Raw genomic sequence first — 112777 nt, forward strand, 5'->3', positions numbered from 1 at the left:
GACGGAGATTGGAACACGCGACCCTCAGTTTACGAGTGGAGTGTCTTAACCATCTGGCCATGCCCGGCCCATCCATCAGCCTTTGAATTACTACCCACCAAATACAGGTCCACTTCATCCACTTCGAAAGTCATTACAACATCCACCAAATTTTGCCCCCCAGTGGCTCAGCGGTATGTCTGCGAACTTACAACGCTAAAATCCGGGTGTCCATACCCGTGATGGGTAGAACACAGATAGCCCATTGCGTAGCTTTGTGCTTAATTCAAAACAACGACCAAACTTTCACAGTGATAAAATCATCATCTTAAGAATTATTATTACAAGCAGTTAGCGTACTTAGATAAGCAATATATCTCCTTAAAGCAATCTCTTCAACGCGACCATGCAAGAGAAATCTAGAACAAGTTCATTATCATAGTTTTAAAATGTTTCATTACCTTGTTATCAGCTATAATTTAATGCCACCGTAAAAGTCGCTACTAAATGCACCAGGAGAAGTATATTTATTTCTATAGCTACCAGAATTATTTTAATAAGTTATCCCTCTCATGCAACAACAGAGTTAATACACTTATACAAATTAACACCCATTAAGAAACCACTTTAAAAATGGCTTGACTATTTTACTGTCGATTATATTTAATACAAACAAATTTTGAAATGTTGTTATGATTTGTCTCTATCTTTAGACTAGGATATAGTAACTAATTTTCATTTCATGTTTTGCAAAATATAGAATGATTACAATCATTATGATGAAAGTGTGATGAAATCTACCGTATTCTGGTGTGACATAAAAATATTGCTTTTAACAGGTACCGATTCTTCTGGTAACTAGAATAGAGATGACACCACTAATACATATAAATATACTTGTCCGTTTATTAAACTAGATATACTTCTGCAGGGTCCCCGAAAGTGTTTTGTTTAAAAATTAAGTAAAATTAAGAGCAACAAATATTCTTATTTATTTATTTTTAAGTTCGTTTGAAATTAAACACAAAGCCCCACAATGGGATATCTGTGCTCTGCCCACCACTGGTATCGAAATCCGATTTCTAGCGGTGTGAATCCGTAGACATACTGCTGTGCCACTGGGAGGCTTGATTGTAGCTTACAGAGTGCATAATTCTTCTTATGATTCAGGATATCTGTACGTTTTAATTATTTCACAGTAGTACAAATTGCAACGTTAAGTGCCCTTTATATGACGCAATTTTAGTGTCTACTGACTGACTGACATGCAACAAACTACTGTATAAGTAGTGCGAGTGGTTAAAACAGGTGATCTCTCCCGGAGGCCATGGTTCAGAAGAGTTTAACTTGGTCCGAAGCATTCACATATTTATTCTTTTGACAAAGTAAATTATCAAACAAAAAAAACACACACATTAAAATATCACTAAAGGAAAGTGCTTTATAGAATTATGATGCAAAAAATACTATTGTATTTTGCACATGAACATTCATCATGTAAGGCCAATGTTGATTATGGATTATTTATTACTTTTGCATTTAGGGACTAGAATACACATTAAAACTTAAGCATTTTCTATTCATTTCTTGAAATCAATTAAACAACTGAAGGATTCAGTCGCATCAATTTCAAAATAATTTTAATACCACTATGTATGCCTTCTATGATTCACTCTAATAAAATATTTTACGAGGATAATACACTATTTAAGATTACTTTGAGTAAGAATAAAAGAACAAGAAGTAAAAAAAAAAAAGAGATGTCAGTCGTCAAAATAAAATGATAAACTAATTTTCATATGATGAGTAAGATGACAAATCAATTACATCATTCCGGGGCCCAGCAATGCTTCATGGTTAGGGGCGCTCGACTTCTCACCTAAGGATCGCGGGTTTAAATGCTCGTCACATCGAACATACTCGCCCTTTCAGCCGTGAGGACATTATAATTCTACAGTCAATTGTACTTTTCTTTGGTAAGAAGAGTAACCCAAGAGGCGGTGGGTGGTGATGAATGATGTTCCCTCTAGTATTACACTGCTAAATAAGGGAACCCTAGGGCAGAAACCCTCGTGTAGTTAGCTTTGCGCGAAATTCAAAACAAAAAACAAACAAGTACATCATTCCATCGCCATATCCTTGTATTTTTCTTACGCTATATATGCATTTGGAAATCGTTTTAAAGAGTTTGAACAAAATGCGAAGTTATAAAAAGAGATGTTCCGTAAAAGTATAGTACGTGTTATATTGAATTTTAACAAAATTCAAATTAGGTTTCTCAGATTCACAGTTTTTATCATTTATAATATGAACAAGATAATGCAAATGGCGTGACTTTACTTTGTAAGATACAATATTTAGATATACAATTCATTTTCAAAGTGAAAAAAAGCTTTATGAAAATACTGTAGCACAGAATGGCTGACGTTTGCTCGATTTTTGTAGAACTTTTCAGGGTTAGTATCAACTGTATTTAGTCCAAATTTATATTAATTATCCTAGAAATATTTTGCAATAGAAAATATCAACTCTAAGGATTTCTATGAAATTATTGACTACTTAACATGACTTCAGTAAATAAAAGTATATATATCCAAATTTGGTAAATTTTCACTGCATAGTGCCTTATACAAACAACACTACGTTTAATAATGCTTGTGCTGACATCTGGTGAGCTTAATAAAGAGAGAAAAGGGACAAATCTAGTGAAGGTTTTGCAGATATCAATGTATGTGTGGACTTGTAGTTCTTTCTAAAATAAAATATTTAACTCTGAAAAAACATAAGAATATAATTAAATTTTATTTCAAAGTATTTCTTGCCTGAGAAGCGCTACGGCTTTAAGCAGTATAATTTCACACAGCCCAGTAAGTTCGCAACATGAGTAGTTTATAAGTGGAAAAAATTATTCATAAAACGAGTTAGTTTTTCCTGGTTTGAGCTCATTACGATATCCTGTGTTAAAACAAATTTTAGACCAAAATCATTATTTACTTTAAGTAGAAAATAAAGATTCAAAAAAGAAGTTGGTAATTAGAGATAAAAATAGTCGAAAAGATAAAATGAAAAGCTAATGTAAGATGGTCGTTTAAGTGTTTATTTTCACACTAACAAAATCTTTAGAAATATAATATTTATTTAAAAAAATAAAAATGTTAATGGTATTTCATTGCTTCCATTAATAATGTTTGTGAATAGTTAGTGATACTGTTGGCCAATTTTATTCTTGTTCTTGCTTTACGTCATTGGAACATTATTTTGATTTTGTTCCTAATTATTTATGTTTTCTCATGCTTGCTGATGACCTCAGTAGAAAGTCGAAACGGTGAAGGGCCATATTTATATATACGTGTGTGTGTATATCTCTGTAAATAAACATTTTACAAGTTGAAAACAATGTGGGGTTTTTGTGATTACTATACTATGTATTGTTATGAGTGGTGTAGTGCTAAAGAAAGTAGTGAGGGAACGCGTTTTGATAGTGTTACTATGATTAGTGTTTATTACTTTACCAGTAGATAAAAACACATATTACAGAAATAGTAGCTGTACATTGTGAAGATAATTAAAATCTACTCTTGAATATGCTACAAATAAAAATTCCTGGAAATTTATTAACAAAATTTCTAAGCTTGGTTCATAGTAAGTCCCTTGGACATGGCTACTTTTGTTCGTATGTCAGTTGCTGAAAGATGACACCTAAGCTATTTGTATACATAACGTCTGATTTCCAGTTTTGAATCAGAAGGCCATAAATACAATGAATATGAGATTTATCACACGGTTGATCAACAGCCTAGACCTCGTTTTCGCAATGATAAGGCGTATGTTTCTAAAGTTTCGTTTGCACTCGGAAGAATTGCATGGGATGAACTGAACTCCCGATTAAAGTATTGGGATATGATGGAATATGACGCCCGCAGTTGTATAGAAAGTCTCTATACGTTGTAATTATATTAAAATGGCTACCCGAAACGTTTACAAAAGGAATCTATTTTATTTTCTCCAAAGCCTTGATTCATCTCTGATTTTCAGTCATTTACTTCTGAGGTACGCTGCTGAGAAATGGAATTACAAATGTCTGTTCTTGACCCATTTGGTTCATGAGATGAAGTTAGTGTGAATAACCATTGCTTCTTGTTGTTTATGATACTGCTTAAAATCGATCATGACTGATTGAAACAATCTTGTCATTATATTTCAATGCTATTAATGAAACTTCCCTTTATTAATGACGTTCTCTGCTTTTAAGGTCTTTTTACCCTTTGCTTATTCTTTGCTTTTAAAAATCGTGTTCTTCGACGAATGAATTTATCTACACAAACTATAGTAATATCTCTTTTCTGTAAGGCTTCTAAAGTGATTAAAAGAAGGCTAAGTTAGAAATATCTGCTCAACTAAAATGGACCGTATTTATATTACTGGAAACAAAGCATTTATTGGTTACTGTGTAAGTATGACTAAACAGGATGTTCATAAGGTCTCATATACTTACCATTAAAACTCAGGAGGTAAATAACATTCAAATATCTAATAAGTTCATTTGATCAGACTTTATATATAACCATATCGTAAATATTTTCTCTCACTTTTAAAATAGTACTTTAAATAATTCTTGTTGCAGTTATTGTACTACGAACAAGCCCATAAACCCTATTCAACTCTGTTTTCAAGACCGAAAAAAATCTAATGCCCATAGAGGCGATTTATTGCTTTATTTGTAAAAGTTTTATACTTCAGTCACTAACAGTAAAATAAACATAGGAATTAGGTGTGAAGAGATTGGAAGTGAAAATTCTCAGAAGATTTATTTTGGAATTTCGAGATCCATTCTGAAAAGTCATGATAGCACTATTCATTTTGTTTCATGTAGTTTCTAACCAGTTACTAACAATATAATAACTACAGATAATAAATGTGAAAAGATTGTTTGGAATTCTGTGACCAATACTACCAAAACTACACATTTTATTTTACGTTTTGCAATATTTTATTTCATATTTTATTTCTCTGATAACTTGCCTGCAATCTGGATGAAAGAGTTAATGATTCCTTCTTCTAGGACTCCCAGCAGCACAGCAGTAGTCTGCGGACGCACACTGCTAGAAACCGGGTTTCGATACCCGTGGTGTGAGAAACACAGGTAGCCCATTGTGTAGCTTTGTGCTGAACTTAAAAAACAAACGAACAACAACAACCTTCTTCTAGGAGTTGGCAAAACCTTACAAAGTTTAAAACATGTAAAGTCAGATTCGTTCGAAATAGCGAGGGATGGACGTTCCGGCTAGAGTAGAAACAAATTAAAGAAAAGAGATAAGGGAACGGTTTTATTATATTACTGATTATTCTTCTCTTTCTTTTCACAACAGCGTTATCCTGACTGAAAATCAATGGCCGATATATTAATTTGAAGATATGGTCGAAATGCTTTTAATAAGTTTTGTCAAGCGAATTACTCAAATGATAAAAATAAAAATAAATATAATTTGAATAAAGAGTTAATGAGACTTGAAATATAAAAATAATATATAATATCCACATTATTTTAAATTAAAAGCATGAAACATTTCTTTTTAAGGAATGGCCAGCGAGTAACAGTAGTGCGTTAGGAGAGTTTGCGATTGCGCCTTACAAAATACACAGGAGGTCGAATAGTAATGGCGGCACTTGTTCAAATTTGAAGTTTTTACTGCGCAATGAAAGTGCACGCGATTATATGTTTAATCTAGCAGAAGAAAATAGTTGTTTAATTGATATATCTCTGTTGATTGAGGAAATATATATTAACAGGTATTCATTATTGATAATATTACTACAATAGTGAGGGGAAAGTAAATGAAAAGTTTGAACATTTTCATAATATTACGATGTTACTGTAAATTGTAATTATTTTAAGTGTTAGGCTTAACTAAAATATGATTATTAGGCTTAGGAATTTAACACAACAAAATCTAAATTGATGATTTGTCTTAAACCTAACTAAACATTTCTGCGGTGGAAATGTAATACTGAACTTCGTAAGTTGATCTAACTGACAATAATGTGATGTTAAATGTAGTAATAAAAATGTAGAAAAAGTAGATAATACTTGACAAGTTAGTACGAGTATCCTGTACTGTAGTGTTTTAACTGTAATACTTGATTTTGTGTTTGTTTTTATACTGTTAGCGTAAAATTAAAAACAATGTTAATTGCTAGTAATATTTTAGTTACACTTAAAAGTACTCTAAGTTTTGTAAATTAAGCATGATTGTGAAATGGTGTGTAAATTTTATGATAATGCCTTTTTAAAAATGGATTTTGTTGCACTATGTATAAGAGTACAATAAAAGGCAAACAGTTTCAGTTCAGTTGCCAAATTAGTTTGAAAGATGGGCTAAAGCTTGAGATGAGGTCCATTTTTGAATGAATTGTTGATACAGCAGTTTAGAGATTCATCTTTAGCTGCAAATGAGATTACTTTTGTGATTGTTATCAGAACAAAAAACACTGATGTATATATATTTGTGGATGTAAAAGGCAAAGGTATGCCATCATTTCTTTTCACAGATCAGGCAATCCTCTGCAAAATAGAGTATAGAAGTTCTCAACAGGTTTTGGAATTACTTCTGCATAGGGAGTTTTATCACTGAATAGCTCTGAGCTTTTCTTGAGTTGCCATTGGAAATTATGCTGTCATTAAATGGATTATGAATCCAGTCATGTTTCTTCATTGATTCTTGGAATTTACAATGAAGTTTTTCAAGATAAATAGAAACTTCATGAATAAGACTATGAATTAATACATTTTCTTTAAGAAACTGCTGGGACAAGGAAACATTTTAGTTTTTATTCTCAAAATAGTTTTCTTTAGCATAGGTTTTGTGAAATGCTGACACTGTTATTCAGATGCAAAATATTGCTATTTATTCATAGAAGTCAATGCTAGTGTGGGGTTGCAGCCTTAAAAACGTATAAAGTCTGTATTTAAGCTGTAGAATGTGAACTGAGTGAGACAATTAGCTCATCTCTATATGTAGCATAAGCTTGCCATACATGGATCATTTTTCTCAACAAAGAGTGTAAAACAGCCTACTCTTTGAAGAACTTAATTTTACAAAGTTTACAACAATCATAGGATCTTATATCATTTTGTGTACATTGTGCTGCAGGTTTTTATAGCTTGTGCTTCCCCGTGTGTGATACAATATGTAAATATTACATCTTGAGCAAGTGTATATTTTTAACCCTTTTTTGTTTTTGATAAATTCAACTATTATATCAGTATATTTCCTATCACAGTTAGCTCAACTTACTAACAAGAGAGAAAAGATGGTTTCACCTATAGCTTTCCCTTCAACTACTTGGCAAAATATAAACTTTTCACATACTTACTCTTGGTAAAAGTGTGATATAAATAGCAGAAGTTAAACTAAGTTTGAACTATTTGTAGTTTCATCAAGTTGTATGGCAAATTTTAGACTGCTCTGAATGTGTTATCAAATACAGAGATTACAACTTGTGAAAATATCATGTGTTAAAGAGATAGACTCAAGAGTCATTGTGCATGATTATATACATTTTTATGATGCCAAGAATAACTAATGGCTCTCTTATATCCTATTGTTTTATGATTTTCCCAATCAAACAAGATGGTTCTAAATAAGCTGTTGAGGCTTTTGATGGAATAATGACTTGCTTTTCAGGCAAGCTGGTTTGTCTTGTCAGTTGTTTTAAATGTCACTTGAACTCTTATGCTTAAAATGTTTGGTTTCCAAATGTGTTTATTTGGCTTCATGCTATCTTAGCCAAACTCTATGGACAAATAATTTACTGCAGTTTCTTCATTATTAACTGTAAGCAAAACCAAATTTTATATAATCCTCCTGGAACTTATAGACTTCATTTTTTGGTGTTCACTTTATCAATAGAACAGTAGAAATTAAAACTGAAAAGTTTGTATTTTCCTTACATGTAACACCCAATTATCCATGTTTTTGACATACACTAATATCCAAAATTTACAACTAACAAGCTGATAAATGTGTAATAAAATTCAAGATGTTTTGGCTAACTACTCAACAGTATTGCTGCCTTTTGTGTAGAATATAGCCATGACTATATTGTTGGTTTATAATTATCATGTGATGATTAAAAGGGCTTCTGGTTTATCGTATCTAATGGATCTGTGTGCTCCAATTAAGAGAGAGGTATTGCTGACTGGGTGTTTGAATGCTTTTAATAAAATTTCCTTTTACATGTTGCACTTATGATGTTTAAACAGTGTAAATAGCTATTTGTCTGCCAAATTAAATATCTTCTTTAGCTATTGACAACACCAACAAATGTATAAAGATAATACAATAAAGATTTAAGCAGATAAGTGGTGTGGTAGGAATGAAATATTAATTAATCGTCTCATCAAAAAAATGTTTTAAGATTTTTTAAAGTTTTATTAAGGAATACTGGTGGAAGTACTCAAAGAATTAATAGGTTAAACTCCTAAGAATCTGTTTAGTTTCTATTTATTAATTATTACTGATAATCAAATCCTATCTAAAGACATGCAGTTTATTTTTCTAAAAAAAATTCTTGTTTCATGAAATACTGTTAAATATAATAGAAATACTTATTTTAATACATTTTTTCCTGTCCTTCAATGCTTCAAATATTGAGTTTAAATCTATTATTCAGTGTCATTTATACAAAGCTTTTTCTGCCATTTAAAAAAAAAAATTTTCTGAAATGGAAATTTTACATACCTCTGCTGATAAGTGAGATAACTATATAAGCTATATAGTTCTCATTACTTGCTTTTAAGTATCATAACAATCCTTTTAAAAGCTTAATTCTTCTGTTCTTTTATCTCTGATGGACTCCACCAGAGATTCCAGGTAGTTATGTAAAGGAGAATGGCACTTTTTTGCAAATTCTCTCCGGTTAAGTTCTTTCTTAGTTATACGCACAAGGTCAGTCTTAGAACTGAACTTCTTTCACCAACAGCTGTAAAAAATTAGTCTAAGAAAGACATAATACATGAGCTTTGGTAGACAGGGGATAAGCATACCTGCAGTCCATTAACTTTTTCAAACTCGTTAAACACATCGTATTAATATCATAGTCTCTTTCCCTGGGAAGAATAAAAGAGAAGATCTATATGCTTACAGGGATCACTTTTATTTTGTCATCAATTTTGTCAAAATTCAACATTTTTTTTTTTTAAAGGGAACATTCAGAAAGTTGAAAAGCATACTATTTCTACAGAACACAACTTTTCAATGTAAACAACCAAGTATTTCTCTTTGTATTGTATTGCAAGTCTCTTAAGTGTTTTATATACGCAAAGCTTGCATACCATCCAGTGTCATATCTTTTTGTTTGAAGCTTATGGTACTTATAGATTTACTTATAAATATACATTTCACTAAGCAAATTCTCACCTAACAACTGCATAAGTACTTGAAATATTTTGTAACAAAGTATTTTGCAAGCAAAATGTTTCTTTAACTGAATCAATGCTCTAAACGAAAAAAAATGTTTTAAAATAATAGAATATTTTATTTTGATGTGTTTGAACTGAACTAAAAAGCCCCTTTCTTTAATTAAGTGAGAACCATGAGGAGAGAAATTATACCAGATATGGTGTCAGATTTTCTGACCTTCCCTGCATCACCATTTGAAAACTGGGGCCGTAGTCATGGCATCTTAGCTTCTGATAGTCCAAACACTTCACCATATTTTGGACAAATTAGTCAAGGCAAGTTATATTTCTTTTTTAATAATGTGTCTATCTAGAGTTGAGTAATTGCAACAAAATATACCCATTAAGACCATCAGCTTACTGAATTTTAAAAATATTACAAGTATTACTATTTTCCTTAAACATTTTTATGAAACTATGGTACACAGTGTTTTCACATATGTTAGCAATTTTACCAGGGGGTCATGCAACCAGTAAAGTGACCTTAAGTTTCACTTTCGAGGTTTAAATTAAAAAAAAAAAATCTAATATTGGAAACCAACAACATTTTTTATGGTATAAATTTTACTTGCTAAGTTTTTGTTTTATAATGTGTGAAAAAACAACTTAGTCTTAATTTTCTATAATTTTTTTATTTTACTGATTTTGTTTTGCTCTTAAAGGAGGATGAGGTCATCTGGACATGACAGAGCTAAATAACATGGGCTACTTACTTGATTAATTGATATAATTGATTACCCACGAGCACTGATTAGTGTCACACAATTAATGAGTAATTGAAATTACGTTTAAATTGAATGTTGTTGCAAATAAAGATTAACTTATCATCCATATTAAGGTTTTGGATTATTACAATTATCCAGATATTCAAAATATTGTCCTTAGAGTTGGGTATTTAGTGGGGTCAATAGATCAGTTGTAATCCCTTAAACTAAATGATTATGCTTGTGTAATTAGAACTGTAAATTAGTTGGTTTAAAAGTACTTGTGTCGTGATCTTTTTCTGTTACATTCTAAATTTAATTATACCATTTTATTATTAATTTATGTCAGTAAACAAAACTTGATATCAAAATCTAGTTTATAATCCAGACTGTAATATTATATATTTTCAATCTTCAATTTTTTACTCTGAATTGCCTGTTTTAGGTTTCTTCTCCACCCTTGTATGACTTAAGTTTGCCAAGGATTACAGACTTATAGATATCCCAGAGATAAAATGTTAATGCTTAGCCACTAAGCTTCTTGCTCAACTGAGATACATACAATAAAGTGAAACCCAGAAAAGTGTTTCAACTTTCTTAGGTTATCTTTAGGTTAACAAAGAGAGTTTGCAACTGACTATTGCTGGGCACATTTTAGGGATGAGAGTGTAAACTGATACAAGATTGTAGGGGGTGTTGCAGTTACATGTTAGGTTATTGATTGATATAGGTATAAAGGTGTTCCTTTGTATTGGTTTAATCTGAGTTTGAATTCTTGGTTAAGTGCACAGAAAACACCATAATACTAAGTAGGGTAACAAATAACATTGACTGTCTAACTGTTAGATGGAGCATGGATTTGGGAGACTAGAGGACCACTTTTGGAAGTATTTTCTACAAGTCGTTGTGAACGATGTAGTTCATGGTGTTTTGGAGCTATTTTGAAAGACACATCTGTTGTAATTTCTGCTGTGACAGAACTTCCAAGCTCTGGAAATTCTGCACCTAAGCTTCTAGTAGGTGTGGAGTATGCTTCCTCAGGCAACCTTCTTTGCCTTTTTGACATCAAGACTTCAAAAGTTGTGAAAGCTGTGGAGGTTAATGCCAAAGTGAGTTTTGAATCAGTCTTTTTTCTTTTAATTCTTATGATAGCAAGTTATAGTTAGTGTCCTAATCTTAATTTGAAAATAATGTCTATGTGTCACATACTTCCAGAATTGACAGCAAAATAGACTTAAAAACATAAAATTCAAGAAAGTTATTTTGTTTTTAAAAGCTAGACACATTAAAATAAATTCTGTGACTTTCTACAACATAGTGAGTTGTTGACATCTTTACTAGTAGATACTAATATCAATTAAATTTGTGTTTTTAAATTTTAGTATAACTTTTCCATGAGTATTGAATGAAAAGGCTCAAAATAATATAATTGCATTAGTTAGTAGACCCTGAAATTAAGCCCTAAGTTGGTCTTAGTTTTTGAGAGAAGATGCTAGCATGTTAAGATTTTAGCTCTGCTGGTAGCTCACTTACCTGGTTTGTGATAGATCTTTGATTAAATTTTTGAGGTAAAGAAATATATACTGTAAAAATAACTTACTAGATAATTGCAAAGCTAAAAAGATTTTTTACCAGGTTGTTAGCTGGATTCTTTTGGAATTGACAGATGACTCAACAATTTACTGGGTAATAACGTAAATATAAAAAAAAAAGAATAATTAGATCTTTACAACTCATTTTAGTGTTATTAATTATAATGCCACTTCAGTGCCAAGTTGTTTTCAAATAAAATAGGCTTGTTTGTTAAAAAAGAAATACAAAAACAATGAGAAGTTTTTTTAAGAAGACGGTTTTAAGATTATCATCACATATTAACATTTATGTCATTTTATCTAAATTTTAAGATCACTTCATTGGCAGTCATTAGCAGCAAGGGTGGAGTTTGTATGGAAACTCGCCCAATTTATCAGGAACTTCGTTGCATGTTTGGCTTGGTAGCTGTTGGAACATTGGGTGGCCAGGTTCTTCTGCTGGACTTGAATTTAGATGATGAAAACCATTCAGATGAGTTGACTCCAAATCAAGCAGTTATGATAACTCAGCAGATGCACAACATTCCAGAAAGGCGTGAAAAGAACATAAAGCATAATAAGCATCTTTGTTTGTTACTTAATGGTAAGAGAGCTTTTAATGAGTTCATTACAGATGTGCTTTTATTAACACTGAGAAGTTTAGCTAGTAGGTCATTGCTTGGAATTGTAATATTCATGTATGCTTTGTTTTTGTTATTCTCTCTCTCTTTTCTTTAATTCATCAGAAGTCATTTTTTATTAAAATTATCAGTAGCATGCTAATAATTTCTTGATTGATTTAACATGGTTAATGCTTAGGTGATCATGTAGGCAATAAATAAAGCTATGTAACACAAATTTTGTTCCTGGATAGTATGTGTTATTTCTTGATTGCTTATGTTGTAAAAGTACAGAAAATGGCCATTATTTCTTTCAAACTAAGCTTTTGTGACCTGGATAATGAAATTTAGAAATTAACCTATTTTCTCTGTAAAAATGGGCAAACTCGCACATTTTCATTTACATAAAGTCTGAATAAAACAACATATGAATCAAGATTTACATGTATTTATACTAAAGTTATACAAAAATGTTTAGAAGTATTTTTCAAGATTTGTGACTTTCACTTTCACGTATCAGCCCCCAAATATAGTTTCCCATCATGTTTTTGTTATACATTCCTTGGTAGCAGTGTTCAAAGTCTAGTATATCTTGGTGGAGGCACTGGCTTTGCTGCTTTAAGTATGCCCCCATGTTCTTCTTGAATTTATCAAGATGAGCGTCAAGGATATGGACTTTCAGGGACATCCTGCAGCCCATTTTGCTGTAGTTTTTCACCAGAGCCTCAATGAGTACCACATAATTTTTGGCCTTGTGATTGCCCAAGAAGCCTCGAACCACTGTGACAAAGCTTTCCCAAGCTTTTTTTCTTGGGTAATTCTGTGCACTTCAGGATCTTTTTTGTATGTGCCTAGATGTCAAAAGCTTGGCATTCAACTTTGTTAGACCAAGATCACTGATGAAGTCATTGAGGTCTCTTTGGTTGGGGTATTAAGTGTTTTTCTTACCAGCTACACCTCTGAAATTGTAATCTTGATCTTCAATCTCTATCTCCTTTTCTGATTTGCTGCTCTCTTCTGAGGATGGCTGCTTTCTCTCTGGCAGAGTGGGTGCATGGAGCTCATGGCAGTAGGGCACTGGGGCAATGGATGATGGAAGGTCCAGATACATGATAGCAGATGCTTGGAAGGGTCCAGTAACAATTGCTTGAGTGGTCAGTAGGTTCACGCCAAATTCTTGGAATAGCGAACTTCGTGGCTCTCTTTTCCTCTCTGCACCATCCTGCAAAAGACCAAAATAAAATTATTATGAAGAATAAATTTATTTCATCCACAACTAAAGTGTAAGAGGTTCCTGCAAAATATTTTATATGTGATATTTTTTCTATACTATTGGAAATTTAAAAAATAAGATATTTAAATTTTAAAAGGTCTAAAATTTGTATAATATAAAATTGTACTAATCAAGCAAGCAAAAATTGTCTGTCTTACCTTCTAGAGTTTTTTTACAGTGCTTGCAGGTAACATGAGGTGTCCAGGGATTGTCCCTGACAGGCATGCTGAAATATGCTTTGTAGGTGAAATATGCTTTTCACACATTTTAGCAGATGCTGTCACAGAGTACTTTTTCGCTCTTGTCTTGATGAGTTGGCCACATATACAGCAGAATGTTTTTGAGAGTGCTTGCAGCTTCCTAATGCTATCTCTGATAAAATCAGATAGGTCTATATGTTCACCTAGGCACCTAGAACTAAACTGAAGTGGTGAGTGATGAGCCCCTATATATATATTACTGTGGAAAGTTCCTGAAAATTCTTGTATGTTCTACAACATTCTAGAAAGTTCTTAAACTCTTGTAAGTTCGAGAAAATTCTCTATCAGCTACTCGGCACTGAATCTACCTGGAATGTTCAGGAAAATGGGTGAATTTGAAAATTTCATTATCTAGGTCACAAAAGCAAAGTGTGAAGCAAAAAATAGGTCTTTTCCATTTACTTTAGGCATCAGCAATTGGGAAATAATATGTTCTGTCCAGGAACAAGAAAAAGCAAAAATTTTGTTACATAGTGTAATGGATGATTGAAACCTGGTCGCAACTTTCCTACAAGCATAGCTTATGAGGATATTGAAACTACACTTCTCGATTATTTTAAGATCAGAAGGAAATAATAATGGACTTTGACTCGTATTTGTTAACAATTGTTACTTTTATAAATCTTGTAGTAGTTTTTCTAGAATTGTTTTGAATTTATTTGTTCTAAGTGTAATATAAATTAATCATTTTGAAAAATGAATGAACAAAACGTATTGCAATTATCTTAGAGTAAAAACTTCATTCTGTTAGACACTTTTATTGTACATATTCTTAAATAATTAACTTTATAAATAACTACACCATTTTACTGTAATGTAAGCATTCAGTATCCAGTGCTTTCTACACAATGGATTGAACACATACCTCATTACATTTAGTGATGTCTGTTATTAGTAATGTTTAAAGTGTATCAGTACTGGCTTATTTGTACATAAGCTCACATTTGAAAATAAAAACAAAAATAACTCATCAGTTTCTTGTATATATTTTATTGTACAAACAATTCATGTACAAACAGGATTTGACAGGAAACACTGAATTGTGTGTGCCACTAATGCATGGAATGTGACTCTGCTATTCCACTTAAATTCTAAAAAGATAATTCATTCTCTAAAAAAATTTCCAGATTGACTTGGATTTTCCAGTTAAAGGTTAATGTGAAATTTGTAATATAGGATCCTGTGATTACTGTTCAAAGTTCCTTGTTTTTATTTTTATTTTATTTGACTCATTTATGTAATATGGTAATTACTCAGAAGCTGAAAAGTAATATTAAAAAGCAACTTGTCATTTGGCAGTTTATTCCACACATAGGATTGTAGATAATATTTACCCAGTAAAATCTGTCTAAGTTGGAAATTGCATAGGACAGAAACCTATACAAGCTAGAAGTATCAAAAGTTTGCAGTGTTATCTTAAGATTTCTTTGTAAAAGGCCCTCTATGTAGCAGAACCTGCGTGATGCGGATGGAAAAATTATCTTTCACCTATCTCATCTTATCAACAAGTAGGATTAGAACCTGGGTAAGGTGGAAAAATAGTTTTGGTTGAATATTAATTTCTTTTTAATTAATTTCTTCAAATATTAATAAATACTTGTTTCATTAATAATTTGTTTAAATATTAATAAATTCTCAGACATTTTGTTACACTAAGTATTGGTTAAATATATTCTGTTCCATTTCTGCCATCATTATTCAAAAGAATGATTGACTGTACTTTTGGTTGCATTTGCTGATGGGAAAACTAGAGAAGCAATGGGTAATAGGTAAAAGTGAAAATCTGCCCTGTTTCAAAAATTTGAGGAAGAATCAACTTCTTGTGGAATGGAAAATGAATAATAAAGTGTGGATGACAATTGCTATATTCGAGGAATTTTTAAACAAATTAAATGAAAGTATGGTACAAGGAAATAGGAATATTCTACTTTTCTTAGATAATGCAACTTGTCACCCAAAAGTTCAGCTTTCAAATGTTGGTTTAGTCTTTCTACCTCCATGTACAACATCAGTTCTACAGCCACTAGGTAATTGAATTAAACAGTGTATAAAATTGAAATACAGAAAATTGATGCTTCAGTATGTTATTGCAAACATGGATAACTGTAAGAAAGCATCTGAAATGACAGTGAAAATTGACATGCTAGATGCAATTGCATTTTTAAGTCATTCAATCAAATGTGTAAAAGATGAATGCATAATAAAGTGCTTTCAAAACTGTGTACTTATTCTTGATACTGGGGAGATTGTGGAGTTGTTTGTTATGATGATTCTCGTGAAATCCAAACTGATGGAGAAGATTGATACAGATGATTCTGTGAATGTTGACAAGAATGTTTTAACAGAAACTGTTGAAATTGATTTAAAATCTGTAATAGAATCTCAAGATGGTAACAGTGTGAGAGTTTCAGAAGATGAACAAAATGGAAAACATAGTGAGGAAACAGAAATTTCTACTTCATCACAAGTATTAAGTTATATTAATGCTATCAAATTGTATGTAAAGATAAAGGGGGAAAATGATCTTCATGAAAATGCTGTAGAATTGGCATTCTTTTTTTAACTACATGAGAAATCCCATATAAAAAAGTTGAGATTGGACACTTTCTTCAAATAAATTTGATTAGGGTTTTGTGTAATTATGTCTATTTTTGTTTTTATTCTAATAAATGTAGCATAAACAGTATAATTACTTTATTCACAAAAATCTTACTTCCCTTGCAAGTATAAGTCAAGCAAGTATAATATTCTGCTCAAAAATTATATATAATTAGGGAAATGCATGTATACTATCTAAGCTGGATAACCTGCTTAAGCCAGAAATTTTACTCAGTCCTGTGCGATTCTGCCTTAGACAGGTGTAATTGGAATTAGTATATAAAAATACAAGTGTATATGAAAACATGTTTATTAGAAAATACTGAAAGGTTCATGAATGATATCTTACTTTTTACAGTAGATATTTTTGAAAATGAGATTGGTACAAAAATTTTCACTTTGAATAATAAAGATTCATAAAAACTGAATTTCTTTTTCTAGAACACTTGTACAGTTAAAAAGTTTTAAATGTTTACAAGCTAAAAACTTGATGTTTTTAACCATGTTGTTTTTGGATTTCACAAAATATTTTTGTCTTAGAAATATGCATGTGGAATAGATTCAAGAAGAAAATTCATACAGGTGAAAATATTTGAATTTTTAAAATTTTTTTTCACAAAAACCAAAACCATATTTTGGGATAATGTTATGCCATTTATTTGTGATTAAAGTAAACAGAAAGGAAATATTTATCAACAATACCACTGTTCTTTTGGAAAAAGTTTGTTTTTTCTTTTTTGTAACACAACTTTTCATTAATTGAATGATGTATATACAGCTAAAAACATAGGAGTTTAATGTGTGTGACAGTTGTTTTGCACAAAATGTAATATATATAAAAAATACAAACATTATGCTCTGTAGATGACAGCTTTCAGCGAGGTGCTTTCCTGTATAAAAGTGAAGATAACAGTCCAATACACAATTTTATTGTAGGTAAGTGTTATGTCAGTATAACAACTTGTATTACAGTGGAAGTGATAATTATTTTGGTTTTAGTATAGTGACAAAACATTTTCAATCAGAATTCACTATCTTTAGATGTATAAAGCTTTAGGTGAAGGTAATAATATTCTCAAAAGGCAAGTTGTATATATATTGTTGTATAAATTTTTTCACTTGCTGAAAGTTTCTTTAAATTCCATTGTTAAGTACATTCCTTTATAAACTCCCCATGTTCTAAGCTATTGTCAGTGTGAAATATATATGTCTTTTGTGTTTTAAAAAGTTATTTTAGTATTTACTAGTAAACTATGATATTAAGATTGGTAGAGTTTACCATGTTAGTTGTTCATTAAGCAATAGATGAAAATTAATAAAACTGTTAATTAAGTCATTAGTATTTAAAAAACAAGGTTATGTTGAATATGACTGTAACAACTGTGCATTTGATTTTAACACAATATGTGTATTTTTTATGGCATTTAAAGGTGTGATATAAAACATGCCAGTTTGGGTATTAGCATAGAAAACTTTGTTTAGTGGCTTTCTTAAAAATGCTCTGCTTTTACAACTGCACACAGTTATTAATATTGATTGACACATTTAGGGTTTTACCAGAAATTTCCAAGGTCTGTCAAAGTTCAAGTTTTCTCTGCTGCCTTCAGAGTGAGGAGAATTTATATTAAAATATCTACTAATAATATCTTATAAATATTTCAGATGATGCTTTATATGTAAGCAGTATTGAGTACTTGAAGCCTCTAACTGCCTTGGTCGTGGGTTTTAGTTTTGGAGGATTTCAGATTTGGAACATGAGGAAGATGGCTTTGGAGTAAGTAATGTTAATGCTTATAAATTTAATATATATATATATATATAGGCTTTAAAAAGACTGTTTGGGAAATATTGTGAAAAAATATTTTAATATTTTGTATTTTATAATACTTTAATCCAGTTTTAGACTGTTGATAGTGTAAAAGTTAATGTCCAAGTTATTTAATCCAAGGGTTAATAGAGAATGAATGTTTTGTTAGTATGATGCATCATTGAAAATACAGTAACTAATACAGAGTTAACTGTCATGTCCTGAAGATTTGGGACATTGAAAAATATTCTAAGTAGTTATTGTTTTTAAGTAACCTGTAGTGTAAAGTAGTTTACAGTTGTATTAACTGTCTTGTTTATATAATCAGGTTTTTAAAATGGTTTAAGTTACTTTTTTAAAGTTGTTTGCATTTTAGAAGTTAATTTCTACTATATAAAGATGAAAAGTAATCTATCAACCATGCTGATATATTTGTTTTCACAGTATCAGTTGACATGCAACTTGTACGAAACAAATGCTTCTGTTGCAAGAAGCATGTTTTCCTTTTTTTAAATACTTCCGGCTATGTATATGTAAAATGGATGATGTGCACTACTTTGGGCACATAAACAGATTTTAAAGTTGGTTTAGAGAGATTGTGATAAGTAATAAAATTGAATTGGGTATATGTATGTGCATCTCACGTGTGTATTGCTGTTGCGTAGTATTTTTGATTGGTTCTCACATAGGTACATTGATTCAACATCACCAAATTTCATCCAGTAAAACCCTTAATAGTGAAAAAAAATCAAATAATAACCTGCATGATTTACCTGCAGCATATTTCAATTTTGTAAATGCCCAAATCAAAGAGTGTTTTCTCAGCTAAGTCCCAAGAGAAGACCCCAAAATTCATAAAAATAATTTGCTGTCTTTATCTTCATAATAATTTGCAAGGTCACACAGCTGAATAAGTAGGAATGTCTGAGAACTAGTTTATTACATTTTAATATATAAGGACTTATCAATAAGAATATTTGAACGTAACTTACATATATATAGAAGTAAAATGCTAATTAAGTAACACTTAAATGATCAAATGTACTTAAAACATTTATTATTACCAGATTATAATTAATTTTTAGAACACATGTTGATAAAACATTTATTTACATTTAATTTGTAGTAGAAAGCTAAATATTTCCCATCATTTGACAGGCATTCAGCTTATGTTTATATAATCAAGTGCTGTAAATGTTAATTTGAACTTAATTTTAGATAGGTAACATTCTCACATTAAGAGACTGATTTTGTAAAATTATTTTAATTTGTTTCTGATTTTTTATTACATTATTTTATGCAAAACATATTTGTAATTCTGATAGAAACAGCTAATTAGTTGCTTAAAAAACAAGTATTATCAGTGTAATGGTATATAGAGCCTCTTAAGATATTAGTGAAAGTAAATAACTTTTATTTATTTTGTTTCCCATTTGCAGGTTTAGTTCATTCCTAGAGTCTGGACTTTCACCAGTAGTCAAAGTTGCTTTCCAGGAACCAGAAAATGATCCTAGAAATTATTGTTATCTTTGGATTGTTCATGGACAACCTGTATTTGAGAAACAGAGGTAGTAAATTAAATTTACTTTATGAAACTGTAGGAATGTATTTACACTGTTGCAGTTATGTGTCAGATGCATATTACTTTTGTATTTGTTATAGTTTTCATACTATCACTTTTAATACACATTGTGTATCTTTACAAAATTTGGCAGCCTGTTATGACCAGGTGGTTGGGGTGCTTGACTCATAATCTGATGGCCACAGGTTCTAATCCTCATCACACCAAATATGCTTGCCCTTTCACCCATGGGAGTGTTATAATATGGTGGTCAGTCCCACTGTTTGTTGGTAAAGAGTAGCCCAAGAGCTGGCAGTGGGTAGTGATGGCTAGCTGCCTACCCTCTAGTCTAGTGGTTCTCAACCTTTTTTGCCCTATCCACCCTTTTCACCATATGTCAGAATGTCATTCCTCCCTTTACAAAATTGTCTAACTCAAAAGGTGTGTTCCAAATGATATGCATATAATATTGAAAGTCTTTTATTTTTTCCGTATAATAGTATATATATATATATATATATATTTACTTGAAGTGCTTTTATAACATAGTTTTACACATATAATAATAATAGAAAATGTTGATGGATTTTAAAACTTGAATACAAGTGGGGTTTTTATATTCGTAACTAATAACTTAGCAAACTAAAGTTACTGAAGCACACTTCAATAAACAAAAAGCTCAGTAGAATATTAGAGTATTGTAATTCATTTTATTCTGATGAAGATCACAGTCAATGAGAAACCTGTGATTCTTTTTTCTTTGCCAATTCTTGGATGTGTGGAGGAGTGCTTGGAAAAGGGCACAATGCAAGTAATTTTCAACCTCCAATCTACTTCATTGTTTAATTTTCATTTGCAACAGAGTTGAAAAGCCTGACTCACAGAGATATGTTGACACAAATGGAAGCAATGCATGGATAGCTCTTTCTGCCACTTTTGGATAGGAATTGCACATCAAGGACCAAAATTCTGTGATTTATTTCTCATTGAACATATCTCTTGCTCCTGAATCAGTCTTCAGCTCCAAAAAATTCATCTTAACAATCATCAGGAACTTTTTCAACTGACAATTTAAATGGATTTTGCACTGAATCCATCTCCTCATAACTGAGTGCAGGAAAATATCAGCTGTCAAATACTGCAAAATTTCATTTTTTGCAAATTCTGGAAGCACTTGCTCTTCACCACCAGTAACAAGAATTGATGACAGTTTTTCAAACGTTGCAACATTTTTGGTCTTCACCATTCTCTTCTAATTTTTCAGCCTGCTCATAAAAGCTTTCAAGGAATCCATGAATTTTATGTTTGTATTCCTTCCTTGCATCTGAATATTCAGTTTATTCAGCTGCTGAAAAATGTCAACCAAATAAGCAAGGTGCATGATCCATTCCTCATCATCCAGCCAGACAAAAAATTCCATTGTACTCTGAACTTCAAAAAATAATTTGAGCTCATCTCTAAGCTCAAATACTTGCTCAGTTACATTTCCTCTTGAAAGCTGTTGAACATTTGTGTGGAAAAGAAGCAAATGATGACCTGCATCTATGTCAGTACATAACTGCTTGAATAGTTGTGAGTTGAGAGCTCCTCCTTTGACAAAATTCACAATTTGAAATGTTTAATCCAAAACCATCTCTTGTGGAGTTGGAAGTGTTTTTGAGGTCAGTGCTTGAGACAATGGATCATACAATGAATGCCTTTCACTTTTGGAGCTTGCTTTTTCACACAAACTTGAAATCCAGATTTTTTTCCCTACCATAGCTGGTGCTCCATCTGTACAGCACCCACAGACATTATCCCACAAAAGAATTTCTGATTCAAAGAAAGATGAAACCTTTTCTAAAATATCCATGGTCTTGGTAGTTGTTTCAAGAGGATAACCAAAAAAAACTTCTCTTTAAATGAACCTGAGTGAAAATATCTTGCAAATACCAGCAACTGGGAACATGATTTCACATCAGTTGATTCATCAAGTTGAATTGAAAATAAGCCAAATGCTACAGACTTGATCTCCTGCACAACTTGATCCTTGATGTTGATGGTCATTTCACTGATCCTCCTTTGAACAGTACTCTTTGATAGTGAAACTGCTGCAAGTTTCTTCTCAAATCCATTTTGCAAGATGATTTCCAATATTTTGAGAGTGCAAAGTTTGATCAAAGTTTCCCAATTGTATGTCTGTTTTTCTGCTTTGCTATCTCCAGTGCTATGACATAAGTAGCTTCAATAACCTTTTGGTTCATTTTTTGGAATGCTCCTGTTGAATCCAGCTTCATCTTTTTGAGAGCATTCCCATAACGTTCAAAATGCTTTTGTCCTTATCCTTATGTTGAGGATGAACATTCTGCAAATGTTGCTTCAACTTTATTGGTTTCATAGAATCATTTGGCAAAGCTTTGCTACAAATAAAACAGTGAGGCCTTTCTTCTCCATAGATGATGATGGATATGAATTCATGTTGAATATTGAATCATCGTACCCTCTTTTTTTTGACATTCATCATGGGCTCCAAATTTTGTGAATAAAAAACAAGAAGTCAAAGATAACTATAAATGGAATATTTTCACAGATAAAAAAGTGAAATATTTATCTTCATTTTTGATTTAATCTGTGACATTCAATAAACTTTTATTGAATGTCACTGATTAAATAAAAAACAAACCATAATGCTGCAGATTATATACAGTTTGTAAAATTGTAGTTTGTGGAAAGATCAATATTCCAACAGTTTGAGTCTGGCAGTCTGTGGTCCCAATTTTCACCCCTGAAACACTAAAATTCCCCCCTGGTTGAGAACCTCTGCTTCAGTCTTACACTACTAAATTAAGAATGGCTAGCTCTCATGTAGCTTTGCACAAAATTAAAAACAAAGAAACAAACAAAAACAAAGTTGTCTGGCATAATGAATAGTTATCTAGAAAGTTATAGAATCTAAATAAAGAAAAATATGAAAACTGTTAGCTCAGCTGTAAAAGTGTAGTATAACTGTTATAATTTGCACATATTTCAGTAAAAAAAAAGAGTAATTTACATATATTTTGTATTTGTATTTTTTTTGTGGTGATTACAAGGTTTGTCAAATTGACTAAATATGTACAGAGCTGTAGTGAAAATAATGAAATACAAAGTTTTCCTGAAAAAAATTTGAATAATCATTTAAGAGTGTTATAAGTTATGCGAGTGAAATTTGAAAATTCTCAGGTGAATAAAAGAATTTTTAATCTTAACATGAAAATTGTTTTACATTCAGATAGGGCAATACTGACTCCATATATTCACAGACAAATTCTAAGTAAAAATACTTAATTAAAATATCTAATTTTTTGTATACAGAAAACCTTCTGTGTTTAACCCTTTTTTTTGTGGTTTGTGTAAATCTTACCACCCTAAGCGGAAAGATTCATAAATTTAGTTGGTGGTCTTTGAAAATTTTAAGTATAAAATGCTTGCATTGTATTATGTCAAACACAATTGAAGTATTAAAAGTTTGAATATGAAATCTCATGATTACTTTGTGGTTACACTGTTAGTCTCATCAACTGAACTTGATCTGCATGAAAGAGTTAACAGAACAAATACCTACTAGTTTAATAGTAATTTTCTTCTAACTGGAAGAAATAATTATTTAATGCAGCTTATTCCACTTACCATGATTAATGATATTAGAATAATGATGCACATTTTAAATCTTTGTTTTTTTCCTGAAACAGGCCTCAGAAGGTTGCTGTTGCATCAATGTTTTCTGTGACCTATCGTAATAAAGACTGGTTGGATGGTTATGGCTGCCTTTACCAAGTAAGTATTAAGTTGGATTAGTGATAGAGCTGGGTAATTTAATTAATTTAAATTGATTACCTATGAGCAGTGATTATATCAATGAGTATGACATAAACTAACAGGATGGTAAAAATTAAGGTTAAGGTAGCACTGATCATTAAGACTGGGGAGTTTTATATGCTCAGGAAACACTGTTTTACACTTCTTATAGCCTTCATGTTGAGCATAAAACAAAGATATGATGTAAAAATATCTGAAACTATATTTTCAGAGATATATTTCAAAATGTATATTACAAAATTAATGTGGAAGAGATAAAGAAATACATAATGGAAATTGTTTTAACACCATAGTAACATTTAGCAGTGATAAAAATGGGAAAATTGGTAAATGTGCTGTTTGTGAACATTCTTGTATCTCATGTTTAAAACTTTGTACATTTTCTGCAGCATTAACAAGCTATGGACAATTAATTTTAATTAATGCCTTTGTTAGTGGTAATATAAAATTAAAGTTAGGAAGAGTGTCCATGCAAGTTATGTAATGTTGGCTAGGCATGAATGGAACATCAGTATAATAATAATAAAAAAAAGTAAATATATAGCATTATGAGACATAAGCTACCCAGACTAAACATTTGTATTTTCATGTGGTAATATGTAGTTATTTTAGCACAAAAAAAGCATAATTAATATTGTTTTTCCTAATATTTTATGATGGTTACAATGTTGGTTAAGTGACAGACTCCACATAGTAAGGGTATAGAAAATAATATAAAGTGTTACTGAAAACAAATGTTTGAAATGTATTTAGGAGGTTTTAGAAATTATGCAAATTATATTTGAGATTTTTGGGACAAAGAATAGTTGTTTTTTTGTAATCATAACATGAAATCACTTTGCACTGAAACTAGTAACAAAACACTGTATTTTCAGAAACAAATCTTTGGAGAAAATATTTCATTAAAAATTATGATTTTTTGAATACAAAATACTTATTTTTACTAAAAGTCTACCAAATTTTGTGATGATAAACATGGTGTATCAAAAGTTATAGTGCAGATACTTAATGTGAGCAAATGTATAGTCAAACCCCTATATATTTTACAGGGCTTGTAGTGAAAGGGTTGATTAAAATATTGTTTCTGATTATTACTGTTTTCAGTTAATTGGTAGGGGGGAGGAACTCATGATTCAAAGGGTTCAATTTTAAGGGGGAAAAGAACTGACTGACAGCACCCACCACCATTTTCTTGAATACTGTTCTAATTAAATACCCTAGAAATAAGAGTGGGGATCAATATGCATGTGCAAATACATTGTACAGTGTCATTCAATGTGTTGTTATGAATATAACATTAGTTATCAACATTTCATTCTACCTTTAATTGTTGATTTTGTGACAGTTTATCTTAGAAAGAATACCAGATACAATATAAAGAGATATGAAAAAATATTTTTAGGCATGTATTTAGGAGGTTTAAGGGGTTATTCAAAGGCGGATACTTTTTTAATAGCCCCCCAGTGGTACAGTGGTAAGTGCGGATATACAATGCTAAAATCAGGGGTTCAATTCCCCTTGGTGGGCTCAGCAGATAGCCTGATGTGGCTTTGCTATAAGAAAACATACACACTTTTTTAATATGTGCTTGTTCTGTTTCGTGAAAGCTTTTCACATTTCATAAAAAAAAAATGCTTAAAGTTGGAATTACAGTGGACATTATTTCTCCATTACATGGTGTATACACCATATATGTTCAGTTAGTTAAATGTAAAGTACCAGCAAGTACCATTAGTTGCCCTGCTCTAATTAATGAATGCTTATGATGCAGGATTGTACCTTTTTTTTTAAGAATTAATAGTGCATGTTCTTTAGAAATTAAATTTACATGCTGAAGTATATGTATATATGTTTTAAGTGTATGACAATAAAATCCATATGTTTATCTGTTTGAATTGTGCATATGTGTATTGTTTTATAACATTGAAACCACCACAGTGAAAAAAAGGAATTAAAGATGTCATGGCTTGAATCTTTCACATTTTCTGCAGAAAATTATAGTAATTACATGGTATTTGTACTGTTTTTACCTGTACGTATTAATTGCTTATGAGATGATTTTTTAGGTTGTGTGAGTATATGTAGAAATATTGGTGGGAGGGCCATCATGAAAACTGAGTATCTTTTGAGTAGTCTTATGATAAACAGAAACTTGTTTCAGATGTGATGCAGAAAATTTTTGTATTTCAACATGGTTTTCAGTTTGCATTCTCCTAAGAAAGTGATTTGGGAGTGTAGTGATGAATCTTTTTGAGAGTAATTCGCTAAAATCGTGTCATTGTGGTATATAAATGAGAATCTGTGCAAGTGGTAAATTCTATGTTTCAAATAATTATGTATTGGATTTTTATTATATAGTATGTAATTGTACATAATTTTTAATTGTGGAATAAACCTTAACTTTCATATTTTCTGAACATTTAATAGCCACTGATGTAAAAAATGTCATATTTGTAAAGGTCAGAACTAAAACTGTTTCAGACTGTGTGTAATGTGCCTTTTCATACATATCCAATTCAATGTATGACTTTTATACTTGAATTTTGAAATACTATTACATTTTGTTATTGTATAGTATAGAAACATGTTGTTTTTTTAAAAATATAAATCTAGTTTGTATTTTACAGTAACAGCTCATTACCAAAGCAGTAATATTGTAGCTATGTTGAAGTATCATTGTTTTCCATTTAAGCATAACAAAAAAATTGAGGTATGCAGCTCTAGGCAATTTTTGCAAAAATAGGACTTGTAAAGGGAGCTTGTTATATATATAAGTGCTTTTACACTTAATAGGTCTTAACTATCACTAGCTGTCCATAATCAATATACTTTATGAGTATGCAATGTATAACAGCAATATAGAGAAACTATTCAAAATCTGTTGGGTAATATAATTAGAATTCATAATACATTCCTAATGCATTTTACAGGAAAACATCTCGACCAACCATCCATAATAAATTAATGTTATAGTACATTGATTGGGGCAGAAAAGTTTGTGTCATGTGCATGGTTGTCAGCTCTATTGATTTCTTCAATTCTGGGCACATTATATTGTAATCTTTGATTAATGAGGATAGCACCATTGTAAAGTGGTTGAAATATTCCAAAATTGGTGCATTTTATGTTGCTCTGTAACTTCTGGATTTCTTAGAATTGACTTGTTACTTTGTTGTGACATTTGAAGTTTATCTTTGTGTTGTGCTGTAACTTTTGGATAAAGGTGATTTTTGGTGTGTTGTCAGTTTTTTTATCATGGACAGTGATTTACAGTTAAGGATTTGGATGTGTTGCACCAAAATTACTCTTTATATATTTTTATTTGCATTTATGGCTCTTTTGCTTAAAGAAACAGTGACCATGGTAGCCATGACTATTGTTGCTGCTCACTTCTCTGTAATTTTATTTCTGTAACATATAAAATGTATGTAATGTTTTCAGACTAGTTATTTATAATATTGTTCAGTTTTGACCGCTCTAAACCTATGTCTAATGGTTGCAACATTTCTCAGTAGGGTGTCAAGTTTTTATGTATGGATGGCATGATTCTTTATGGTAGGTACATGTCACTTACTGGCAATAACTGTCAACAGTAAACAAACATTACACAGTCCACATGTTTTAGAATAATATATTGGAACAAATCAAATGTATATATATACAAATGTTTAATTACACAGTTAATTACTATAGTTGTAGCCAAAGCTTAAAATAACTCTTTTTGTCAAAGTTCAAAGAAGTTGGTTTAGTTACTTGAGAACACAGTTGAAAAGAAAAAGTATCCTTTACTACTCTGTTATTACAATACAGTGTGATAGTTTCACTTTAAGAGTTGCTACTCAAAATCATGCAGTTTAGATCTATTTATCTAATTAACTTTGTTTTAATAACTCAAACAACATTTTGTACACTTGTTTATAGCCTGACCAAAGCATAGAATATTATACATACTACAAGAAATTATAATGCAATAATACTCAATCAAAACATTGAGAAAAGTTTAGAAGGTTCTAGTAACGTAATGCAATAATACAACAAGTGCACTTGCACAATGTAACTACACAATGTGTGTTTAATATAAACTTACATAAATAAAACTGCATTAAGTTGTCATGTCTAAACATAACAAAATTTAACACTTCCATCAAAATGAAATTGAAACGGCTAAGTATATCCACTCAGATGAGGGCCATGGATTCTTTCTGTTCTTATGGAATTATTGGATTGAAAAGTTGTGGAAAGTGTTTCACGTACTACTAGCCAAACCTTCCCATGAGAATGGAGTATTCATTTTACTATCTTATTATTTATTTGTTGAAGCTGGATAAGCATCATTTCTTTGTTCTCTAACGACGTGTGTGTTTCAACAACTAAGATTCAAACACAAACACACACACACACAGTCTTGTTCTAGTTATTAGGTCATTCCTAGTCAGTCAAATAAGCAGTATTATTTCAAGTTTGTTTGTGTGTATTTTATTTGTGTGTGTGTGTGTATTTTTTTTATTGTATTGCACCATTTAATTTTTTTATAATCTTAAAATATGTCTCCAATGCTTGTCATTTCCTGAGCTGAAACAATTCAGCCTTCATTATGTTAACATAATTGACTTGCTATGAGTTAGGTCATGGTTTATAAGTTGTGACGTATCTGTGTTTAGTTCTTTAATGAAGAATACCACAATTTTTATAGATTACAATTAAAAATATATACTTAGAGAAATTTTGGTGAGTGTCAAAATAATTTTGTTTTATCAGTGTAAGTTCATTCAGGTATGAAGACATCTATTACTGTTTATTTGTGCTTTTATTTAATTGGTATAGAAAATTTCAGTCATTTGTTTTAAACTTGTAAGATTGAACATTTGGTTTGATAGTTAAACTATTAGGATTCTATTTTTTGTGTTAAAGATGGTTCCTGACAGTAAAGATAATAACCACATTTGCTTATGAAATTAAAATTCTTTGAGGTTAATAGTTTTAAATTTTGTTTGTATGTAACGTATTTTAAAAATATATAAATGACTTGCTCTTCTTGTAGGACTTCCAAACCTGCTCACTACGTTTCCAGTGCCCACTGACACTAGATCCATATTATTCAGACTTAGGTCATTCACCTGAGAACAAAAATAATACTAGTCGACTTGTGAGCTGTCAGACAATACAGCAGTCTAACATATGGGGACCAGAGAGACATGAAAGAGAAGATTCGTTACAGAATAGTGGTAAAGAAGAGTATTACTGTTGTCCATCTGCATTTCAGTACATACATTGTTGTAATGTAAACAGTGAAAATTTTATGATTACTTTTTGACTATTGTTGAGGCTTAAATTAAAGTATAGTTTTATTATAATTTACAGCTTTTTGAGTAAGTCAGTTTTCATAACAGGTAGTGTTTCAATCACTGGTGTGATCATTATCAAGTACAACAGTTTGTACTTATAATTCAGATTCCATAAGTATTTATTGTTTTACATTTATTATAATTAAAAGCTATCTGTAGTTTATTCATTCAGCTAACCAAACCCTTTTGTAAAGCACCCTCCTCCTATTCACAGCTAGCAAAACCCAAAACTTTAATATCATCAGCATATTTAAATAATTATTAATCATTAATTCATTCTATGTCATTAATTTAAATTAGAAAGAGAAAAGGTCCTAATACTGAGCTAGTTTTTGTACCCCCAGAGATAACTTTTATTAACAAGCCTGTTATGTAGAACCTTACCAAATGCTCTCTGAAAATCCACATCAGTACTCTCATCTACATAAGCAGTAACCTCTTCTAAGAAAGGTAAAAGATTAGAAAGGCAAGATAAGTGAAACTGTGCTGACTATCCAATAATATTCTAATTTGTTTATTAAATTACTTTGCAAAGCATCTTTTATTACTTTCATTTTTTTTTCTGTCTCTGGTGTTAGATTTACAGATTAGTAATTACCAGGACAATATATTTTGTTTACAAGTCTTGTTTTTAATAATTCATATCATTAAAGTATTTTCTGTAGTAATATTTATAGTATAATGTGCATTATATCATATCTTTCAGTTTGTACTGGTTGATGCAATTAGTCTTCCAATGTAAAAATTGATGTTGACAAAGATTATCTGTTAGGACTTTTAATCACAATATGTTCCAATAAACTGCATAAATGGTTGAATACATAGGATATTTTTCCTCTTTGAAAAAGTATATTCTTTGCTACATGTTATAGAAAGCTTCAAACTTTTTTGATATTTTGTTTGAACCTTTGTTTAAAATGTAGATTAAACAGAGTGAACATATATGCATTTAAATGTGTATAACTGTATTTTGTTTTTCTTTTCTGTTCTTGTGCTGATTATTTACAAAATTATTAATAGCATTTACCCCCCCCCCCCCTACCCAAAGCATATAAACTTTCTTTGTTGTTGCTTGACTCTATCCAAGAAAGGACCCTGGCATAAACAGTTAATTTTTTTAAAATATAGCCTTATGCATAGTCATTTAATATTCATTCAAATGATAAACTTTTAGTTCTTGTTCATAAATAATTACTGAATAAAATGCCTCAAAAATAATATATCTAGTGTTCTTGACAGTGTTAATAAATTCTTTAAATTATCCTTTCATATAGAAGTAGTTTTTCAGTTTTTTAATCTTTCAGGTAATTTTTAATGCAAAATATCTTTTTTTGTTTATAATCTTGAACTTGTAATGATTAGCATGAGAGTTTCCAAACTGTAGGATTGTGAAAGCTAGTTGTTTTAATTTTGCAGATTGGGATGACATTCAAGAACTGAGCCTGTGTGTTTTGGTTTGGGAAGCCTGGTTTGATGTGGCTGACACTAACTCCCATTGTATCATGTTAATATTTGATATTAACCAGTGGTATCAAGCTCAAATGCCATCTTCATTCAGGTACTTGCACTGATTTACTCTCAGTTGTTTAATGAAACTTTAAATGTATTCTCAAGATAGCTAGTATGGGTATTAAAACTTTAATTGAAACTGGAAGATGACCTAAGGAAGTTGAAATGTTCTGTACTTTATTGTAATTGAGAATACATTTTTACTTCAAGTGGGTTTTTACTCATCATGAAACTTTTAATTGGTATTTGAACTTATTGAAAAAGGGACCAGACACTGCTATAAATGTGTAATCATGCTTTTATGTGATGTTAATGACTGATTTTGATTTACAAATTGTACAACTGTTAAACCTTACATGGTCATTACATATAACAAAAAGTATATTGCATAGCTAATTATAAAGAAGGAAAAACTGTATGTAAATACACAAACTTTCATCAAAATATTTTAGGTATTCTGATAAACAAAAATTTAGAAAAGTGTTTATTTTCAAGTTTAGTTATCATAGTCTTATATTACAGTGTTAAAATGGATTGACTTTCAGTGAAATGTAGTTTTGAAACTGTTTTCAAGATGCACTTGTGAAACTGAGTGAGTTTAAGTAAGAGTTTATTTACTAGTTGTTGAATAATTTTACATGTATAATTGGAATTGCTGTTGGGGAGATGATTAAATAATAAATAAAGTTAAGGATGTAGCTGAATTTTTATGTATATTGTGATTTTATTGGTTCCATCTGCTTGTTTCTCTGTGACATTACAAGTAAAATTAATAGGATTTCCTATCTTTCAGGTACTATGTATTTAATGTCTAGTAACTCTGGCATATATATATTTTTATGAACATAAACTCCAGTAAAAGAAGCATTAATAGAAGAGTAAACTAACTTTGTTGCATGTGAAATAGAAAATCTTAGGAAAAAAATTGAGATTATTTATGGATTTCACAGTGTTATTGGGCTTTGCTTTTGCTGCAGAAATTGCTTAATTTGGATAGACTAAACACCTGTTCTATTTAATGCTTTAGGATGTCTTTTGTTGAATTACTTATAGCACATAACTGCCATTTGGTAAAATAGTACAGTCACACTTAATAGCTTGTGAATTATATGTTTGGAACTTCCTGTTAAAACTTGCATGAATTATAATATATAGAAGTAATAAGATCTTAAAGTGAAATGTGACTTATGGGTTTTGGTGTGTATGTGTTTGCTTAAGTGCAAGTATAAAAAGTGACAGTAACTTAATGATTTTAAATAGAATTGTCCTCACTGTGATGACATTCACAAGTTGCACCAAACATGTACATATTAAATTACTCTAATTATCATTTCTGTTGGTGTTTAATCATAAGAAGTACTGATTTATTTTCTTATAGAATTTCATCTGGAAAGTTCAGCTCTTATGTTGAAATATTTTCCCTAACAAAAGTGCTGGAGGAAGCAGACAGAGGCTCTTTTCTTTTAGTAAGTTCTTGATGTACAATGTCTCTCTGATTAGTATATTGTGTATTACAGTTGAGTATATTAAACTTCAAATTACAGACTTGTTTTCAACTGTTTGCTACTAGTGTAGTCCCCATCTTGAATTGGATTGAGTAGTTTTATGATTTTGTCTGTTACAACACACAGTGTATATAGAATTGGTTAAAATAAATGGTGAAATCATTTATGTAAAATGCATTGAGTATCTTACCAATAGTAAGTGGGCTTACTTGTAATATTGACATTTTGTTTTTACATTTTTCTTTAGTGCTTTCACTGATTTATATACTTTTATAGAACATATACCTAACAAAATTGTGAACTCACAATCAAGTTGTAGCATAAATAATTTATAAACATCTCTTTCAAAATTTGTTAGAGTTCATGTGTACCTTTCTGATAATGCTGGAGTTAAAATCACAGTTATTTCTCATTTATTGAAGAACTTTTTGAGCAACATTAGAAATTGTGAAGCCAAATAAAAGTTATTTGCAAAAATAATTCCAAATCTGATGTTTTTTTTTTTGTTAGGATGTACACATTGTTCCCAGTTCTCTTATGAAGTTCAATTCCAAGTCATCAGTTGAACAGTTTTATTTTCCTTCTTCACTAGGCTTTAGTAAGTGTATTTTTTATCTTTTACTATTTGAATAGTGATTATTACAGGCTTTGTTTTTATTACAGGTTTGTTTTTTAAACATTTTTTTCACCAAGTTGAAGAGTGCATTGCAGTGCTGTTACATGTAAAAATATAACAGATTTAATAACCAATAATAATACTTGTTTGTGTTAACTTTTACAAAAAATGTATAAATTAATTTTTGAAATAAAATTTCTGTTTAGAAGTTGGTCTAAATGGTATGTTTCTTGTATATAATGAGTTTGAATGTTTTATTCCAATTAAATACCAAAAAAGCATATTATTATGTGACATTCACTAGAGCTATCAGATAAACCAATGAGATCTACATAAAATGTAAAACATAAACATTGTTATTTTTAGTCTTATAAACTAGAAGTAATTATTTTGCCTTACAATTGCAAGGAAAGCTTATGAAAATTTTATGAAATTTCTGAAGCCTTTTCTGTACAAATTTATGTCTTTGAAAGTTATTGGGTTGATATGCTGAAGGTTGTTTGTCTATGTAAAACAAATCATTCATATGGTAGTAAAGTGTAATTGAAAAGTATTTTAATCATATATAAAGTATTCCATCATACAGCATTGGCAAGAAGATTATCTTGCCTGATTGTTAAAATCACAGTTGCTGAGTTATTTGTATGTTAGTCTGCAACAAGTTAATTTGAGCTACAACGATTTACAGTTGCATGTGTGACAAAAATTATGAATCTAAAAGAAAAACGAAAATTGAAAACTATGTTATCAAATGTAAATTATTCTGAAAGTTTTATGTATCATATCTAATTTATACTTACAGAACTTTATTGTGTAACTGAAAATGGAATCATGCAGCTGTCCTTCCTTGGAATACAAAGACAGGTTAGTAAGTTCAGGGACTTTTAATGATTAACTTGAATTTCTTCTGTAATATTAACATTGGAAATATAAAACTTGCCTGTTTAAAAGATTTTCAATTTATGTAGAGCTGTTCAGTAAATCCTTTTGAAAAATATAAAAGAATACTTGACAGTTGACTGTTTGATATATTTATGCACACACACACACTAACAGCTTCACTAAGGAATAACAAGAAAAGCTTAATAACTTTGGGGTTTTAATACTTTCTATGCTGTTATTTGTAGATCTTGTCAAAGATGGTTACGAATGGGCCGAGCATCCTTGTGAACCCACAAAGTCTATACAGCATGTGTTTGAAAGCTGGACTTGTATCTCATCATCAGGAACTTGATGATGTATCAATTGTAAGTTTTTTATGTTTTTGACTTTTTTGTGACCTCCAAATATTTTGTTTTAAGATTTTTTGTCAAGAATGTTGTATTGTGAACATATAAGTTTAAAAACTGCATTCATATTTTATGCTTATAAAACCATTTCTGGAAAAAAATATCTTTAACATTTCTTTCCTATTCATTAGTACAAGCGCAGATAGCCCTCATGCAGCTTTGTGTGAAATTCAAATCAAACCGAAACTATTACTATAAAGAAGGCAACTTTTTGTATTAAATCTTTATATTAGTAGCCAGTTAGGTATAAAGTAAATCTGTAATTTGTCCTACATCACTAAACAATTTTAATTTTTTTAGTCAGCACAGAGAGAAGCTGTTCTGTCAGTGGCCCTTGAGTACAACTTGTCTCATTTCTTTGCTGCCTGTATTAATCAGTGGGCTTCCAGTGGTAGGTGTTAGACTTTAATGGGTAATTCTTAAAACATTTTAGGGTGATAACAAAATCTTTGATATGTTAAAAGCATATTATTGTGTTACACATTCATTTAACAAAACAAGAACTTTCTTGAATTGTACTGTTTCTTGAATTCTGTGAAGTGTGATGGTAATGTCTTAAAAACTAAGATACAATGACATGTATATATGATGTTAGTGTTTAAACTTTATAAGTTGTTATTCTTGATTCAACTTAAAATATTGCAGGATAATTGTAACATTTTACTGGCCTGTTTTCATAAAACAATGGAATTTCTTTGTGATATTTAATACATGTGTATATGTGCATTTTTTTTTTTTTTTAAATAAAATAAATTAACATTTAATGTTTTGGTTTACATCCACTTCAATAAAGCCAGCAATGAGTTCAGAAAGGCCTGCATAAATTAAACATCCATGCAAAATATTCATCTGGATATGTACACAACTTAAGTAGAATTACATTTTGACAAATTTGTTACTGTTACATACAGATATTAGGGTGGTTCCCATTGGAAAAGTAGAAAAATATGTTTTAAATATTCAATCCTGCATTTCCAGTTTGTTCCTTTATGAAAGAAAAAAATGTCACAAAAGGTTTTTATCAACTGGAGTTTATTTAGAGGTGCCCCAATGTTTAAAATTGAAAAATTCTTTTGTTGTAGGAATAAAATACTATTATTGAACATTAAGATAGTAGGATAATAATAATAAAAGTTTATGTAGCGTAAATAATGAACAAGAAACTTAAATATTTTTTTGCAAAATAGTTACTATGAATTAGTAGCAAAGAGAAAAATGAAACTAAACTTGCATTTGTTTTGTCTACTTTTTAATAAATTCAAGGTAAGGTGAAGCTTCATATTACTATGACAGACAATGGGTTTATTTAGTTATATAAAATTACTTATTCTCCTCAGTGTGAATTCCTGTATGTGGTGAGGGGACCTCCCAGAGAAGGTTCTGTTTTTTCAGTTTACCTCCTTTGGGATCTAAACATCCATCCATATGATTGCCATGCATGGTGACCTGTGAAAGAGAGGAGAGGATCCTGGTGTTGAGGGGTCCAACCCTAACACACCACTTTGGCCTTGAATTCCTGTGGACGGGCGGCCTTGGGGTGGCCCCTCTAGGGTCAGTCGGCTGGTCTACTTGGCCTGAGGTCAACTAAGTACCAGTGTTGGATGTTCTCAACAGGCATTGTGGACACTGTATCTGATGATGGTGTTTGGGTATAACACTCATGGAACCCTGGCAATGCTGCAGTGTCCTTGTTTGGCATTGTAGTGTGTTCCCTCATAGGGCTCAATGGTGTGTGGGGTCAGTGGGCACCGAAATATTCTTTTTTTATTATAGATCCTCCAAATAAAAACTTAAAGAAAATAGTGAAAAATAGTTCATAGGTAAATGACCACGTCTTGAGGATTCTGAGTAGCAATCTTCAACATCTGTAACATCTGTACCTCATTTCCTTATACTACATTTATTTTCAGACAAACCTTTAGGGCAGATGCCTCCCTTTTTAATTCAGAAGGGACATACTGGCTCTCCAAAGTCAGAAAAGAAGCTTTGCTCTGGTGACATATTGGTGGAAACATCTATATTTCAACAGAGTGAAGTCCTCTTGCATTTATAGGCAATTGGGGATATACTTATTGAGGTTATGCCTCATGCTACTTTGAATTTATCACAAGGAGTTATTGTTTAGAGGGATTTGAAGAACATCCCCGAGTCAGAGATTCTCTCTGGTTTCTCCACCCAAGGAGTTTCTGCAGTGAGACATATCTCCACTCGCAAGTATGGAATTATGATACCGACCAGTGTCCTCATTCTAACATTTACATCACCACGTCCACCTACCACCATCAAGGCAGGTTATCTTAACTGCAAGGTACGGAGATACATTCCAAACTGTCTCAGATGTTTCCAGTGTCAGCAGTTTTGTCACTCAAAGACATCATGCTGTGGTTCCTTGATGTGTGCTCATTGCTCTGGCAAGGACCACGATGCCTGTGAGTGTGAAACAGACCCTCGTGTCAATTGCAATGGCTCTCACATGTCCTATTTTCGTTCTTGCCCTAAATTGTTGGAAGAAAAAGAGGTGCAGTGTTTGAAAACGATTCAAAACATTACTTACGCTGAAGCTCAAAAGTTGCTGTCCACCACTTCATCTTAGACATATACTGTTGCACTTCATTCCACTACCACAGCAGGAGACCAAAGGATCTTTCTGTGCCTCCAGAAGAATCATTCACAAACGAAATAAATAGTCTTTTGGCCACCATAGTTGAAAAAGTTGATGAATCAACTTCAACACCCATCTCTGTCCCAAACATTCATTCCAGCAAACCCAAAGATCCACTTTGTTTGGTTCCATGTACGGGCATTTTCTTCTCCCACCCCAAGGTGCAAAACTGGAATCCGCTTCCAACAGCAAAGACCTGCCCAATTGACCCAGGGCAGGATCAGTGGAGGTTGACAGACCTTCCTCGAATAAAGACAATAAAGAAAAAAGACTTAGTTATAAACAGAAGGGTTCTCCACCAAACTTGCCTGTACATAAATAAAAATGGCTACCTTGATACAATGGAACTGTTGAGGTTTATGTTTTAATCTGGATGACATCAAAGCACTGATTGCTTCCTACCATCCTGTATGCCTTTTCTTACAGGAAACATTTCTGAAACCTGCCAATACAGTCACATTTCAGCAGTTTTCTTTGTACAGAAATGACATGCTGTGTGATGAATGAGTGCATGGAAGGGGTGGCACTGTTGGTTGATCAGCATGTGCCCACCCTTGGAGGCCATAGCCATCCGTGTTTCCTTGGGTTATATCATCACTGTTTGTTCTCTCTACCTGTTGCCTGAAGATACCTATGATCAATTAGACCTTGATGCTCTCATTGAACAGTTGCTGTCTCCCGTTTTAATCCTGGAGGAATTTAATGGACATCATCCTCTCTGAGGAAGTGTTGATATTGATGGGAGGGGTCACTTCATAGAGCGTATGCTCTCTGATCACAACTTTTCTATTTTCAGTAGTGGTTCTTATACTTATTTTCATGCACCTAGTCTGTTTTTACTGCTTTTGATTTCTCAGTTTGCTCCCCTTCACTGTTGTCCCGCTTTTCAATGAGGGTTGACAATAATCCATGAGGCAGTGATAATTTTCTTATAATTTTGAGAGAGACTGGCTGTGGTTGATGCCATCTGATCCTGTACCTTGGTGGAAGCTTGATCAAGTAAACTGGCCCTCTTTCACTGCTATCACAGAACTTGATCCTGCTATCATCTGTAAGCCATCAATAGTGGATTGTGTGACAGCAGTAACTGACTGTATTATACAGGCAACTGCTCAATTCCTAAAACCTTGACAAGTTTGACGATATTGTCTGTGGTGGAAACCTGCCTGCCACATGGCATGGAAGACTCACAAACGGGGCTGGGATACTTTTAGTAGGTATTCCACACTCTCGCACTGCATTGCTTTCCAGCAGGCCCATGCACATGTTCAGTGGGTAAGATGTTAAAGCCAGAAGGATTAAGTTCACAACCAGCATAACTTTTACCACCAGTTCCAAAGTCATATGGGACAATGTTTGAAAGGTAATATAATTCTGTCCCCCTCTCGATCTTGCTCTCTGATTGCCAGGAAGTAGCTGATACTCAGCATTGCCAATACTCTAGGTTAAAGCTTTTGCAGAGTATCTAGCACTTCTGCTTTTTCCTCCATCTTCTTAGCCATCAAGATTCAGGCAGAGTGATCACCTCTTTCCTTTCGAGCTGATTGTCTCTATGACTATTATATAATTGTTCCTTTACACTGGTGGAACCAAAAATGGCCCTTCCACGATCTGGCAGTACATCGGTTGGACCTGATGATGTACACTATGAGATGCTGCACCATCTATCTTGTGCTTCTCTTGCTTTTCTTCTGATTGTTTTCAACAATCTGGCAGGAGAATGTTTTTCCTGATGCCTGACCCCAGGCTGTTGTCCTACCTTTGTCTAAGTCTGGGAAAGATCCCAAGATTCCTTCAAACTACCATTCAGTTACTTTGATGAGTTGTCTCTGTAAGACCTTAGAGAGTATGGTTGATGCTTGCCTTCTCTGGTTCCTTGAATGAAACAACCTCCTTTCACTCATCCAGTGTGGATTCTGACAGCTCTTCAACATGAACCACCTGATTCAACTTGAAATGTCAATCAGAGAAGACTTTCTCAAGTTACAACATCTTGTATCAATATTCTTTGACATTGAGAAGGTTTATGACACAACATGGAGGTATGGAATTTTGTGAGGCCTCCATTATATATATGGGCTACGTGCCCATATATATATTTGCTCATTTTTATTAAAATTCATGTGGGTTTGACACTTTCCCGTTGTTTTCAGCAGGAATTTTGAGTCTATCAGGGCCGTGTTTTGAGTGTCACATATTTCAGTGCAAAGATTAATGCCATCACTGAACAACTCCCTCTTATTATTGTAAATGGGCTCTGTGTTGACAACTTTCACAACTCACGTCAGTAGTGGAACATGAGGTATATTGAGTTGCAGCTACAAACTGCCCTCAATTGTTTACTGAAGTGGATCACAGAAAATGGCTTTAACTTCTCTCTCTCTAAAACCATTTGCATGCACATTTGCCACCGTAGGGGTATTCACCATGATCCTAAACTCTGTATCGGTGAACCTGTGCTGTCTGTGGTCCCTGAGACAAAGTTTTTGGGGCTTATCTTTGATCATAAGTTGATCTTCATACCACACATCAAGCAGCTACGGGTCAAATGTACAAGAGCACTGAACATCCTACGTGTCATCTCTTCCACCACTTGGGGAGCAGATCGATGTTCTGTGCTAAAGATATATCGTGGTCTTGTTTGATTGAAACTAGACTATGTATCACTGGTCTGTGTCTCTGTCAGGACCTCAGTCTTAAAGATGCTGGACCCCTTACATCATCAAGGACTTTGGCTCTGCACCGGGGCTTTCTTCACTTCCCAATTTCAGAGCTTATACATAGTCTCATGGACCTTCTTTGCACCTTTACCTTTTGCAATTGTCTTTACTATATGCTTCGAAACTTCGTTCCTTACCAAAGCATCCCACCTGGGGTTGTGTTTTCCTTCCTCAGTGGACCATACTTTTTCAGAACAGATGATCTGCCATTGCTCCATTTGGCTCTCGTATCCAGGTGCAGTTGGATGAATTGGATCTGTCCTTGGGTAACATTGCTGTATCCATCCCACCATGGCTTCTTACAGTCCCCAAGTGTGACCTATCTTTAAGTCATCTGAGAAAAGCAGACACTTCCGATTGAAAATACTGTCTATTATTTACTGAACATCATTTGAACCATCCTTCCATTCCTATTTATACAGTTGGTTCAAAACCATGGTTTGTTGTGGTTTGGTGGTTGTGCACAGAATCCCCTCTACAGTTTCTGTGTTCACTGCTGAACTGTATGCCATTTTTCTTGCCCTGGATCACATAGAAACTAAGCAGTACTCAAATTGCACTATTTATACTGACTCGCTTAGTTCTCTACTGGTTCTGGAATTGCTTCATGTTAGTTCACACCCTGTTCTTGCCGATATTCAAAACTGACTGGCGCATTTCTCTTTAACATCTAAGTCTATTCAGTTTTTCTGGATAGGAGGCCACATTGATATTCCTGGAACGAGCTCGCCAACACTACAGCTAAACTGTCTGCTTTGGCACTATCACTGCTGTGCTTGTTCCATATATGGACTGTGGTTCTCTATTGAAGGCTTGGCTCCATGCCAGTTGACAGTCAACTTGGAGTGAGCAACATGGAAACAAGCTTTCCAAATAAAGAGGAAGTTGTTCTAACTAGACTATGCATTGGTCACAGTGTTTAACTCATCATTTTCTTTTATCTGGTACTGATGCACCAGTATGTTTTGTGTGTAACACTCGGGTCACAATAAGTCAAATTTTACTGTCTTGTCGTCATTATGATTCTCAACAACAGCACCATTTTAAACATGTTCTGTCCAAAGGTTTATTCATCACATTAGACAGTTTTATTGGTGATAGTGACATTGTCGACCTTAGAAATGTTTTTAGGTTTTTAAAGGCATTAATCTTTTTACTGCTATTTTAGGTTTTTAATTTATACATTACATCATTTTTAATCTTATTCCCTTTTAAGAATCAAAGTACATCTACTTTGATTTGAAATCAGAAAATGGTCGGAACATCAAATAACTTGAAACCAGGACTAGAAAGGCCAACTTCAAGTGACTAACAGTGGTTTTTGAACTTACCTGTTAGTCTTCTTGGCAAGTTATGATAATTACTGTTATGCTACAGAAAATTCTTTACCTCTTGTATCACTGTAGTTTTTCTCTTACTGCTGTAGACCAGATATAAAAATTGGATTTAATGCTATTTATATTTTTAATTCAAAAATTAAACTGTTTTGTTTTATCTTAATTTCCTTTTATGAATTTTAATAATTTTAACTTTTTACCAGATGTTTGGTACAGATAGCCTAGTTGCTTTGAGCCATAAAACACTAAACCAACCAACCAACCAAAATGTTATGTATAGTTTCTATTTATAAACCTTTGTGATTTCTTAGCAGTATGTGTTATCAAATTTCTCTTACTTATTTGTAATCTTGTTCTTATGTACTGTTTTTAAGATGGAGTTGGTTTATTTACATTGATTTCTTATGGGGTTTAAGTGCATGATTGTGGTCAGTTTCATTTCTGCATTACCTACATGTATGGTTTTACTAGTGTTAAACACCTGTAGTTTAAATTTTTACAAGATATATAATCTTTGAAATAAAATAGAAAAATCAATCAAAGTTATAATAATAATAATAATGAGAAAATAATTGTATTTAAGAATATTAGTCAATAGCTAAAATCCTACATGTAGCTGGAATCCTCTAAGTCACTGACTTATTTCTGCAACTACATAAAAAAGAAGTGATACAAGCCTTACAGATCACCCATGTATTTTGACCAAGGAGTGGTACAAGCCTCTCAGGTCACCTCCAGCCATTGATACATGTCTTATAAGATCACCCTCAGACATTGACTGAGGAGCAGTATTAACCTTTTGGGTCACCTAGAAATATTTACCAAAGATTGATACAAGCCTGTTGGGTCACTTTGAGACTTTATAGTACCCCTAAACTTTGACTAAACAATCTCAAATTCTGTGTGAATGATTTATTTAGGATAAAACAAGTTATTGGAGGGGTAAGGTAATGAAATTGAAAAACTTGTTATTTGGAGACCACCCTACTTATCATGCTTTAGAAATATATTTGATATTTTGTTTCAATGATATTTAGATAAGTATTAAGTGTACAGTAATTTTATCTGTATGAAAAAAATTAAATTTATCCATTCAGATTAGTTGATAATTATTGAAAAACTTGTGATCTTGCTACAAACAGTGTTGCTTCTTTTTTGAATGGAAATAACTGGGACATTTATTTTTTAGATGTGGAAAGTGTGTTGTGTTTTAAAATTAGTCCAAAACAAAACAATTTTTAATATAAATCTGTTGGTCATCTTTAAGACTGAATAAAAATGCACTACTTTCAATATTCACCTTTTCAAATAAAATTTGTGAATATTGGTATTTAATCTTTATTCTGGTATACTAGAGTTTAATAGTGTAGTTTTTAGTGTTTACTCTAAATAATTCAGTTTTAAGCATTTATATCTTTTGTAGTGTATGAAAATACAGTGATGTTGTAAGTCTGAATTTAGTACTACTGAACTTGTGTTATTGTATTCTTTCTGCAGATGATCACTCAGGATGCACACTCAGGTTTTTGTGCAATTGGGCTTGGAAGAAGGTAACCCAGATAAAAACGAGTTCTGACAGACTTTGTAAGTGCCTGATTATGGTTATCTCTAATCATTATTTAATACAATAAAAAATGAAACATATACTAACCTCAAAGTGAAATGTTATTAAAGTAGCAAAAACATTGTGTATGCATTTGTTTCCTGCTCAAGCTCTTACTGTTGTTACTCTTCAGCTTTAATAGTTATAATTCTTAAATAGCTCATAACAAAAATGAGTAAAAGTTAAAAACGTTTTATCAGCTGTGATCTGAAAATGACTTAATAATGATAAAAATATTGAAAATTTGTATCAGTGTAGTACATTGTGCTTTTAAAGCCTTTAAGAATCTTAAATATTTTCAGAATTCAAAACGAATTTTTAAATTAATCTATTTCTTGCTCTTACTAATTTCAAATTACATCTTTATATTTAATCTGTCAACCTAAATCACAATAAAAAATAACTGAAATGATCACATTTGTAATTCTGGAGTGACGTGTTTATATTTGAGTAGTAGAAGTCTTTGTGTGTGTATATATATGTATAAGTTATTATGCCACAAATGGTAGTGGATCACATGCATACAAGTAATTTAATTTTATCATGGTTTGTTACCTTCCTATACCATTGATGAAAGCTATTAAAGTGCATTTAGTGTTTGTTTTGTTGAAGTTGTTAATTCCTTTTTACTTCACAGAAACAGTTTTTAAAATTTGAAACTATGTAATTATACAGTGCACTGTGGCTCAATAGTCTATTTCTTCTGATACAGCTGTACATAATTTCTGAACGTATGGAGGTATAATAAGATATGTCCTGTATATGTGATGATATTAGGGCCATTATTGTGTTACTGCAAATAAGTATTTATGAAACCTGGTTTTCAGATCAGTAACTACAAGCACATTTCATAATGCTGTACTGTTCAGCTGTGTCACATAATGAAGTTTATTTTTGTTATACATTGCTAATATACCAGAAAAATCTAATTTAGATTCAAGATTAGTCAGTGATTATCATGTCTTGCATCTGAAGTGTGCATTTTAATTGTTCCAGAAGTGGCCTGCACGTTGCCACCGGGCTGGAAAAAGTAAAAAAAAAAAGTTTGAAGAGTTATTTTTGTATGTGTATGAAGTAGTTAAGTTTTTATGAAATATTAAAAATTATGCTATTTTAAAAAAAAATAAATTTACTGATGTTTATTTTTATCATAACAGTTTGATACTTAGGTAATCATTTATATTTTAATTTATTATGTCGTAAAAGTTTGTGACGTGTAACTACAGTAAAAACATTTTTTGTAATACTTATCAGTAGTGCCATTCTTCAACTGTTCTGGACAAGAAGTGGATAAGGCTACTTTAAACCTTCTGCAGAGCTACAGTAATCAGCTGAATCATTTAGCCTGTTTGATTCATCTCCTGCAGTCTCAATGTGGTTCTATCACTCAGCAAGGTAAAAATGTTTTAACTGAAAAATAAGTATTCATAAATGAAAACTGATAATTTTAAAAACTTTAAAATTTATCTATAATTAAGTGGAATTTTTCATTTCGTAATTAATTTGTTTTATGATATATCAAACATTTAATTGAACTGTACATTGTTAAGGTTGCGAAAAAAGTGTTATATTTGTAAAATAATAGTATGTTGTTGCTTGAATGGTTGAAGAATACCTTAGGTCATGACAGATGATCAGAGTATGGTCAAGCGGTACTTAAAATATAATTATTTCACACTTATTTATTATTGGACCTTAAAAATAACTGCATGTGAAAAAGACACAGTCTTATTTTTTTTCTCATAGACTTTTCGTTTTGAATGAGATAATCTGAGTATATTGTTTGCAGGTGTATGTAAGAACTTTATGTTGCCAGACTTTATCTGTGAGTTTGGAATGCTTGGAAATGGTGGAATTGTAGCCATGTGTGTTTTCTTCTATGATGTTTTTATTTAGTCTGCAAGTTCTGGTATAATACCAGAATACTGGTTTGTGATAGCTTTTATGTTGATTATATGTGATAATACTAATAGGGAAACAGTACTGAAAGTTGTATTATTCATGCAGTATTAACTCAGAAAGCTAGTTTTTGTTTAGGAAGTAAACTTGACCAGACTTTTTTGTTATACTTTTAAAATAAGACCAAGAATTGGAATGACATGGTTATACATGAAGTAGATTTCATATGTTTTCAATCCAGTGCTTAGCATTGTACTTTTTTTATAAGCTTTGTAACTGATATTTTATCTATTAAAGCCACTACAAGGAGTAGGTTTTATAGAATGTGTTTTCAGTGTAGTGCTGAACATTGTACTTTTAAGTTTCGTAACTGATAATTTATATGTTATAGCCACTACTGTAAGAAGTCTGAAAATAACAAGAGTATAAATTAACCTACATGTTAAGCTTAATGCATGTTATGTGGTAAATAACTGCTACAATATTTTATTTTATAGGTCAGGTGGAGCTTGAATTAAGATGTGAGGTTACTGAAATCGTAGCTCTATACCTGAAGGTTACTTTGTGGATGTTCACATGCCGACTCTTGCCTGAACATAGTGAAGGCACAGCTTATGGAGAAAATGAGGTAGCCTACCCTGTCAAAATCTTTACAGACACCTACACTAGGCGTAGGCAAGAACTTCAGAAACTTCACAGGTATTTGCTGTATTTACTTTTATTTTGAAAACATTTTTATTCTCCCATTTATCTGATATATTGGCTCCATTTACTTTTCTTTACTTATTACTCAATCAGTAACATGTTTTGAAAGAATAAAACCAAATTAAAATTATATTTTGAGTTATTATTATGGTAGTAATGGTGACTCAAAATTGTTTTTTTGTGGGAAATACAGTACTTAATCTGTTAGTTTTTCTAAATTGATTTTCACTGGCATTATTAAAGACCATTCAGATAAAATGATATTGGGGAAGCTGAGTTTTTTTTAGAAGTGTATACTCTGTCTTTTCTACTCATTACCAGTACAGTTAACCACATAGACATCCTCCTTGTTGATGGGCTTGTTTTGGAAATTGAGTCTTTCTTGGACCAGCACCTGTGGCAGAGGGAAGGAGGTAATGGACAGTATCCTCCACCCAGCTTGTATGCAGCTCTGAGTTCTTATCTGCTAAAGGGAGTCCCAGTAGATAAGAAACACTGTCTGATCCTCTACCTCCTCCTGGACATGGCAGCATTTCTTTCAGAGCGTCAAAGTCATCTAGTGGAACATCTGATGAAATTTTCGGCTACCTTTCACGTGAATCCCAGTCTTGTAAAATTGACCCAGGGGTTTTGGCTACTTGATCATCGAGACTTTGAGGTAGTTTAGAATCGTTTAAGTATTTTCTGTTAATATTTACTTGTAGAATTGTTTTGGATTTCATATGGTAAATCTGGAGAAAGATATATATTATGAATTTATTTAGTTAACACAATTTTTGCCAGTTGACTCACTTGTGAGTCAGGTGTTTTTGTTCAGAGCGTGTTGTGTTAACTATCAGTTAAATGAGACGCATACTGATAGAAATGTTAAGCTACCTTGTTTGGTTTGAGCAGAATCTTATAAAAGCTTAATAAAAGCATATTTTCCAACATATGTTAAAATAGTTATTGTTCTTTAAAATGTATAGAATTGAAATTCTTCTTCTTCATGTGTCAAATCTGCGGCAGACATCGACGACCATGGCATGCCAGACTTCTCTGTTGTCAATCCTCCTTATCAACTCGATGTTGCTCATTGAGTTCTTGGTGACAAAAATTATTGAGGCTGTTGATATATTTAGTTCTTTGACACCCTCTGCTTTTCCTCACTTCTATTTTTCCACATAGCATCTGTTTCTCTATCCCATTCTTCCTACAGATGTGTCCTAGAAATTCCATTTGTCTCTTTCTTATAGTTTTCATGAGTGACCTTTTGTATCCTGCCAGTTCCATGACTTCCACATTTGTTTTTCTTTCAGTCCATGATATTTTTAGCATCCTTCTAAGGAACCACATTTCAGCAGCTTCTAATCTCTTCTCTGTATCTTTGTTAAGTGTCCAGCTCTCACAGCCATATAAGAGAACAGACCATACATATGATTTCAAGGTGTTAATTTTAGTGACATTTGTTATGTTCCTGTTTGTGAACATGGACTTCATTTTATAGAAAGTATCCTTGGACATTGCAATTCTTTTTTTTATTTCTGTGTCACTCTTTGCATTTGATGTTATAGTATATCCAAGATATTTGAAGCTTTCGACTTGTTTTATTCTCACGTCCTTGCCGGTTATGCTACATGTGGGTGTAATTGATTGTTTTGAGATAAGAATTGAGATTAGTGAGAGAATTATTCATTGTCATAGCTTTTAAAATTTAAAAAAATTAAAATGAGGAATGACTTCATATTTTAATTTTTATTGAAATAAGAACAAACATACAAATACCAAAAATTACTCAATTTCTGACAGCTATAAAACTAAATAAAATGTTTACTTCTAAATCATAAGATCAAGAGTTTTTTCTGTATCTTATTTAGGACTTTGTAGTCATAAATATTTGTGTATTTTATTGTTGAAATTTGTAGGACATTGTAGACTTTTTTTCATATGTTTTGGTTTGAAGGAAAAATTATAATAGTTTTTTAAAAGTATCATATTTAGTATTAACTCTTTCAGATTCAAATGATGCAGTTCATTCTGAGTACATGCATTCAATTCAGCTTTCAAAATTTAGTCAGGAAATATAACTGGTAATTCTATTTCAACAATTATTTACTCAAAAATACTTATAAAATAAAATTTATGTCTTAACATTTCTAATATTTATATTTGTTCTTTATCACTGACAACATTTTTGAAAAATGTTCAGATTTTAATTTCTGTTGCATATTTAGATGAATGAATTATGAACACTGTACTTTTAGATGTTTTTGCACGTTTCTTCTAGCTCTTAATCTTATATTTATTTTTCCTAGTCAGATTTCAACTCTTTAGCATTGTATTTGTTTTTATGCCTTCAGTTTGTTCAGCTGTGAATTTACTGGTTTAACTTGCATTTATAGTGCCTATCAAGAGTGTTTTGACAATTTAAAATTTTTACAACTTAAAGCTAATAATAATCAGTAAAGGAAGTTTTAAGCTCTAGTTTTTTGTAATAAAGCTACAATATAACTGTATTGTGAGGAAAATATTTACTTGTTAAAGGGCACAGCTGTGCTAAACAAATATTTCCTACTAATTAGTCTTATTATTATGATTTTTGGTGTGTGTTTTTCCTTGATGTTTCTGTGTTATGTGGGTTTGGAAGCTACAGTAATATTATTTTATGAGAAAATATAATGTGTAGATATTTAGGGTTGGTGGGAGTACAGTATTAAAACCAAACTGTAACCTTAGACATTTCAGATAACATAAATACTTTTTTATTAATTACATTGTTAAATTTATTGATACTCAGACAACATATATGAAACTAAGAACTTGTTATTTATTGAATACAAACTAATCTCAACCAAAACTGTAATTATTTAATAGTGTTATTTTTAAAAGTGGGGCCACTGATCACTAGAAAATATTTATTAAATCTATAGTATTTTACAGCAGGAAGTAAACCTCTTCAACTAGCAAAATAAAATATTAAAAGAAAGATAAATGTTATTAAGATCAAATTATGTTTTCCTCAGTCAGAAAAGAGAGACTGTTTCAGAACGTTTATTCTACTGTTGATGCAGTTTGATTATTCAGGTATTATCATTGTAGAAATTAGACGAATGGGTGTATTTAACATGTTCTTACTGTGAAAGTGTTTGATATTTTTGATAAACATACTTTAAGGTATGTGAAACAAAGCATACTTTTACAACTCTTGGATTGCAATTTTATTTGTGTCTTTTGAAACATTTGAAGTAATAAAAGGTGTAATTTTCCTATGCTGAAACTGTATTTCTGATAGGTACTTAGTTCTTTTAACAAGATTAGCTATTCTCATTCATTGCTGCTCTTTATATGCAGACTTTTTCTTTATGCATGCCCCAAAGCCTTCTTCTCCTCCCCCCAATTGGATTTGTTTCTTGTGCAAATCATCATGCCTTACATTCTCACCTATAGGAGCATGACATGCTCATGTGACACATGACTTCTTCTGTATTATTCTAATAAACCATCACTTTGAAGTTTGGCAGAAGCTGTAAGCACCAGAGAAATATGAGGAGAATGGGTGAGAAATTGAGAGGAGATATGTACCTGTAGAAAATACATTTTCAGTATAGAAAAATTGTGTCTTCCAATACAGTTCTAATATTATGCTCACAAGATCAACCAGAATCTCATCTTGAGAATGAAGAGGGACAGGTGTGAGGGAACAACAAATGTACTCCTCAAAATCGTCCAAACGATGCCCCAGGATATGAGAGATTCAGATCAGAAGAGGGGAAACCACACCACTTCTGAATCAGGTGTACTCTTTGTCCATTTGTGGAATGTTTAATATTTGAGGGTGGAACATGAGAGGAGCACATCTGAGTGGGAGAGAATATGATAGGAATATATTGTAAAATACATGAAGTGAAAAATATTGTAACTCAATTCCACAGTGAGAAAGGTGGCTAAACAAAGATGTGCCCCTGGATGTAGAGGGACTAGGACATGGCAGAGCATACTTTGTAAGTTAATTACATCCAAAACCTCTTTTGTGGGGTACCAACATCTACATAAGGGTAGGATGATGATCATACTGTCTTCATGTAAAACCCAAGAACCAGGGATTAAGAACTACTTCAATACCTGGATATGAAATAAGGATTATTTCAGATCTATCAATCCAGGAACTTGACATCCAGTATTGAAAGGATTTCTGTTTCATAGAAACAACTACCCCAAGTAAGACACAGACTTGGACTATCCAAAGGGTAATAACATCCTTGTAAGAAGAGAAAAAAAAAGATAGTCAAGGACAGACCCACAACACAGATGGAGAAAACTGAGGGAGGGAAATAAGAAAACCCATGTGAGGACTTAATGTGATTTGGTTCACTCTATTCCAAGACCGCTTTATGGGTTGCCGAGATTCATGGGTGAACTGCATTTTGACATTATGTTGGTTATTGCAACTAGGAGAAAATTATGTCATCTACACCTGCAGAACATTATCGCTCTTTCTCTGTAACTGAATGGTTATTATATTGAATATATTCAGTGCATTAAAGATGAAGTAATTTGGTAGTTTGTAACTGGAAAGTGGTAAGAATTTCCCATACTTCATTAAAAAAAAAGAAGAATGACAATGCAGTGTAGAGTCCAGAGGAATATCATTACTAGAGACAGTGCACAATGGGTGACCATGAAACCTTATTTTGAAAAGCAGATAATATCGAATTATTCACTCTAGGCATGGCAGGTGATAGCAGTCTACTTCTGCCTTAACCACACAATCTATGGGTGGTACAGTCCATAATGGGTGTGTTTATGAAGCAAAATATTGTGAGGTTATTCAACATCAAAAAATTTTGTAGAACACCCTCTATCTTCATGGTGAGTGTGAGAAGCCACAGAGGATAAAGTGAGAGTTAACATGGCTGGACAGTGCAAATTTAGAGTTAAAGAATACTTGGCCAGGTATACTTGCCACTAAGCAGGTTTCATGTCATAAGTAAATAAAAGCCCCAAAAAGAAAGAAATAATGAATAAAAACTTAGAAGTTAGTGTTGCACTAAAATCTGAAGAATGGCCACGGGTAGTAGATGAAACGATGCAGAAGAGAAAACTGCGATATGAAGAAGATAGTGAGAGATTAACATAATGGGAGCAGTCCACATGTCAAATTGCAGACTTTATTCCATTGGACAACAAAGATGAAAAGAAGGGAAAAATTAAGGTGTTGGATTTGATGGGAGGACAACATGAAGAAAGTCTAGGAGGAAGAACAGGCTGAACAAACCAAGTGTTTGAACCAAGAGGGGAGGGTTTATGGTTAATGGCATTGTGAAGGGAGGAGGTTTGCCAGGAGATGAAGAATTGGGACAAAGTATCCCAGAATGTAGCAGTACAGCTTCTATAATAGTGAAGAGTCATGACCACACACAGAAGCTTATCTGGATTAGATCAAGGGAGAAGATTGGAAATAGAAAGAAGGGAAATAAGAATAAAAGGAAGAGCAACCCTCCGAAGCTGTTGAGGTCTTCAGCAGAGAGAAACAATACAGATAAAGGAGAAGACAGGTAGGGTGAGGTGATAAAGAATGTGTGAAATGTCAATGGCAAACAGATCTGACTTTTATTGTCTACAGGCTAAGAGAAGAATATATTCTGAGGGAAAGGTGAACCACAGAACGTGAAGAAAGTGTTTCAAAATGTGTAGGTAAAATAAGGGAATATAGGACAACATTCATGTCTCAGTCTGGAAGAGCAGGATATCTGGGAGAGTGACATAATAAGAATGGGAAATAAAACCCCATGATATCAGGAAAAATGTAAGGTGTGGGCTAGTGTGCCTGCTATCCAGAAAGCGAAGGGTCTGAAGACAAGTGGTTGAAGACCCACGTGAGAAATTCTGTCGCATGCACCACAGTAAGCTTCCTCCTTTGCAGTGGTTCATCTACATTGAAGATGGATTGGTGGAACCAGCTAAAAAGGAAGAAGCTGTCCTTGTGAAACCAGGTCATCTCAACAAAAATACAAAAAAAGCCAGATGTGAAGGTTGGGATGTGGGACATGTAATCACAGTTGACGAAGAAGGTAGGGAGAAAGTGGAAGAGGGACAGGCACTGGCCAATAGAGAACAGTCAGGAGGACTCAACAAGGAGTTGAGTGGACAAAAGTAATAACCCAATGAAGTAATCAGGTGGGTGAATACACATACTATTGTGACCAACCCTGGCTGTGAAGGCACCTACTGTTAGAGCCTTTTGATGAGGTACAGGCAGCCAAAAGAGATGTAACCTGGTGTTAGGCTCATACATAGCAAAGGCATTCACATGCAGAAAACCCCACCAATAGCAAATATTCCTGAAAACAAGGGATCTAATGCCCAATCCATGGGATATATTTGATCAGGGTGAGAAAGACTATGGGTGACTGCATCAAAAACACCTGGCTTTTGACATGCAATAAGGCAAATATGATGTGCTTGGGGACAGTATAATAGACCCATTGTTCAAAAACACAAATCTCTCAATCAAGTGTCCCTTGGTTGTTGAAATTTGCCCCCACTGTAGAACTGTACAAATGATCCATCATCTGACAACATCAACAGGGAAAAGGAAGGAAATATTACACCAGATGTATGGATAGAAGTTCAAGAAAATTGATATGCAAATCTCTTTCATCTGTGTATACCAAAGACCTGAAGCTTCCTGGTTATTGATCTATGCCTTCATCCTTGAAGAGATGCATTTGTGAAAAGATGTAGATTTGGACATGGTAGAGAAAGAAGCTTACTTGCCTTTGGGATGTGATTTTGTCCAGCTACCAATGCAGATCATCTCAGGGGGAAGAAAGAAGGGAAATGGAGGTGGAAAGAGGAACCCAAGGAAGATTGTCATTTGTGAAGTGCCTGCTGAAGGGATCTTGTACAGCTATGACTGAGAGGGACCACTGATATCATGGAAGACCACATTCTTGAAAGCAGTAGAATCTTGTGAACAGTAAGCAACTGAGCAAAAAGGGTGTAGGGGACCAAAAGTTCCACTGAATGAAGTCATAAAGGAGAAGGCAGTGCTTGACTGATATTTGTGTTTAAAAAGTTCTCCAAATGGACAAGATGTATATATACACATATTGAATGAGTTTGAGAAAGGACTTCTCCAATTTAATGAACTAGCCCATTCAAGCTGCCACAGAAAGTAGTTGCCAAATATGATTGGCCAATTCCTGTTTATAATGAGCTAGAAGAAGCCAGTTATCCATGTGATAATGAAATTACAGCCACAAAACATGAAGATAATGTATAAAAGCCTGAACTATTTGACAAAACATGTAAGGTGCCAATCTATGTCTGGAGGGGAGGACTTAAAATTGGTAAACTACCCTGAGATGGATAAATCAAAGAGAAGGATGAGACTGATGGTAATATTAGGAAATGTAGATAAATGTTAGAGATATTCATTTTTGTTATTCACAACCCTGGAGAAAAGTATCCATGTTCAGGATGATAAAAGACTCCATATTAGACTCGGGTATTGATATGAAGTGGTTGAGGAAAGATAAATTAATTATAGGCCACCAATCTCTGGTTTTCTTGAGGACAATGAAAAATCAGAAATAAAAACTGCTAGAAGGATGGAGAACAGATTTGATTTCCCAATACAAAAGCAATTCCCAACTTGCTTCTGACTGATGCTGGCTGGTCATGGATGTCGAGGAAGAGGAAAGGAAATGGGGAAAGGAGAAACCAGAGGTAGAGAAAGAAACTGGAAAATGAAATCTGACGGACCCTGAAGCACCCATTAATCATCAACAAAGGGACAGTAGCAATGAAAAGATGAAAATAGCTGAGCCCCCACTTGGTAGACACCTGTATAACTGGCATCAAGGGGTGTCTTATAGAGACAGGTGAGAGAAGTACCCTAAACAGAAGGAACAGCTAAGGACTGGGAAGGTAGAGAATGGAAAATATGAGGTTTATAAGGATGGATTGTTGGTGGACCAATATCACTCAAGGCTAAATAGTTTCCAGCACCATATCAAAAAAGTAATGTCTCAGAAATGTGGTTGTACATAAATTCCTGAGATATGATAAAGGTAAACGAACCTGAGCAAGTCTATTAACATGACCTATAAAGTTCCAGCAACTAAGAAACCACATATGTAATGCCAAAGACAATATGTGGGCTAAAGTGGAGAGAAGAGCAAGGGTATTATCAGAAAACTCTTCAGGATTTCTGTTGAGAGCCTTAGGTAGAAGGTATGTGGGTGAGAGATACTGCAAAAGGTTGGTTGGGATAAGATGCAAGTGATAATGTTTGGCAGGGCTAAAAATGATATCTGATTCAAGAACTGCTTTTCAAATTGGTAACAAGGAATTTAATTGCTGATCTTAGAATGGATAGTATGCATAGTGATAAGAAAGGGTGAACTGATCAAAAGTCCTCAAGTGGCATGGCATGCTAATTCTCTTACTTAATTGTGAGGTAAGTTGATCAGCAAGAATGTTAATATCAGGGGAGGGGGAAAATACAGAAATAGATGAAAGGGATAAACATCACAAAATCCATAAAGACTGAATTAGAGTTAGGAATCTCTTCAGGGTGAGATTGGGAAGGGCATACTCTGGAGGCAGAAAAAATTTGACTAAAGTCCTTATCAGTCTGCAGAGGTTTAGCTGGCACAGGAGGAGCCTGGGAAGTGTGTGGGGACAAAGGCTATCTTATATTTTGTCCACACTCTTGACATAAAAAAAAAAAATCCTCTATCAGGTTGACTGCACCTGAGGCCTGAGAAAGATGCTAGTCATTGGTGGAACCCCAGAAGTGTTAACTTTCACTTCAGAATTCATTACGCACTAAAAAGATTCACCAAAGTTAAATGCAGAAATAAAGCAACTAGAATTAACTTATAAATACCAGTATATGAATTAGGTTCAATGAAAGCAAATTAAGTAAAAAATAACTGCTTCATGAGGAAAACCAAGTTGAACATGAAGTATTAAGCACACAAAAGAACATATTCAAACTTAAGTGCTTTCAAACAAGAACTGATAGTGTGGTAGAGAAGTGTAGAAGGAGTCGCATGAGCATGCCATGCTTTTCTTGATGAGGATGTGACACATGATTATCTTCATGTGAGACATTGTAATATTGCAATTCCGATAGAGGGGGAGTGGTAGACTTGTGGCATGCGTAAAGAAATCTTTATGTATAGAAGGCAGTACTGAATGGGAATAGCTAATCTGTGAGTGGAGGTACGTCCTGTATCAGAATTAGTGCTTTATAGTTACATTTCATTTCATAAATAACTATGAATTGTGTAATTTTCTGTAAAGCAATTTTTTTGTTTTAAATTGGAAAGTTATTGGAGAAAAGTATAGAAAGGTAAAAATAAAGGATTAACAGAAAAATAACAATAGTGATGAGCCTTGTTTAATGATAGTTTTTTATATATATATATATATATATTAGTCTTTGGGATAAAAAGAGTCAGTTGGTAATATAAAGTAACTTTTGTTTGTCTGTTCATAACTAAGGTATTTCATCTGTCGAGTCACTAATCACTACAAAACTTCTGTCATCTCCATAAATCCAGTGAAATAAGTTATGTATTGTGTGGGAAGTTATGCTAGATGTGTGTATATTTAACTTAATTCTCTTGAAAGCAAGTTTACCTTGTAAAAGTTGTGTGAAATCAAATCACTAGAGTAAGTTTAGTATGAAAATTTCTGCTTCATTTATACATGCAGTAAATCACTGTTGTAAATCTCCAGTTTCATTGATTATGCATCTAAAAGTTGTATAACTAGTAAAATACATTTGTGCTTTACTGTACAACTTTCTGAAATTAAAGTTTCACTCAGTCATTATGTCTAGAAAAATGAAATGTGTATTAAGTAATTAGTTACATGTATTGCAAGTGTTTATAGGCATGCTATGTCACCTTAATCATCAAATACATTGTTTTATAACAGTTTTCTTTTATTCTTTGAAATTTATATCTTTCCAATTCAATGGCATAATTTTATAAAAAGTTACAAAAAATATTTTTTATTGAACCTTGTCAAGGTTTAGTTGAAAGTTATATTTCAGTTTGAGCTAGAAAATAAAATGTTTAAGATTTTGTTTTGTCTCTCAGGATGTATCTTTGGTAACTCAGCAGTAAGCTTCTGAGCTTATAAGATTCAAGGTTGGGTCACTGCAGTGAGCACAGCATCAGTGACCTGTTGTGTAGTTTTGTGAGTGAACAAAATAAAATTTTAAGGATGTAAATAAACTTTGTAATATTTTTTGATACACATCTCACTGTCAAAATTTAGTTTTATTATGTATTTTATATAATTTTTAAGAATATTAAATATTTGTAATCTTAGGAAGCACTTTCAGCTTTGCTTGACCCAGTTATTGACTTGTCTGACTTCAAGTCCTGGCATCACCTTCGTATTTTAAAAGCATTTCTATATCAAGGAGAACATCAAAAAGCACTGAAATATACCAGAGTCCGGAACCCTCCTCATGAAACCCCTGAAGAAGTCAAGCTTTGTCTAACAATCTTACTAGCTAATAAGTATGTGAGAGTTATATTACATTACCAGTACTGAAAGAGCATTATCAAAGTTCTGAAGTGTTTTATACTCTTGTATTTGAGTGTTTTTCAAATCTCAATGTATACTTCTCAAATTATTTTTAATGTTTTAAAAATATATTTTGTTTGTAGCAACTTCAGTTAGTTGCTACAAAATATAAGTTTAATGGAAAACATTATTAAGATAGTGCTTGTTGGTTTGTATATTCTATTAAGCTTCTGAAGTACAATGTGAGCATTTTATAAATGTCAGCTGATTTTTGAAGTTTTAAAACAGTTTAATGTGTTATTGTCCAATAGACTGACAGCTGAAGCCTTCCACTTCCAACGACAGTGTAGGGATCAGAAAAACATGGATGATTTTCTTTCCCACTTTTTTTTGGGCTGCCAGCAAAGTATGTAAATATAGTGATGTAATTATTAAAGTTATTTAAAGATATGTTGTGGTTACTTCTTTCCAGAAACAGAGTATAAAAACCATGTTTATACAGATATTAAACAAAAATGTTTAATACCAGATCAAAATGGCTGGTATGGGAATTAACACTTTTATTGATAAGCAGAGAACAATGTTTTGACCTTCCTAGGTCATCTTCAAAGATTGTTCTCTGCTTATCAATAAAAGTGTTAATACCCATACCAGGCTTTCCAAGATACATTTTTATTTCAAGTAGGTTTCTCATCATCAAGAATATTAAACAACAGTGTAATCATTTTCTTAGATCTAACTGTGTAATGACATTGAGACTAGCCCTTTCCTTTTGTGTGCACGTTTCATTTTGTGCATAAAAAGGCTTAAGTATTCTGGTACTGCTGTTTTCATAAAGAAATAACTGTGAATATATATATATGTATAAGGTGGAGGCAAACCAGTTAATTATACAATTCAAAGCAAGTGAAAAACTACAAAATTAATGTTGGGTGGCACTGGAAACTTTTTGTTTTGAAATTCATAAAAAAAGGTGAATAAAAAGAAGTTTCATCAAATGTATATCAGTTTATATGCTGTTCATTCTTTATTTTACTAGTTTCTAGATAAAGTGCTATAACTATTGTAAGTTGAAATAAAATACTTTAAGAAAAGGTAAAGATTAGAATTAGTTCATGATTTCTTTATTAGTTTTTTTTTTTTTTTCCCTTATCTATGAGGTTTTGATATGACATGCTATATCAGGTGTTGGCTAATAGCTGTATAAATTTTTACTGTCTTAGTAAATATTTTGAGGTTTCTGTGAAGATTGTATCTCTTCAGTATTAGTTATTTTTAATTATATTTCAATTTTTCAGAATTTATTTGTTCATAGTTTCAATAGGTTCCATGTTGTTCAAAAAAGTGATGTTTGTCATTGATATAAAAATAGGAACATGTAATACTGCTTTTTTAAGGTAAAAATTAATAATTTTTTTTATTAATAGAGAGTTATGAAAAAATAAAAATGGGTGTTACATGGGTGTGGCTACTGTAATTAATTTTGTGTATATGGTGAAAAACCCTACATTCTAACCATTATTGTTCCTGCTTATACCCAATAAGCCTGATTTAAAAAAAAACAACAACAAGAATTCCACTAGTACTTTAAGTTTAATTTCAATATACCACTTAAGTACATGCTTAGTGTTTTTAACTCACCATTTCAAGGTTTTTTGTCTGAGGCACATATAATGAAAACATTGGAATATTTGTTTTCTCTCTCTTATCAACTTTGGATTTGTAGTTTCATACTGTCCATCCAAATTCTAGTTTGTTTTTTTAATGCATTTTTCATTTGATACTCATCTATTATAGTTATATATATGTTTAATTCAAGTTGAAAGTTGTTTTCATGAGTTATACCCAGTGAGTACAACTTATATTTTGTTTCAATTAAGTTCTAGTTTTTTATAGCTGTTAGCTTGTTTTTGTTTTTTTTAAATTTAAAGCTACTTGAGGGCTATCTGTGCTAGCCGTCCCTAATTTAGCAGTGTAAAACTAAATGGAAGGCAGCTAGTCATCACCACCCACTGCCAACTTTTGGACTACTAATGGGACTGACCATCACATTATAATGCCTTCATGGCTGAAAGGGCGAGCATGTTTGGTGCGACTGGCATTTGAACTCGCGACCCTCAGATTATGAGTCGAATGCCTTAACTCACCTGGCTATGCTGAGCCTTAGCTGTTAGCAGTGATTTGTGTTGGTAATACTATTGCTGTTTATAGATAACTGAATATGAAGAATACATTTGATTGTGCATATGTTCTGTTGGCCAGTTGGTATTATTTAAAAAAAAAATTATTTACTGAGTATTTAACAATGTAGACAAGTAAATGTGGAGTATCATGTTGCTTTTCACACTGGTGTCTGAAGTTTTGGTATAAATTTTAAGCAACCACACTGGAAGTGATTATATATTTAATCAGTTTCCAGATTTTCCCCACTGGGGCAGCAGTAAGTATTTGGATTTACAATGCTAAAATCAGAGGTTCTGTTCTTCTTGGTGGACACAGCAGTTAACCCAACGTGGCTTTGCTATAAGAAAACACACACAGTTGCTAGAGACTTAAAACATATTTTAGAAATGCATATACTTATTATTTCATAATCATATGCATCTAAAAATTACACACATATAGGTCTGTTTGGAACCCTTTAAGAAAGATTTTTGTGTGCATTGAGATTATGAAATGTGAATCACGTTTTCCATTGCTAACTTTCTTACTCATAACTTCTGTAATTTTTAGCACTTGTGTTGGATTCCCTGTTACAGTTACCTTTAAGTGTAGCAGAAGAGGAAGCTCTTGTCCAATTTTTGTACAACAGCAATGATCCAAAGACTAAGGAAATGTTAGTTATGTATTTTTTACAAAGATGTCGTCCCTTACAGGCAGCACAGTTGAATGAGAAAGTGTATCCTCATTTAATGGTAAGTCTTAAGTTTTGGGAGTTGTAAAGTGTAACATGAAAAGTTTGTTTTTTAAAATAAATTCTTAGAATATTTTTAAATATTTGCTATGTAACAAATTATAATGCTTGACTGTTATTTTTTAAATGGTAACTTCTCTGTATTTTAAGTCCATCCTTTGTGCTCAGTAAAGTTACTATGATTGATGTTAAAACAAATTTTATTCTCTCCAAGCATTATTACATAAATCAGACGAAGTACATCTGTTGCAGTATCTTATTGAATTTTCCTGTTGTGTAGAAAATGTGTGGTGGTTACTAATTAGCAGGACTCTGTGAATGACTTAAAAAATCTCAATACAAAGAACTAACAGTGCTTCCAGTTTGATTTTTATTGTGATAGTAATTTTAAGCATGTATAAGGTGTTTTTTTTGTAAAAAACAACAAACTTCCAACTTGTAGTAGTTATGATACACAGTTTATATGTTTCTTGAAATGCATGCTTCACAAACTTTCTGAAACATAATGTATTTGTATATTTGTGTAATATATATTAAGTAGCGACTTAAATTCTAATGTTATAGTGTAAATAAAATATTCCATGAATAACATTGTTTTTTTCTTTTATAAGATTTCTTAATAGTATTTCTGCATTATTATAGTACATGACATTATGGAATTAATTCTCTTTAAGGAATCTGATTCCTTTAGCCACAAAGAGAAGTCTAAAGCAAGAAATGCCTTGGTTCAAGGGTATCTGTCGTCTTTACCAGAAGCTCAAAATCGTCTAGCATCAGAATTCTCTCTCCACCAACACCAAAGGCTGAACAAAAGACAAGAAGGTAACTTAACTAATTGATGCTATCTTCCCATACCTTGTAATCATAGTTTTAATTTTTAGTAATTGATCCTGCTTTTTGCAAATATAGTAATAACTAGTTTGAGCTGTTTAATATAATTAGCTTTTAATTTATAGTTGAAGTAAAGTTTTATTTTAATTAACACAATGATTTTTTTCTCTGCATCTTTTAAGAGTGTAATTCTTTTTCCTGCAAATGTTGTCTTTATATTTTTGTCTGAAAGACTGTTTTAAAAAGCATCTTGAATTTCTTCAGTGTTACGGCCTTTTCCTTTGTCAACTGTTGTTTCCACCAAACTGTTACCAGTGGTTTCTCATTCAACTCTTTTTGAGTCTCTGATGAAGAAAGTCACTGAAGCTGATCTTTGTGGTTTTCAAGAACCAATAACCCCATTCAGGAAAAGGTATTGGTTAAAAACAGTTACTTTTTTAATCCTCATGTTACAGGTGGGCAAAGTTGTCCAAATTACAAGATTTCCATTGAAAGAGAAAGAAATTAAACATTATTTTGTAGCTTCAAAAGATAAAAATATTTTGTTTTATTAAATGAGATTATAATAAGATTTAACAATTATTTATTAGTCTTCTTATGAAAAATCTAACCTTTTATAAAGTAAACAGGAAATTCAAATTCCATTAATCTTTTGACTGTATCCCTTTATAATAGAACATATAATTGCTTAAGCACACTCATTTTTGTTACGCTAAAAAATAAATTCTTAAATTCATTTGTTTTTAAAGGGTTAGATAGATTTTAGTGTGTTAATGTTCTGTATGACTAGTCAGAATATTTTAAGGATTAATATGTTATGATTCTTAAATGTTAAATGAAAATACAATAAAAGTTGTAAAGTACAATTGAGTTTTTGAAACCTGTTTCTTAATTCGTAAAGCAACATGGCAGATTATTGTTTTTTAAGTGTGTGTAAAAGAAGTTTTATACATGTTTTATATATTAATTTTGAGTTTCTTACAAATGTGGTTGTGAAAGGAAATAAACATTTCTATTTTCAGAAAAATGTAATGATTTGAGAATATTCAAAGTAATGAACAACTGCTAGCACTTTTTAAAATCCACATTTGCATTAAATACATCTCACAACATTAACTTTAAAAAGAAATTTTAGTATTTCTGTCTGTAATAAGTAAGCAAAGTTTAATGTATAGGATTATTTGTTATTCCAGTGTATTTAGTTTTATTGAAATGTTTTTGCAGTTCTCGTGAAAAAATAAACCTTGTAGTTGATGATGTCCCATTTGTTTGCACTCCTTTGACTCCTCGCAAATCACGAACAAACAGGTATGTTTTATATTAAGTTGTTGGAAAGAGTTGTCTTGACCAAAAGAACAGTGTTTGGTAGCTGTAATATAAATACATTATTTTAAAATGTATGCCTCACTTGTTATTGATTTTAAGAGTGTGTTCTTGTAACTTAAGATTAATGCTGTTATATTTGAATGCCATTGTTTTAAGTTCTCAATCTTCAATACATCAACTCCTTCACCTCAGGTGCACTACCTGTGGTATTAATATGTAGTGTGTTTAGTAACTTCTGTTCTACTTATCTGATTTGTGACATTTTGTGGAAAAGTATATAATATATAGACAGACATAAGGTCAAAATATACTAGTACTAAATCCTAACTATCCAGTAGTATAACTGATGTCAAAAAACTTGAGTTTATTGGATCAGATATAACTTCATAGAAAGCTATATCATAACTATTTCTTTTACACGTATAAAGTGTTTTAGACAATTTTTGTTGCAACCACTGTGCTGTAAAGAATTCTGTAAATTTCATCTTACAGTGTTCTTGGAATTGCAATTCTAATAGTCTCTATAGGAAACATTCAATTATCTACTTATTGGATCAGTCTAGACTGTCTACAAAGTCATAACATAAATATTTTATGATACTTAGACAGTTGTTACTGAAATCATACTGGCAACAGGTTAATTAATCCTACCCCACTGTGTTTCAAAGTGGTAAAGTTCTGGGAATTGTGGCTCTTGAGGTTATTTTAAATTGAAGAGGTCAAACTAAGTAAGGAATGGTGATTCACTGCTTTATATTTGGCATATTTTTACTTCAGCCATTAACAGTAGAATAAACATAAGAAATTGGTGTGAAAAGATTAAAATAAACTCTTAGGAGTTTTACTTTGGAACTTAGTGACCCACACTGAAAAAAGACAGGCAGTACTTTTCATTGTGTTTCATCTTGTTTCCAAGACAGCTCATAATAAAATGGTTACAGAAACTCAGTTTGAAAAGGTGTCCAAAGTTCATTGAAACTGTGATCAGTAGTAACACACTATACATTTTATTTTGCACTTTGCAACCTTTATTTTTGTTAGACTTTGATTGCTTGTCTTACAACCTGGAGAATCAAGTATAATGTTACAATAGAAAAAATAACAGATAAAATATAAAGCTTTACTGATAAAAAGTGTTTGATATTTAAATACAGGGTTTTATATTGTGAATTTGTTTTCTGTATTTATTGTTATTATCATTAGAGTAACTAACATTAAAAAAACTTGTTAGGTAAGATAATGAAAAAAAATTCTATGGTATACTAGCAAGTAGTTTGTGCATTATTGTATTCTATATGGTAATGTTAACTGCACATGTGCCATGTAATTTTCAACTTGTTTAGGATATTTCTAGTCAGACGTGGTTTAAGGGTCAATATGACAAAAAATTAATAAATGTTAATAGATGTATACTGTTATGAAAATTCAGCTATTTAGAGTAACCATTTGTGGTTTATTATTACAATTTTCCATCATTCTAGAACAAAAGAAAAGGTGATTTATTTCCTAATTTTTACAATGGTCAGAAGATTGGTCAAATCAGCTAACACCATATAAATTTAGGGTAGAGTAAATATAGTTTTACTGGCAAAAAAAACTCTTTGTAATGTGTTTAGGAGGTTTTTAGAGATTATGCTAGTGAAATTTGAGATTTTTAAGATGAAGAGTAGTATTTTTTATTATCTTAACATGAAAATCATTTTGCATTTGGTCCAGTGCAAAAAAAGTCTCAATGTGAATATGTTTTTAGTATGTTAAAAATACTTCACTAAAAAAACCTGATTTGTTGTAGTGTGCAAAATATAATGATTTTAAACAAGTACAACGTAGTCATGTGGTCACTAAATTTGACTAAGCCTGTGGGGAAGGAGTTAGCAAGTGCATATTAATAAAGGTTGTTTCCATTTTCATTTCTCATTAATACTGCTTATTGTTGAATATCTCTCCTCATATGCTACTGGTCATTAATGAATGGTTGGTGAGTATTTTTAAAGTAAGGTAATTTAAACATTGTTTAATGTGTAATTAGTTTTTTATTACAATATTTACTGGAATATTTTCATAATACTTTTAAATTTACATATAAATATATTTGAGAATGTGTGTATAAAATATAATTCTTTTTTGTAGAATGTCAGAAATTATTTATCCCACTTCAGTGTCAAAAGACACATTGAAGCGATCAGCAGATCATTACGATACACAAGGCTCTCCAAAGAAGTCTAGACTAGTGGAAATGTCTCCGTTTAAATTGACTTATTTAGATCGAAGGTAAGTACAGTATTTAAGAATTTAACCTTTTGGAACAGGTAGATGTTATTGATATTCTATGACTTTTTTTCTTCTTATTACAGTGGAAATATATAACCAAATTGCATGAAACTGAGAAAAAACATTCTTTTGTTATAAAAATTATCTGCACTACACAAAAGAAAATATATGAAGGATAAATGTGGCATATTTTAAAAATGAAACAACATAGCAATTTTAAAGTGTATTTGATAGAAAATTCAGTGGTTATTGGATTGTTAGTTGTTAGAAAATCACATCTATAAATGGCTTACAAATTGAAAGAATTACAAACAGTCCCAAATAATTCACAATTTTTACAAATATGTACTCATACAAATGTGTATTTTTACCATTAAGTCAATATTAAAATTGTGTTTGACCATCTTAGTATTAATTCATGCTACTACACATCTCTTCATGGAACCAGTCAACTGATGGATGGTGTACTCAAGAATTTGACTCTGCTTCTTAAACATTCATTGCTTCACTTCTTGTCTGTTGGTTGGTGGATTTTATCATATTGATGTGTTCTATTGGGATATGCCAACAACATAATCTGACCATAATAGAACATTGATATTTTTGGCTTGGATGAGCTGTTGTATCACCTTAGCCATATGGGGTCTGATATTATTGTACTGGAACAAATTACATAGGGGCTATTGGCAGTTAAAGAGCAGAACAACAAATAGTAAATTGTCGTTTCTGTAATGCTTATCAATGAGATTACTATCATTTACAACAAGTGGGGTCCTTTGGTCACTCTTAAGTTCCTCTCCATACCATGACACTTCCTCCCACAAATGGCTTTGTTTTATATACACAATACTGGGCTGCTTGGTTCCCTCTGCATTAATACACATGACCTCTGCCATGCTTTTATTTAAGAACAAGACTCTGTGCCAGTTGTGGATTTACTATCTTAAAATAATTTTAATTCGTCTCAGTCTGTTAAAGCAATGTTTACTCGCAGTGAACTTTATTCCTCTGTTGGGTCTGTAGGAGTGGATACCTGCAGCTCTGAGTTGTCTGTTGGTATAAATCAGTGAATTTATTATTGACAATGTTAGTGTTAGGACTGGTTTCTGAAATGTGGTCATAGATGGTAATCTTATTGAGGTGTGATGATGCAAGTTGTGTCTCAGGCCTCTCTAATGTCTGACCAGTCTGCCTGTACCATGCCTACAATTTTGTAATGGTTGATTCTGAATACACCAATCTGTGTGAGGCCCTCATCTGCAGTATTCCATGTGCTTTCTTACTGTTGTGTTATTGGTTATAGCACATTTCAGGTGGTTCTTCTCTCCAGTAATTATTGTAGGGATACCACACATTTGTATACCATTTTAGATTGATTATCTTGTAACACACATGAAAACTTTAAAAATGTATTTTCACACATTTGCATGGCAAGCTTCTCACTCACAATTAATACAGCCTACACTTAAGCTTATTATTATAAATATAACATATCTCTTTGATACATTCATCTTGGAAGTACAGATATGTTTTTTTAGTATACTGTCATTTCTATTTCACTGTAATTTACTGAAAACAGTTCTAGCAGCTTTATTTAGTATTTAGCATTTTTTTTTTAATTTCCAAAATGGTATTGTGAGATAACTGTTTTGAAGAGAGAGAGAGAGAGAAAAAAAAACAATAGAAATAAATCCTTTTATTTCATTTGTCCTTAAAATATCAGTTTTTTATAATTATTAATCAGAAAGCTTCATTTTATTTATCAAGTCAGTTTCAATTTGTTTGATATTAACTTCTTCGTTTTGATTCCCTATTTTACCAACTGTAATATTCACCACTTTTAATTATATATTATAAGACTACAGCAAAATTGACAAAGATTTGTTGTTGATGTATCACTATCAGCTTTCAAAATAATGTTACTGTTTCTTTTGCCATGCTAAGAATTGTGATCTTTGTTGACAGTTCTTGATTGAAATCAGTTTATATCTAATGTTGTTTTCAATAAATAAATTAATCTTAACTTATCTTAGCTGATGACTTGGAGAAGAAAAGTCCTGTACTGTTTGAATGGATATAACTTAAAAAAGATTTGTAGTTTGTCTCTATATGTTGTAATCTTTGCAGTAGAATCCTGTGTTTGCTGCTGAGTGGGTTGAGGTAGCCAATAATTTGACAAACCAAAAATGACTATTAAAATATTTACCATATATTTTTGTAGATAATTGTAATCTGTTCTGTCCAATCATGTTTAGCAGATAGATGCCTCCAGTAGCACAGTGTTATGCCTTCAGGCTTACAACACTAGAATCTGGGTTCAGATACCCATGTTAGATAGAGCACAAGAGAGCCCATTGTGTTGCTTTGTGCTTATCTTCATATAAGCTAATATTAAATTGGAGTTTTTTTTTTGTGATTTGTCAGACAACATTCCATTGAAATCTTTTATAAAAGCCCAGCAATGAAGGGATGTAGTAATACAAAAGCACAGACAGAAAAGATAAAAGTGAATAACAATATGCGAGTCATCATATTTTTAGCATATGATAGATTCATAGCACATGTAAACATTTTCTTTGGGATGAACACAATTCTTAAGTAAATGTATCATTTACAAGTGAGATTCTGTAGAGCCATGCAAAAATTTTTTTTTCCATTGTGAATTGCAATTAATGTATATTATATAATAACTGTATATCAATTTCAAATTATTTGAGACTAAATATCTTACAAGAAATTTTATTTCAGTTAAATAAAATATTTTTTTCTCAGATCTGCAGTACCATGTTTAATTTTCTTTGTGTGGAAATTTTATGTTTTGGACAATCAAGAAATAGAACTATTATTTTTACAATAAATTTTGATGTGCAGATATACACTTGATACCTAAAAGGTCATGATAGTTAATGGACATTTGACACTAAATACTGACTAATTTTGTGTTGGCTTCCTGTCTGAATTTTTAATGTGTAAAAGCAAAGTGAAAAAAACTTCTGAGGTATCAGCTATTACTGTAGTTTCTTTTGTGTCTAGGTTTTTAATTGGTAAGTGTCATGTTTCTAGATTATACAAAAAATTCTGGTTTATAAATGTATATTTATTTGTCTCAATAATATTTAAGTAACATCCATTAACTTAACATTTATTTTGATGTGCTTATGCTTTCTGTTCTTACAGCTGTTAAATCTGCATTTATTGCACTGTCAATAAAAGCCTTTAGGTTGTTGATTGTTTATTACAATTGAAAAGAGATAAAGCTTTAAACCAGTAACCATCATAAAAGGGAAGATAAGCTTTCATGCTATGTTATCTAAATTCCATTAATTCTACTTACAAATTAGTTGTGTATTTAAAAGTAGTGAGTTATGCAGTGAATGGTAGTGAAACAACATGTAAACAAAGTTTTAAAATATATTTTAGTTACTCAGAAGTTTGGAATGATTATTCTTTTTAATTTCTAATAGTGTTTTTGTGTTGCATTATGTAATTACAAAAATATTTTTCTGTATGAAGACAAAATATGAAGATTAATAAATATGGGAAGCTTATCTAGTTTTATTTCATAAATAAAAGACTTTTTTCTCTCTGGTATTTGTCACGTCTTTGTGTTTGAAACAACTTGAATGATGCAAATCTTTTTCTGTTGAATAAATTTTTAAGCCTGCTGTATTAAAAAAATTGAATAAAAATTCAGTATATATCATATATATCAGATATAAACTAATGTTGATGAAAAATATTGTTGGTGAAATATTACCCAATAAATGTCTGACAAAAGTAATGTGGTGTTATTATACTGAAGAGTGAGGTCATAGTTCACTGGAAGTTCTTTGTCATAATATGTTTGTATTGATTAATATAATATAATTAATCTACAGTTGTTGGATTACATGTTATGAAGTGATAAGAATAAAGTATGATTTAATGAAGGTATGTGTGCAAGGTATTAGTGTTTTAAAATAGACAGAGAATATATGAAAGTATGTATGATTACAGGAAGAGCATCAAGCACCTTGGATCTGAAGTTCTATCTTTGCTCCAGACTCCTCCAATCTCTAGAAAGCCAGTATCACCAAAAGATCAGATCCTTGCATCTACAGGCAGCACACCTGCGATCACCCCTTCCTCTATATTGAAGGTTCGACAACTTCTTCACAAAACAGGTAGTTCACCAGCTATTGGAAATGATGACCAAGATGAAGAGAAGGGTAAAAGCTTCACTATTAGACTAGAAGTAGAATAAAAATTTTTCTTAGATTTGAAAAAAAATTGCATAATTTAAGGATTTTTATATTTTAACTAATTTCTACAGGGTTCTACTAGACTTTTGTGAACAATCAGATTCTTCTGTTTTTAGCTTTAGTTATAGTCTAATGATATTCAATATAAATTAAGATCTTTTTTTTTGTTTCCTACAAAATGTGAAATACATTTCTTATAAGTAACTTCTCATACTTTTCAAATTTATTTTAAAGTTACCATGCAATGTTAAAGCAAAAACAAAATATATTTAATCTGTTTTGCATATCTGTTTGTGTAAGGTGTAACAGAAGAATGTGATGCAGAGGATATGGAAGTAGTTCGACCAATTCCAGATGATGAAGAAGAAGGTGTGTTGATAAATAACCTTTACAGCATGAGTAATGGAACTAAAATTGTTTAAAAATTGACTAAAATTGCTTAACCCTTTCATACAGGATTGTGTGATGGGACTGATCTTGTAATCATATAGTATAACTTAATGTGTGTAAATATGTAGACTAACTTATTTATATTAAGCTGAGCCTGTTGTGAAAGGATTAAATAAAAAAACATTTTAGTGTTATAAGATCATTGACTTCTGATACAAAATTACAATTTTTTATTCTAAATAGCTTAAAGTTTGTAATATTTCACATATATTTATATTTTATTTTGTTTTATTGCCCTTAGAACTGTCTCTAAATAATAAATCTGTCGAACAAGTTGTAAATCACTTGGTAAATGTGTATCTCGCACTTTCTTGTTGAATGACACACCTCATGAAGAATTATTATTATTTTATTATCTTACCTTATCTAAACTAGAAAGTTTCTAACTTGTAAATTTTACTTACTTTTATAACCATAAATAGAGAACACACATGAAAAATTAGAAGTATAGAAGTATAATACCCACCTTTAAAACCTTGTTTTTTATGTCAGTTACCATTGTATGTGAACTTTTATAAATATGGTACAAGTACACTAAATTTTTATTTACTAAAGTAATATGCTTAAGAATACAGAATAATAATTCACACAAAGCAAACAATGTCCTATAACTATTATAATTTAACTTCCTTTTTAACTAGGACATAAGTTCCATTGATGCTCAGTTTGAACCCAACAGCATAATCTTTCAAATTGAAGATGAAATGAACAGTATTCTCAATATTGAAAATAATATTGTATTTCATTTCATGAGTAAAAACTTTTCTTTTCTGTGGCTAGAAATAATCTAGTATAAAATGTTGAGGTATTATTGGCAATCTGTATGAAAGAGGATGTGATAGGTAGTTATAGCAAAGAAATTTTCTGATTTATGGCTTCTGAGACAATTGTGATGGAAGACTATACTAATTATACTTTGCCTTAGTAGTATCTTTGTTATGATGATTGTTAAATTAAATACTTCAAAGAGAGGTGGTAGTTAGAGAAGAGGGGGGGGGACCTACAGAACAGATGATAATTTACATACCAGGAAAGATTGAGGATGTTTTAAATATTTTCTTATAAACTTAAGACCTAAAATGTATAAGTACTGAAATTTGATTTATTCATATACATTGGTAATAAAGTAGTTTAATCAAATTTTGAATGTACCTCTGTAAAAAAATGTTGATATACCTACTCTGACCTGGTAGTAGCAAGAAGGCCAATCTAATAATTAATTTTTATATCTTTATTTTGAAATGCTTGTGATAATATTTTATTACTTTTCCTATTCATTTTACTATGCTTTTTTAACTACGAATGTAACTTGAGTAATGTTTTTTTTCTGGTAGACTCTATAAAAATATTAATACCTTCTCTTTTCAGAAGAGGATGTTTCAAGACATCTTCGTTTCATGGTTCCCAAAGCCAGATCTTTAACTCCTCCATATCAAGAATGTTGGTAAGTTTTTCAACCTGATTTTTATTAACCCTTTGGATGCCATAATCAGATGTATTTGAATTGACATTTATAAGTTTATAAACTAAGAACCCCTCAATTTACCTTCACATATGCTGCTTGTATAACTTACTTTTTTAATAGTTGAGAAGTCTTGTTTGAATGTTGATGGTGAGGCTTTTTTTCAGAAATATTTTTTAATGTTTAGTGATATGGATGCTATGCTATATAATGATCATGAAGTGTAAATCTTAAAAATAACTAAGACATTAATTGCTGTTAATTAAACTTCAGTTGAAATTAGTGATTACCAGTATAAATCTAGACCCCATAATAATATAATGTAAAAACAGTCATGTTATTTACAATTGGTGACGTATGAAAGCTTGTTGCTGTACAAAGGAATAGAAGAGAGAAATTTGTTCATACATAATCAGTGGTAAACAGGAATAGAAATTCAATAACAACCATTTTTCCCCTTGGTGTGGATTCCTGTACGTGGTGAGGGGACCTCCCAAGGAAGGTTCTGTTCTTTCAGTTTACCTTCTCTGGGATCTAAACATCCACCCACGTGTTTGCAGTGCATGGCGACCTGTGAAGAGGATCCTGGTGGTTGAGGGGTCCAACCCTAACACACCACTTTGGCCTTGAGTTCCTGTAGACAGGCAGCCTTTGGGTGGCCCCCCTTGGGTCAATCGGCTGGTCCACTTGGGCTAGAGTCAACCAAGTATCAGTGTTGGAAGTTCTCAACGGGTGTTGTGGACATTGTGTCTGATGCTGCTGTTTGGGTATAGTGCTCACGAAACCCTGGAATTGCTGCAGTGTCCTTGCATAACATTGTAGTGCGTTCCCTCGTAGGGCTCCATGGTGGGTGGGGTCAGTGGGTACCGAAATTTTCCTTTTTTCCTATGGATCCTCCTATAAAAAATTTAAATAAAATAGTGAAAAAACAGTCAATAGGTGAACGACCACGTCTTGAAGACTCTGAACACCAATCTTCAACATCTGTAACACCTGCACCCCATTTTCTTATATTACATTCTCTTTCAGAAAAACCTTTAGGGCAAATGTTCCCCTTTTTTATTCAGAAGGGACTAGAGGGACTTGCTGGCTCTCCAAAGTCAGTAAAGAAGCTTTGATCTGGAGACATTGGTTGAAACATCTACATCCCAACGCAATGAACTCCTCTTGAATTTAAAGGGGATGTACCTATTGAGGTTACCCCTCATGCTACCTTAAATTCATAACGAGGAGTTATTGTTGAGAGGGACTTGAATAATGTCCACAAGTCAGAGCTTCTCGCTGGTCTCTCCACTCAAGGAGTTTCTGCAGTGAGGCGCATCTCCACTCACAAAGATGGAGTTACACTTCTGACAAATATCCTCGTTTTGACATTTACATCACCACATGCACCTGCCACCATCAAGGCAGGTCATCTACTTTGCAGGGTACGGCCGTACATTACAAACCCTCTTCGATGTTTCCAATGTCAAAAGTTCAGTCACTCAAAGACGTCCTGTCATGGTTCCCTGACATGTTCTCATTGTGATGGCAAGGACCACGATGCTTATGAGTGTCACACGGACCCACATTGTGTCAACTGCAATGGTTCCCATCCTTCCTACTTTCGTTCTTGCCCAAAATGGTTGGAGGAAAAAGAGGTGCAGCGTTTGAAAACGACCCATAACATTAGTTATCCTGAGGCTCGGAAATTGCTGTCTGCCACTCCATCTCGGACATATGCTGTTGCACTTCATTCCACAACTACAGTGGGAGTGCAAACAGATCTCTCTGTACTTCCAAGATAATCGTTTTCAAAAGAAATGAAAAGCCTTTTGACCTCCATGGTTAAAAAGGTTGATGAATCGACTTCTACACCCATCTCTGTTCCTCCCATACAGTCCAACAAATCTCAAGATCCAGATCCTTCGGTTTCAAATACAGGCATTTCTTCTGATACATCTTTTTCTCCAAGCCCACGATGCAAAACAATCATTCGTTCTTGTCCTCAGTCACTGGAATCCCCTTTCAACAACAAAGACCTGCCTCATCGACCCAGGGCAGGATCCATGGAGGTTGATAGACCTCCTCCAAATAAGGACAGTAAGGAAAAAAGATGTGGTCGTATACAGAAGGGTTCTTCAGCCACTTTGCCTACCCGTCATTAAAAATGGCCACCTTGATACAATGGAACTGTTGAGGTTTACATTCTAATCTGGATGACATCAAAACACTGACTGCTTCCTACCATCCAGTATGTCTTTCCTTACAAGAAACATTTCTAAAACCTGCTGATACAGTCACCATTCGGCAGTTTTCTCTGTACAGAAATGACAGGCTGTGTGATGGACGAGTACATGGAGGGGTGGCACTATTGATTGATCAGCATGTGCCCGCCCTGTCTTTGTCACTCAACACACCCTTGGAGGCCATAGCCATCCGTGTTTTCTTGGGTAATACCATAACTGTTTGTTCTCTCTACCTGTCCCCTGGAGAGACATATGATCAATCAGACCTTGATGCTCTCGTTGAACAGTTGCCATCTCCATTTCTAATCCTGGGGGACTTTAATGGACATCATCCCCTCTGGGGAAGTGCTGTTATTGATAGGAGGGGTCGCCTTGTAAAGCGTATGCTCTCTGATCACAATCTTTCTCTTATCAATATTGGTTCTTCCACTTATTTTCATGCACCTAGTCAGTCCTTTACCGCTATTGATCTCTCGGTTTGCTCTTCTTCATTATTTTCCCATTTTTCATGGAGGGTTGACAATAATCCACTAGGCAGTGATCATTTTCCTATACTTTTGAGAGAGACTGGCCGTGGTTGATGCCACCCTACCCGCGTGCCCCGGATCAGGCAGACTGGTCTACTTTCACTGCTCTCGCAGAACTTGATCCTGCCATCGTGAATCAGCCATCAATAGACGAGTGTGTGGCAGTGGTAACTGACTGTATTATACAAGCAGCTGCTCAATGTATTCTTAAAACCTCAACACGTTTTCCACAATATCTTTGTTCGTGGTGGAATCTTGCTTGCCACTTGGCACGGAAGGCTCAAAAATGGGCCTGGGATGCTTTCTGTAGATATCCCACACTTTCGAACCTCATCACTTTCCAATGGGCTCGTGCACATGCTAGGTTGGTTAGACGTCAAAGCCAGAAGGAATCTTGGATTAAGTTCACAACTAACATATCTTCTACCACCAGTTCCAAGGTCATACAGGACAAGATTTGAAAGGTCAGTGGGCACTACAATTCTGTCCTCCTCTACATCTTACTCTCTGATGGCCAAGAGGTAGCTGATGTCCGGAGCATCGCCGATACTCTAGGTGAAAGCTTTTGCCGGATATCTAGCACTTCTTCCACCTTCTTAGCCATCAAGACTCAGGCAGAATGATCACCTCTTTCCTTTCGAGCTGATTGTCTCTATGACTATAATCGTTCCTTTACACTGGTGGAACTGAAAATGGCCCTTCATCGGTCTGGCCGTACATCAGTTGGACCTGATGATGTACACTATGACATGCTGCGCTATCTCTCTCCTGCTTCTCTTGATATTCTTCTAATTGTTTTTAACTGGATCTGGCAGGAGAATGTTTTTCCTGATGCCTGGTGCCAGGTTATTATTTTACTTTTCTCTAAACCTGGGAAAGATCCCAAGATTCCTTCACACTACCGTCCAATTGCTTTGTCGAGCTGTCTCTGTAAGACCTTAGAGTGGATACTTAATGCTCGTCTTGGTTGGTTCCTCAAATCAAACAACCTCCTCTCGCCCACCCAGTGTGGGTTCCGACGATAGCATTTCACCATGGACCACCTATTTCGACTTGAAACATCAATCAGAGAAGCCTTTCTCAAACGCCAATATTGTTTCAATATTCTTTGACATTGAGAAGGCTTATGACACAACATGGAGGTATGGCATTTTGCGAGACCTTAATATATATGGGTACATGGCCATTTATCTATGTTTATTAAAACCTTTTTAATGGACAGGAGATTCCAAGTTCGTGTGGGTTTGACACTTTCCCGTTCTTTTGTACAGGAACTTGGGGTCCCTCAGGGCTGTATTTTGAGTGTCACACTTTTCAGTACAAAGATAAATGCCATCACTGAACAACTCCCTCTCACTGTTGCAAACAGGCTCTATGTTGATGACTTTCACACCTTGTGTCAGTCGTCGAACATGAGATATATTGAGCGGCAACTACAAACTGCCCTTAATCGTGTACTGAAGTGGACTACAGCGAACGGCATTAATTTTTCTCTTTCTAAAACTGTTAGCATGCACTTTTACCACCAACGGGGTATCCCCTCTGATCCTGAACTTCGTATCGGTGAAGTTTTGCTGCTAGTGGTCCATGAGACCAAGTTATTGGGGCTTATCTTTGATCGTAAGCTGACCTTTATATCACACTTAAAGCAGCTATGGGTCAAATGCACAAGAGCACAGAACATCCTCTGTGTCCTCTCTACTGCCAGTTGGGGAGTGGATTGATGTGCTATGTTAAAGATATATTGTGCTTTTATTCGTTCGAAACTTGACTATGGATCAATGGCCTATGGCTCTGCCAGACCCTTGGCCTCAAAGATGCTGGATTCCATTCATCATCAAGGACTTCGACTCTGCACTGGGGCTTTCCGCACCTCCCCAGTTCAGAGCTTATATGTGGAATCTCACAAACCTTTTCTGCACCTTCGCCGTTTGCAAATGTCTTTACTGTATTCTTCGAAACTTTGCTCCTTACAGAAGCATCCCACTTGGGGATGTGTTTTCCTTCCTTAGTGGGACTTGCATTTTCAAAACAGATGATCTGCTATTGCTCCTTTTGGCCTTTGCATCCAGGCACAATTGGATGAATTGGGTTTGTCCTTGGAAAACATTGCAGAATCCACTGGTCAGCCCATCCCCCCCATAGCTTATTACAGCCCCTAAATGTGACCTTTCTTTAAGTCATCTGAAAAAGGCAGATACTCCCGATTGGAAGTACCATCTTTTATTTACTGAACATCTTTTGTACAACCTTTTTATTCCAATTTATACGGATGGTTCAAAATCAGGTGACTCTGTGGGCTCTGCCATGGTTTATTGCTGTTCGGTGGTTGCATGCAGAATCCCCTCTACAGCTTCTGTGTTCACTGTTGAACTGTACACCATATCTCTTGCCCTGGATCATATTGAAGCTGAGCAGTACTCCAACTGCACTGTTTATACTGACTCCCTTAGTTCTCTGCTGGCCTTGGAATCACTTCACGTTTGCTCGCACCCTGTTCTCGCTAATATTCAAAATCGACTGGCCCATTTCTCATTAACATTTACTTCTATCCAGTTTTTCTGGATACCAGGCCACGTTGGTATTTGCAGGAATGCGCTTGCAGACACGGCAGCTAAATCTATCTGCTCTGGCACTATCACCACTGTGCCTATTCCGTACATGGACTGTGGTCCTGTATTCAAGGCTCGGCTCCGTGCCAGCTGGCAGTCCACTTGGAGTGAGCAACATGACAACAAGCTTTTTCAAATAAAACCCTATATTGGGCTTTGGCCATCTAGCTTCCGTAAGGTTCGGAAGGAGGAAGTTGTTCTAACTAGACTACACATTGGTCACAGTTTTTTAACTCATCGTTTTCTTTTATCTGAAACTGATGCACCAGTGTGTAGTTTGTGTAACACTCAAATTACTGTAAGCCACATTTTACTTTCCTGCCTTCGTTACGACTCTCAACGATGGCACTATTTTAAACATGTTCTGTCCCAGGGTGTGTCTGTAATATTGGACAGTGTTATTGGTAATGGTGACACTGTCCACCTTGATAAAGTTTTTAGTTTTTTAATGGCCATTAATCTTTTTAACCTTATTTAAGTGTTTGATATTTATTCATTACACCTTTTTAATTGTGGTTCCCTTTTCAGTCTCAATCTCTCTAGTTCAATTTGACATTATAAAATGGCCAGAATATTAAATAACTCGACACCAGGATTGAAAAGGCCAACTTCAGGTGATTAACGCTACTGTTTGAACTACCCGCTAGTCATCCTGGCGAGTTGTTATTACACTTTTGCTGCATGTCATTTAACACTTTTATTACTTTACCTTTTAGTACTGGCCATAATGACACATAACCTGGAACCAGGACTGGAAAGACCAACTTCAGATGACTGACAGTGGTTCTTGTACTTACGTGTTAGTCTTCCTGGCGGGTTATGATTATTACTATTCTGCTACAGGAAGTCCTTTACAACTGGATGTCAATATTGGTTTTACCCCATTTTATGTTTTAATTGCTGTTTTGTTTTTACCTTTGTTTCCTTTTACGAATTTTACTACATTTACTTTACTTTTACCTTTTTACAGGACATTTGGCTAATTTTTATTACGATTTTGCTATATGTCTTTTGACACTTCTTATTTTACCTTTTGATGATGGCTGTTATGACAACATAACCCGGAACCAGGACTGGAAAGGCCAACTTCAGGTGAATGACGGTGGTTCTTGTACTTACCTGTTAGTCTCCCTGGCGGGTTATGATCATTACCATTTTGCTAGAGAAAGTCCTTTACAACTTCTTTTACTCTACTTTCTCTCTTCACATTGTAAACTAGGTGTCAACATTGATTTTATACTTTTTCTGTTTTTCAATGATGTTTTGTTTTACCTTCATTCCCTTTTATATATTTTACTACATTTAATTTATTTTTACCTTTTTACTGGACATTTGGCACAGATAGCCAAGCTGCTTTGTGCCATAAAACACTAAATCAATCAATCAAACAACCAGTTGTTTTTTTTTATTATTAGTAATAGTTTTATTTTTACAAGTGAGTTTTACTCATGTTCAGCATTTATTGACATGCTTTTAACTGCATTTGAAATTAAGTACAAAGTGTGAAACTGTAATGTCAGTTTCTATTGGTAATAACTGTTTTAATTTACTGATTATGAAATACTTGTTTCTTCTAAAACACAGTCTGAACTGCATACCCCAGTTTATGTAACATGAAAAATATAAAGCCAATTTTATGAAGAAAAGCCATAACATATTCTACAACTTATATGCATTGTAACATTCCTACAATACAAATAATTATAAACATTAAAAATTCAATAAATAATCTTACTTAAAGTGAAAAGTTTATTTATTACTCAGTTCATTTGATTTTTATTAAAATTAAATAATTTCTTTTATGATTTGTAAACAGCAAACTCATGACTGAATAACAACATTGTTATGTAAGTGAGATGTTTAGCCAATTATTGAACACTAAAAAAAAACAAAAAACAACAAGGAATGCACTTATATTAAATGATTAATAGTTTTTGTCTAATGTTCATATTATCTGTCCTTTTTATAGTATATCACATTTGTTCTTTATGGTGTTGATGCATTTTAGGTTAGTATTAGACTCAGTATTAGCAAGAGAAAATAAAAGAAAAAGGTATTTGACATGCTACCAGCCTTAGGTCTATAACTTTAAGCTGTTAATTTTTTAGTTGTTCAAAAGCCCTTGAAAATTTTGTATTGTCAAGTTTACAAATCTTAAAATTAGTTGGTAATGTAAATTATGCTACTCAAGTGCATAAGCTTGTCATATATTTTAATCATTAGATGACAACAAAAGATTCTGTAGTTGGGGGATAAAATAAATATCTAAATTTATTGTTCTAGGCCTTCAACTCCACCGCCACGATTGAGTCCTAGAACTTTGCGAGATAGAAGCCCAACACCTGAGAGGCCTTCAACTCCACCTCCACGATGGAGTCCCAGAACTTTGCGAGACAGAAGCCCAACACCTGAGAGACCTTCAACTCCACCTCCAAGATTGAGCCCCAGATATGTACGAGACAGAAGCTCCACACCAGATAGGTAAACATCCCAGAGTACTTCTTTTTAGATTTTATTTTGTGTAATTTTTTCCTACCAGAGATATCTTTTCTAGAGTATTATGTTATGAAGCTGTTTATTTTGTTGCTTTTTTTTTTTCAGTTTAATTTCATAATAATATTCAGTAGACATTTAATAGCAAAATCTTTCATTGTGAATATTATATGTACTTCTAGTTTGTTTTTTAAATTTCAAAGAATATTGAAAATGTCTTTACAAGACTTCATTTGTACCTAATTTATTGTTTTAATAAGTATACAAATCCTAAAATTTGTATTTGCTGTGCATTGTGTTTACTTGCTAACTTTAAAATTTCTCTACAGCTTACATTATGCACTTTACATTAAAAAAACTAGATATGGCATACCTATAAATTATAATATTTCTGACTTAGTATTTTTCAAATATTCTGTAAGAAACATAACCAAGTAAGTTATTGTTTTTATTAAGATTTTTACATTCCGTATGCAGATCTTCTCTCAAAGATTATCGTGCAAGTCCTAGGAGACCACTTCGTCAAACTTCCATTATTTCACCATACTCTGAAGCTTATTCTCCATGTGGTAGGTATCTGTCATTATTATTGTTATTGCTAGCAGAAATTCTACCCTGTTTGTGCTAATATACTAACTGTAGTATTCATACCTCATTGAAAAAAGTTTAGAAAAAAGGAAGCATTTTGTGTGTGTGTAAAGTGTTCAGGTACTGCTATTTAGTTGTATGTAACTAATTACATTAAAATAATCAATGTACAGTCAAACTTTTCATAAATTTTACTGATATAAAATGTAATGTATTTTTTTATGTTAAAAGTGGTACTGTTTATAGAAAAAATAAGTTTTTAAGAACTCCATTGTGTTAGTACTGTATCTAAACATTACATGAATACAGATATAATCAAACCTTCACGCATATTTCTAGTGAAAATCGTGTTTTGTTGTGAGGAGAATACTTTTATTTAACATTGTTTTCTGTTATAAATAAATGGTTTTTGCACATACTACAGTTATTTTTATAATTGTCTGAATCTTGAATACCTGCTGTGTGAAATATTTTGTGCATTTTTGTTTGTGGTGCCATTCAGTAGATGGTGCAGGAGTTGTGGTTAAATTCATAAATATTTACATACTATGTCCATTACAGATAGATTATAAATATGTTTGTATTATTATATAAAATTATGTAAATATCTTATAACTAAAGATTATAGGCATACATATGAAAGTAAGTATAATGTTTGTCGTTCATTATTTCAGTTGTCACAACTAAATCAACTCTCAGTGTGAAAGATTGCCAATATCTGTATATATTTAATCAATTCTAACTGTTAGAGCATTTTTTTAGTACATTTAAAATTTAGTATCGATATGAGAATTTTTTGTGGCAGATTATTTTAAATTAGTGATAATTTACTTTTCACTAGTTGTTGTTTACTGCATGCCAGACTGTGAGTCTCAAAGTTTGTAATTCATGTTTGTTTGCTGCAAAATTGTGGTTAACAATTTTGAGCTGTGAATGTGTTAAAGTAAAATTCAGCTAATCAAGATTTGGCTGTGGGTATTTTTAACAAGCTACTTTCTCTCTGAGATAACACTTGTATGACTTTGCAAACTTATTCAGGACAAAAACGTAGATTGGTTAGCTTTGAGTGTTTAGGGTGAGGGTGACATAACAGCAAGTACGTTTTCAATGTTATAAATTGGATTAAATTACAGCTTCCTTTTTTTTCAGTAAATGTAAATTTCAGCATGTGTTTTATGTTAGAGTGTTCAGCTATTGTGTTTGGTTTTGAAACTGTAATAACTCTTTATTTTATAAGAATGGAGGAAAAATGGAAAACACAAGTGAATAAAAGTAATTGTAATACTTAGCTGAATATCTATAATATTGAGGATAAAAATGCCTTGAAAGATATACATAACATTGATTCTTTAACTGTTAAACATGCATTATTATCCTAAAGTAAACTGCATCTGTTCACATTTTTTTTTAATAGTCTTTTCCAAAACTGATCTCTCTCTACTGTGGCTCATTAGTAAGTCTGTAGGCTTATAATGCTAAAAACTGGTTGCCCCAACACAGACGGTCTATTGTGTAGCTTTGTGCTTAACAACAAAGTTTACACATGCGCACACAAACATTGTTAAAAAAAAAAAGTAATGTTCATGAAAAACTGGTTGACTAAATTACTTTATTTTGTAAACATACCTAGAAAAAGATGAATAAAATGTGTTTTCTGTGCCCTGTCAGCTAAGAGTATGTTCAAACTGTTTCTTTTATTGCCATATTTTCATACAGGGTGTTACAGAAGCCTGGACCCATAGGGAAAATGTACATTATATTCTTAAAATGAAACACATTTCTGATGTCAGTTGTACATAATTCATGTACAAAAAGACAAACCTGATGCAAAGTGTATTAACAATTGATATATATACGTATCTCTTAATGTTAATATATCTATCTATCTAATTTTTATGGTTATTTTATAAAAGAGCCAAACATTTTGGTTATTATCAAGAATAGTATTTGCAGTTTATGAAAGGTATAGCTAAGACATACAGTTTTACACTGTGTACGTTAACCTCAAAATATGTTTTTGTATATTAGCTGCTGTATTTTAGTTATTTGATACAACTTTTCATCAGTTTTTTATTCCCTTTTAATATTTAAGAGATAGAAGAATATACAAAGTTAGTTTGTACTTGCTTAATGCTTTCTGGAGTACTGAACACCACTTAGGTTTCTGGTGCATACCTGCACATGAGATCTCAAAATTTAGGTGAAAATAATAGTTGTATCTCAGTTTAAGTGATTTTGTACTCAAAAAATATTTTAGATATAGTAGATATTTTGCCCTTTTGTGATATTTATTTAAATTAGTTTATAAAGAAAAATCTAAAATGAATTTCTGCACAACTTCAAAAAATAGTTTCAAATTACAGTTTTACAGAAAAGAATGTTATTAAAAACTATGATGTTTTAGTCACTGGTACAGTCATCTTCAGGTACACAAGTTTAATGGTAAAAAAGTTTGTTTTTAAATCAACATTAAACAAATTAACAATGTAGTTAAATTTTAAATTTGACAGTAAGCAGTGGTTAACTGAGCATGTACATACCAGTTTATATGCATTAGCAAATTACATCTCCTAACAAAATTTTTACTTCTTCTTGCTCCTGGGCAGAAAGTGTTATTTCCCAATAGCTTATGTAAAATAAATGGAAAAGACCTATTTTTCTCTTCAAATTTTGCTTTTGTTACCTGGGAGCATATAACAAAAATATGGTGGGAAACTATGTATTTGGGGTTTGATACATGAAAGTGATTTACAGTCCCAAATCTCGAAAAACTACTCCTTTCTAAACATTTTTGTATAACTTTAGTATAATAACATGTAAATCTTGATTTATATGTTATTTTAATCAGACCTTATGTGAATGAAAATGTGCAAATTTGCCAATTTTTACATAATTTTTAAATTTCATTATCCAGGTTACAAAAGCAAAGTTTGAAGGGAATAATGGTCATTTTCTGTACTTTTACAACATAAGTAATTAAGAAATAACACATGCTATTATATATAGTGATCATAGTGTTATGGTTGAACAGAAAAAAAAGTGAATAAACATTAAATGTCAAAATGTTGTGCAAAATATTCACACAATATATTAAGAATATATTAAGAAATAATGATTAAATACATACAGGGATATTTTAACTTTGGGATTGTTCAATTTTATTAATAAGGCTTCTCTGATTTTTCTTCTGTTAATGTCAAGTGTACATTTTAATATGGTAAAATTCTGTTCAGAAAACCTTATTTTTTGTATTCATGGAATTGGGAAGGAATTTATTGGTGTTATTTCCAACATGATGCTCAAGTTATGTCCTGTTTCATCTTTTGTAAAAGCTGGGAAGGTGTTACACTTTATTTTGTATAATGTATATATAATTTTCTTAACATGTTTAATTTTCATTCCGGGGATTTAAATTAATCTTGTAGTTATGTTAAAATTATGTTTATCTTCTAGCCTTTTCCAAATTGCTGATAGAGGCTTGCCAATATTTTCTATAGACAGGATAATCCAAGTGAATAGGTTTCCTTTGGTTTGTGGCATATTATTTGAAATTGTTTGTTTAATAAATACTTTATTTTTGGTTTTTAAATTTGTTAACAGTACGTGTAACTACTGTAGTGAGGAATTGGGTAATTTTACTGAACTGTTAAGTGCACAACTTTATAGATGTTTTCTGTGGTACATATATTGTATGTTAAATTTAGGATTCTTTTTATACTGCTTAACTTCTGGTGAATTATATGGTTAGAAAATCAGTTTATGCAATTTCTGATGTGTTTTTTTATGAATTCTTAGTGAGGGCTCTATGATAAAATTTAAAACATTTATTATGTAGCTCTTCCCATTATCAACTGTGAATTGTGTATCTTTGTATAGGTGGTTTTTGTGTTGAAGTAATTTGATTTCTTCGTCTTGACAAGTAAATCCACAGAAAACTTTATCTACATATCTTAGTCAAAATATAAGCTAAAATAGGAATGTAACTTGAACATCAGGTTAAATAAACTCCAAAAATCCCATTCCCAAGTCTATGAATATATGAATAAAAATAGCTATAGTTTTTTAATAGAATGTCACTGTATTAAAATCTGTATCTGAAATTAACAAGAATAACCAGAGAAGCATTATTAATAAAAGTCAAACAGTCCTAAAATAACCAATACCCTGGTACATTATATGTGTCAGTGTTCATTATTTTTTGATATTCATAATTGTGTGAAAATATTTTATGCTCTCAATTTGATTCATTGTTTATTTTTTTGTGTTGAATCAAAACTAAATAATCTGTCAATTCACATGGGTTAATATGCATTCCAATTAGTGACCACTATCAATTCTATAAATTAAATACATTGTCTGAATGTTTAATATTGTTTTAAATACTTAAACCTTTTTTACTGTTAAGACTTATGTACTTGAGAATGATTGCACTGGTTATTGAGGCCTTATAAATGTTTTAAAGATACTCTAATGCTTCTTGTCTGTGAAAACTCCAACTTATAATAAAATAATATTTATAATTGATAAATAAACTCAGAATGAAACTGTTAACTCCAGAGAGTTAAACTGTGCACTTACTGATTTTTTTTTGGAATTTTTTTTTACCAATCTCAAAGTTTTTATTGGCTAAATAACAAAATTTAGTGGGAAGTTTTAGAAGGCTTAGAAACTCACCATAGATCTGTTAATTTTTTTTGCAGTTTCTTCAAGTATTCTTTTCCTCCTTGATAATACATACTTTAAACTTTATTTGTTTGTAAGTTAAGGTAATTTTCTTCTCTGTCAATTTGTAAGATAAATAAGCCTAATTAGATTTAGAGCATACAGTAGAGATGGTGAAATTTTCCAATAACTTAAATATCACTAAAAGTATTAGTTGTTTATTATCGTTAAGTTTATCTTGTTGAAATGAAGCATGTAGAAAAGAGAGCTTGTTCTTTATTGAAAGCAAACTATTAGATATAAATTGATTTTTGACTAAAAATATAAGTTTGCAAAAATATTTACCTCACCTGACCTTTCAGTATTTTTTATGATTTCTTGCCAGAAGTGTGATTATTTCAATGAGCAAAATTAAGTTTGAAAATAAGTATTTTGGTGAAAAATCAGTTACACAAAGTTAATTTTAACTGGATATATATGGAACTTTCAGCAATAAAAAAAATTCTTAGAAGAATGGAAGTTTTTTAATATTCTTTTGTCAAGCATATCCACAACAATAATGTATCGAAAAACAATTTAAATTTATTATGAATTTTTTAATGCTGAAAGTAGATTCTATATCGTAAGGAATGTCAGTAACACCCTCCTCACTACAAGCCCCCATCCAATCTGAAAAAGGTTAATAAAGGATTGTGATTTATATTTTGTCCTCATTTTTTTATAATTTTTAAATTTATATATTTTTTGCTAAATAAATTTTAGTGTATACTATTTTAAGTTCTTGTAATTTATTAAACTAAACTTTGTTTTATAAATTGCCATTTTCATTCCTTCCAGCTGATTTACTTGTTGAAGATGAAGACATAACATTGAACTTTTCAGTGCAAAAGAAACGAGAAGTGTCTCATATTGATAAGAAAGGTATTTTGAGATTTTTTTTGTAACAGATAAAATTGCTTTGAATAATTGGTAAGGATGATCTGTTACCTAAAACAAATGTTGTAACACATTGTGGAATGTAATGCTTAGATTCTTGTTAAAGTAAGTTTTAGTTTTTGAATTTGGATTTAAATGTTTGAGATATGTTACAGTAGTTCCCTCAGTGTGGATGCCTGTTCGTGTTGAGGGGGTTTCCAAGAGGAGATTCTGCATTTTCAGTTTATCCTCGCTGGGATCTGAACGTCCATTCATATCTTTGCCACATGTAGTGATCCATGCACGGTTGGAGATGATCCTGGTGGTCAAGAGGTCAAACTCCAGTACATCACTTTGGCCTTGAATTCATGTAGATTGGTGGACTTGGAGTGGTCATTCCAGGGTCAATTGGCTGGTTCTGTTGGGCTAGGGTCAACTGACATTGGGCATTCTTAATAGGTGTTATGGACATTGTATTTGAGTATATTGCTCATTAAACCCTGGTGTTGCTGTGTTGTCCTTGTTTGACATTGTCGTGCATCCCCTCGTAGGACTGGTGGATGGGGTCAGTGGGCACTGAATCTTTCTCTGTTTAATATGGATTCCCAAATCTGCAAAAAGAATAAAATCATAAAAAAACTGCTGAATGGTAAATGACCAGGCATAGATGACTATGGTACAAAATCACCACCACAATCAGTACCTATCCCATGAATTTTAATTCTTCACTCTTTGTCAGACACATTCTTGGGGTAAATGTTTCCCTTTTTTCATCCAAAAGTGATTAGAGGGGCTTAATGGCTTTCCCAAGCACATCAAGAAGCTACATTTTATGGATATCTTGGTAGGAACATCTACTCGAGAACACTGAACTCCTCCTGAATTTTAAGGTGATTGGGGATATACCCATTGAGTGTACTCCCCATGCTACCCTGAAATCATCCATTGGAGTGATTGTTGAGAGGAATTTGAAGAACATCCCCAAATCAGAGATCTTTGCAGGTTTCACCAGCCAAGGCATTTCTGCTGTAGTTGCACAAATGGAATTATTTTTCCAACCAATAGCTTAATTTTGATATATATCTCACCACATCAATCCACCTAAGTCCAGACATCTTATCTGAATTGTCTGGTTTGGCCATATATTCCTAATTCTCTCTGGTTCCAATGCCAGTGGTTCAAACATTCAAAGGCATCATATCATAGTTCTTTGATGTGTGCTCATTGTGGTGGCAAAGTCCAAGATGCCTACAAGTGCAAACTGGAAATGCACTACAGTAACTATAGTGTTTCCTATTTCTCTTACTTTTATTCTTGCTGTATGTGGGTGAAGAAGAAAGAGATGTAGCATTTGAAAATGGTTAACAACATTTCTTACAGGAAACATTTCTGAATTCTGCCAACACAGTTATCTTTTGGCACTGATCTTTACACTGGAATAACAGGTTGTGTGATGGAGGAGTGGCTCTGATGGTCAACCAGCACATAGCCACCCTGTCTTTGCAGCTCAATATACCCTTGGAGGCTGTGACAGTCTGTGTTTCCTTGGATTGTACCATCACAGTTTGTTTTCTCTACCTGTCTCATGGTGAAACTTATGATCAATCAGAACTTAATGCTCTTATAAACAGTTTCCATCTCCCTTTTAATGCTGAAAGACTTTAATGGACACAATCCCCTCTGGGGTGGCACTGATACTGATTGGAGGGGTCATTCCTTAGAGTGTATGCTTTTGGATCACAACCTTTCTCTCCGTAGTATTGGCTACTTCTTTTTGTGCACCTAGACAGTCTTTTACTGCCATTGACCATTGATCTCTGTATCTGCTCCCCTTCACCTTTTTTTTTTTTTTGCTTTTCTTGGAGGATTCACAGTGACTCATGGGACAGTGTTCATTTTCCTGTCGTCTTGAGGGAGATTTTCCAAGCCATTGGAACCTGACCCACATGTCTTGGTGGAAGTTGGATCAAACCAACTTGACCCTCTTTCACTGCTCTGTCATAATTTGATCCCACCATCATATATCTGCCATTGATAAACAAGTGCATGGTAGTGGTGAATCACAGTATTGTCCACACATATGCTTGTTCTCTTCCTAAGACCTCAACATGTTTTCGATGATATACTTGTCTATGGTTTAGTCCTGCCTGCCAGGAGGCACAGAAGTTTTAAAAATATTTTTGAACTGCATTGTTTTCCAGTAGGCCTATGCTAGTGAATGGCAGATTAGACGTTAAAGCCAAAGGAATCTTGGATTGGGTTTACAACTTGCATCTCTTCTACCACCAGTTCCAAAATTTTATGGAACATGATTTGGAAAGTCAGTGGGGGAAGTATACTTCACATCCTCTTTCCATCTTGCTCTCCAATGGCCAGGAAGTTGCTGATGTCCAGGACATTGCTGATACTCTCAGCAAGAGATTTTATCATGTATCTAAACATATCTGGTAGAAAAATGTGTTTTGTGATACTTGATGCTGGGCTGTTGTCCTCTATTTCTCTAAGCCTGAAAAAGTTCCCAAGGTTCCTTCTAAATATTGACCAGTTGCTTTGACCAGCTGTCTCTGTAAATTTTGTGAGAGGATGATTAATGTCCACTGTGAACAACCTGATTCAACTTGAATATAAATTGGGGAAGCCTTCCTCAAGAGGGAACATCTTATTTTCATGTTCCTTGGCTTTGAAAAGACTTATGATGTTACATGGAGGTATGGCATTTTGAGGGGCATCCACTCCTATAGGTTACATGGCCATTTATTCATTTTTTTCTAGGACCTTTTACTGGACAGGCAACTCCAAGTCTGTCTGGGTTTGACACATTCCTGTTATTTTCCAAATGAACTTGGAGTTTTGTTAGAACTGTGTCTTGAGTGTCACACTTTTCAGTATCAAGATTAATGCTATTGCTACACAACTTTCTCCTACTGTTTGTTGTAAATGGGTTCTCGAGTCAGTCATTGAACATGAGATTTCTTGAGAGGCAGCTTCAGATTTCCCTCGTTTATTTATTCCATTGGACCTCAGCAAATGGTTTTACATTTTCTTTCTTGAAAACTCTTTGCATACACTTTTTCTGCCAACAGTGTCATGAGCTCTGTCTCAGTGATCTTTTACTTTTTGTTGTCACTGAGACAAAGTTCTTGGAGCTTATCTTTGACAGTAAGCTGACTTTCATTCCTCACATCAGGATCCCCTTTACATGCCAATATATGAGGGCATTGAACATTTCCATGTCCTTTCTGCTACCTCTTGTGAGCTACATTGTACGTCTTTCCAAATAAAACCTTCTGTTGTTCTTTGGCCATCTTGTTTTGGAGGAAGGAAGTTGTTCTAAGTAGGCTTTACATTGCTCACAGATTTACTCATTATATTCTTTTATCTAGGACAGATCAACCAATGTGCAACCTTTGAAGTTACAACTGCCCACATTTTAGTATTATGCTGATATGGCCATGAGCAACTGCAACATTTTAGACATGCTTTTCCTATGGGTTGAACAGCATCATTAGCAATGATGGTACTGTCCAACTTGCTTGTGTTTGTAACATTTTTGAAGCCATTATCTAGTTTATGGACATTGTTTAGTTTTAACTTGATTAATTTTTATCTTTTATAATACTTTTACTTTTTTTTTAACTGGTTGTTGAGCATAGATACCTAAGTTACCAAACACAACCAACTGGTACAATAGTTCAGAAATGTTGCAGGTATAGAATATATTGAATTATGTAATGCTCATATAATTGCTTTTATGGTAAGTTTAGAATAAGTTGAAATGTTATGTATGCTCAGGTTACTGATTTATTTGCAGGGTCATATTTACTGTTATATGGTGATATGCAGTATTAGTTAATATAATAAAGTTCAAATGAAATATCATTTAAAAATAAAAATTGCACGTATATGAATTCTCCATGTAATTACCAGGTAGCTAGTTTTTCAATTTTCAGAATAAGTGATCATGACATGCTTCAAATAAATGTACTAAAATAACGATCTTATTTTGAAACATCGTGATTATTAAATTGAAAAAAGTTGTACAAAAGTCAGTTATAAATGTTTTTATTTTATCACACATTATTTTTAATTCACTAAATTTCACAACAGTTAGAACTTGAAAATAGTACAACATTTATTTAACATGAAAATTCTTTCCTCTGTCAGGAATGTTATCTAGTAGATCACCATTAGAAAAACCTTCAACATCTTCTGTGTGTAGAAGAACACCATGTGTGGCCAATGAACATCTAATAGGTCAAGGTAAAAATAGTTTTATCTTCTTGATGAAATTTATATGTTTAAAGTATATAGTAGTAATCCATTTTGAAAATGTATTTCTCTGTTTATATTTCTTGTTAGTTCCAGAATATTTGTCCCTTATCATTTTTTAAATTTCACCCACTCTACTTTATTTCTGTTTATAGTTCACTTATTGTAATTGGTATTAAAATTACTTCCAGTGTATGAAAAAATTACATTGAACTTACCAGTAAAAAATAAATAAAACTATCTAATAAACTGAATAAGACAAAGTTGAAGTTCTTTCTAACATAAAACAGAATTATTGGAAAGTATTATTGAATAATTTGTGATATTTATCATATAATAACACTAGAAAGATAACTGAAAATTATTGATTAATCTACAACTTAAGAAATAGCATGTATTTAGTTTTATAGGTAATTAGAAAGAAAGAGCATCTAGATTCTGTTTTGATTTGTAGTTTTTCATTCATATTTGAATGCAAAGTAATAATGAACAGAATCTGTGTTTGATAGAATTGCAATCTAATGAAACTTTTGAACCAACAGCCCTCCTTTCACCATCCCATGAAACATCACATCAGTTTATAACTACTGAAGACATCATAGAAACTAAAGCCTTATCCACTATCCATGAAGTGACTGAATCAACATCTATTCACAAAACCTCACTGGAAGAACACAGTGCACAAATTGAAGCCAACTTCATTCCAATAGAAGTCACTGAATCAGTTGACCTTTTGACTGATAAAAATCTTAGTATTGAAAATACATTAACTAGTCATAAAGCCATACACCAGGCAAGCAGCATTGAAAAGGTAGAAACTTTCAAAAGTGAACAGTCTTTCTCTGAAAAAAGCCCTATATATTTCAGATCTGTCAAAGGAGATAAAAGTAGTTTTACTAAAACACCAGATCAAACACCAGAATCAGTCCTTGATTCTGTACAGAAAGCAGAAGTCTTAGTAACACCCCCTAAAACATCAGTTGAAGAACAAAAAGTTACAGTAGAACCTTCAAATACATCTGTTGATTCTGGAGAAAGTGAGAGATTCTTAACATCTGCTAATACACCATTAAAAATAGTTAGAAACCTATTAGGGTCTTCACTGACATCAGTTGAAACACCATTGAAAGTGGGATTCTCTTCTACACCTACTGAAATGCTAGTTCAAGAAAGGAAAGATGTACTAAGATTTTCTGAAACAACTGTTGAAACACCAATAAAAGTGGGATTTTCAGTAATACCCTCTGAAATACTAGTTCAAGAAGGAAAAGGTCTATCAGGACCATCAGTGACTGATGCTAATACTTTTTCTGAAACTAGTGATACATCAGAAAAATTAAATTACTCAGAAGCACCCACTGAAGTACCTTGTCCAGGAAAGAAATATTTGATGGAGCCTTCATATGTCTTTACTGGAATGCAAGAAGAAATTACAGCTGATGAAATGAAAGTTTCACTAGAACCATTTTTTGTTACTAAGGAAATACCTGATCATGAAAAGAAACTTTCACTAGAATCATCAGGTACTATCTGGGAGACACCAGAGGAAACACCTGATTATGAAATGAAAGTTTCACTGAAATCCTCTGTTACCACCAGGGAAATATCTGATAATGAAAAGAAAATTTCCCAAGGATCCTCAGGCACCATCAGGGAGATACCAGTGGAAACACCTGATAAGGAAACAAAACTTTCATTAGAATTCACAAGTACTGTTAGGGAAACACCAGAGGAATCACCTGATTACGAAATGAAAGTTTCACCAGAACCCTCAGGTTCAACTGGGGAGACACCTGGTTATGAAATGAAAGTTTTATTAGATTCATCAGGTATAACTAGGGAAACACCAGAGGAATCACCTGATTACGAAATGAAAGTTTCACCAGAACCCTCAGGTTCAACTGGGGAGACACCTGGTTATGAAATGAAAGTTTTACTAGATTCATCAGGTATAACTAGGGAAACACCAGAGGAATCACCTGATTACAAAAAGAAAGTTTCACCAGAACCCTCAGGTTCAACTGGAGAGACACCTGGTTATGAAATGAAAGTTTTACTAGATTCATCAGGTATAACTAGGGAAACACCAGAGGAATCACCTGATTACAAAAAGAAAGTTTCACCAGAACCCTCAGGTTCAACTGGAGAGACACCTGGTTATGAAATGAAAGTTTTACTAGAATCCTCAGGGACAACTAGGGATACACCAGAGGAATTACCTGATGGTGAAATGAAAGTTTCACTAGAACCCTCAGGAACAATTAGGGAAACATCTGGTTATGAAATGAAAGTTTCACTAGAACCCTCAGGTTCAACTGGGAGACACCTGGTTATGAAATGAAAATTTCACTACAGTCCTCAGGGACAACTAGGGAAACACCAGAGGAATTACCTGATGATGAAATGAAACTTTCATTGGAACCTTTAGGTACAATTAGGGAAACACCTAGTTATGAAATGGAAGTTTCACTAGAACCCTCATGTACCACTAGGAAATCACTAGAAAAAACACCTGATTATGAAATGAAAGTTTTGCAAGAACCCTCAGATACAGTCAGGGAAACACCAGAGGAAAAGTTAAAATTTCCAAAGGAACCAGTACTGATAACTTTAGTCCCTGTGAATATGGAAAAAGATGATAAAAGTGAAAGAGAACTGGTAATTGAAAACAATGATGAGTGCATGCTTTTTCTTTCTGATTCGGAAAGTGAACATGAAGAAGTGGGTACCACTGCAAAGATCTCTTCAGGTGAAGACAAGCAGGAAGTACCATTTGAGGAAAATAGTAAGTGTACATTTTTATGCTTTTTAGTCAGTAAAGTTGGAAACTTGGTTGAGGTGTTATGAAGAAAATTTCACAGGCTAAAACAATCACTTGATTGTTCTCACTTATGCTAATTTAGGTGTATAAACTAATAAAAATGGCAATGAATGACAGATTTTTTATTGTATATTTTATGTAATTCCTTAAATGTTTATACCAATGTAATTTTAGCACCAGTGAGTTTATTTGTTGGTATCAATTGCATAGCTAAAATAATATTTTTTTAATTTCTTTACTTAAAATTTAAATTGTTGCATATTTTCTTTATTACAAAGTAAAATCAAGTCAATTAAAGAAGAAAATTTGTAGTGGTTTGAGTATGTGTATTACACTGCACTTGTATTTAATTTTGGTATTTCCATGTAGCTGTTGCTATTAGTCCTTCTGCAATGGGCTCAGTATGCTATAGATGAGTTTGTATATATATACATTTGCATATATTAAGTATTTATACAATAACATTTGATGCAGTATATGTATCTTCAAAAAGTTTCATAGACATTTAGTAAAGATTATAAATATTAGTACACATATTAGATTTATTTAAACATTTCTCAACAGGTCAGAGGCCATGGCGTCACTTTTGTTGACTTGCATTCAAAATCTTATTGAACTACATTTTATGAATTTATTTCAGTAAATTTGGAATCAACTGTTGATTGTAACTCAAACTTTAATGTTATGTATGATTTAATTTTTAAGTAAATATTAAAAGAATACATTTATAGATTTTGGTTAGTCATAAGGTATGTGGAATGCAGCACTGTTTAAAATTAGATGTTTGTGATGTCAAAATACCAAATCTTCAGTTTCATACAAATTAGGAACTCAAATTACCAATATTGATAAGCTAGAATTTAAATAAGAACTTTGTATCTTTTTGTTGAGATATGTATTGAATCAAACACAGTGGTCCCACTCTCCTCTTTATATTAGTCTTTTATATACACTCTCTTCAAAATATGACACTGATGGCTTAGAATGTCCCTCGCTAGTGATTTTTTTCAGCCAGTTTAATATGTGAAAAGGCTAATTCATTCATCCAGACCAAGATTTCAAGGAGGTAGGTTATGGCTTTTGTTTGTTTGAAGTTTCATGTTTTCTTTAGACCTAACTACAGCAATACAACTTAGTTACTAACCTTAATAAATGACAGTGGAATCCTGTGGTATCTCTATAGATATTTATGATTTTCTGGTTATTTAACTGTGTGTGTGTGCAAAACCTAAAAAAATTCTATTTTCTATTCTTGATGAATGAAAACTTAAAAGGCTTATCATCCTATGTTCCTACATTATGAGGCTTAAGTTGTTACTTAGACTAAACATTTTTATTTTTATTATAATATGTTGTCATTCTAGCACCAAAAAAAGCATAATTTATATCTGTTTTCTAATTTTTATGATGGTTGTGAGGTCAGTCAATTGGCAAAGCCCACATAGTTAGAGTATAGAAAATAAAATATAAAGTACTGTTGAAAACAAACATTTAAAATGTATTTAGGTTTTAGAGATTACACAAATAATAGAGATTCTTGGAACAAAGAATTTTTTTTATCATGAAATTACTTCGAACTCAGACTAGTAATGAAACATACTCGATATTTTAACAAAAAAAAACTTTAGTAGAACTATTTCACTAAAAATTTGATTTTTTGTGTACAAAAAAACTTAATATTTTCTAAAAGTCTACCAAATTATGTGAAGATACACATACTGTATCAAAAATTATAGTGTAAATACTAAACGTGTACACGTGTATATGTGCTCATATATTATACCAAGCTCAATGGAAAAGGGTTAATTGTTTTTACTAAAGAATATTTTTGTGAAACTATCCAGTCTATTTTTTTACTTGTTTGAGTGCAAAGTGATTTCATGTTAAGATTAAAAAAATATTCTTCATGCCTAAAATCTCAAATGTTATTTGTGTAATCTCTAAAACCTCCTAAATACATGTCAAATGTTTGTTTTAAGTTAGATTTTATATTTTATCTGTTATTTTCTCTACCCTAACTATGACTGACCTTTTAAGAACCATAAAAAAAAAGGAAACAAGTGTAAATTATGCTTTTTTTGTTCTAGAATGACTACAGATTATAATATCAAAAAAACAACAGAGGTTTAGTCTAAATAAGTCTCATAGCAATATATATTTGCTATTTTTATTATATTGATCTTCTAGTCATGCCTGGCTAACATTACAGAACTTGATTGACACAGCAAATGTGCACTTATGTTACTGTGTCCAGTAATATAAAACTGACCTTTAGTTTTTACAAAGTGACCCTGTCTTGGCTGTGTTTTAGTAGACTAGAATTATAATATACAGAGTATATGAGGAACCATTTCTAAATATGGAAAAATATGAGCTGGAACACTGTGTTTGATGCGATACTTGAGCCATATCTCAGCAAAATGAAGAAATATGATGTTATTTTACATTATAGCTTGCCAATATTAGTAATTTGAGTTCCTAATTAGTATGAAACTGTAGACTTGGTACTTTGACATCACAAACATCCAATTTGGATCAGTGTGCTGTATTCAGTGTACTGCATGACCCACAAGAAACAATATTTAGGTGTATTCTGATATTTACTTTAAATTAAGAAATGAAATTGTTTAATACTAAAATATGAATTATCTACAATTTGATATCAAACTTCTTGACAAAAATTCATAAAATAGCTCAATAAAATTTTGAATTAAAGTCAACAAATGACATCCTTTGATCCATGACTGTTGCAACAAGATTAAAATAACAGGATTTATCAGTTATAATCTTATTTTGTCAGTCCTGTAATTTTATATAGTTTGCACATAACATTTTAATGTTATTGAAGTTTCTTCAGATAAACTGGATAAAAAGGAAGATAAGACTCCTATCAGAGTTCCCATGACTGAAACCTTATCCAAAAGCTTAAAAACAGTAGAAGAAGAAAAAAACAAAATAGAACTTGATGTGTTTCAAAACGTAAGCAATTTATTAATACTTTCAAATCAGTTGATAGAGGTTTATGTAGTTTAGTAAAGGGTGTCTGAATTATACATGTGAGCCTTGTTTTCAGTACAGCTATTAACGGGAATACAAGTGTGCAACAGTACTAAATAAGTAGTCATTATAATGTAAGATAAGTCTTTTCATTGTTAGTTTTTGCAGCTTACAAAATTTGAGTTTTTAAGGTGATTGAGTGTTTTCCCATTTGATATTGTGTCATTTTTTATCCTTTTTAATTTGCTTTACAAATTTCTTATTGTTTGTTCAAACTGTGGTTTTCATTTTAAGGATAAATTGATTTTGCATGATTACAGTTTTATTTAGAACTGTAAGTATACAATTTATAATTTTAGTTTGAAAACCTATAAATTGTGAGGTTTGTCAATAGTTGATTTAGAGAACCACATTTTATTGTTTTAGAAAAGCAGTAAACTTGAAACTTCACCAATATTGCCTGGAAGTGGTTCTTTAGAGGATAATGTTGAACCTCCCAGCTCGGAAACTGCAGAATGTTCAGGTAAATTGCAAAGCCCCCAAAACCAACACATCTTAATACAGACTGGTTCCAGTGACTCACAGCAAACACACACTAAAGGTTTTGAAACACCCATTTCAAAACTTTCAACTGCTAAAAGAACATCCACACGAAAAAAGAGGATGTTAGTTGAAGAACATGAGCCTCCACAAACTGTGAGGAGTACAAGGTCCAGGATTAGTAAATGTAATTAATTATAATTTTGACTTTAAGCATAGCAGTTTGTAGTTGGGATATTTGTATGAAAATACTTAGAATAAATTTTTCTTTATGCCATTTTTTGTTTTCACTCACAGACTTATGAATTTGTATCCAGTGATATTAAGTACTATAGCACAAGTTTAAAGGCATGTTATTTCATTGTATTTATACAGTGCTGTGCAAAAACACTAGGAGGAAGTCAAAAATTTGATTTCAGGCTACTTTCAAAGGACAGTGTAAGGGAAAACCACATGTGAAACATCAACTTTTTGTTAATATTCATATTTAGTACAACAGAAACTCAGTGGAAGTGTTTGAGTTCAGCAAATAATATTTTGTGTGTTCTATTTTGTTTTAATTAACTGCAAACAGTCTTTCAGGCATTCTTGCAACGTATATAATGAAATTGGGAGTTTACTCCAACTGTCTCTAATACACTCCCCTGCACTCTCAAGTTTTTAATCTATGAAATCCCAGATCTGCTCAATTAGGTTAAGAGACTATTGTGGAGACTATTGCATCATTTGAATGACTCCAGTTTCATTCTTAACTAAGTAATTTATGCATATGTTGGATGAGTGTTTGGGGTTAGTAGAATCCTTTACCAATAATATATAAACCACTCAACATACCATGATGGATTAATATGTGTTGGTACTTGTACTTGTCCATTTTTCCACTTATTTTGCAAATATCTTTTTCACTTCAGCAGAAAGCACCCCTAAACTATTGCACTACGTCCCCTATGCTTTGTGGTACATACTATACATTGAGATATCATTCACCTTTCTTCTGCCAGATTTAAAACCTACACTTTGAACCAGGTATTTCAAACTTGGACTCATCAGTCCATAATACCATTTTCCAATCATCAGTGGTCCATTTCTTGTACATTTTAGCAAATTTCAGTTCTTTGACAATGTTTGGAGATTAAGTTGAAGGTTTTCTAACTGCTACATGACCAGGTATTCCATTTTTGTTGAGTCTTCTTGATACTGTAGATCTAGACAGTTTCCTGTCATTTGGTACATGGTTGTTTACCTCTTGTTTAAGATCAGTGGCAGTCTTCATTCTGTTCTGAAAGCTTTATGAATGAAGATAACTGACATCAGTATCAATGAGATTAGTTGTTCTGTCCGTTTCTTTTCTCTTTTCAAATTTACCTGTCATAGTCTCACAATCTAGGGTGTAGTTGACAGCGTTTAGGATGTATTTACGATCTGTAGCAATTTGTCAGAGAATCTTACCAGCATCACATAAGTTTTATGCACATTCTCTGCATTACAATAAGGCTTGAAAGTGTTAAATACTGTTTTTATCAAGCTTTATTTGTGGAGTGCTATTAAACTGATTTTTTCCAGCATTTATCAGTATCATGTGCCAGCTCTTTGCTAGCTTCTTTTGTATAGTTAAGACACTGCATGAGGTACCATGACAATTATTTCAGACCATAAATTTGATCAATATATTCAACCAAGTAGAACCATTATAATGTGTCCTTGATACAAGTATATGGGAATTCTTAAGAATAATAAGTGTTGTCATCCTAGATCATTGAATTGTCAGTAGGGATCAGTGAAGCATTACCATAGTGTTGAAATTTATATTCTGTAATGGCTTGGAAGAATTTAGTTCTGTAGAATGGAAAGAATAATAAAATATTTTTTTGTTCTCAAACTTTTTCAGAGTACTGTAAAAGAAAATCAACAACAACATATACTGCTTGTTTTTTACAGCTGGCACAGATGGCACCATCTCTGAGTCATCAGTTGACAATATGAAAACACAAAAAAGTGGGTCTTCAGGATCTTCAAGGTTGAGTGAAAAAACCCAGAGTCCTGGTACAACAGCCAAGGGTTCCACACTCACTACAGAAGAATTAAAAGAACATAAACGTAATATGCTAGAGGAGGAGGATTCTCCCAAGACAAGAAGCAGAATTTCAAGTCAAAACCAAAAAGAGACATTAGTGTCTCCAGTGAAAATTGTTCAGGAGAACTCTACACAACCTGATATTAAAAAAGAACATATTTTGGACAGTCTTTCAAGTATTCCTTTTACCACTTATACCCCAGGTGTTGTCACAAGAGCAGAAAGGAGAAGGCGAGAGTCAACAACATCAGAAGACTCGGAAAGATATGGTATGATTGAGATTTAAGGAAATAATGTTATCAGTATTTGTTGTGTTTAATAAAATATTAATATAATTTCCTATATGTGAATTACACCCTTTTATACATAGTATATTGTATGTATATATACACATATGTTTTGTCAGTGAAGATCTTCAGTAAATATTATGTTAGGCCTATTATATTTTCTAGCATTACAATCTTAACCTACTCCCATAGGTATTTTTAAGAATTATGTAAGTGTATAAGTGTATTTCAACTAATCTATATTCATCATTTCCATTACTGAAAATATGTTTTGTTCAATTGAGAACTCTTCAGGCTGTGTGGAATATAGTGAACACATTAGTGGTCGGAATACTGTTTATTTAGGCATTTTTTATAACTGTTATAGTGTGGATGCCTTTTACAAGCTATTAAAATAGTATTTCAATCACATTATATTCATTATATCTACTGTCAGTGATGCATTTTGCTCAATCCAGTTCATAAAAAACATTCACATGTAACAATTGTTATTTTAAAAAATGACCTATGGCAGTGTTTGAAGAGCATTTTCAGTCTCAGCAGTTTATCAGAGAGTCCAACCAGCATCACGTAAAGTTTTATGTGAAACTCTGCTGTACTGACAATCAATTCCCTACTCTGTTCAATGTATCTCACCTGGCCTGAAGCACTTTGGATTGAGTGAAACATTATCCTGTATAATTACGGTAAATATAGTGTAAATGAAGTACGATTACTATAATGCATTCTACTAATTATTGAAATACCCTAAGGGGTTAGATTAAGTATATTGTTTTAAATCATACTAGGCCTAACTTAATGTTTTATGGTAAGTATAATTGATTATTATTATGAAAGGCATTTAGATCATAACTGTTTTTCTTCAGTAAATGTTTTTTTTTATTTAAAGTTTTGTCAGTGCCATTCTAAGATATTAATGTATTTTTTAAATGTTCATTTAGAAAATGATTTGTTTCTGGTACAATTGTTTAATGCTGATGTATTAAGGTTATATGTGCTTTGATTTAATACAGTTTTCATTTTTTAAGAGTACTAAAAATTAGAACTCTTGTTGTAAAGCTTTTGTTGTATTAATTATTTTCTTATAGCAGATCCAGCTGGATACCCTAAGTTCACATTTACTGAACCAACTGTGCCTGAAGAAAGTGAAGGTATGTTGGGGTTATACATCTATAGCATATATTTGGTATGCAGATAGAAAGTATAGAGGTTGAGTACATTATATTAAAATCATTTTCAGCATTATCACATTTTTGCAGTTCATGTTGACACATTTGGTCATACTCTATCTGTGCATCTTAAAAATAGTACTGCAAAATGCTTCATTATAAGACTTTCTTGTCCAGAGCATGCTATTTTATCCTACAGTTTTTTGTAATCCATTCAGTATACAAAAACAACAGTTTCCTTGTACCCATTTCAATAGTCCAGCCACACACAAATCCAGAGATGTTGCATTTAGCATTGCAGTTGGCATTTCCTGATAAGAAATAGCATTAATACTCATTTAATCTTCTTGCAACTTAAGGTATGCAATGGTTGAATAAATATGGAAATAACTTGTGTACATGTAATTTGTGTTGCTTTTCTAAATGGATATAGTTCTTGATTAAATTGTGTATTGTTGTTTGGGGCATGTCACTGACTTTTATGTTCATAGATTTTCACCTGTTAGATACTTTAATGACTAACATCATTATTTGACTTTTTCTAGTCTCTTTCTTAATGATCCTGGTACCTCTAGTAAATTCGTATTCTTTTGTTTTCTAATGCTATTAACTTTTTCCACAGGTGATCAGTCAGTGTGACTGACTTTATCAACAAAGTAACTATCAGTTTCCATGCCACAACTTTTAATTGCAGTAACAAGGCAAAATGTCTAATCAATTTATATTATAATTATTGCACAAATTAATGTATTATTGATTTTCTAGGTATCTACAATCATAATAACACACACAAGATTAATTATTATACCCATTATAACTATTTCAATAAAATTGAAAAAAAAAGAAAGTTTTTGAAGTGTATGTATATATGTATGGGTAAAAGCAGTGAATATCTGTCTTGTAAATTCTAAATCCTCAGTATGAATAAATCTTTGTGATCTGAATGTATGAATATTTTGATGTAAAAAGGGCCTTTACATATCCTTCCCAGAAATGTGTTTTTAGTAGCAAGACTATCAATGAAATGTCAGAATCGTAGTTCTACAACATGCTGTTCCACCATACCTTTATTTTGCCCGTGGTTATCACATGATTTGCTGATTTGCATATTCAGTGCCATATTAATACAATGTATTCAGTCTTTTGTAAATCATAAGATGGGTAATTTTAGTTTAGAGTGCATACACTAATTATTTTCTTTCCCAAAATCTAAAATTTTTTATTGTAAGATGCAGCTGGCTTGAGATTCTGTAGCACATATTTTCCAAATTCCTTTATGTGTATACACTTCATTTTAACTTATGATTCATTTCTGATAGGTTTTGACTTTGTTGTTATTGCATTTGTTTCTTAGTTTAGCTGGTAAAGTTGAAAATGTGTGATACTAATATATTTATAAATTCATAGATATGAAAGAATTATTTTGACAAAAATGTACTTTTAGGTTCAATGATTAGACATCTATGGTTTTCTAAATGCTCAAATTGGAATTACAGTGTGACCAAATTTATAACTCAGTGTTTGATTTGTTGGAACTATAAAAGGAGACTTTGTTTTATTCATCAGTTCTAGACCTACCACCATTTGATACTTCAAAAACAAGTGCCATGTCTTTCATTTTCTCTCCACCAATTACGAGATCCCGCACCAGACGTAGAAGGTCAGAAGATGTTGGTTCTGATATAGAGTCGTATACTCCTCCAAGACGACAACTTAGAGATCCTTTGTTAAGTGACTCTCCAACATCAGTTACTTCAACTGATTTGGACATGGCATCACAAACTCAGGCTGTAGAGATAACTACAAAAACCAAAGAAACAAAACGTAAAACTAGGTCAAAAAAGTAAGATTACTATTAATACTGTTTTATTTTACAGAAAATAGCTGGGAAATATTTTATATAATATTTGTGAATAGTATTTATATCAAATTTGTATTTGTACATTTATGATTAATTCAGTCAGTTACTTTTATAGAATGAAGTATTTTTATAAATTTTATATGACCAGTGAATGGATAAATTTCTATAATTATAAAATATATTAGCTGTCACAACTTTTTTTTATATGTATGCATGAGATATTTTAAGATATTTATAATTTAGTTAAAGAGTTTCAGAGTTATAATTTAGGACCACAAAGATCAAACTCGCCTTTTGATAATAAGTGGCAATAAGGTGATACAGGTTGATTATCTCTAAACAAAGTTTTGATTACTTGTAGGCCTAATTTATAATTCATTATTTCATTAAACCATAAATTTTCTTTCTGGGTTCTGTACTGTGATTTTTAAAAGCTTATATTCACACTTTTTGATAATAGGTTTGATAGTCAACAATGATTTTTTTCCCTTCAGAGGCAAACCACCTGCTCACAGCATTATTAATTTGATATCACCTGTACCAGAAGAATCATCTGTGGCAACAGCATCTAGTTCCCGAGGCCCAAAGAAGACGGGAACTCAAGCTAAACATACCATGACACTCAGAAAAGCTAAGTTACAGTCACGCCGTAGAGTGAAACTCTGACTAAACATGTACTTTATGTAGTAAGAAATTTCAGACATGAAGTCTAATTCCTTTTATACACACAAATGCAGATATTCAAAAGCAACAATAGTTATTTTTCTGTATAAATACATTATGTTATTTATCCATAGCATGGTAGTAAGTATTATCAGAACTTGATTGTAGTTTGAACAATTTCTCAATGAGTGTACAGTGATTTGAAGATAAACTGGGGAATAAAAGATGACATTTTTTATGCTAGAGGAATTGTGTTGTGGCTCCATCAAAGAAGTGTGTAGTAGAATAAAATATCTATATGTTCAACTTTTCTTTTTAAATATAAAACTTATTTTACAACTATGTAATCAAGTATTGAAAATACATTGTGTTACATATTTTTTAGTGTTGAGCAAAGAAACTGGTGTTCTCTTATTTTAATGATCATTATTACATAAGCTGTGTAAATAATTATAACATAAAACATTTGTTATAGTTTGTAAATATAAGGTATTATATACATTGTGTTAAACTTCATCTGGGTACAGTAAGCTCTGTGAAAGCTTACATTTTTCATAATGTAGGAACTAGATAGTTTATATGTACATCCACAGAGATATTAAGTTTTTCTAAGATGGCCTGATATCTAACAAGTATCACTTTGTCTACAGCTAAAATGAATATTTGTATAGATACAATTATGTTTTACAAATCAGTATCCATTTCAGAATGATTTTTGTTCACAGTTTATTTTTGTTTTCTTTATCAGTTTGAATATAGTAAAAGTTTAGATAATATATCAGAGAATTTCTTTTCTAGCTTTTCGAATAAAAGTGAAAGAATAAAAATTTATATTCTAGAACATTGGTGTTGGTACAGGTGTAACAGATTATGATGAGAGTTCTACAATGACAGAATGACACACACACATGACACAAAAAAAATTAAAATGATAGATGGTGGACAAAACAGACTAGGTGGCATTAGATATGAAACTTTTGTAATTAAAAATGTATTCATGTTTTGAAGCTCAAACAAACAAAAACATTCTTGTACATTTTGTTACAACATGCTTCTTTAATTCACTGTTTTAGTTCTAAAAAAACATTTGTAATAGTCAGCAACACATAAAAACAACAACATTGGAGATAGTACTGTGTTTGTTTCACACATGACACTGGCAGCCGAGATGTATCTTGCAAGTGTGTATGTGTCCGATTACTCTGTTTTCGTGAATGTTCTGTATGAAACATTCAGCTAGAACACTGGCTAATAAGAAGAGGTGTCTGTAGCTTCTGAAGTTAAAATAATGACATAAAGTGTAAGATGTTATTTTTCTGTATTTTGTTGTTCAGTATTGAGTTCTCCTTTAAATTGTATCATTATATGGGACACTTTCTTTTTGTCTGTTTGCAGCATCAAAATCTATAGTTCTTTTTCAGTGTTTTAACTGTATTTGTGACTTGATGCCTGAGGTAAAAAGAAACCTTCTTGAAGAGTAGTTCAGTAGTATATTTACTGTTTTAGAAATTCCAGTAGTGTTACATTTGTTTCTCAATATGCCTACTAATGCTGAAACTTTATTTCATTTTAATGAATTTGTATTAAAAATACTCAAGTCTTGATGGTGCAAATGAAAAAAATATTCAGATTTTATATGTTGAAAATCTAATGTAAAAACTAAAAGCATTACTTATTCTAGTTTCATTTCAACCTTTTGAGAGTTTGGTTAATGATGTATGTAATGTACTTGACATCAAGGATTATTCATATATTCTCTTAAAATGTAAGCTGTATGCTTGTATTAGACTGGCATTTTGACTACTTTATATGTGTTATTATTATCATTATTAAATCCCTTTTCCAGTGGCACAGTGGTAAGTTTAGAAGGATTTCTACTGCTAAAAATTGGGTTTTCATATCAATGGTAAGCAGAAATGCACAGGTACTCCTTTGTGTAGCTTTGTGCATTACAAAAAATATTAAATTACATAATTTGACTGCATTATATGAAGTACAAAACATATTAATAGAATGTTAATATTCTGTTTCTCAAATTTGGTAAGAAATTTTAAAATTAGGTAACATAAATTCATGATCACTTTAAAATCTAAATCTTGTTGCTACTAAATAAATACTGCTGTGAGGTAGCAGTTTTTTTTAATAATTATTGCAGTTTGTAGGGATAATTGTATAGCATTTGTTGTAGTTAGAGGTTTTTCTGTTTATACCATTTTAATAAATAACATTCAAAATCCAATTTAATTAAAACAGATTTGTTTTATTAATTAATAATGTCATAGAAAATGAAACTTGCCTATTTGATTTTTACTGTTGTACAACTAATGTTTAATAGCCTACAATAAATGGCATGATTTTCTTTCTATATCCTTTTGGTATGGGATATCAAATTTACGTTATATTTCACTGAAATACAAAAAACTATTTTTTCATTCAATTAATATATTATTTCTTTTAACATCTATTTCAGCTTCTGTTTAGAACCAAGCTAGTTAACCCTTTTGCAATGACTCAGTATAATATACATGAATTTGTCTACACACTTGTACACATCAAGTATTTGCATTATAACTTTTAATACAGCATGTGTATCTTCACAAAATTTAGTAGTCTTTTCGTAAAGGTTACAAGCTTTTCGCACACAGAAAATCATATTTTTAATGAAATATTTTTCCCAAAGATTTTTTTGTGAAAATAGTCTGTTTCTTTACTAGTCATGTGCAAAGTTATATTGCATTATGATTAAAAAGTATTCTTCATCCCAAAAATCTCAAATAATATTTGCATAATTCCTAGCACTTTCTAAATGTATTTCAGATGTTTTCAGTAAGACTATATTATTTTCTCTACTCTAACTATATGGGGTCTGTCACGTAAACAACCTTATAACCATAATAAAAAAAGAAAAAGGAGGGATAAATATAAATTGTGCTTTTTTTCATGCCAGAATGACTGCACATTTTAACATGAAAATACAAATGTTTAGTCAAAGTAGCTTAAGTTTATTCAATGCTAGATATGTATATATATTTATTATTTTATTATATTGACCTTCCAGTCATGCCTGCTTAACATTACATAACTTGCATTGATGTGATGCACATATACTCAAACCACTTATCCAGTAATACAAAACTGACCATTGGTGTTCCCCATGTTTTAGTGTACTATATTTTGTAATATGCAGTCACATTTCAGTTATTATACATTATATATATGCATATAGATTGTTACTATTTATAAACAAGTTATTAAACTTATTTCACTTAAAATATAGAATAAAAAATAAAGTAAAACAGACAATTATTTCTTCTAGCTATAACCTTTGAACTTTGTTGTTGCTGGGCATAAGTTGCTAAGCCTTTTAAGATAACAAAAAAATCAAAAAATAACTACACTTATACAACAGAATCTAGCTATAATTTATTAAGGTATAATTTATTACTAAACTATATTTAGGTCTAAAGAAAATATGAAACATTGAGCCATGCTAAATACAAAACCAACCTTGTTGAAATCTTAGATCAAAAGAATGTGAAGCTTTTTCAAAGAATAAAACAGTTGGGAAACCACTCTGTGGATGTTTTAAGCTGTTGATCACTTATTCACGTGTCATATATGTAATGAAGTAACTGTATATAAGGGACCATTTCAGAGTTGAATGAGGCCACCATGTTTGATTCAATACATATCTGAGGGGAAAAAAAAAGGTCCTTATTTTATATTCTAGCTTGATGATATTAGTAATTTGAGTTCCAAATTTGTACTAATTTATTAAATTAGTATTATGACATCATAAACTTATAATTTTAAACAGTGCTGCATTCAACATACCACATGACTCACTCAAATAAACATTTAAATGTGTTTTTGTAATATATACTTTTAAATTAAGAAATTCATAATACATAATTAGATTTTGAATTAAAATTACAATTTGATTTCAAACTTATTGACACAAATTCATATAATAGTAGTTCAATAAAATTTTGAATGTACGTCAACAAATGCGATGACATGGCCTTTGACCCCTGACCCATTGCAAAAGGGTTAATCAGTTAAAACTCTCCAAGGCTTCAACATAATATTTACTGACATCTAGTGTAATAATATGACATATTTACACACAATATGTAACATAGATAAGATGTTTGGTTTAAAATTTGCACTTTACTCTTAAAGATTTTTCAATTGAAAAAAAATTAGTTTTCCAGAAATTTAGGAAGTTATAATACTAGACTTACTGAAGTTGGTATCTAATATTTATATATTAAACAAATTGCATAAAATTAATATTTTAACATGTGTAAATTTTGCTTTTTTTGCTTATATCAATATCTTGTAAATAAGAAGTGAATTTGATGTGAACATTTTTAATTTTTTCTGACCAAAAATTCTAAAAATAAAGGAGCATTATACAAATACTTAACAATATAATTGCATAGAATGATGGTGTAAAATTGAGAACAGTATTCTACTGCAAATTAAATGGTTTTCATATGAATAATATTTTTACTTCAAAATGGAATATCATAAAACAAGCTTTCAAGAAGTAACTAGAACTTCAGTTTTGAAATTCTTTTATTTGTAATCCTCTGTTGCCTTTTTCAAACTTGTACAGTAGCTTATGAAAGGTTTTGTGGAAAATGATCTGTAACTAACCTTCCATTTTTTTGTATGTTCTGCATTCAGTATTATTTAGGCCCAGCATGGCCATGTGGTTAGGGTGCTTGTCTAACAGTCTGAAGGTCACAGGTTTGATTCCCTATCTTAAAAAAGAAAAGCTTGTCCTTTCAGCTGTGGAGACACAATGTTATGGTCAGTCCCACTGTTTGTTGGTAAAAGAGTAGCCCAAGATTTGGTAGTAGGTGGTGGTACAAAAACCATGATGACCTGACCACAATGAGTTTGTATTAGGAAACTGGTTTGGTTTCTTCTGAATTTTGTGCAAAACATTATTCATTAGAGCCATATATGCCTCATAACTGGTAGAACTATGTTCAAACTCTGTTCAAGTGGCTTCCTTTATTTTCACAAAATAAAATTATAAACTCAGTTAAAGTTTGTCAAACAACATTGACAAAACAAACACTATATAAAAAAATAAAATATTAAAATATAATTTGTTAAATGAGAAGATGTGGGTACAAGAACAAATGTTTTGCCAGATAATTATGTGAAACTGAGTTGGTGAATGTAGTTAAATTTTTACATTCAAGCAAATGCAGAACAAATTGGCCCAGCATGGCCAGGTGGGTTAAGGTGTTTGACTCATAATCTGAGGATCGTGAGTTCAAATCCCCTTCACATCAAACATGCTTGCCCTTTCAGCCATGGGGGTGTTATAATGTTATGGTCAATCCCAGTATTTGTTGGTAAAAGAGTAGCCCAAGAGTTAGCGGTGGGTGGTGATGACTAGCTGCCTTCTCTCTAGTCTTACACTACTAAATTAGGGATAGCTAGTGCAGATAGCCATTGAGTAGCTTTGTGCAAAATTCAAAACAAACAAACAGAACAAATTTGGTTTTTCTTTTTAATATACCACTGAATTTTATCTACATGTAGCTTTGTGTGAAATTCAAAATAAATCAATCTAATATTATTTTTACTTCACTGTTTCATTAAAATGTACCTTTAGGCCTACTGTTTTTGTAAAAAATAATGGTACAGTGTGGCTGGTTTATCATGAATGTTATATTCGTAAGTTTCATGGCTGTGCAAGTGTGTAGCATTTAACATTTTACCATAAAAAGTACTTTCTTACAGTATAGCAAAGTATAAACTTGTAAACTGTCAGTTACTTCAAAACACTAGCACCATCAGACAGTAAAATTAGGATATTGATTATAACAAATGTAACAGCTTATTAAAGTTTTTATTGAAAAAATCATTATGTATTTTTCCATTAAAGTGAACACTTTATGGCCACCTTGTATGAATGGCATCACTACCATGTTTGGTTATAGTTATCTTTAGATGTTTTGTGTTTCATTTATAAAATTGTGTAGGTCTGAAGGTGCACAACTTAAGTATACTTGTTAACAAATATTTATGAATTAATTTTGTACATGTTTGTACTTTATCAGTCTCCTGTGGTGTGTCTTTAGGTAAACACAAATAAATGCTTGTTTTATTTCTGTAATGTTTGTCTTATATACACTTGAAACTCTTGATTAGAAATATAACAAACTTTACATGGAATTTTTGACTTAATTAAGCCATCCATATTTGAAACTTACAATGTAGTTTTTGTCTTTAAGATATTTTCTGAAAAGTAATCCATGATGATGAGAAAACCCACATGTAGAGAAAATTATACATTTGGAAATGGCTGGTATGGATAGAGAAAGCACTATGTAGAGGAGCAAACAACATTTCAACCTTCTTCAGTCATTGTCAGATTCATAAAGAAGACAGATGTAACTGACCGATAGCTGATCACATGTTTGAAGGCAGTTGTGTAATTGAGTGTAGGAATACAGAGGGCATGTTTAGATGTTGGATTATATTTATTAATATAGGTATAAAGGTGTTCCTCTGTATTGGTTTATTTTAGGCCTGAGTTGTGGTTGTTGAACATGAAGTTTGTCTTCATTGTGGTGAATTCTATGAGGGTTGCTGGGAATGTCTATTGATGAGTTAGGGTATGAGATATAGATTTCTAAGGCTATCTTGGAAGCTTTAGTGGTTGGGACTTTTGTAAAGAGGGATATGTCATCGAATCTGGCTGTTAAGGCTTTATAATTAAGTTAATTAAGGTTAGATTTGAAATTAAAAGTATTTGATGAATGAGCTGGCTGATGTTACATATTTGGAGAATGCTCATGTGATGTATTTACCAAGATTGTAATTAAATGATTCATATGTAGACATTATTGGTCGTAGTGGACAATCTGGTTTATGAGGTTTGGGGATGCCGTATATTTGTGGTGTGCATGAGTTGGTCTTGTGTGTAAGAATGTCAGCAGACATACTCTTTGTGGAACAATATTCCAGTTTTACTGATCCATTCTGCACACTTTGGCGAATGAAGTGTAAACGAATATCAATGTGTTTTGTTCTTGCATGACCCACTGGATTCTGTGCCATTGTGATTGTTCCTTGGTTATCTTCCATGATAAGAACAGGGTCATCAACTTCAGAACCTATTTCTTGCAGTAGTCTTCTGAACTATACTGTTTCCTGTGCTGCAAGACTCAAGGCTATATACTCAGCCTCTGAGGTGGACAGGGCCACTGTAGATTGCTTTTTTGCTAATCCAACTTAAAGCTGCTCCTGCTTGAATGAAGATATTTTCTGATGTGGACTTCCGATCATCCAGGTCTCCAGCAAAATCTGCATTTGAGTAACCAGTAATGACGTCTCCTGGTACCTTTTCAAACTTAAGACTAAGATGAACTGTTCTTTTCAAGTAACATAGGATTCTCTTTGCTGCTGTCAAATGTGCTATGTTGGGCAATATCTGGTCTTGTTCCCATTGCAGCATACAAAAGGCTGCCTACCAACGACTGGTACAAACTGCGGTCAACCTGAATGCTAACACCATCATCCTTTTGCAGTTTCACATTTACATCTGATGGAATTGCAACACTCAGTCATTCCAAATTTCACCAGCATAGTTTGGATTTACTGTCTTTGATTTAACCATACACAGCCATTCTTTTCATCCCGAACAACACTGAGTCCAAGGATGTAATGAAGCTTTCCAAGGATTTTCATGCAGAATTTTTCCTTCAGTGCTTCCTTTATAGTGATTATTTCATCATCACTATCAGCAACCAAAATAATTTCATCCACATATACTGCAACTGTTGCTAACTTTTCACCCTTCCATATGTAAACACATGAATCTGCTGAACTCTGAACAAATTCCAGTTCCATCATCTGTTCATGAAATTATTTGTTTCAACAGCTTGGTGACTGTTTTAATCCATATATTGATTTTTTTCAATTTACACACAAGGTTTTCCTTCCCTGGTTGTTCCATGTATATCTATCTCTTCATCCAGTTTTCCATTCAGAAATGCAGTTATGACATCCATCTGGTGAATTTTCAAGTTGTTCTGCACAGCAAATGCAATCAAGGAGCAAATTGATGCATAGCTCACCACTGGGGAGAAGGTTTCCTCGTAATTCAGACCATAATTCTGCGAGTAACCTTTGGCCACCAGTTTACTCTTGAACTTCTCTACATTTCCAGTATTTCCATACTTAACTTTTAATACCCACTTACAACCTATAGGTTTTCTTACAGCTGGTAATTCCACCAGATCCCAGGTGTCATTTTCTTATAAAGACTCAAATTCCAGATCTGTGGCTGACTTCCACTCCTTTGCATTGTCACTTGACATTGCTCCACTTAATGTGCTTGACTCTAACATACTGCATAAGTTTGCAGTGTGACAAACTGATTCATTTACTGCTGTCATATCAGCATATTCATCATTTCCATAATGGATGGGGGGGTTTCCTGTTTCTTGCTGGTCATTCAGCTTTAGCTTTAACTTCTGTTTCTTGGTCCACTATCTCTTCACTTGATGAGATATACTCATTTGTCACAGGCTCTTGACCAAATTCTGTTTCATTAAAGATAACATCTCACCGTATGAAAATCTTCCTGGATTTTTCATCATACAGTAGATATCCCTTGGTGCAGTTATCGTATCCAATGAAACGTACGTTCTTAGACTTCATGTCTAATTTCTGTCTTGACGCATCTGTCACATGTGCATATGCAAGACATCTGAACACTTTCATGTGTTCTACATCTGGTTTCTTCCCATACCATCTCTCATATGGCATACTACCATCATTTATTGTCGATGTTTATACTCTGTTACCCACATACGCTGCAGTAGCTACAGCTTTCGCCCAGTACATTTTTGGTAACTTAGCATGTGACAGCATGCTTCTTGCTGATTCCACAAGAGTTCTGTTCCTTCTCTCAGCAACACCATTTTGTTCTGGACAATATGCTACTGACATCTCATGATGAATGCTTCTTGACTTCAAATATTGCTGGAACTAATTTGACGTATATTCTCCACCATTATCTGTGGTTTTTATGTGCTCTCCAGATTCATTTGAGTACAACTTCTCAAATTCCTTGAATTTTTCAAAGACTTCTGTTTCAAGAAATACACTCTGCAGCATCTTGAGTAATCATCAATAAATGTAACAAAGTACTTGCTACCTCCAATAGATGGAGATTTCATAGGACCACAGACATCACTGTGTACCAGTTGCAGTCTTCCCTTTGATCTGATTTCTCCCACTGACTTAAATGGCTTCCTTTTCATTTTACCTTCAGTGAATCCCTTACAGAAACTGGTTTCATCAGACTTCTGGAATTTGATTGCATTTACATTTCCACTCCTGACAAGCTTCTGTCACTGTGAAACACTGACATGCCCTAGTCGTTGATGCCATATATCTAAGCCATTCATGCTGCTGTTTGAGGCTACTGTGGCATTCTCAATAATGCTGGTCTTACAGTCCAGGTGGTATAGACCATCATCCTTTCTTGTACCCATGCCATGGAGTTGTCCTGATTTACCTCTGATGTAATAGCGATTAACTCCAAACTGCACAATATTTCCTTTTTCAGTAGCAGCTCTTACTGAAAATAGATTGCTAGCTAATTTTGGTATATGAAGGACACTCTGCATTGTGACATGCTTTGAATTACTGACTTTAAATGTCATTTCTAGTTTACAGTTTCCAACTCCAAGAGCTTCAACAGTTCTTCCATCACCAATCCTAACTTGCTGAGGTGTGTTAAACTTGTGATAATTTGATATGTTCCTCTAGTGTGTCATATGCCTGGATGCACCAGAATCCACCAACCATTCCCATTTCCTATTCCTTTATCCTGATTTGTTACAAAGGCAACACCATTGTTTCCATCAGTATAATCTTCTGCCACATTAATATCCACATTTTTAGCTTTGTGGACCATTTCCTTCAGTGTTGGACAGTTGTGTTTTATATGTCCCTCTCTGCCACACTTGAAGCTCTTACCCCTTTTCTTTGTTTCTTGTGTTCCATGTGGCTAATGCAGTTGATGATGTTTCATTCAATGTGATCTTTTTCTTCTTCATTGATCAGTGCCTGTTGCACAAATTTTAATGAGATATCATCAATTTTGGTTTCCAGGGCTGTTACAATTGTATCATAGCTAGCTGGCAGACTACCAAGTAAGGTAACAATCTGATCTTCTTCTGCTATTTCCGCCCCAACTGCAGCAAGTTGATCCGTTAATTTCTTCATTTGTTTCAAATTTGTTGATATGTGTTTATTCATTGAATACACATATACAAAAACAAAAAATAACAAAGTGTGACATCACAATACTTCCTGTTCCTGTCACGAATGTTCTCCTTGAGTTATTTCTACCTACAGGTGGCAGCACTTATCTGAATATTCTTAACATTGTGTAGGTAGGAATAAAGTGTTTTTGAAATTGTGTTAGCTTTTTTTCATTTTTAGTAGTATTTTGATTAGTTGCATTTCGTGTGTCTTTGTTGGATTTGTGTTTATTGGTTTGTCTGATAGGATGTTCTTCATTTTTTGGATGTATTCATTTATAACTATTGTGTATCCTTTACCTGCTTTTAGAATTTTAGTGTTTTTGTTTTGTTCACTCCTCTACATAGTGCTTTCTCTATCCATACCAGCCATTTTTACACATAATTTTCTGAAAAGGTATTTCTTTACCTCTCTAATCATTTTCATAGCAGAAGGTCTAATAATTAGGGGACTTCATTTGCAATGTATAAGATCAAAACCTGTCACCAAGCATGCATGCCTTTTCAGATGTGGGGACACTATAATATGTATTTATTGGCAAAGAGTCACAAAAGAGTTGGTGTTAATTTAATTCTAGTTTTTCACTTCATATTTAGGAATGACTCTCATTTAGGAATAAACAAACCATACTGGAATGTTGTAATGCCAGTATGTAATTTAAAATTTAGATAAAAATATTTTTTCTGTAGACTTCCAAAAAATACATTTTTCTTATAAGAAAGTCATGAAATACGACTACTATGTATGTGTATAAATAGAGAAAAACTTGTATATTATTAAACTCGATAATGATTGTTGGTTAATTGTCCATAAAATGAAATACTGCAAGGGTAATTAAAAGTACTGAAAAGAAAGGGATTACATTCCATCATTTGTAAATGATTGTTTCCATATTTTGTCAGGTATAAATATTTCAGTAATAAGCAACTTCAATGTTTTCCAGAAACAAACCTGTTTATCGTTAAACTATACATTTTTTTCCTTGTATGCACAACAAAAAGAAAGATGGAAAGAAAGGAAGAAGCATTTTCAGTTATGCCATGACATAATTGTAGCATTTAATATAATTAAGGCCTGGTGGTTAATGTGCTTAACTGTGGTGCAGTTTCCATTTTACACCTGTTTGTGCACTGGGACTGTGAGTACAGTAGCTAAAGTGGGTATTCATGATTAGCTGTTTTCCCTCTAGCATATCACTTTAAGTAATACAGATGGCTTGTTCAAGTATCCCACAAATGTGTACAAAATTCAACAAACAATGTATTGTTTGTATTTGTACAAAGCTACACAATTTATCCATGTAAGACTAGAGAGATGGCAGCTAGTTATCACCACTCACAATCAACTATTGGGCTACTCTTTTTATCAAGAAATAGTAGGATTGACCATCACATTAAAGGCTCCAGTGAGTGAAAGGGCAAAGGGGTTTGGTATGACAGATTCAAAACTGTGATCCTCCAATTGTGAGTCAACTGCCCTAACCCTGTGGCTATGCCAGGCTGTCCAAGTTATGTAATTAATACGAATGAAGTGATTGAGTATATATATTGTCGTGTTAGTGTCAGACTGCAGGTGAAAGAAAGATATATTTATTCCTCACTAATGTAACAACTTCGAAAAATTGGTATAGAAGCAAAATATTGTTCCTGAAGTATTGCATATGATTCTTTACTGTCAAGAGAATTGTAACTGTCAAGGGGAACAACAATTTTCAAGTTGTAATTTCTGTAGTTTTTCTTGCCTAGAACCATAGGTAATGAATCCATAGTTTTAGGAAAAACATTTCTGCTTAATTTTTTATATGTGAATACTGAGTTTTGTCTTTAGTGGAAGACAAATACTGTGTAAGGGACTGTCTCATACACTTGATTTTAAAGATAAGAGCTATTAAGTACAACAGAATCTTTTAACTTGCTTTGGCACAAATAAGTGTGTAACAAAATAGTCATGAAATTATTAACAAATAAATAATTGTAAATATGAGATGTAGGCTACACTTCCTTCAAAAAACAACAAAACCTGGTATCCAATCCTCTAATTTCCATAAAGATTAGAGGAAAGTACTTTTCCTATAGAAATGCAGAGTACCGAGATTCAGATTTTGTGAGCTAGGGCAGGTGATGTTTAATGGAACATGAATGCCAGTCTAGAAAATGTTGGATAAAGATTTATGATCCAAATTAGCCATAAGCTGTACTCATACAGCTACCTTATAAATATCCTAGTACATCATCATTGATCAATTTACATTATTTTTGTTATACTGTTGATGAAGAAGTGCAATAACCCAACAGTAAATATTCTTATGGCTTGTCAGATAACCTAAGGGATAATATTGTAGTGTAAATAGTGGTTTCAAATAAAAAAACCTTGTTTCGTTGTTTTATGTTCTTGATAATAAGAAACCCACTTTAAGTAAGAAGGTCAAAATGTTATTTGCTGCTTTGTTAGTAAAAGTGTTAATACCCATTCCAGCCATTCTGTTATATAGCTGAGAACAGTTATTCTTAACTCTTTGTATAATATTTAGATTTACATTATATCAATATGATTTCCTTTGGAAGTTACACAGTTAACAATAACCTTCACTGCAACAGCTGTAGAGATGAAACAAATATTATGATTTTCTACATGGTCTTGTACTAAGTTTAACTTGTGAATAAATCATGTGTATTACTTAATAAACAAGTAACTTTTTCTACTTAAAATGAATGTGACACTAATCTGTCTAGGAATACATACATTCAATGTTTTTGACAGCTATATTAAAATAATTGGATTTGTTATTCAGAACATTGTAGACTTAAGTACCAGGATTTATTTTAAACGTTTTTTTTTCAACAGAAATTGATTTGCAGTTAAATACAAAAAACAA

At 32.3% G+C, this 112777-nt stretch overlaps 1 protein-coding gene across 6 annotated transcripts; it reads left to right on the plus strand.

Moving 5' to 3' along the window:
• The first annotated feature begins 5618 nt into the window (after positions 1 to 5618).
• Positions 5619 to 101956, plus strand: Elys (AT hook containing transcription factor 1 homolog). Of its 6 annotated transcripts, none has more exons than XM_076505041.1 (41): positions 5621 to 5769; positions 9566 to 9715; positions 10990 to 11252; positions 12048 to 12318; positions 17006 to 17047; positions 17330 to 17401; positions 18128 to 18239; positions 19712 to 19840; positions 23544 to 23628; positions 28712 to 28895; positions 30432 to 30573; positions 31903 to 31990; positions 32540 to 32627; positions 33448 to 33509; positions 33773 to 33892; positions 34235 to 34325; positions 42151 to 42237; positions 43511 to 43651; positions 44653 to 44854; positions 45182 to 45518; positions 55193 to 55386; positions 55705 to 55799; positions 58127 to 58308; positions 58982 to 59129; positions 59403 to 59550; positions 60363 to 60446; positions 62595 to 62735; positions 66732 to 66943; positions 67277 to 67345; positions 68795 to 68870; positions 76539 to 76736; positions 77226 to 77317; positions 82836 to 82919; positions 87078 to 87173; positions 87725 to 89967; positions 92852 to 92982; positions 93427 to 93523; positions 95479 to 95883; positions 96993 to 97052; positions 98637 to 98913; positions 99426 to 101956. In XM_076505041.1, the coding sequence occupies exons 2-35, from the start codon at positions 9574 to 9576 to the stop codon at positions 89521 to 89523; spliced, it is 6276 nt and encodes a 2091-aa protein (XP_076361156.1). In that variant the 5' UTR covers positions 5621 to 5769; positions 9566 to 9573; the 3' UTR covers positions 89524 to 89967; positions 92852 to 92982; positions 93427 to 93523; positions 95479 to 95883; positions 96993 to 97052; positions 98637 to 98913; positions 99426 to 101956. The 6 variants fall into 6 exon arrangements, with proteins under 6 accessions (XP_076361184.1, XP_076361194.1, XP_076361156.1 ...); XM_076505059.1 differs by having other exon boundaries at positions 67286 to 67345; positions 99426 to 99837; XM_076505089.1 differs by having other exon boundaries at positions 66732 to 66898; positions 99426 to 99837.
• The last annotated feature ends 10821 nt before the right edge of the window (positions 101957 to 112777 follow it).

Source organism: Tachypleus tridentatus, chromosome 1 (assembly GCF_004210375.1).
Source record: "Tachypleus tridentatus isolate NWPU-2018 chromosome 1, ASM421037v1, whole genome shotgun sequence".
Taxonomy (NCBI): domain Eukaryota; kingdom Metazoa; phylum Arthropoda; class Merostomata; order Xiphosura; family Limulidae; genus Tachypleus; species Tachypleus tridentatus.

What these genes read in the sequence shown, in the direction of transcription:
- Elys (XM_076505041.1), top strand. Translation starts at nt 9,574, where the DNA reads ATGAGGAGAGAAATTATACCAGATATGGTGTCAGATTTTCTGACCTTC. An exon ending in TAATCAGTGGGCTTCCAGTG is followed by an intron (nt 34,326 to 42,150) that starts GTAGGTGTTAGA and finishes TTCTTTCTGCAG; the next exon opens with ATGATCACTCAGGATGCACA. An exon ending in TGAAGCTTATTCTCCATGTG is followed by an intron (nt 77,318 to 82,835) that starts GTAGGTATCTGT and finishes CATTCCTTCCAG; the next exon opens with CTGATTTACTTGTTGAAGAT.